Source organism: Lissotriton helveticus, chromosome 2_1 (assembly GCF_964261635.1).
Source record: "Lissotriton helveticus chromosome 2_1, aLisHel1.1, whole genome shotgun sequence".
In the NCBI taxonomy this organism is placed as follows: domain Eukaryota; kingdom Metazoa; phylum Chordata; class Amphibia; order Caudata; family Salamandridae; genus Lissotriton; species Lissotriton helveticus.
Window position 1 is genome coordinate 1823975790 of NC_136059.1, and position 144179 is coordinate 1824119968.

Sequence of the window (144179 nt, forward strand, 5' to 3'; positions counted from 1 at the left end):
GTAGAATAAAGGGAATCGCTCGGTGTTTAGCGTTGCCGCTTACAGGTTTTCGTGAAGTTGCTGCCTGGAATCTGTGTGTCTGGAAGGCGAGGCAATCGAAGATACCGGAGGCACGTCAGCTCCCAGAATTCAGACACCAATAGCGCTAGAAAGGGCCGCCACAGGTCGGGAAATTCTGACCCTTTGCCGGCCAGCGCAAGAGTAAGTTTCTCAATACCCAACACCAACCCAAGTCTCTGGAGTCAACCAGTATGTGTAGGGAGCTGATGGGGGGGGCCGGTGTATCAGGATGTTTTGTATGGCCGCTCCCAAGGCAATCGCTATCAGTCGACTGCCTCCGGGATTTAAGTGGGTATGTCAGTGGGTTGGGTAGGCCAAAGAGGATATATAAGGGAAGCGCGGGAGCTGCATCTCAAGGTGTAGCTCGATTTCTTCAAGGACTTGGGACCAGTATGGCTGTATGCAGGGGCAGCTCCAGAGTATATGTTCCATTAAATTTGCTCTAAAGCTTTGGAGGTTAACCAAATTGAATTATTCCTTGGTATATTTATTTATTATTTCATTGAAAGGCAAACTTTATTTTCTATTTCAGTATTTTTTGTGGCTTCTGGAAATAGTATTTTATGCTTCTTTCAGACAACGTATAAATCCTACCTTTTTCGAATTAGAAAATGTCCCTAATCGCACTGAAAAATAGTAATATTTAAAATATACAAAAATATTGCGAATTTATTATGTAAAAAAAATAATATCCACAAAATCACATTCTGGACAGATGTTATTTGATTAGTGTGAAAAAAAAGAAAATGTGAGATCACATGTAAATTATGTATAATATTTCGTTGTAAAGAAAACAGAAGGTATGCAATTAACGTTTGAAAACATATGAATATTAGTTATAGAATGCAATTCTATGAGTTCAGCAATGTCTTTGCAATACTAATGCGGTAATGAAAAGAACTGATTAATAATAAACAGCACAGGGAATAAACAAACTAAAAGCTTTAATTAAAATTAATGTAATCACTTCACCGAGTGTCATATCTGCCCAATGCTCTGTGGTGCTAGAATGTGTGTATGAGATCTGGTTCTTGATAATTGATGTATCTGATCAACCATATGCTGAATGTTAAACAAGCTTAATATTTTGAAATGCATTGATCGCTCTCACTCCTACCTTCACCATATTGAAATTTACAAATACGTTTATATTGAACACCTTAGAATGTGTGGTGCCAAAGCTGCCTTTTGACTATGTATCTCTTGGATTTCATGTTATTCTGGGCTTTTCTTGTGTTTTACAAACAATGAGTGTATTGTGTAAGTTGTTTTCAGTGGCAGTTTAAATTTCGCTGGTCAACACTTTCACAGAAGACAGGGATGAAGAAATGTGCTGTTAGTACATTAACACTCATCGGAGACAAATAAGAATCCATGAACAAAGGAATTAAATATTGGGTTGGGAGGTACTGTTCCACATATATTTCAATAATTTTACAGGCACCAAGTGACACTGTTGCCTAGAAATAAATACTCACTAACGCAGCACAAAAAGAAACTGTAATACAATTACGCTGCGTGGTATAGAACATAACATTCCAAATTCAATAACTTAAAAATAGAATTATGTGCGGGAACTTTCAGCTACTTCTATTTCAAGAATCATGAAACCTCAACTCCCAAAGAACTCATAACAAAAACATGAGTCGGCAAAGCCAAAAATACAAAAGGCCTGGCTTTTGATTAGCGCAAGTGTTGGTAATCAATTGTGTACGTTGATTCTAAAATCCATGAAAGTAACTCATCCTGAGCTGCAAGAAATACATATTGTGGAGAAGGGCCCCTTTGCTGAAAAACTTTAAAAAATATAGTAGAAATAGGTTGTACACTCACAGAAGAGAGTTATGAAAAGTAGTCAGTAGATGAAGTTACATTGTAAGCTGTCAATTTAAAGACACCGCAGCCAAACAATACATAATATAATTTGCTTTTCTTAAAAAAGCCAGTGTGCAAATTTTTACTTTGCAAACTCGGGCCTCATTTATGAAAAGTGTTGCATCGCTGGTTGAAAAGAGTGCTGCAACAATTTCCATTGCCCCCTCCTTGCAACACCATAGAATCCTGACGTATCTGTTGGTGCAGTAATGACGCACTGCTGAAATGTTTAGGAAAACAGACGTAACTCCAGCAATGTGGCATCACACATGGGGTGAGTCCCATGTGAAAGGCCCTGCGTCAGTCGTTACACCTGCTTGACGTGTGGAAAGACTCCCCCTTTCCACACCTATGACGAAGAGCGAAACGTCTGACGAACTGGTCGGAAAACTGTCAAGTGTGCAATACGTACACCGTGCTTGTAGCTTCTTACAACCAAAGATGGCGGGACACAGTGTACGCTGCACCGGGAGGCTACAGGCGCCAGCGTGCCCCAAAATCTTGCAGTGCAATTTTCCAGGAACTGAGGAGGATCGTCACAATAAGGAGGTAAAGAGGAATGGAGACCGCGCAACAGAAGCTCGAGGTAAGGAAATGCCTTGCAGAACATTTGAATGTCGCAAACCAATACCAATCACTATACCATTGTACCACAAAGCAGGCAAAGGGTTGCATGCTAGTAGATAAAAAACGTGCATAACAAAGTCTTGTCTGACATCCGATATATGGTAGAAGCTTGCCACTCACACTGCCGCCAGCACAGCTCAAATAATCCTCATATTGCGGTTTCATGGAGAGCAGGGTACAACTGATGACAAAAACACTAGACATCTTCATGACATAGGGTGAACACACCAACAAAAGTCCCGGTAAAGTTTCTCCCCAGTAAATAGGTGAAAGGGGATATATGTGCAAAAGCCACAAGGTGATGATTGACACAGTCCAAAACAGATGGCACCACAGCACAACAACGCTCCTCTTGTGTGCTATTGACACTCCAGCACACACAACATGGCGTATCAGACAAATTCCCACAACCTGACTGGCAGGAGAACACTTAGATGAACACCAGAAATGCACTGGCACTTAGCTTGTCAATAGGTTGACCCCAACCAGTCCATGAAGAAACACAGCGGGATCCTGGCACGCCCGGTTACTGGTGGGGCTCAGGGCTGCCTGGTAGCTGTGTCCAGTTTAGTTACAAGAGGAGCTTCTTCTACTTATGCTTCTTCAGTTTCCAGTTACTTCAGGCTTCATAGTACCAGTCTATTCAGGTAGCATACGCAGGTTGTTTTAATTAAAAATTGTCGCCAAATGTGGTGAATAAAAGCAGGTCTGCTCCATGTAGATAGCATGAAAGTTTATTCAGGATAAGATGTTACAACATAGAGCCCCACCAAGAGCAGCCTTCCTGCTGCTCAGCTCATCCACCAACTGACTCACAGACTCACCAATATTCTCTCACCACAGTCACACTGGCTGAGCAGAAGGTATAACATGGTCCTACTGGTATTCTTTAAAGTGTACAGCACTCTTGTCTCATGGAGTTCTCTTTTATTTCTACAGAAAAAAGTTCCTCAGTATCATTCACAATATATCTGTACAGCAGATTTATCCAGTTCCTTTTCAACGCATGCACTTTATTACAAAGTAAGACCTCCAATTTTTTTGTTCTCCAGTTTTTCCAGTGACATATCAGAAACGGTGTCTTCCCAAGGCCAACCTCTTTTGGCCCAACTAGGATGAACGCATATTTTCGCTTCTTCTACAAAAATCTGCTATTGTTGCTCTGATCCAGAACTTGTGAAGTTTAATACCAGGTGACAGTATTTATAATCTAAGTCCTTGGCATTTGAGTTACCAGGATGGACCTTTGTCTGTATTCTGAACTTTTCTTCACAAGTTGCTAACTCCACCATATTTCTTCGGGTACCTAAGATGTTGCTGAAGCTCAATTAAAATATATCTCAGGAGTATTATACCATTTGCACGGGTTAACTTGTCTATGGGAAGAACTCTATAAGGGAAATATCTGTGCATCCCAACGGGTAAATAAGTACAAATGGAAAAAGGCGTCCACTAATATTCTTGTTTCAGATCGAAAACGTGTCTTGCACTTGTCACTAGAAAGTATATATTAATTTAGCATTCCCCTTGTCAGCCAACAATTTTACAACAGAGTAGACAGAACTCCATATTCAGTGATTTCAGTTTAAGCCATCATTTATTTTCGAAATAGTCCAACAATGTATCAGCCAATGGTTACCATTTATGTACTGACCTCAGATTGATTTGGCACCAGAAACCATTCATCCATTCATATGGTGACATTCTTCAAAAACATCTTTCAGAAAATCTTTCCAGCAGCAATCACAAGAAGTGGGCGTTCCTAACTTCCTTGACATTGGGTTTCATGTTCGCCCTTTTCCTGGATTTTGAAACTTTGTACTTCACCACAAATGTAAACAAATCGCACTTAAATCCTCACCATACAGTGGGCTCTTCTTGAGGAATAAGTAAGGCGCTCTCTTTAGCACAGGCGCATGAGTAAATGCCTGCCATTTAAATGCCTCTTCCATGTTCTGCATTATTAAAAATTGTGTTGAATTTAAAAATATTTCTATAGCGCACTTTTACCACGCGGTTTCTTGGCGCTTTTGAACATTCAAATTCAAATTTAAATTCAAATTCAAATAAAAAATTGTGTTCAGTCTCTTTCATGCAGACATTTTCAGGAGTGTCCTACCTTCTTTTCACTCCTCCGCTTTTATGGTCTCCTTCGGAAGGTTCCATCTTTTTCAGAGATAAATATATGTGTTATTTATGCCTTCTATTGCATGTGTGCCCCCCACGTCTCCTCCATGTTACCTTATTCATTTTTTCCTCCATCTTCATTCAAAATGATCCTTCTTACCTTGCAAAATAGTTTTACCTATTTGATGTTCACTCCTAATCCTAAGAATAGATTCTTCCATCTGTCAACAAATTATTGCAGTCTGCCAATGACATTTTACTGGGTAATATCTTCGTTATACCATTCAGTCCCTACTCATTTACTGTGTTTTAATCACATTTCAGCTCAGTAACATTTCAATAGATTGCATTATGAAGCCCTTCACTTTCTTTTCATAGCTAATCGCAGGCAGCCTGTGCATGTGATTCTAGGTACAAACAATTCATTTCTCTTCATTTGCAGGAAACTAGCTATTTCAACTGAATGACCTTGGCTGGAAAATAAGAAAATATGCTCATCCTTTTCAGTTGGTCGACTCTAGATGGGGGGCTCAAGACATTCCGCAAGAAACAGCAATCGTAAAAGTCTCCTATACCTTTCTGTTCTTGTGCACTGCACTGCATATTATTACTGCACAGTTTGAAAGGATGACTGGGAAAATAAAATGGACAAGGCCAGCAGGCACCTAATGAGACCATGTGTCTATTTGCATTTGAGTCATGCTCTCCTGGGCACATCATGCACGCGCAGTAGTTTGGTAATTCTGACTATCAATGCATAACGTCTGGATAGTCGAGCTCGGGAACACAGCGACCATTGCTCTATGTTCTGAGCTAAGCTGTCTGTATCTCATGAACTAAATACTAGTGCTACCGAGTTAGTGTTTAAGCAGAAGACGGATCAGTTCCATTGGAAAGTGGTGCACTGTGTAATATTTAAAGACTGCTGACGTGCAGTCTAGTTGTTGCGCACGTAGCCGTGCGCTAGCGCGGCTGTGACACGTCACGCCCGCGTGACGTATAAATAAAGGAGGCGTGGTCACGGAACTAGTCCGGACCACGCGGAGACCGCACTACGTGTCCTGGGTCCCGTTATTTATGTGCAGCGACAGTGGCGCTGCGTAACACAGGACCCAGCACGACAATGGCGACGAGGGCCTGACGAGCCCATGCAGTGCCTCGAAGCACTCCTTGCCCCGCTCCGCCGCCGACCCCTCGGCGATCCTGACCCGGGCGGGCCCCACAAGCAGCACCACGTGGAGCAGCCATTCTCCCGACGGGGGAGTGGCAGCACGTGCCGGGTAGCCTGGCTGATGAACCCACAGTGGGGACCTGTGCACAGCTAACAGCCCCGGGGAGGCCAAGCTCAGGGTTAAGGTACGTGCGCTGCCCCTGCGCACAAGGGACCTCCCCGCCCCCTGCAACATCCTCAGCTCAGTGATAGGGGAGGGTGCACTCCCAAGAGGCCAAGCACGTAGGCCCTGCTGACGGCGGCGGACTGAGGCACACCCTGCCAACGCTATTGAGCGTCCCACTCGGTGGGGGACCACCTAGCCTGCATTTGTTCACCCCTGTGTGCCCACGACGTCAAGCGGCGACCTCTCCCTCCACCATGGCGAACATTCCGCCCATAGAACCTTTTACCGTCGACGGTGCACCAGCTTCCCTGGCCCCGAGATGGAAAGACTGGGTTGAAAGGCTACAATTTTACTTTGAGGAGGCAGGTACGGCAAGAGATAAGCGCAGGGCACTTCTCCTGCATCTTGGTGGGAAAGATATTTATCGGATCTATAAGACCCTAGTGAAAGCCACCCCTCATACCTATATCACGCTTCTCAACGCGCTCAATGCCCACTTTGAGCCAATGCAAAGTAAGGACTACGAGCGTTTCATTTTCAGACAGGCGCGACAGGAAGCGGAAGAATCCCTCGACGCGTTCCATGGGCGCCTGAAAGAACTAGCAAGCACGTGCGGATTCCGCGACGAGCAGGAAGAAACTCGCGGCCAAATTATCCAAGGCTGCTACTCCTCCGACCTGAGGGTGAAGATCCTCCAAGAGGATGGCAAACCATTAGTGGACATTTTAAAGCTAGGCCGTTCGAAAGAGTTATCCCAGGCGAGAGCGTCTCATATGGAAGCAGCGCTCCACAGACCGGTCAAGACGGAGCAGGTCCATGTAGCGGAGCATGTCAACGTGGTGCGGCCAAAGCACCGCCCCGCCGGGAGAGGAAGACCGCCAGAACGCCGACATGAATGTGGATACTGCGGGGGCGCGCCTCATCGGGCACAAGACTGCCCAGCGCGCTGGAGAAAATGCGGGTCATGCGGGCGCATGAACCATTTCGCATCTGTCTGCAGATCCTCCAAGCAAAAGCCTGAAGCCGCCCATGCTGTAAGGGAAGACCCGGAGAGGGAAGACATGGACGACGACGCTAACAGTTATCCGGTGCACTATGTGTTTGTCATAGACCAGCCGATGAGGAAAAAATTGAGACTTCCGAAGTGCAGATTGATGATACAGCACCAAGAGATGAAGGCGACGATCGACACAGGGGCCTCGATCGAACTCATGGCGGCTAACGTCTACAACCAACTGCGAGACAAGCCGACACTGAAAGCAGCCAAAATCAGAGTCTTTGCCTATGGACAAAAGACACCTATACCGCTAATTGGGTGCTTCCAAACAGAGATACAACACCAAGAAAAGAAGACACCCTCTACCATCTACGTCACCAAAGAAGGCAGCGGGATGCTACTCAGTGGCCAAACAGCGGAGGAACTTCATCTGATATCCTTCGCCATGGCGGTATTGGAAGAAGAATTGGACACGATCCTCGAAGAATTCGAAGACGCCTTCAAGGGCATTGGATGTCTCCGCGGAAAAGAAGTTTCTTTACACATTGACCGGTCCATTCAGCCCGTGGCTCTTCGGCATAGACGAATAGCATTCCACCTAAGGAAAAAGGTGGAACAAGAACTAGAAAACCTTGAAAAACAAGGCATAATCGAGAGAGTCAGTGGACCCACCCCCTGGGTGTCGCCGATTGTGGTAGCGCGGAAACCCAAACAGCCAGGACAGGTCCGCATCTGCGTCGACATGCGCCTGCCCAACGCCGCGGTGAGAAGAGAAAGACACTTAACATCTACCATAGATGACATCCTCGGAGAACTCAATGGAGCCAAGTGGTTCTCCAAAATGGACCTTTGGTCAGGTTATCATCAATTGCCCTTGCACCCAGACTCCAGGTACATCACCACTTTCTCCACCCATGTAGGACTCCAACGCTATCGAAGACTCAATTTTGGAATATCAAGTGCCGCAGAAGTCTTCCAGAATACGATTCAAGAGGTCATGAGCGGGATCACAGGGGTCCTAAACGTCAGCGATGACCTGCTGATATACGCTAACACAGTGGAGGAACACCCCCAGAGGCTCAGAAGCGTATTACAAAGGATTAAGGATTCAGGCCTAACGCTGCATCTGGAAAAATGTGAATTCCTACAGAACAAGATCAGCTTCTTCGGATACACCTTCTCTGACAAAGGAGTGGCCCCTGATCCCGAAAAAGTGAGAGACATGCAAGCAGCCCCGGCGCCAACCAACACATCGGAAATTCGGAGCTTCCTGAGGATGGTGAACTTCTGCGGGCGGTTCATCCCCGACCTGTCCAATCTCACCCGACCACTACGAGAGCTCACCAAGACCACTACCCCCTGGCAGTGGGGAGACGAGCAAGTGCAAGCATTTCAGAACACGAAGGCGGCTCTGTCTGCCAACACGACCCTCTCCTACTTCGACCCGGCTAAGGCAACCAATATAGCCGTAGACGCCAGCCCGTACGGACTGGGAGCAGTACTGACACAGAGCCAAGGCGGTGAAGACTGGGCGCCCATAGCCTATGCAAGCCGGTCGCTAACTGAGACCGAACAACGCTATTCCCAGATTGAGAGAGAGGCCATCGCAATCCACTGGGCCTGCAGGCACTTCCACGTGTACGTCTATGGGCATCCATTCACTGTCTCCACCGACCATAAACCCCTGCTTCCCCTGTTCAGGGGATCGGTATCTAAACCTCCACCCAGAATTGAGAAGTGGATCCTGCAACTTCAAGAGTATGACTACAAATTGGAGTTCAAGCCCGGTGCAACCAACCCAGCCGACTACCTCTCTAGACATCCGAGAGCAGCAACCACCCAGGAAAGGGAAGATGCCGAAGAGACAGAGGAATATTTAAGAATTATCCTCGAACGGTCAAGACCACTACCCATGAGCATCGACATGATCATAGAAGCAACCAGCAGTGATGAAATTCTACAGCTAGTGATAACAGCCCTGCAACAGAACGACTGGAGAACGCTCCAAGCTTCAATACACCAGACTGGAGAACGCTCCAAGCTTCACTACACCAGAGGACTCCTGAAGCCAAGCGTGCTCTGGAAACCCTCCTCAAGGTAAAGGATGAACTGTCCGTGGACAGTCAAGGATGCCTCCTCAGAATTGTCATGCCAACGAGTCTAACCCAACAAGCAGTCGAACTAGCTCACCGGGGCCACCAGGGAATGGTGAAAACGAAAAGCAGACTCAGAGCAAAAGTGTGGTTTCCGGAAATGCACACTAGAGTCGAGCAGATGGTCAAAGGGTGCCGCTGGTGCCAAGCGGCAGGTACACCTGAACCACCACCCCCGGTGCTCACCGAAGAGAACCCGGAAAGGCCCTGGGAACGAGTCAGCGCCGACTTCGGACACCTACCGGATGGCCGCTACATGCTCGTTGTCATCGACGATCTGACCAAGTATCCTGAAGTGGAAATAATAACATCACTGGCTGCCAAAGAAGTAACTGTGAAATTTGAAAAAATCATTGCCACCCATGGCATTTTTGAGCAGGTCAAGACCGACAACGGTCCGCCATTCTAAAGTCAAGAGTTTGCCGACTATCTCCAGGAGTGGGGAATCCAGCACAAGAAAATCACCCCCAGATGGCCTCAAGCCAACGGAGAGGTAGAGAGGTTCATGAGGACCCTCAACAAGGTCATCCGGGTTGCCCACGCAGAAGAGGCATCGCTGGAGAAAGCAATATATACGTTCCTGAGAGAATACCGGCTCACGCCCCATCTCACAACCACAGCTGCCCCGGGGCCATCTGCAATGGGGAGAATAGTCCGTGACACCATTCCCCATCATCACTCCTGGACCCCAACTGAAGCAAACTCCCGGCAAACCTTGCTCAACAGAAAACGCTCAAATGAATACGCCAGCTTCAGACGCCGAGCCAAAGATTCATCCATCTGGGAAAGAGATCGAGTCTATGTGAGAGACCGATATCCAGGGAGCAAGTTCAGGCTCCCGTTCGAACCCAGACCCTGGACAGTCACACGCCGGACAGGCACAATGATAACCGCTCAACGTGACGGAGAAACTGTCACCCGCAATGTGTCCTTCTTCAAGCGGGCTTCCGCCCCATCCAAAGATCAGTCCAGTCAGGAACCAAACAGAGCGACGCCAAGCCCGACAACACCTAACACCAATTCCCCGGCGAGTGGGCCAGGAAGTACCGAGGAACGGTCTGTGGTGAGCTCGCCAGCGTCTGTGAGGCCGAGCGCTGAGAGTCCTCACTGCTCAGGTGACGGGCTGTCGCCAACCCCAGCCCGACCAGATGTTCCACGAAGAATTCTGTTCCGAGGCGAAGCCGCAGGCTATGGGTTGAGGAGAAACCCAGCCCCCTCTTCGCAGTTGGCGGACTTTGCTGTAGGCTGAGACTGTAGAACCTGATCATCAGACGGGTAACAGGCCTGCCGGCCATTTTGATTTTTCACATGTCCAGGTGAAGCAAGTGAATTTGGACAGACTATTTTGTTATGGGTTTTTCTTTTGCTGTAATAAAGGTTGAAAGGAATGTAATGTTTAAAGACTGCTGACGTGCAGTCTAGTTGTTGCGCACGTAGCCGTGCGCTAGCGCGGCTGTGACACGTCACGTCCGCGTGATGTATAAATAAAGAATGCGTGGTCACGGAACTAGTCCGGAGCACGCGGAGACCGCACTACGTGTCCTGGGTCCCGTTATTTATGCGCAGCGACAGTGGCGCTGCGTAACACAGGACCCGGCACGACACACTGAGCCTGTTGTACTTTTCATGATCCATTCTTGATATAGAGTATATGCAACTCTCTATACCGTGCCACCCAGGGCACTTTGGCACTAAGGAAGGAGGGCGCCGATGCTTGTGTAATACCGATAGCGCTAGTGCAGCTAAAGTGCCAGTGCTATCTTTAGGGGGCATACCCTCCTTGGCATAGGGGTGTGAATTGTTTTGCCTCTGCACCTGCTCCATATTACAGAAGCGGGCGCAGAGGCAAAGAAGCTTTCAGGGGAGAACTCACAGTGCACCCCCTTCATTGTGAGTATGCGCCCTGAGAGCAGCCCTCTGGAGGGATGAAAGGGGGCCTTATGGATCCCAGTCATCCCTTTGCAGTCCTGTGCAGTCACTGACTGCAACCGCCTGCAATGGGATTTTCTAATCCCCTTTAAAAGTGCCTGCAGCTTGGCCCCTGCACTGTGAAAACAGGGAGCGGCTGCCAGCAGCCACTCCGTGTTTTCACATAAATGAGCTGCCCTGGGGCCGCGCGAGTTTGCGTATGCTCTGGGGGCAGCGCATACATCGTAATAGTGCGCATTGTCATTGTGCGCGCCCAGCGCAAACAATGACAATGCGTAATATGGCCCATGTGTTTCTAAAGATATCCTTTGATGTGGGTTTTTTTTAAAAGAAGAAACACCAGTCCTGTCCCTTAAATAAAAGGCCCTAGCATCTTCCCTGCTTCATTATTCATGTCAATAGAAACTTTTGACACTATTAAAACGTACTTCTGGGGCATATAGTTCCTCTAAAATACACAGACAAGGCCTTCATTAACACCACACATTTAAGTCAATGTATCTAGTGCTTCTTTTGTGTAAAACTGTGTTAGAATCTATAGACCATTTTCTCCCACTGTGTTTATGACCACCGCAATTTGAGAAGTTTACCTGATGTTGCTCAAACATATAAGCACATATACAGTGGTGTAAAGTCCAAAATGCGACTTATATTCTTACTATTCTTAGTTATAATAAACACAACTCCACCATGTGCTCAGAAAATAATCCTAACAAACATTTTGTGAAAATCCAGTACTTTGTTGACAAAATTACCTTATCAAAAAAACTGACATTTTTGCCCTAATTGCTTTCTTTTTTTCAAAATTTACGTAGAACATTCATCTAGTGCCATAGATGATGGAAATATGCATACTCATCTCTAATGATATAGGGGTTCGAGTATGTACCGGCAAACTTCATTACTTCGAGTCCAAGGTTTCCCTGTCAGAGTCCTGACTGCTTGAGGTATGTACCCGAGACAGGCCATTTACACAAACATACCAGAAAGTCTTTAGTCCCTTCACATGTTTAACTCCCTTTTCCCCTCCTCGTAACCATAACACTGCATACTTCCTCTAGCCCAGCTTCATTTTACCAGGTTCTAAATCTGGACGGTGTGAAAGGATGGAAATGGGACTGTGATGGGGAAAACTTGGACTAAAAGTAATGAAGATGGGGGGCGTGGCTTACGCGCCGGAGAGCAAGGACGGCATCTCCGTAGCTCCGTGGAGGAACGGACCCACGGATGCCTTAAAATCCTCTTTCGCCGCTTCTCTGAACGCCCACCTGCTGTGCAACGCTAGCGGAAGGTGTCGAGCGCAAGATGTGATTGTCGGAGGCTGTTTTCTCGCTGCACATCGTTTGTTTCCAGCAGCTGTAACTTTCTTTTCTTTGGAGACGCGGGCGGCCACCATTTTGAGCAACCGCACCCGCGACGTTCTGTCACTTGGCTCTTCATGTTGCCACTTCGTCTTTTTGCCTCAATTGTTGCTTAGACTGGCAACGCTGCTGTAATTTCAGCTTGGGCCACAACCAATGTTGTCTATTGCTGGTTTTATGATGCTCTTCAGTATTAAGCAGCTCTCTATTGCTATCAATGAAGTAACATGGCCGCTATTTTAGGTATGCTCTGTCTGAGGAGCCTGTTTGCTCTGCACCTGTCAGTGCCTTTCCAGTGACGCTAATGGGGATTCTACTACAGAGTTGTGAATTCTACTACTTGTGGCTTATGAAGGAGACTATTTTGAAGGTTTTTTTTTTTTAGTCCCTCTCAGTCTGATGTTGTGACACTTTGCCCAACGGTCTCAATCCAGTGATCTCACATCTATACCAGTGTCTTGTGTGCAGTTCTCTCATATCTCATATAACTTCTTACGCTGGGTTCTCGTGCTCATATTATTGTGTTAGTCTCTTTGAGGCTGTGAAGACTTTCTATCAATATAGGTTCTGGTGGTTTATGTGCAGTATTTTCCTCAGCGTATTTACCATTACTGTACCTGTTTCTGGCACTATACATTGATAGTAAAATGGCGAATACCTCACTACGCCTAAAGTGTCTCAAACTAGAACCAAGCCGAAGAGACCTAAAAATGATCCTCCTTCCCCCATTCAGTCATCCTCAAACCCTGTCCTTGACTCCATTTTGGAAGAGGTTCGTGGTCTCCATCCGTTCATGTCTGCCACCAATGAAAAACTAAAGCAAATTGAGGAGCGCTGGGTTGTTATGGAGGGCAAGGTGTTGCACTTAGAGCAGTGGGTGAGCGATATCCAAGATGCTGCTGCCAAAATCCCGTTGTTGGAACAAGAGATCCACAAATTGAAACTGCACACTGAGGACCTTGAAAATCGTAATCGTAGGAACAATCTACGCGTTTATGGTGTTCCGTGAAATTTGGAGGGTCCTGACATGGTGTCTTTCATACGTAAATTCCTACAGGAACTTTTGGATCTCCAACCTTCTTCTCATCCCCTAAACATATAGAGGACACCGTTTGGGCCACTTGAACTCTCACTCTGCCAAACCCAATGGCATTATTCTGCTTTTCCTTGAGTTTACGGAGTTAATGTCTGTCTTTGAGGCAGCTAGACTTAAACGGCGTCTCCAATGGTCTGGTCACAAATTTTTTCTTTCACAGGATCTTTCGTCTGCCATGAATGCCCGACGTAAGGAATTTTTGAACCTCCGTCCTTTGATGAGACAGTTGAATATTCAATATGGAATTCTGCATCCTTGCTTCTGCAAAATAACGCACAATGGTCGTACCCGCTCCTTTGATGATCCACAATAGCTTCACACGTTTCTTCAGAGTGTCTCCTCGTCCAGCATGGACACTGCTAATTAATGTGTACTTTCCTATGGCCTTCATTGAGAGTTTCTTGTCTTCGCCTTGACTTCTGTTGAATTTTTCCCTAGTTTCTGCCTCATTTCTTGAGGTTCTGCATTTTCATCTTTTTATCTTACTCCTTTTGTATGTGTTCTTTCATTGGCAGCCCGTGGGGATGTGTCCCCTCTTTGGTGTACCTTCGCCCCTGTGTCTTGGTTGCTTTTTTCTGATCCGGTCAGGCTCTTCTGCCTTTATCTGCTTACTCTTTTCTTTTTCCTCTTCATCTCTATCCCTTTTTTCTTTCCTGTCTCCTGTTATTCCTTTATCTGGCTTTTTTGCTTAGTCGTTTGTTTCCCATGCTTCTGTCTTTCTGAGTGGTCTCTCCTTCTTTATTTGTTTTGGGTGTTGTTCTCCTTTCTGACTTTAGATGCATTATACCTCAGTATTTTGAGTGTGTTGGGAGTTTTCTCCTCATATTCAATGCTCGTTTCTGGTTTCCCTTTTTTTAGTTACCTCCTTGAAGTGTGTCTACTCCATTTGTCACCCATCCTTCCCTCCTACCACCGTGTGTAACTTTGTATCGTGGAACGTACGAGGTCTTGGTCACCCTGTCAAGCGTCAAAAGGTATTGTCCCACTGTCTAAACTTAATTCACAGGTTGTTTTTCTCCAAGAAACGCATTGTTCTGATGTTGAATCTCTTAAGTTGAAATGGCAATGGGAGGGGCAAGTAGTATTCTCTCCTGCTGGTAATAAAAAAGGGGGGTGGCCATTTTATTTCATAAAGCGTTAAATGTTCAAATTATTTCCTCCCAGAATGATGATGAAGGATGTTGGGCACTGGCTAAGGTTGTTATCCAAAATAAAACACTGGTTTTACTAAACATTTATGGCCCAGTACGTCCTAATCCCAAATTCTGGAAAGATATTAAAGTCCTAATATCGTCCATTGATTGTCCAGACTTTGTAATTGCAGGTGATTTTAACCAATGGTTAGATCCTTTTTCAGATAGATTATCCTCCAGTAAATTTCAGCCTGACAAATCTCATGAGAGTTTTCAATCTGCCATTGCCTCTCGTCCTTTATTTGATTCGTGGAAAATGTGTAATCTTGACTTGCTAGAATATACTTTTTTTCTAATGTACACCATACCCGCTCAAGAATTGATTACATTATGGTCAGTAAATCTCTACTTCCCTCTATTCAGAAATCTGTGATTGGTTCCATATTTATATCTGACCACGCTCCTGTTTATACTTCCCTAGACCTCTCCCTCATTTCCTCTAAATTTAGTCGTTGGAAATTTAATTCATTCCTCTTGTCTGACAATGTCTTTATGAAAGACATGGAGGGTTTTTTCACTGAATTTTTTGCCATTAATGACCCTTTGGATACCTCTAGCCCTAATAATTGGGATGCTTTTAAGGCTGCACTTAGAACATTTACTATATCTTATGTCTCCAATAAGAAGAAACTTAACAAGAGGAAATATGAGGACCAACTTCTGAAAATTAAAGAGCTTGAGCATTCTTATTTCTCTTCCAAATCCCCCTCTGCACTCCAAGATTTAATCCAAGCTAAAACTGACCTAAATAAAATTATTACTAATGAAGCCTGTAATATCCTTCTCAAAATCAAGTCCAAATTTCATGGTGGTCAAAATAAAGCGGTAAAAATGTTGTCAAATTATTTAAAAATTAAATCAGAACGTAATAATGTGGGCCCTATTTACAATGATTCGCTCCATAAACTTGTTCCGTCAGATGAATATATTGCTGAAGTGTTTCATAATTATTACCAGTCTTTGTACACTGATGATACACTTCCCTCTGAGATAAACGTAGCCACTTTTTTTGACGGCCTTCCCTCTCCCCCTCCCCTTACTGATGAATTTGCGCTTTTGAAATGGGATATTACTCTTCTGGAGGTTACTCAGGCCATTAATTCCCTTAAAAAATCAAAAGCGCCAGGCCCTGACGGACTGCCAGTTGAGTTTTATTCTGCTTTTCATGCCTTTTTTGCTCTTAAACTCCTACAATTGTTTAATTCCTTTATTGCAAATGCTAAGGTTTCTGGGTCCTTTCTAGATGCGCTCATTGTCATAATTCCTAAACCTGATAAAGACCATTCACAATGTAAACATTTCCGATCTATTTCCCTAATTAATCATGATTGTAAAATCTTCGCTAAAATTCTGGCTTCACGTTTTGATTCAGTTATTCCCCGTCTAGTTAAAATGGACCAAGTAGGTTTTGTGAAGGGTAGGCTTGCTGCTGACAATGCTCGCATGTTTTCCAATGTTATTGCTCATAGCAAAAATCTCAAGGTCCTATTGGCAGCCCTGTCCTTAGACGCGGAGAAAGCGTTTGACCGCATTAATTGGCAGTTCATGTTTTGCACCCTCAAATGGTTTGGTTTTGGTCCCTCTTTTATTTACCTGGTTAAACTCCTTTACTCCTCTCCACGTGCCAGTATTTTTGTCAATAATCAATTTTCTAAGTTCTTTTCTTTATCTAGGGGTACACGGTAAGGTTGTCCTCTTTCTCCGTTCCTATTTATTTTATGTCTTGAACCTTTTTTAGAACGCATTTGTTCTAATCCCAAGATTGTTGGCTTCAAACTCCCATCTACTGAGATTAAGTTGTCTGCGTATGTGGATGATGTGTTGGTCTATATGGCTGACCCTACTTCTTCCTTTCCAAATTTTTTGGATGAGGTGCGGTTGTATTCCTCTATTTCGGGATATAAGCTCAATTTATCCAAAACAGAAGTCCTGCCCCTAAATGCGATTTGCTATCAATATATGTTTAGTGATACTGACTTTGTATGGTGTCCCTCCAAAATTAAGTACCTCAGTATATGGTTCTCAACCTCCTTAGTTGATACTCTTAAATTTACTTTTGATTCCCTCTTAAAGAAACTCCATTCCCTCCTTCAAATTTGGTCCCCCCTTATTCCTTTCCTGGTGGGGTAGATTGGATACGATTAAAATGATGATTACTCCCCATGTCCTCTATACTGTCTCTATGCTCCCTTTTAAAATCCCTAATTCATATTTTTCCCCGCATTAATTCTATTTGTACTAAATTTCTGTGGAATGACAAACATCCTCATATTGCTTTACATAAACTGACCCGTCCTAAAAATGAGGATGGTATCCGTTTCCCCAACGTTAAATCTTATCATTCCGCCTTCCTGATTAAACAGTCCTTTTCTTTAGCCTATGATTTCTTGGATACTCCTGTGCTTAAATGGGTTCTCCTAGAACGTTCTCTATTAAAAGGTTTCTCATTCCAACATATTGTATTTATGACAAACTGCTCTTTTTTGACTAAACTTCCTATTTTAAAATACTCCCAAAAACTGCTACATGATGCATTTTCTTCTAACCTTTCTCCTCTCCAATGTTTCTTATCCTCTGTTGTGTGGTATAACAAATTCCTTAAATACAAAGGCAAATCATTCTATTTCAAATACTGTAAAAAGAAGGATATTTTGTTTGTACATCAGTTTTTTGATGGTAAATCTGGTATACAACCTTTACAACGCAACTTTTACAACGCACTACCATTACAACAAAACTTTTACAACGCAAAAACTTTTACAACGCATGTATTTACAACGCATGTTTTTACAACGCAGGTACCTTTACAACGCATACCCTTACAACGTAAGTATTGGTAAGTATATAATTATATTTAAAATGTTATATGTTAGGGTTTTTGGGTAAAGGGGTATTTTTAGGGTTCAGGGTCAGTTTTGGGATTTTGGGTAAAGGGGTATTTTTAGGGTTCAGCGTCAGTTTTGGGTTTTTGGGTAAAGGGGTATTTTTAGGGTTCAGGGTCAGTTTTGGGTTTTTGGGTAAAGGGGTATTTTTAGGGTTCAGGGTCAGTTTTGGGTTTTTGGGTAAAGGGGTATTTTTAGAGTTCAGGGTCAGTTTTGGGTTTTTGGGTAAAGGGGTATTTTTAGGGTTGAGGGTCAGTTTTGGGTTTTTGGGTAAAGGGGTATTTTTACGGTTCAGGGTCAGTTTTGGGTTTTTGGGTAAAGGGGTATTTTTAGGGTTCAGGGTCAGTTTTGGGTTTTTGGGTAAAGGGGTATTTTTAGGGTTCAGGGTCAGTTTTGGGATTTTGGGTAAAGGGGTATTTTTAGGGTTCAGGGTCAGTTTTGGGTTTTTGGGTAAAAGGGTATTTTTAGGGTTCAGGGTCAGTTTTGGGTTTTTGGGTAAAAGGGTATTTTTAGGGTTCAGGGTCAGTTTGGGTTTTTTGGGTAAAAGGGTATTTTTAGGGTTCAGGGTCAGTTTTGGTTTTTTGGGAAAAGGGGTATTTTTAGGGTTCAGGGTCAGTTTTGGGTTTTTGGGGTACAGTGGTACAGGGTAAAAATAAATTAAAATAAAGTTTTAATTAAATTAATTAAATGAAATTAAATTAAATTAAATTATATTAAATTAAATTATATTAATTTCAATTTATTTACATTTAAAAAATTAATATATACTTACCAATACTTACATTGTAATGGTATGCGTTGTAAAGGTACCTGCGTTGTAAAAACCTGCGTTGTAAATACATGCGTTGTAAAAGTTTTTGCGTTGTAAAAGTTTCGTTGTAAAGGTATGCGTTGTAAAAGTATGCGTTGTAACGTCATACATCCGGTTGTTGAGTTGAAAATAAAGGGTACAGTTGAGTGGTAGGAGTATAAACGGGAAAGGCATCAGGTAACGAGAGAGAGGATAGGTGAGATTGAATGGCAGACTGTTGGAACCTAAATATGTCAGGTCACCTAGGGTAGCCTGGCCTAGGGTAAGACAAAATCACTAGAGGCACATGTGTAAAGGTTGCAGACCACCCAGCAGTAATTCAATGCAATAACACACAAAAATGACACTACACCAAAATTTGTGTAAAAATACGAGCTTGTTTAGAAAAATATTCTCTGCTCTCTTGTCTTCAGATATCACAGTTCAGTACATTACATTTATCCATGAAATTATGAAGATTTTCAAAGTTGCCAAATGATGTCATTAATTAGCATTAACAGCACATTACATTAGTCTCCAAACTTTGGTAGACTTGACTCCTCTGAAGGGTTTTTATACCTTTACCCCCTCTCCACCTTTGACTCCAGAAGAATGGGCTAGCTTCACTCACTTTAGTTTCTCTAAGCAAGGGGGGGTTGGAATATAGTTATTTAATCACAAAACGAGGAACATCCTACATTCAAAGTTAAGTTTCAGAAGATCCTTTCAAGAAACTAGATGGGCATTACCCAGTACTAGCCCAATCCTAATATAGCCAACCGGAAGTCTTTGCTCCTTTAAGAGAGACGCTAAAGCCTCCAAGTTCCCCCTCACGACCTCTCCTTACTTTGTTTTATGTTGGGCCCACCGGCCGGTGTCTCCGTTGGCTTGGGTGGAAAAAGACAAAAGGACCCAGACTCCTCCAGCCGAAGTTGCGGCCCCTCGTCCCTCCTCCTCGTTAGCGCGGAGTCAGGGAAAGAGGACACACCAGTCGCACCTCTCTGCTTGAAGTGCGCTCTCCTTTGGAAACCGGGCGCCCCGCTCCCTCTCTTCTCAGAGAAGCAGGGGCCCGCCTTGATGTAGCTCCCAGCGCTTAAGCGGGAATCCCGGTGCTCGGCGGCTGCTCCCCGAAGATCTCCTCACCGGCTGTTGACAGGATTTCCCCCGCGAGGACGCAATCGCGCATGCGCGGGGAGTAAGCGGACCAGCCAACAGAGTCTGCTCCTCCTGCCTGACGCGGGTAGTGGCTCCGCAGCGGCCTGCTCGGTCCAAGGCCCCTCCTGTGATGGATCACCAGTTCAACTTGGAATATGCGCAGTGGCGCCGGGCACTATACAGCTAGCCCCCTTTTTCTCGTTCTTAAAGCAGCGCTGTCACGGAAGCGCGATCAGCGCCCCAGGGGTCCCGCTCACGGCGGAATCAGGGAAGACGGCTCAGCCCCAATAACCCTGTCACCCCACTCTTTCCCCTCACGAGTGGGGAGGTTTGCTCACACGCTGCAGGACCAAACACCGGTAAGGGGGTCTCGGCGTCACGCAGGGCAGGAACCTGCTTCACACCATGGAGAGAGGGGGTTAGAGGTGGAATCCCTCACATTTGGGCCCCCAGATCTCCAGTTACAGCAGTAATCCACTAACCCTCCATACTGGACAGGAACAGGTGCAGAGGAGAACTCCTTGTTTGGTTCCCACAGCAGGGATTTCCGCAGCTCCACAGTCCACTGGGATTGACCCCTTCACCTAACTTGGGCACCTCCCTGACCAGGGTCAGCAGGACGAAACTAACTCGGCTCGGACAACAGGAATGGGGGGCGGGGAACCCAGACAGAGGGCAACCCTTGTAGAGCAGTCCACCCTTAAGGACCCTACCCCTTCCAGACCTCAGCCTTCACTCTAGCTGTTCCTCACTGGCAAGACAAAATGGTTGCCCAGCATTCCGCCTTTTATAGGCTGACCCTCAGAGGTCAAGAAGGGACCAGAAGGTTCTGGAATGCCCTACTCTATCCTATGGGACAGGTTCTAGGTATGTCAGTTATGACAGTTGGTAGCCACCATTTTGTAACTCCAAAGAAATTCCTGTCAGGAAAGGCCTCTAGGCCTGAGGTGAAAAACTGTAAGGGCGAAAGAGCACCTATCCCCCAGACCAACACCTTGAAAAATCTAGTGGACACAAAAAAAATGAATAAGGGTATGAGGGGCAAAAAGGGGACAAAATAAATAATAAATTGGAGGGACTACGCAAAAGGCCAGACAGGTCTAACGCACGTCCCCCTCAGCTGAAAGTGGGGAGAACTACCCAACCCCTTGGGAGTCCTCATCACTAAGGCGGAAATACCTGGAGAGACCGTCTGCATTGGCGTGGTCCACTCCAGGCCGATGTTCCACCCGGAAGTCCATTCCCTGTAGGGAGATGGACCATCTCAGCAACTTGGGATTCTCCCCCTTCATCTGCATTAGCCAACGAAGGGATCGGTGGTCAGTCTGAACCAGGAAGTGCGAGCCAAACAGGTATGGCCGCAGCTTCTTCAGATCCCACACCACCGCAAAAGCTTCCCTTTCAATGGCACTCCACTTCTGTTCCCGGGGAAGTAGTCTCCTGGAGAGGAAGACTACAGGCTGATCCAGGCCCTCTTCATTCAGTTGCGATAACACTGCCCCAATGCCATGTTCTGATGCATCTGTCTGGACAATGAACTCCTTGGAGAAGTCTGGGGCCCTCAGGACCGGTGCTGCACACATTGCCTGCTTCAACTTTTCAAAGGCTTGCTGACAAGCCTCCATCCAAACTACCCGTCGAGGTTGTTTCTTTGAGGTGAGCTCTGTGAGGGGCGCTACAATAGTGCCATACCCCTTCACAAAGCGACGGTAGTAGCCTGTGAGACCCAGGAAAGCTCGGACCTCAGTCTGTGTCTTGGGGGGTTCCTAGGCCATGATTGCCTCAATCTTTGCCTGCAGGGGCTGCACTGTCCCCCTACCCACCAAGTGTCCAAGGTACACAACCGACCCCTGTCCAATCTGGCATTTGCTGGCCTTGATTGTCAATCCAGCTTGTTTCAGGGCCTGGAGAACTGCTTGCAAATGTTGCAAATGGTCCTCCCAACTGCTACTGAAGACAGCAATGTCATCCAGGTAAGCAGCAGAGAAACCCTCCATTCCGGAGAGGACCTGATTCACCAGCCGCTGAAATGTGGCAGGGGCATTTTTGAGCCCAAAGGGCATCACGCAAAATTGGAAGTGTCCCTCAGGCGTGGAGAAGGCTGACCTTTCCTTTGCTCCATCTGTCAAGGAGATCTGCCAGTACCCTGAAGTGAGGTCAAAGGTACTTAGGTATTGGGCAGCCCCTAGCCGGTCAATTAACTCATCCGCCCTAGGGATCGGATGGGCATCAGTTTTTGTAACTGAGTTCAGTCCCCGGTAATCCACACAGAACCTCAGTTCTGGCGTGGTGCCCGGTGGAGCGGCTTTTGGCACTAGCACCACTGGACTGGACCAAGGGCTGTTGGAAGGTTCTATCACTCCTAGCTCTAGCATCTTGGCAACTTCTCCATGGATGCTAGCCTTCACCTTGTCTGACAGCCGGTAGGTCTTTGACTTCACTGGAGGGCTGTCTCCTGTGTCCACATCATGGGTACACAGGTGGGTTCTTCCCGGGACAAGGGAGAACAACGAGGAGTACTGCTCCAATACCTGGCGGCAATCCTCTCGCTGCTCAGGAGTTAGGGATGGGGAGAGATTCACTCCCTCCACCGACCCATCCTTTTCTTGAGACGAGAAGAGATCAGGGAGAGGCTCGCTTTCTGCTTCCTCGGCACCATCAGTCACCATCATCAGGATGACCTCTGGCCTCTCATGGTGGGGTTTGAGGCGATTGGCATGCAGCACCCGTAGGGGCTGTCGAGGGGTCTTAAGATCCACCACATAGGTGGCCTTACCCTTCTTTTCCAACACCTCAAAGGGGCCAGCCAAACGATCTTGAAGGGCACTTAGCTCTCCAGGTTCCATCACCCACACTTTCTGGCCAGGCTCCAACTCCACCGGGTGAGCATTGTGATCGTACCATTCCTTCATTACTGCCTGGCTGGCCTCCAAGTTGTCAGAAGCTTGCTTCCACAACTTTGCCATTTGGCTCCGGAAGGCCAGCATGTAGCTCACCACATCCTGAGGAGGCTTTCTGGGAGACTTTTCCCATCCATCCTTCACCAGGCTGAGAGGTCCACGCACAGGGTGCCCGTACAACAGTTCAAAAGGGCTGAAGCCCACTCCCTTCTGCGGCACTTCTCGGTAGGAGAACAGCAAACAGGGCAGGAGGACATCCCATTTCCTCCGTAGGCTCTCAGGCAGACTTCTTATCATGCCCTTCAGGGTCTTATTGAACCTCTCTACCAGTCCATTGGACTGGGGGTGGTATGGAGTGGTGAACCGGTAGGTCACTCCACACTCCTTCCACATTGCCCGCATGTACGCTGACATAAAGTTGGTCCCCCTGTCGGACACAACTTCCTTGGGAAAACCCACTCGGGTAAAGATCCCCATCAGGGCCCTAGCCACCACAGGTGCAGTGACAGTCCTCAGAGGAATTGCCTCTGGGTACCGTGTGGCATGATCCACCAGAACCAGGATGAACCTGTGACCAGCTGTTGTTGGTGGATCCAATGGCCCTACAATGTCGATGTCCACCCTTTCAAAGGGGGTGCTAACGACAGGAAGTGGTTCCAGGGGAGCTTTCAGCTTCACCCCTGTTTTCCCACTGGCTTGGCAGGTGACACACGTCCTACAGTAGGTGTTAGACGCCACTTTCATCTGAGGCCAGTAAAAGTGGAGGACAAGCCGAGCAAAGGTCTTGTCCTGACCTAAGTGTCCTGCCAAGGGTATAGCATGAGCCAATTCCAGCAGAAAGGCTCGGTATTGTTGTGGGACTACCAAGGCCCTTGATAAACCAGGTAAGGGTACCTTGGGTTCACTGTAGAGGAGTCCATCCTCCCAGTAAATATGGTAGTGTCCCGTAACATCACCTGCTGCCTGGGCTTCAGCCTGTCGCCTCAGTCCCTCCAGGGTAGGGCACTCCCTCTGCCCCTTACAGAATTCCTCTCTAGTAGGCCCCCCCTCCACATGCCACTCAGCAGGGATGGGTAGGTCCTCCAGAGAGACTACTTCCCCCTCCACGGACTCCTGGTCCACCACCGCAGGTGGCCGATCTGTCACATGGGGTGTGGAAGCCGAAGCAGGCTCTTCCTGTCTTCGGGTCTGTCCCTTTTTGGCAGCGGGTTGGGCCTTTGTTCCAGGCTCCAACCCAGGCGAACTCCCTCTCCGGGCAGTCGCAGACCTTGTGCTCACACAGGCCCAGTCAGGTGTACCCAGCATCGCAGAGTGCGTCTGGTATTCCACCTCTCTCCAAGCGTTGTGCTCCATATCATTCCCCAGCAGACAATCAACTGGCACGGCAGGGCTTACGACAACTCGAAGTGAACCTGCAACCCCTTCCCACTCAAAGGGAACCTCAGCCACGGGATAGTGGCCCATTCTGCCGTCAGCCATCGCGGCGGGGTGGAGTACATTGGGAACCACCTGCTCTGGAGACACCAGTTGACTTCTCACCATAGTCATACTGGCTCCAGTATCTCTCAGAGCCTCCCCTCTCTGGCCATTGATGGTGATCCATTGCCCATACTTAACAGTATTTGGGGGCACCTGGATCTTAGGAACCATCTCCCGTTCCCCCAGGGACACTAAGGTGACACCCGCCCACTCACCCCCCTTATCTAAGGGCAACTCCTCCCCGAGCGCTACACTAGCTACTCCCGGTGGTTTTCCTCCGGTGGGAGGGGGTGGTCTCTTTGGGCATCTGACATCTCCCTTATAATGTCCAACACCACCACACTCGAAGCAGTGGAGAACCCTTGGCTGCTGGCTTTGGCAAGGATTAGGGTTCCTGGGCGGGTTTGCCTTAGGGGTGAAACCTGTTCCCTTTCCCTGGAAATTGTTTTGGGGACCTTTAGGGAACTCCCGCTTTTTATCTCCCCACTCCTTCTTCTGAGGGGCGCCCTGTCCGGCCTTTTGGGAATCCCCTCCAGTCCCCTTTGAGGACACCCGGGTACTTGCCCAGATGTCCGCCTCCTCTGCAAGCTTCCGGGAATTGGTCAGCTTGCTGTCCACCAGGTGTTGGCGCAGCTCGGGAAAGCATTTCTCGAGGAGGTGCTCTTTCAAAAATAGATCATACAACCCCTCATAATCCTTCACCTCACTGCCCTTGACCCAGCCCTCTAATGCCTTTCTTGCATAGTCAAGGAAGTCCACCCAGTTCTGGGTGCTTAACTTGTGGCTCCCCCTGAACTTCTAGCGATACTTTTCTGGGGTTAATCCAAAATTCCTGATCAATGCTAGCTTCATGGTGGGGTAGTTGGTCTGCTCCTCCGGTTCTAAGGCTAGCAAAGTGTCCCGACCGGTAGGAGGCATGTACTTGTACAACCCACCCCCCCCAGTGCTTCTCCTGGATCCCATGGGCTCTTAAGGAGACCTCATAGGCTGCCAGCCACTTGGCTATGTCATCCCCCTGACTATAGCTGGCAATTATATCCTTAGGCAGGTAGGGTCTGGACTCCCTGGTTGGTTCTCTGGTTTCGCTGCCACCATTTGGAGTCGGAAAGGGTCCCCGTTGCAGGGCCTGGAGTTCTAACTCTTTTAGTTTGAATTCATGAGCCATTCTCCGCTCTTCCTTCTCCTGTTCTAACCTCCTCCCCTCCCTCTTTTCTTCCAACTCCATTTTTGCTATTTCCCACCTTAACAGTCTATCCTCTCTCCTGTCAGCTAACTCGGTTTCTGACAACCCTCTCGATGACACACTGCTGCCCTCCCGTGAGGCTGCCTTGGGGCTGATTGACATCTCACCCACCCCCGGGGGACATTCCGCAGTCCTATCAATGACAGTACCTCTGTCCGATTCCTCCTCTTCCACCGTTCCCTCCTCATTGCGCGCTTCCACCCAAGCCCTCAAACTGGTCTGGAGTTCCCCCTTCTTGGCACCACGCTTAAAGAACACTCCCAATTGTTGACAGAAATCTTTTAACTGGGCCAATGAATAAGTGTCCAGTTTTTCCAGTGCAAATTCCATTTTGCAAAAGGCAACACAAGGTTAACCGCACAAAAAGAATAGAGTTGCAAGGGCAACCTGAAGCTACCTCCACCCCACCACCAGGAACAAATTTGGAAAAACAAAAGTAAAAATTAGGAGGGCCGCTAGGAGAAAACTCCAGGTGTAGGCTAGTGGATTACACTAAATTACTACAGAGTAGTTGCAACTACAGTCAAGATCCCACCGCTAGACACCAACATGTTGGAACCTAAATATGTCAGGTCACCTAGGGTGGCCTGGCCTAGGGTAAGACAAAATCACTAGAGGCACATGTGTAAAGGTTGCAGACCACCCAGCAGTAATTCAATGCAATAACACGCAAAAATGACACTACACCAAAATTTGTGTAAAAATACGAGCTTGTTTATAAAAATATTCTCTGCTCTCTTGTCTTCAGATATCACAGTTCAGTACATTACATTTATCCATGAAATTATGAAGATTTTCAAAGTTGCCTAATTATGTCATTAATCAGCATTAACAGCACATTACATTAGTCTCCAAACTTTGCTAGACTTGACTCCTCTGAAGGGTTTTTATACCTTTACCCCCTCTCCACCTTTGACTCCAGAAGAATGGGCTAGCCTCACTCACTTTAGTTTCTCTAAGCAAGGGGGGTTGGAATATAGTTATTTAATCACAAAACGGGGAACATCCTACATTTTCAGTTAAGTTTCAGAAGATCCTTTCAAGAAACTAGATGGGCATTACCCAGTACTAGCCCAATCCTAATATAGCCAACCGGAAGTCTTTGCTCCTTTAAGAGAGACGCTAAAGCCTCCAAATTCCCCCTCACGACCTCTCCTTACTTTGTTTTATGTTGGGCCCACCGGCCGGTGTCTCCGTTTGCTGGGGGGGAAAAAGACAAAAGGACCCAGACTCCTCCAGCCGAAGTTGCGGCCCCTCGTCCCTCCTCCTCGTTAGCGCGGAGTCAGGGAAAGAGGACACACCAGTCGCACCTCTCCGCTTGAAGTGCGCTCTCCTTTGGAAACCGGGCCGCCCCGCTCCCTCTCTTTTCAGAGAAGCAGGGGCCCGCCTTGATGTAGCTCCCAGCACTTAAGCGCGAAGCCCGGTGCTCGGCGGCTGCTCCCCGAAGATCTCCTCACCGGCTGTTGACAGGATTTCCCACGTGAGGACGCAATCACGCATGCGCGGGGAGTAAGCGGACCAGCCAACAGAGTCTGCTCCGCCTGCCTGACGCGGGTAGTGGCTCCGCAGCGGCCTGCTCGGTCTTAGGCCCCTCCTGTGATGGATCACCAGTTCAACTTGGAATATGCGCAGTGGCGCCGGGCACTATACAGCTAGCCCCCTTTTTCTCTTTCTTAAAGCAGCGCTGTCACGGAAGCGCGATCAGCGCCCCAGGGGTCCCGCTCACAGAAGAATCAGGGAAGACGGCTCAGCCCCAATAACCCTGTCACCCCACTCTTTCCCCTCATGAGTGGGGAGGTTTGCTCACACGCTGCAGGACCAAACACCGGTAAGGGGGTCTCGGCGTCACGCAGGGCAGGAACCTGCTTCACACCATGGAGAGAGGGGGTTAGAGGTGGAATCCCTCACATTTGGGCCCCCAGATCTCCAGTTACAGCAGTAATCCACTAACCCTCCATACTGGACAGGAACAGGTGCACAGGAGAACTCCTTGTTTGTTTCCCACAGCAGGGATCTCCGCAGCTCCACAGTCCACTGGGATTGACCCCTTCACCTAACTTGGGCACCTCCCTGACCAGGGTCAGCAGGACGAAACTAACTTGGCTAGGACAACAGGAATGGGGGGCGGGGAACCCAGACAGAGGGCAACCCTTGTAGAGCAGTCCACCCTTAAGGACCCTACCCCTTCCAGACCTCAGCCTTCACTCTAGCTGTTCCTCACTGGCAAGACAAAATGGTTGCCCAGCATTCCGCCTTTTATAGGCTGACCCTCAGAGGTCCAGAAGGGACCAGAAGGTTCTGGAATGCCCTACTCTATCCTATGGGACAGGTTCTAGGTATGTCAGTTATGACAGTTGGTAGCCACCATTTTGTGACTCCAAAGAAATTCCTGTCAGGAAAGGCCTCTAGGCCTGAGGTGAAAAACTATAAGGGCGAAAGAGCACCTATCCCACAGACCAACACCTTGAAAAATCTAGTGGACACAAAAAAAATGAATAAGGGTATGAGGGGCAAAAAGGGGACAAAATAAATAATAAATTGGAGGGACTACGCAAAAGGCCAGACAGGTCTAACACAGACGTTATAATATTATATTCATTATGCGACAATGAAGGCAGATGATACACATTTTGCAGCACATGGAAAGGGATGATGATGCCTTTCCCGTTTACACTCCTACCACTCAACTGTACCCTTTATTTTCAACTCAACAACCTAAGGCTGCTCTAGTTTATGCAATTTTGTTATCAACTGTTAAGGAGCGCCTTAAATCAAATACAGAGACTGCTTGGGAAAGTGATCTTGCTATTTCCCTCCCTGTCTCGATGTGGGATCGTTTGTGGTCCAAACTGTTTAAAGTTTCAATTTCGGCTCGATTTACTCAATCTTTCTGTTTCATTTATCATAGAGTTATTATTACTCCTACTAGTATCTATAAGTTTTCCCCAACCGTCCTCTCCGTTATGTTGGTCATGCTCTAAAGAACTTGGTACACTTAAACATCAGTTATATGAATGTTCTCCTGTTTTGTCCTTTTGGACTGATGTTTGGAATATTTGCATGCCAATGTTTCATTGTTCTGCCTCATTATCTCTATTGAATATTTTTCTAGGTTCATTATCAACTGATATTGAGATTGTATCTTCTTCTGTTAGACTGTTGGACCTGTTTATTGCTCTTGCATTTAAAGTTATTTTATTGTGTTGGAAGGATAACTCTAAACTTTCTGTTCATACAAGGTGGAATTTTATTTGTGATGAACATAGGATTGCTATTACTTCTTCCTCTTCTATCCCCCTAAAAATCAAATCTGATCTCCTTTGGCTCCCCTTTACTACGTATCTTTCCTCTAACCCTCCTAGTTGATTGCTTTAAATTTATTCCCCATGCATACCGGTATTACCTATCACTTCTTCTTTTCTTCCTTCTTTCCTTCTTTCCTCTGCTCTTTTCTCTTTCTCTCCTCCCTGTTTCTCTCTCCCTCCTTTCCTTTCTCCTTTCCTATCCTTACTTTTCTCTTATTACATATGTTTTAGACTCCATGTTCATTTGTGATTTTTACCAATATATATGACATATGTATCATTTTCTTTTAAAAATTGTCCATAAAAATGTATTAAACAAAAAAAAGTAATGAAGATTACCGAACCATTACCTCCTATCCCGTCTTCATGTCACAGTCCTGACTGCTTAAGGCAATGCTAAATTTCAAATATTTTAAAGAAAAAACTGAACTAGAACTACTCTATTCACCAACTTTTATTTAACTCCGGTGCACACTTGCATGCTGGGCTGATTCCCCTGCTGTGCTGAGCATTCCATTGGAACGGGCGTGGTCATGAGGAGCTCAGCTCGACATGAACACCGGAGCGCCGTAGCTCATGATGAGCTGACCTGATCATGAGCCCCGGGGGGCTGTACGCGCCTCCCCGCCCCCCAGCACAGCGGGGGAAACCGCCCCACACGGAATGGGTTAAAGAATTATGAGTAATCTATTAAGGCACAAGAAAGTACACCTTCTAACACTTTACCACCCGAGTTAGGCAAATCATTCCACTTATAATGCTTGACAAATGTATTTTCAGAATGCCAGGTAGCAGACCGACAAATCTCAGTCAAAAACACAACTCGGCCTACTGAGGATGAAGCTTTAATAGCTCAAGTCTACCTTTCATGTACAACACCAAGAACAGTTTGATACATACCTGCATAACCAGAAACAATAGCAATTCTTAACAATCTGCTTATTGTATTTACAGAAGGTTTCTTCCCTCTCCTAGAAGCCTCAAATGGTGACTAACGGGGACACTCTTGCCGGACCAGAAATTGACGCTGCTGACACTTCCAAGAAGCAAGGCTTTTTAACCTACGCCTCGCGGTACCCGCTCCGCGGGTCCCGCTTCGTTTTGTAATCCGCCTGACTTTGTTGAACTCCCCTGCTGCAGCTGTGTTTGTGGGGCTTGTGAAGGCAGCAGGGCTGCGAGCGCAAACCGGGACTCGCTTTCCCAGGAGTCCCGGTGTTTGGCCGAGTCACCTGGCCCCGCTCTCCCTGACCGCCCCGCCCCACCTCTAACAATCCGGCCCAATAGTTACTGGCCTACAAATATAGGAGTTCAACGCTGCGCGGGAGCGCCCGGGGCTAAGCCCGGGCAAAGGGCGGGCCCTCTGTGGCCCTCAGTGACCTAAAGAGACTGGACTGGGCAAGACCCCTTGGTTGCGCGTCACGGGATCCACCCGGCGCAGTGATTCACGTACGTAATTCGTATATTGCTAGAGGATAATAACTACCACAAGATAGATACTGTGTTCCTGGTCTTGTGCCCTGTGTTCTACCTGGACTAGCTGACATCTGTTGGCGTACGACTGTTGGTCTCATTGCACTATCTGACACCATGCCTAGGAAGAACGTCTCCGCGGCACCAGAATCATGTAATACTCTTGACAATTATTTAGTCCAAGTGATACACAAAATAAACACCGAAAGAAGGCAATCGCTAGGTCTGAGTCAGTCCCCTGTGCTCGATAGAGGGAGCCCCGCCCCGAGTGTACATACCTGTGAGGATTCAGAGTTAGACCAAAGTATAAATCTCCTTGAGACTAATCCCCCTGAAACAGTATGCATCGATCAAGGCTCAGATTTATTGGTCGATTTAGAGACAAACGTTGCTTCCGACCCAGAGCCTCATATGGACCTCTTAGCTGATGATTTATTATCTCCTGTGGTCACCAATAGGGCGGTGAGAACATGCAGAAGAGTTCAACCTAAAAGAGGGGGGGCACGGGCGGGAAGGAAAAGGGTCAATACACCCCCAAAATTAAAGGGAAACAGATCAGAGCCCGAGGACATGAATGCTAGACAAGCTATAGATGACGATCTTTTTCGTAGGATATCAGACATGATAGACCAGAAAATAAAAACAATTATTAAACCGATGATTGGGAAGATCGACAGGTTAACCGCCGAGGTGAAAAAGTGGGGAGGTCTGCAAGACAAACTAGCTGATGATGTTAAGAATGTAGTAGCCATTGTTTCTAACCCAACAGACCCAGTGAGTGTAAATAGCATCAGCGGGGGAGGCAGCGTAGTAGTTGAAGACCTACCGGACCCCTCTCGGCTAGTACAAGCACCAGTTGAGGGTACCGGTCGAGAGGTAGCGAGAGAGGACTCGACATTACCACCCCCTATACCAACTACATCAACATTGACATCATTAGAGGACGACCCCCAACAATTCATAGTCGAGGCTTCATCGGTGGTACTGGTCTTAGCAAATGCACCCACCTTATCCCCTGGTCAAACGGAAACTACCACATCCCTGACAAGCAAGGCCCTACACTGGCTATCAAGCAATATGCATATGGCACAGTATGGGAAAGAACAGTTGGCCGAGGAAATTGTATTAACAAGGAGGATGTCTTGGATTGGTAATAAGCATAAAAAGTTTAAGGGGGACTGCATAGTGATAAATTTTGCAAATGCATCAGTACTTCCAAATGTCCTACAGAATATACTACCACCCCAACGCAGAAGTGGATCTATTATCCCCCTCACATTAAAAATTTTTTATAACGAGCGACAACATGCGTATCACCCAAACACCTCAAGATCGGGGTGGGCGACAAGTTGTAACAGAAGGGGGGATGGCTTAAGATCAACATATGAGGGGAATGGCCTTGCCCCGCTAGACAGATTTGGTTCAGGGTTTCAAAATTACAAACAGAATATGACATCTTTTAATAACCCTAGACCGTTATGGAACTTTCAGAATAGGCGGGGACTGGGGGGTTTGGGTGGTATGGGGACAGACTGGGGGAACTGTGGAAGTAGGTATGGAGCCTGGTTAGGAGAAGAGCAGTTCCCAATGCGTCCTAATACACCCTTACCCAGGTGGGACCCAGCTGTGTTTGGGCGGGGAGCGGGGGCTACACCACAGGCCTGGAGGTTTGGAACCGAGAATAGGTATGGGATACTGGACAATTTAAATGACTGCGATTGACGTAGGGGGGTATAGATATGCTAAATGAAAGCTCAAGATTCTCTCGCCCACAAATGAAGCCCAGGGACAGGGGTATCGGTACTGTGAATGGACTAAACAGGTTTGAGCCATACAGTTTGGTTAACTGTGATATACCAATTAGCCTGGATAGGGAAACTATTTTTGGCCAAGTACAGGCCGAGGTCAATGAGGACCCCTTTACAGGAAATATAGCTAGAAATAATAATGCCTATGCCGAGTCCATTACTGTAGAACCAGAAAGTATCCCTTTGGCGATAGGAACGCCGCACGTGCAAGCAGGTGAAGGAGCCTCTTTAATTAATCCTGCAGTGAAGAATATCACGGATACTTGTAAAATACTAAGTTGGAACGTAGCTGGCCTTAACGCCAAACGGGATGATAAGGAGTGGGTTAGTTTTGTTTCGGGCCATAATATTATTGCCCTCCAGGAAACTTGGGATACAACTGCAGGTTACTGGTTGGACGGCTATAGTAGTTTCGCAATGGCGGCGACTCCTAGCCGTACTGGCAGACCTAAGGGGGGCCTGCTGATGCTGTTCTCCCTGGCCTTGAAAGGTACCCTACAAGTGATTAGTAGTGGATCTCAAAACATCCTCATAATAGAGAGAGTCATTAACTGCGCCACAAGGTCTTTATATATTAACTTTTACAACTCACAGAAAAGGGAGGATAGTAGTAGTAACATTGCTATCCTAGACGCTTTACTAAGGTCAGGCAGTCAGAACTTACAGTGCGATACAGAATATATATTATTAGGCGACTTTAATATTCATCCCTGTAAGTTAGCCTGTAGCCCAACTAACCAGGATTGGGGTGAAGGCCCCGAGCTCCCACATTTTGAACATACAACAGATGGCGAAGAGCTAGAATACCTCCTGGCAGATTTCAACCTGTATGAACCAGAGGGTGGCCCAAGAATTGCTACCTTTACTGGCACCAACCCTGGAACCATAATAGATTATATTTTTATCTCACAGGGCATCTTAAATAGAGCAACGGCCTGCCGCACTATACCATCCCACTTTAGTGACCACAATCCCGTTCTATTGGAGGTTGCATGGGGAGACCATATGGGCCCAGCTCCGGGGAATGTGAGGCCTCACCACACCTTGCGTACCTCCGATCAGGGCAGGAGACTCAAGTGGGCCAAGGTGGTACCAGATAATTTCTATGCAGCTGTATTCCCTAAAATTATGGACCAGGTGGAGGTTTGTCAGAACTCCAGTATCCCAGGAAATGAAGTAATAGGGGCTTTTGAGGCAATCTGTAGTCAGGTAGCGCAGGACCTCCTGGCTAAACCCAAAAAGGGGGCACAGAAAATGACGCGCTGGTTTGACAATGCATGCTCAAAGGCACATAGATCTTTGATGGCCGCCCTGAAAAAAAAAACCAGGGTAAAGGATGAAATTGCTAGCTTAAGGAAAAACTATAAGTTGGCAATCAGAACTAGAAAAGACTCAATTAAAAGAGATGCCTGGGAAAACCTCCTCTCTGTGGCGGTCCGTAAAGACAGTCAGAAATTTTGGGAAGTAATTAAACACCCTCTTTTTTCCGACCAAAAGAACGAGGTCATGGATTGTGTTATTTCTGACGATAAGTGGCTTACCCACTTTAAAAATGTGTATGGGGAAAATGATAGGTTAAGCCAAGACACGTTGCCGGCTTTCTTAGAAGCTACCCCATTACAGTTTACTAGACTTGAAGTGGAGAAAGCTATCATAGCCACAACTAAGCATAAGGCCCCAGGGCCCGATGGAGTGCCAGCTGATTTTTTTATACATTTGCCTAAATTGTGGGCAAAGGTATTGGTTAATGTATTTACTGCTGTAAATTGTAATTATATACCATCTTCCTGGGACATTTCAACCATCGCGCCTATCTTTAAAAAGGGCCAGCGGGACGATCCAGGGTGTTACAGGCCCATATCCCTCTTGGACTCCTCCGTAAAAATCTTAGGTAGAGTGTTGTTGTCCAGATTGAGGGATAGTGTAGAGAGCTGTGGAGGGTTGTCTGAAATCCAGTATGGGTTCAGAGAAAGGAAGGGCACGATTGAACAATGCTCCAACCTACATTTACTTATTTCAAAATACACGGTGGCCAAGGAGGGGTCCCTGTACTTAGCTTTCATGGACCTCTTCTCGGCGTTCGACCTGGTTAACAGGTCCAAGCTATGGAAAATTTTGTTGGAGATGGGGATCGAGGAGTCCCTGGTAAAGTTTGTGGCCTCCCTGCATCAGGAACTCTTCGCGGCTGTACGAGTCACTAATGAGGGCAGGTGTACGTCTCGCTTTAAATCCTTGAAAGGAGTAAGACAGGGCTGCATATTGGCTCCATTGCTCTTTACCATTTATATCAATGGCTTGGGTACCTATTTGGAAGAGAAGGAAGTTGACATCCCGCGTGCAGGTGCAGTTAAAATCCCAGCGCTCCTGTACGCGGATGATGCCGTGCTAATCGCCCGCACGGGCACTGGTCTCCAACGCCTTCTAAACGCTTTTGGCCAATTCATGGATCAGCTCGATCTGAAAATTAACGCCAGCAAGTCACATACAATGGTAGTGGGCAAAGAAAGCCGTAAAAAGAGAACAAAAAGCTTTAGCTGTAGAGGGGACATAGTATCTAGGGTCTCTACTTTTCCCTACCTCGGGGTCCTATTCGACCAAAGAGGAACCTGGGGCCCTCAGGTGAGGGCCAAGAAGTTGGCGGTCTCGCGATCGTCGTCTGCCCTTATGGCCTTTGCGGGTAGGTTAGGTGCTAGGCCTATGGAGGCACTATTAAAAATATATAGGAGCAAATCTGTATCAATTGCGTCATATGGTTCACCTTTATGGGGTTATGTTAACTTGGAACCTATCCAGCGAGCTGAGAACAGATTTATAAGGTCACTTCTCTCTTTGCCACAATCCACTCCTACCTACTCAATGCATAGGGAGGTTGGCCTAGACTACCTTACCGACGGGCTAAATATGGCCCCTCTAATCTTCTGGCTAAAGACATGGCTTAACGAAGACCTGCCACTTAACCATAGCATCTTGTTGGATGTTTTATCACTTGACTACTCCAAAAAGATCCCGTGGTTGGCCTATCTGCAGAAGGCGTTTTTAGATTTGGGACGACCGGAGCTCTTCAGCTCCCCCCAAAACATCAAGGCACAGGATGTTGATTTGGTAAAGACCAATTTTATGGAAAGGGCAAGAGCGCTGCGTGAAGAGAAGGAATTAACGAAACCATTAGTGAGGTGCCATTACTTACTTATTAACTCTCCCTCTCTGGAACCTTACCTGGGTTGGGTTACAATTCCGTTCCACAGGTTACTTTTGACCAAATTGAGGTTTAATTTGTTACACCTTTATCTAGGCACTTTTAACAAATGGGAAAAACCGGAGCTAGCAATCCCATGCAGCTGTGATGATCTCTCAGTGCAAGATACCAGGCACTTTGTCATGTTTTGTCGGCTTTACGCAGAGCCAAGGAAAAAATACTTGGTACCACTTTTGAAGGCGAGTGGTTTTACACAAGTAAGGCCGGCTCTGTTTTTTCTCCAATCCCTATCCAATATATATTCTACTTTTTGCATGGCTAACTTCCTGGTAGCGGCTGCAAGGATAAAAAAGAATCGAAATTAGTCCCATTTTTATCTTATGTTTTTCCATTGTATGCCTAGATTTATTGTAGCGAAAAGGGCTTCTTTTAGTGTTAAATGTCAATATACATGAAATGTTTTAAATTTGTGTATGAAATGTTTTTTTTAAAAACTTTGTATGACTTGTAAATAAGTCGAATAAAGATATTTTTGACTTGACTTTTGACTAACGGAGAACAAGAAACCCTGAAGAGTCTGTCCTTCTAAGGAAGATTTCCAATACTCTATTGATATCTAATGTATGTAAGGAAACTCCTGTTTTAAATGAAAATGTGAGTTGTATTTAGAAGCAAGCTACAGGCCTGGTATCAACATAACTTTATTGGGAGCAAATCTTAAATAGGGCTCATCGATATTTAAAGAAACAATTTCACCAAACCCTCTTGGTATGAAATGTAAGAAGAACCTCTCCATTGGTTGAAAAGAAGGAATCTGCATAACCTCTACAACCAGTGGTAAATACCATGACAAAATTGGTCTATAAACAGTGGGAAGTCTTAACTTGAAACTCCCGAAAGATAAGAGACAAACTTATTAACAGAGGTTAAAGAGCTAGTATGGGGCCTAAATGCCTTTGTAACTACATGCTGGGCCTGTTATGTTGCTACCAAGAGTTCTGTCAAAAACCCATCTCTTAGGAACTCTAGCATTTGAATAGGATGTGACAGATTGCAAAGCTCCTTGTCTCACTCCAGTGAGAATGTTGTTTTCTCTTTCTGGAACATGAAGCTCTAGTTAAAGGACGTTGGCATTCGATATATTTATCTGTGCACGGCAGTCCGCAGCAGTAGAGCAGTGGAGCAGAGAGGAGAAGCAGCTCAGGAGGCGGCGTGCAGTGAATAGCGAGCGGGTTCCTAGAATCGGAGGAACCCTGTCCGCCCTGTCCGCCCGCCCGCCCGCCTGCTAATTGACCACAGCCACATTACTACCCCGAGGTCGGGAAGCTGGGAAACCCTGGGTCGAGTGGCCGTATGGCGAAAGGCTGGCACTAGCTCCTGCGCGCCTCTCTCCTAGTACAGACCGGCACGCTCGCTCGCTTGGAGCCGTAAGGAGCTGTGAGGAGCTGTGAAGAGCGGCTTGCCCGAGGAGTGAGAAGGACGTGGAGGGCGGAGTCCGGCGCTTTGTGACTGGCGCCAGGTGTCGGAGCGGCAGGCAAGTACCGAGCAAGCAGTGACCTTGGCCCACCCTTCCATCCTCTTTGCCCTTGTCTCACAGCCCCGGGACTCGGGGAGACCTAAGGGAGAAAGGCAGGCCGAGTACAGGGTGGGGCTCAGGTCTCAGGTCCACAGTACGAGCGCGGCCGCCGTTAGAGGCAGCCACCAAGTAAGAGCCCGGGGGGGCGGCCCAGGCCAGTCCGACTAGGTCCGATTTGGTTGGAGGCACTTCCCGAGCGCTCCGCTCATACGCAAGAACTGCAAGAACCGCAAGTTCTGTCCCCCTGGAGTTCCACTCCTTTCCCCCCATATTCAACCTAGCAACTCAGCAGCCTCCTACTTACCACCATCTATCCAGTTCTCACGCCAGCTCCATCCTCATCACATTGTGTAGGACAAAAATGGGCTCTGGAACCAAACGTCAGGCGACATCATACAAAGCACCACGCAGCAAAAAGCCTAAAAAGTCAGACGCAATTAAGCAAGCGCAAGTAATTCCGTCCCTAGTTGCCTGGCAGCAAGGCGGGGGCGATGGCGAGGGGCCCACCGAGTCATAAAATCTTCCCCAGCCCCCCAACAGCCCGGGCCGCTTGCCAGGCTCTCAACAAAAGATCAACAAATTCTTCTTTTTAAAAGACCCCGTCTCAGCTCTGTTGGCATCAACAAGGGAATCAAGGAATTTACCAAGTCCCATTCAACCAGACAAGACGACAAATCATAGCTTCTCAGGAACCTCACTTTGTGGCAAATTGCTGATGGATCATATTCAAATTTTAGAATCCTTCACTCAACATCTACCGGCGTCAATAATTGAACAATCGCTCAAACCCACTAAAAAAGAAACGGAACTGGTCCAGGCAATGATCCATAACTCCTGCTCCCCATTGGAAAAAATCAAAACAACCAAGACTGGGCGAAATCTGGTCCTACCGTCACCTATATCTCCTGGTCAGGATTCACTGGAATTGCTTTTCAACGTCCCCAATAACAAATCGAACATGGAGGCAAATATTCATATTTCCGATTGTAATAACTCCCAAACTGACAACGGACCAGGTAAACCAAAAGCGCAGTCAATCAAGAGGGTTGCGAGGATGGACGCCCAGCTTGCCTCCCCGTCCGGCCTTCATCCACCCATTCCGGACTCAGCGTCACTGCTCCGGGTTCTAAGTCAACCCTTGCAAGAACGAATCCCAGATTTAAATCTGGACTACGACCAAATGGTTGCGGAGCAAAACCGTAGCCCAGTGGCGTCCACTTTCCCAAAAAGCAGTCGCTCCCACTACAATTCATAGGTTCTCAACTGACGACAGCTCCGGGTTCTAAGTCAACCCTTGCAAGAACGAATCCCAGATTTAAATCTGGACTACGACCAAATGGTTGCAGTGCAAAACCGTAGCCCAGTGGCGTCCACTCCCCAAAAAGCAGTTGCTCCCACTACAATTCATAGGTTCTCAACTGACGACAACCCTGGAAATACTAGTAATCAACAAAAAAAATTAATGCAGTCGCATATATCAATCTCTTCAACTAATTCAACCACACAACAGGTAGAGCAAAAAAAGACTTATCGCAGTCAAGCCCCCTCCGGTTCCTGGGGGTCCACCTTAATTAGCACCTTGGACCTGGCCATAAAGGTTCTCAACTTTCAATCAGATAAGATGGAGGTCCAAATCAACTTGATTAATGTCATTGCAAAGCACATTGCCCAACTTAATTCCAAAACAGACGCAATTATTTATCTTTTGACAAACAATGAAACCACAGAAACTCCCCATCCAAAACAGGCCAAAATCAACATAGGTTCGATAAGGCCTGTGTCCAGCTGCGGATGCGGGAGTATCATCGAGAAGCTGGCGTCACTCCCCGAAATACTGAAAGACATTCTGGGAGCAGTCAAAAAAGGCACCAATCAGGAAATAAAATCAGACCAACCAGGAGTAAATCATAACATGGGGAAATCAAGCATTTCAATCGCCCACCTCTCGTTTCATAAGAGTCCAGAAGGGGGCAGGGATCCCGCCCTGTTACATCATTCAAAGGTCTGGTACAAAGTTTCCTCTAACTCGTCTGTTTGTCCATCCAAAGGTAAGGAACACCCTGATCCTCTGCTCCACGACTACCTGACAAAAAAGCAAAGGAAAAGAGCGAGGAAAGCTAGGTCTAAACCAAAAAGCAACAAAAAGATCACCATCGACAACTTCTTTGTAAAACCCCTGATTGATCTGCCAAAAGATATAGGATTAGCAAACACCTCCTCAAATTCTGCCACTAAGTGGTTGGAAGATCATCACCCCCCTCAGGCAAAAGCCCAGTCCGAAAATTTAAATCTGAGGACACAACCCGGCGGACTGGACCAGGTATTACCCGAAGGCTCGAGTAAGTCCCAGAAGCCATTGGTTCTTTGTTCAACCACAAAACCAGTTTTGTTCTCCCTACCAGAAACAACATCAACGACGAAAAGCCCTCGCTCCACTTCAAAAGCAGGGCAGTCACCTGTACAAGGAAACCTAACCGCAATTAGGGATGACCTACTCGATAAAAACCTCCCACCTTTAAACTTTTAACGACCATAAGCGGACCAACAACATTGCGCAGGACGCAACGTACTAGTGACCAATCACACGTCCAGGCGCTACATGACCTGACCCCCATAAAAATAATTAAAACTGGGATTGATCGACATTGTACCAAACAAATATCATTGGCCCCAGTGGGTACAACTCAATACAAAACAGGTACCAACGACCTACAAAGGCCCAATTCCCCGATTACAATAACAAAAACTGGGCAAAACCGCAATTGCATAGTTTGGCCCAAATCTGTTATCCAATCTAAAGACAACCATATGTTACGAGTCACTCCTTCTCCCGCAAGGGGCTCTAGGGTCAAGTGCACTACAGGGACCACAACCCAAACTACAAAAATAACCTGCTTGGCAAACAAGCCCAACTCTTTAGTCCCACGCTTACATCATCCATTATTAATTTTAACCGCAGAATTAGAACCAATCTTGACATTTACTCTGGAATATGAGACCAAGGGCTTGCACGACATCCTGAACAGAGGAAACCTGTTAAGACTTGTTAGCCTTGTTCCCGCCCCTAGTGGAATATCCACACAAGATCTAGTTTCAGTCGAGTTCGGTCCAAAAACCGAGCGCACCAACACCGAAGTCTCCATTACCACCTGGGCTTCTACGAACTTAGCAGTAAAGATCTTTGAAAATAGAGGTCTATTCGAACATTGGGGAATTACCCTCATGCAACACACGCGCCCGAGATATCCCTTTCCACTCGCAAAAAACTCACAGAGCATAAACATGGAGGACTCAATTAACTGTAAGCAAATCTCATGTCTTCAGGGTGCTCGTTCGGCTTCAGTAGCCCAAGAGGTCGCCGGACTCGATACACACCTAATGCAACCTTGTACTGGTGGGTCCCCTACTCAGGACTGGTCATGGATCCCGCTAATCCTCAACCAAAAGTGTTCCTAAAAAACACGAACAGCCATTCCAACACTTATGGTCCAACTTCGCTGCTAAGAAGAGGGTTAAAACATCGAACATAGGTATTTGCAGTTTGAACATCCACGGGTTTAGTAGTATGGATCAAGACAGTGAGACACAACTGTTCTTTCATAAACACGATTTCCTTTTACTACAAGAGACCAGGAACCTGATATCCCCTGCCATTCCCTGCTTCACCGAATACCACATCCTCGCTGAGAGAACGTCCAAGTTCGGGCACCCGTGTGGAGGGCTTTCCACATATATCTCGCAGAGATTTAACTGGGAGCCGGAAACTCAGGACGTGGGACTCCGCTGGGTTCAGGTTATTAAGATCTCAATAAAACCAGGACGGCAACTGCTGCTAATAAACATTTACATCCACCCTGAGCAATAAAAAAAAAAGGAGAAACTAGCCGTCCTCATCAAACTCATAAAAAGTTTGCTGATATTATCAGGTAACTTCAATCTTAACTTAATTCAAGAAGACTCAAACACACTTAATTCAAGACAAAAACTTCAGGCAGAGTCTACTCCATCAGTCCTAAAGCAGCTGTCACTGCTGGGACTAACAATTCTAACTCCCGCTATGACAGGCGTATCCTCAGCACCACCAACGTACATGAGTGGCAAGTCATCGTCAACTATCGACTTTACTTTTATTAGCAACAACCTGCTCGATTCAGTAACAGGCTTTGAAATTATAACACGAACCGAAAGTGATCACTGTCCTCAAACTCTTCGGATCTACTTAGGTGTGCCAGAGTCGGCCCAGTTAACAGTTCTTTCTGAGCGGCCAGAGAAGTTTAATTTAAGACAACTGAGATGGAGGGGCTGCGGAACGAAAGCTATCTTCGAAACCACAAGTAACTTTTTTTCTCAATACGATAATGACCTAAAACAAGATTTGGTTTCAATCTGGATAAATTTATTAGAAAATTTGTCTCTTAAACACTCGGTTTACCCCGCTCCCCACCGAGGTCTACTTGTTATACGGGAACCCTGGTTTACCACCAAACTCAGGGAGGAAAAGAGAAAAATAGCCCAGGCACAACAGAAGGCATCAAAGAACATCACCCAAGGCTCCACATCAAACCACCTTCTTGTGAGGAAAATGAGAAACAATTACCGCAAAATGGTGTAGAAAGCCAAGACAAATCACAAGGAAGAGATATGGACAAAACTGTTAGTAGCTAGTAAAAAGCGAAACACGAGGGACTTCTGGGGCATTATTAACAAATTAAACAACGCAGACATTATATCCCAGGATCCCGGCATCAGTAAACAAAGCTGGGAAGCCCACGTAAAAAGCCTCTACCTAAAAAGGGAACTTTGTTCCCCAGCAAATCTGTGTCGTCCCAACACAACAACGATACTAAGCCTTGCGAAAAGACCATCTGACAAGTCTCTATGCCACTCTGACGTAGGAAGGCTCAACAATCAGGGGACCCAGCAGGACCTATTCTCCCGTGACAAAGTCAAAAGCCTTATTAACTATCTCAAAACTGAAGGCGCACCAGGGTCCAATGGCATCCCCAATGCAGTTTATAAGCTTAATGCTGATTTTTGGGCTCTCCATCTTTCCGCCCTGTTTAATCAAGTCTTTGCCAGCGAACAGCAGCCCCCTTCGTGGAAAGGTAACATCATCCACCCAATTTTTAAGAAGGGAGACAGGAGAGCCCCACAGAACTATCGGCTAATATCTCTTATTGATGTGGAAGCTAAACTATATGCTTCTTGTATTCTATAGGAGCTCCAGGAATGGGCTGATACCAACAACCTTATCCCAAGTTATCAGACGGGCTTCAGAAAAGGGTCAGGGACTACAACAAATCTCACAGCCCTAGCACTACTGATGGAAAGAGCCAAAATTTACAACAATCGATTATATGGCTGCTTCATTGACATCAGAGCGGCATTTGACCAAGTCAGTAGGGGGAGACTTCGGGAAAAACTCAACAAGTAGGGGCTGTCAAAAAATGTCCTCAACGCTCTCATGCTCCTCTATACAGATACTTGGGCTAGGGTCAAACAAGGACAGGGCTCAAGCCTCACGTCCAAAATTCCAACTGAGGATGGACTAAAACAGGACTGTGTCCTGGCCCCATGTTTATTCAATCTTTACCTTGCTGACCTAGGCAAACGACTCGGTCAAATTGTAAGCCATGCTCCGAAGCTCGGTAACACCCCAATGCCCATCATCCAGTTTGCCGATGACATTGTGCTCCTAAGTGGTTCCCCAATTGGGCTGCAAAGGCTGATAAACGCTCTACATCTCTATCTGGACGAAGAACACCTTGAACTAAATAGAGAAAAGACAAAGGTAATACGTCTTATAGAGCGAAAGCCCATTAAATATAGTTGGACATTTAACCATCTTGCCATAGGGACCCAGCCTCACTATCGGTATCTGGGGATAACTTTAGCAAAAAACAATTCAAAAAAAGAACACTCTGCGGTGCTAAAAGCCAAATCCCAGACGTTAATCTACGGATACAGGCGCCTCTCACAAAAACTGGGCGGCCCAAATTACACCCATCTTCTAAAGGTAATGGCTCCCCAGATATTACCAGCTCTATCGTATGGTCTGGTAACCTGGCTTGGAGTGGAGGCCGGTTTACTAAACACTCTACAAAATAAAATCTATAAAGTTGTTTTTCAACTACCGAAAAGCGCCTCGCCAGCCCAGGTGTGTTTAGAATTTGGCCTTCAAAATCAAATCATCAGGTCTAAATCAAGGTTCGTCAAATTTTGCCACAAACTTCGTGCCGCTGAGCTTCTCTCACTAAATAATCTTTGTTGGCAAGCAATTAAATTAACCCTACTCAGCCCTGGGCCATTCACCTGCACACTTGCCTTTCGGATCTCGGATTGCTTGAAGAATGGAGCAAAAAAATTGACCAGGCCACTTTTTGCAAAATTGCCAATTCAAATGCAAAATTGAAGTCAATACTGGAAGATAAACAAACACTAACCCATCAATGCCATGCATGGACAGTTATATCTTCCTACTCATTCCAACAACCCCAGGCATACTTGGCCACACATTTTAGTCAACACTTAAAAAAGATACTCATTGACCTTCGCATGGGCCTTCATGAGTCCAAGGATTTAAGACCCTCCTGGAAACCTCAAGATGACTCTCCAACATGTAGACTCTGCGGCTATCAAAACAAATCGCTAGTTCACTTATTTTGTGTGTGCCCATCCCTTATGGTAGCTAGAAGACATTTTTTACGGGACATAGTAAACAAATTGAACATAAGAACATGTCGCCAGTCCGTTATAATTTGGCTGGGAGGTTCATCACCAATCCTGATCTGTAGGGGCCTTAAATTTATGATTGAGATTAGAAAGCAGCTACAGGTCCGTGCTTGATCAGTTAATACATTGTCTGAGGCCAATCTCCTACGCTGTTAGCGAGGGGACCCGACGTAGTTTTAACTATTTTTAAATTTTGCCTCCAGTTTTTGTTACTGTATTTTAAGGCAATTTGTCACATGTATATTGGTTATCGTCTTTTTTTTTTTTTTTGTAAGGATTTTTATTAATTCAACAATAAAATATTCTGTCTGTCTGATATCTTTATCTACCCCATTACAAAAACCTAGCTTCAATTTCCAAGGCCATAGTCTGAGGCACTTCACAGGGCATAAAATGGCAGGATTGGCCACCTCAGAATGTTAGGTAAACAGGACCTTTTCCCTTTTAATTTCCCTGAACTCCCTGGAGAGAAGTGAAACTGGGTCCTCAAACGGAAGACTAGAAACAATGACTAGTCTCTCAAAGTAAATAGATCTGTCTGTCGATCATGCAATACAGTACTCTGGTAATATTTTTGAAACCTGAGAATGAAGCTGTAGGTCTACTGTGGAAGGAAACTGATGGCTCAATTGATCAGCCACTAAATTCTGTTCCATTGGCAGGTAGGATAGCTTTAGAGATTATAAGTGATTCTTTGCCCATATGCCAATCGCCTAGGCCTTTTCAACAAGGTTGGAATTGCTTGACCCTCCCTGGTGATTTATGTATGTCTGGGTGATTTGGCTGCCTATCTGGGCTGATACAATTTTGCCTGGATGTCAGGGGCAGCATTTTTAAGAGCAAGACAAACAGCAGATGTTTCCAACCAATTGTAGAAAAGATTGTATTCCTCTGGTGACAATTTGCCCTGAACTGTCTGATCTTTCAACAACACACTCAAGCCTTTTTGTGGTGACATCTGTGGTTATTACTATCAGATATGGAGTCACCAACAGAGTGCTCTTGCATTAGTGATGCCTAACCAGCCACCATGCCATCTCTGACCTCAATGATTCTATTAGGGGAATCAAGGATGGCTTTTTTTGACAGGATGGATTCCATAAAGATAACAGATGTTGAACTAGATGCTTCATATGGAACCTGGCCCAAGACTTACAGCGTTACAACCAACATGTATCCTTGTACTTGAAAAAAACTATTATGATGTCTCAAGGTCCTTCCTCATCAGCATATGTAGATAGTTTTGAAGGGTGCTAATTCTTTTTTGTGATAAGGAAACTTTTCTCAGGTCCATCTGAAATTGTGGACATGTGAAGGGTGGAAACTTTGCTCGATGAATTTGAGACCTATTCAGACTGAAAAAGAATGTAAACTCCTTTAGACTTCCACATACTTTGCCTGTTTGATAATGAACGTCTAAAAAGATATAGCGGAGATTAGCTAGTTGTCTAGGTATGGGAATATATATATAGCCAGCATCTGTAACTAAGCGATAACTGGCATCAATACCATTGTAAAAACCCTCAGACCTGCTGGTAAGCCAAAGAGCAGAATTGAAAACTTAAAGTGCTCTGAGAGTATATCTTAGGTACTTCCTGCTGTAAAGATGGATGGCTCTATATAAATGTCTTGTAGATCTAACATAGTTAGAAAAACACTGTGAGAAATTAGAGGAATTACATCTGAAGTGATATAGAAAGTTCTTGACTCCAGGTACTGATTCACCCTCTTCAGGACCAATAGGGTTCTTTGCTTCCCTAAGGGTTTTTTCACTGTTACGAGGATAGAGTATATACCTCTCCCTCTTTCTTCCCAGAGAACCTTCTCAATTGCATTTTGTTTCAGAATCTGCACTCCTGAATCACTGCCTCTCACTTGGCTGCTTGTTTTGGAAGATTTTATTAATTCAACAATAAAATATTCTGTCTGTCTGATATCTTTATCTACCCCATTACAAAAACCTAGCTTCAATTTCCAAGGCCATAGTCTGAGGCACTTCACAGGGCATAAAATGGCAGGATTGGCCACCTCAGAATGTTAGGTAAACAGGACCTTTTCCCTTTTAATTTCCCTGAACTCCCTGGAGAGAAGTGAAACTGGGTCCTCAAACGGAAGACTAGAAACAATGACTAGTCTCTCAAAGTAAATAGGTCTGTCTGTGGATCATGCAATACAGTACTCTGGTAATATTTTTGAAACCTGAGAATGAAGCTGTAGGTCTACTGTGGAAGGAAACTGATGGCTCAATTGATCAGCCACTAAATTCTGTTCCATTGGCAGGTAGGATAGCTTTAGAGATTATAAGTGATTCTTTGCCCATATGCCAATCGCCTAGGCCTTTTCAACAAGGTTGGAATTGCTTGACCCTCCCTGGTGATTTATGTATGTCTTGGTGATTTGGCTGCCTATCTGGGCTGATACAATTTTGCCTGGATGTCAGGGGCAGCATTTTTAAGAGCAAGACAAATAGCAGCTGTTTCCAACCAATTGTAGAAAAGATTGTATTCCTCTGGTGACAATTTGCCCTGAACTGTCTGACCTTTCAACAACACACTCAAGCCTTTTTGTGGTGACATCTGTGGTTATTACTATCAGATATGGAGTCACCAACAGAGTGCTCTTGCATTAGTGATGCCTAACCAGCCACCATGCCATCTCTGACCTCAATGATTCTATTAGGGGAATCAAGGATGGCTTTTTTTGACAGGATGGATTCCATAAAGATAACAGATGTTGAACTAGATGCTTCATATGGAACCTGGCCCAAGACTTACAGCGTTACAACCAACATGTATCCTTGTACTTGAAAAAAACTATTATGATGTCTCAAGGTCCTTCCTCATCAGCATATGTAGATAGGTTTGAAGGGTGCTAATTCTTTTTTGTGATAAGGAAACTTTTCTCAGGTCCATCTGAAATTGTGGACATGTGAAGGGTGGAAACTTTTCTCGATGAATTTGAGACCTATTCAGACTGAAAAAGAATGTAAACTCCTTTAGACTTCCACATACTTTGCCTGTTTGATAATGAACGTCTAAAAAGATATAGCGGAGATTAGCTAGTTGTCTAGGTATGGGAATATATATATAGCCAGCATCTGTAACTAAGCGATAACTGGCATCAATACCTTTGTAAAAACCCTCAGACCTGCTGGTAAGCCAAAGAGCAGAATTGAAAACTTAAAGTGCTCTTAGAGTATATCTTAGGTACTTCCTGCTGTAAAGATGGATGGCTCTATATAAATGTCTTGTAGATCTAACATAGTTAGAAAAACACTGTGAGAAATTAGAGGAATTACATCTGAAGTGATATAGAAAGTTCTTGACTCCAGGTACTGATTCACCCTCTTCAGGACCAATAGGGTTCTTTGCTTCCCTAAGGGTTTTTTCACTGTTACGAGGATAGAGTATATACCTCTCCCTCTTTCTTCCCAGAGAACCTTCTCAATTGCATTTTGTTTCAGAATCTGCACTCCTGAATCACTGCCTCTCACTTGGCTGCTTGTTTTGGAAGATAGGTCAGTCCAAACCACACTGTTGAAGGCAGAAGATTGAACTTCAGCATGTAGCCCTTATAACAATATTTATCACACAATGGCCATGTAGCCTCTTTGTACAAAGGTCTAAGAAGATAGGCATATAACCTTTTACCAGGAGAGAAGGGATCTGGTCATAGTCAGGCTTTTGGGTAAGGTGGCAATTGGTTGGTTGAGGCAGAGGCTTAATTTTTGTCTACCTGAGTGACCCTCAACCACAGGCCACCTTCAAAAGTGAGGCTTGTGGAAACGATATCCACTTAGAAACAGATAGTATCTTGGAGATCGCACTTGTGTTTTAAAGTGCTGTTTCTTTTCAGCTAATCTTCTGGTCAGCTCTTCTAAAGCAGGAACAACAAGCATTTGCCCATAAATAGATTTCTGTGATGCTACAGAGACTGTCACTAGCTGGACTGCTGCACTAAAGGAACTGATGCCCTGGTGTGCTCACCTGCTGCCTGCTTCCCTCTAGCCCGAGGATGAAAAATTGGACCTGCAACTTTACCTTGCACCCAGGACCCCACAGTGACTTCAAGGGCTAGCCTGCTGGCCTTGTTATCTATCTGAGCCTCAAGGACATATGAGTCTCACAAACCAGCAACTGGAAACAGTAGCAGTGAGCTCCTGAGTCCCAAGTGGTGCCCCTCATGTCCTGGACCCAAATTGTGTCAACCTTAGAGAGGGTGGGGTTTCACCTAGAATTTCTGGCTTGACAGGCACTTGTGCAGCCTCAGGGAGCAGGCCCTGTGCTGAGTGACCAGTCACAGGCTACCTTCCCTGGACTGGTGGTAGGTAGAGCAGAAGTAGGGTGCAAAACCCCTAAGGATACTGCTCCCCACTGTGAAAACCTCAAAGGTCAGAAAACCCTGGATGACCAGGGGCCTAACCCTTCATACTGGCAGCTGTCAGTGGCCTTTGTTGGTTGTCACCCTTATGGGTAGTGTTTTCCTTGGGTTGGGGACAGAAGTCTGATCTAGGGGATGGAGTTGGCCCCATTACATTGGTGGCCATGGTGGTACTCTCTGACTAGTAGCATACATCTGTAAGTAGGTTATGACTGTGTGCTGCAAAAATGGAGTTAACAAGTGAGGAGAAGGGTTTCCCAATGAGTCCGGTCAGTGGCTCAGAACACTATAGACCGAGGGATCGAACTGAGTTCAGAGAGGCATAGAACTGACAAGTGCCCCTGCATTATAGGGCCTTCATCAATGTTCTATCACCTAAGAAGGGAAGTCCATCAAGGAAGTGATTAGACTACCCTGGCTTTTGGCAGGGGGGGCTTGTGTTGGACTTTATGCAGGGTCATCCCTAAACCTTTTGCCTTCACTCATCCATTTTTACTGAATATGTCTTTGCTGGCTTTCGGACTCCGCACACTTTACAACTGCTAACCAGTACTAAAGTGCTTGTGCTCTCTCCTCTAAGCATGGCAGCATTGGCTTAAACCCAATTGGTATATTTAAATTACATATAAGTCCCTAGTAAAGTGGTCCTAAATGTACTCAGACCTGAAAACAAATGCTAGCAGTGAACGTGCAGCACTTATTTCGCCACCCACTAAAGTAGCTTTTAAACATGTATCAGGCTTGCCACTGCAGACTGTGTGTGCAGATTTAAACTGTTGTTCAGACCTGGCAAAGTAAACATTGTATATGCATCAAAAAGAAGGGACTTAGAGTGCATGAGGTTCCAGCATACATGCTCGAGGTAATCTAAGTAAGGTATAAGCGTCAAGCAGTTCCTAGTGAAGTATGTTGGTCTGTTCACCTCAATGTCCGTTCCGCAGAGTACTCTAAGGAGCATGACTCTGCAGGAACAAATGCCCTCACACACCTACACACCTACATAGGTGTCATGCATGCTTCATCATTAGGCTTTTACTCCACGTTGGAACCGTGCCGCAATGCCCGATGGACATCCACAATGGGGGCTCTTTACGGGAGATCTTTTCATCCGCCGTTTAGTGAAATGTTGGAATGAGAGTCTTAAAAGTACATTGGTCTTTGGGTGTAGGAATTGTGGTGTTAAATAGGGGAAGAGGTACTTCTTAGGAAAAACTTTAATGAACAACTTCTCCTACCTATATTAAAATACCAGCAGCCCGCCCCAGCGTTGCCTGGGGCAGAAAGGGGCTGGTGGCAGTACATCCGCTCCCGCCCCGACCCCCTCCCGCACCGACTCCCTCCCGCCCCAAATCACTCGCTCCGACTCACTCCCGCCCCGACTCACTCACGCCCCCCTCCCGCCCCGACTCACTCGCGCTCCCACATTTTCCTGCCTCCTTCTTGCCTCCCCCTGCATCACACAGTCTCGCACTGAACTTTCCCTTTCCTTACCTGTGCCGCCGCTCCTCACTGCACAGCCGCTCGTCACTGCACCGCCGCTCCTCCTTCGTCGTCATCACGCACGTCGCGGTCATCACGCACGTCGCGTCGCGGCCAGCGCTAGGTCCCGGCCAGCGCTACTTTCAGGGGACTACTTTGTTTACAAACTTAATTTTTTTAATTTACTTTTTTTTAATTTATATAGCCTATGTCCATCTACACACCCTGACATTTTCATAGATGTATCAGGTGTGTAGATTGGCGCTGTGGTTCCCGAGTTTACCTGGCCAAAAGGTGCAAGTTCTCTCTTTATAATAGTAGTTTAGATGTGGTGCTATCTACTAGAAATTATAATCTAAGATAGCTGGAGGTCAACATGTTTCAAGCATTATTTTAGTCATAACAATGATCTGGTAGCTATTCTTCAGGACCGATGTTACCTAATCTACTTTGTGACTGGAGTTTCAATGTATAGGTTCATGAATCCAATCCCAATCACACATACCTTTTTTAGCCATTGATTTAGAAAATTATTTTGCAATTACCCTAATCGGGTAATATTCATGACTCCTCGAGTCATGCACACCGGCACGCTATTTGCATTAGTGTTAGGAGAGTGACACTCTGAATGGTCTATCCTCATTGGCCGACTCAGAACCTTCCTTTTTAACCCCTTCCACACTCATGACGAGCTGGGCTTGTCATGCAGTAGCCTGCTCACACGCTCATGACGAGCCCAGCTCGTCATGTATAATGGGTTTTTGCATATTCCAGCACAGGGCTGGAACTCATCGAGCATCGATGTGGTTAATACATATGTCACCCCTAGGGTAGACCTGGACAGCCCAGAGGGCAAGGTGCAATGTATATAATGAGCAGGACATGTCCTTTTACTTTTTACATGCATCGGTTGTAAAAAACACCTACATTCATTTTCACTACTTCAAAGCCTATCTCTGCTGTAGGTTAACAGTGGAGTTGCCTTATTACATTTCCAAATGGGAAGAGATCATCAGTTCATGTTTAGCGTCTCTGGAATCAACATTTAAAATCGTAACTTATGTTGAAGTGTTCATTTTAAATTCCAATTCTGTAAATTCCACCTTTAGAAAGTTGGTATTTTCTTGTCTTAGCGATTTGGTGCCTTCCACTTGTCTCTGGGTTACATGATTGGGTGTGGGTGACATGTGGGCGTTGTGTATTACTCCTAGACAGACACACACATGGGGTAGCTTAAGTGTGACAAGGTGGACCAGATGGGAGGGAGGAACTTGGCACTGCCCTATTTAAATTAGAATAGCATGTGTCCAATCACCACACAAAGGGCTGCATACCACCTGTAGTCAGTCTAGAGCCAGGGCCACGAGTCAGGGAATCTGTGCACTTCAAAAGCAAGCCCCTAGAAGTTTCACGCTACTTCAAAGGAACAACTGTGTATAAAATACTGGATCTCATACACCATCTCTTGAGTACATTTCTGGACCTGTGGATACTATGCCATGGAGAAGGAATGATGTGCTGCTACATGGACTTTGACATGTGTTTCCTGTGACACAGGGACCACTCCTTCCTTGCACTCCTTTTGTCTTTCACTCAATTATTACTCAATGTCAAAGTACTGTATTAATTAACCCTGAAAGCTCAGCAGGGTACCTACCTATGCACCAACGACAATTGTGAAAATCAAACAAACAAACAACAACCAGTTAAACTAAGAGTGCGTTACCACACCCCAAATATTTAAGACATACTGCTACATGGACTGCCACTCTGCTGCACTACTGCTCTAAAGGAACTGCTGCCCTGCTCTACTGGCCTGCTGCCCTCTTGTCTGAGGAAGAAGAACTAGACCTGCAACTTCATCTTGTACCCAGGACCCAAGAGTGACTCCACGGGCTAATATGCTGGCCTCCTGATCTGAGTGTCAGGGACATAAAAGACTCCCCAACCAGCACCTGGACCCAGTAGTAATGGGTTCCTGGTCCCCTATTTGTACCCGTTAGGTCCTGGACCCATGGTGTGGCTCACCGGCTCTTAAATCATACTTTTGGGCTTTTCGCTGCTGTGAGCAGTCGGTTTTGCTTCAATACCTAAATCTAGTGCAAACCACGGCCAGCCCGTGTCTTCACACAGCAGCATCGACTGCACGTGGGGGACCACCAAAGCAACGCACCAACCAACCCATTCGCAAATCATGACTTGCTCTTCGTGCAATGCTGGTAACCGCCCGTGACACACTCCTTACTCCCTGTGACCCTCTCCAACACAAACAGATCTCTTGGCACAAAACTTGAGAAGGTAAACCTTCAGCAGGACTAATCTGGGGCTGTAGCTGACCGGATCTGCAACATAGCTGGTCTGAATTTTTTACTGTGACGCGGTCCTGCATGACCAGATAGCCGTGGCTGGCGCTTTGTGCTTTAGACGCTATTTTGCACTTAATTCTTCAAAAGTTGACAACTCTGGTTCTAATAATTGGATTTATAACAATTTGGTCATGTTTTATTTATTAATTACAGCTCTATTTTTCTAGGTGTGGGATCTTTTTTGTGTGGTGTTTTCACTGCTTTACTGTTTGAAGTGCTGCACATACACTTTACACATTGCCTCTAAGTTGAGCCTGACTGCTCAGTGCCAAGGTTCCAGGGAGTTAAGCACATGCTAATTTGGAGTTTGCTTGGGCCTTACCCTGACAATGATTGTGGTTGTTGCTTGACCTGGGCTTATGCCCCAGTCAACCAGTACCCCAGTTTCTCACACTGCTTTAGCTAGGACCATCTATAACCAACTAAAACTAGTAATTGGGTCCACCTGTGGCATCTAAAACATTATATATAGGGATTAGTGTACTTTACCGCTCTTACAAGTGCATCCAGAAATCCTCTCTCAGTATGGAGGCAGAGGGACAGGATAGGATGGGATCGATCTGGCTTGCTGTGCAGGTTCAGAACATCTTGTCAGCTGCTGCAGTAGCAAAGTAGACTACCTTAAATAACATTGAATTACAGATAAGTCCTCTGTAGTGTGACTCTAAAATACTGAAACATTTTTTAAATGATCTTTTCTGGTACTGGAAATAGAACATTATCCAGACAGAGACAAAAAATTTAGTCTAGTTTGGAGGAAGTTTTCAGTCTTATGGGTAGGAAGAGGGAAAAAAGGGAGTTACAACTGAAAAGAGACTACAGGTTTGAGTAAATGGCCTGCACAGGGATGGGCATACTCCAAGCAGTTAGGTCTATGAAGGGGAAGACAGTAGATAATGGACTGATAATGAGGCACGTACATTTGAAATTCTTCTTGCTACTTCTAATACACATATTATAACATATTCAAGAATGCTCCCAGTTTGTTACCTCCTCTTCCTTCCCTCTCGGTTTAAGAGGCACCTTCTAATGCATAGCTGCAATGGATATGTCTGTTGGTCTTTCTTTAAATGTGTTTCATCAAGCGAAATAGACTTTCTGGACGTGAAGCTAAATATCTGTTTAGAAGAGACGACTTTTGCGAATCATTGAATACAATTAACTGAGTAGCAGTCTTCTCTGAGCTAGATTTAGGTTTCACAAAACCTGCATTTCTGACACTCTAACAACTAATGCCCAAATGACACTGTACCTTTTTTACTATTCAAATGAACATCAGCATAAAGCAGGCCCAGTTGTTGCATGTTAACCATTGACCAATAAATTCTTCAATCAAGCAGCCCCTTTGTTAGGAATATCACACTTCACATGAAGGTTTAATATTTTTAATGAAAACTAAAAATGTCAATAAGATTGTTTTTTTATATGAATAGTTAATTCTTCTTCTTCATTATCTTCGTCTTCTTCATCTTTTCATATTCTTCTCCATATTTATAGTAAATAACACGCTGAGCCACATGCAATTGTCTGTGTGAGCTCTGGCAACCGCAGCTTGCGAGAAACACAATCCTGACCCCCTCAGCGACAGTGGGGGAAGCGAGAGAATGCACATGGGATGAGGGGGGACCTTTACCACCTGCTGATTACCAGAACACAGTGGACAAGAGCAGAGGCAGCAGGGTCTCCTCCAATTTGTGGGAGCTGTGATTGGCTGGCTCTCTGCAGAGTGATGTTCCTGAGTTCACACCGGTGGAGGAAGCAGGAACCAGTGGTGCTAAAGGCACCAGGAGCGGCGGCCCGTGGACTACTACACTGGTTCCATCAGGTTTAGAGGAAGAATAAATTTACAATGCAGAATTAATCAAAGGTGGTTGCTTGGTATATAACGTAACTGTAACAATCCTTTAGATTCTGTGCAGGAGACATCATACAGTGAGGAACCACAGGGACCCATGTATGGAAATGTGAAGCACTACTGGGGGTGCTAGTACCCAGGGTGCCACTCTCGGAATGCGAGGGGGGACCTAAGGATCCACACAGGGTCCACTCCTTGCGTGAAGGCATGCCTGACCCTATTAAATCCTATGATAGGGTCAGGTATGCCTTCAGGCATGCCTTCACGCAGGACACCATGCACACTCCAGTTCTTCCTGTTAATTAAACTGGAGCAGCGGAAACCGAGTGGAGCCAGCAGAAGGAGCAGAACACCGATTTGGGAGGAAGGTAAGACTCCAAGCAACATCGGTAAACTCTGCTCTGCTGCCATTACGGAGTTTTGGAAAACTTTGCACTCCAAACGGAGTGCAGATATCTAAAACTCCACAAACTTCACTGGTGGAGTGAGTCAACGTCCAGCCTTACTTTGTACTGGACTGCCCATGCAGACAACTGAATAGGGATAAAACCTACAAATTAGACGGGACCTGATGAAGGAGAAAGTACTCCTAGCTCTTCCACAGATTCACATGGAAAAAACCCTGGGCACAAATGGGCTATCAGCGGAACATTTCAAAAGAATGGCAAGGAAGGTAGCAGTCCCGCTGCATGAAATCTATCTGGAGGCATATCGTATGCAAAGGAGGGTAAGCGTAGAGATAGATGGGACTCACACTAGCCAATATCACTCCTTAATGTGGACACTAAAATACTGGGCAGAGCATTGGCAAACATACTTCAAGGGCTGATCCCAGATCTGATCCATTCCAAACAGAAAATGTTTATACCCCAGCGATCAACTAGACTAAATCTCTGACACATTTACAATAAGGTCACAATGGCAGAGGTGCTCAGGATACAATTGCTGGTGGTGTCTCTAGATGCCCACAAAGAATTTGACTTGTTAGAGTGGCCCTTTGTGCTCGCTATCACGGAATAATTGGGAATTGGTCCCAAATTCTTGAAACGAGTCAAGCTCCTTTACACAATTCTTAGCACCAGAAGTAAAATAAATGGGATCTTATCCAAAGAGTTCCATATCAACAGGGCCACAAGACAAGGTTGTCTCGTATCACGTGTGCTATTCGCCCTGGCAATTGAAGCCCTGACTGCATTAATTTGGATAGACGAACAGGTATGGGCCTGGCACTGGGGAGACCACTGAGAGGGAAGGAAATTATTATACACTGATGATTTACTGATATATTTGGTGGAACCCGAGTTCTCCCGTACACGACTGAAAGAGATCTCTACAGTATGCTGAGAATACTCCAGCCTAGGCATAAACATCCCAAAGGGCAACTGAGAACATACGAATGCTCTGCAGTTGCCACTAAAAGTTTAAACGCACCACTTTAAATACCTGAATCTGATCTCTAGAGATGACCACACACACTGCAGTGATAAGCTGTCCCCATCACTGGCCAGGCTAGCTAAAGACGTACAACAACACCACTGGCCAGGCTAGCTAAAGATGTACAACATTTGAGAACCCAACCACCCTCCATTATGGAGAGGGCTATGATATTCAAAATGATTCCACTACCCTATTTAGCTATATATTGAAGAATAGCTGGTATGCCATCCATAGATCATTTTTTTAGAGGTTTAATAGGCTGCTACGATCTTGCTGGAGCAGCCATCCCAAATTGCCTTGACTACCTTCGGAGATTTGTGTTTGAGGGGGCATAGAATTGACAGATGAACGCAAATATTATGAAGAGGCCCAGGTTGGTATAATTAACAAATGGGCATATGCTCCTTTGTATGATCCCGCCTTTAGGATGGACCGGGAGCAGCTAGGAAATGGCGGCAACCTGCAATTATTGTACAGAGGGAAACTGGCAAAAGATACTCCACCGGTCACTGTAGCAGTTGTAAACACATGGAATAAGCTGAATAGAAAAATGGGCTGGGATAAAAGATTGACACCAAAAGCCTCTCTCTGCATGAACCTCAGCCCAGTGACAGAATTACCAGGCTTTATACACTGAGACATCATTGGACTATCCTCACTAAAGGATGTCTGGGACACAAAAGGCATGATACTATTTGCACACCTCCGGACAGATTATGACATGACTGCAAATCAAGTGTTTAAATATTTATAACTGTGATACGCACTCCAAACAAAAATCCCTAGTAGGGTGAAGAAAATGGAAGACTTCCCATTGGAAAGGAAATTTATAGCTGGGCACATGAATGACAGAGCTATCTCCCTCACATATGCCACATTGATGAGGAACATGCAGGGGGGAAATGAATGATAGAAGGGCCACTGTCAGAGAGATATAGGGGTGTTGGAGGATGAGGACTGAAGTAACACATTGCGATTCTTAACAGTGGTTGCAATAAAGGCAAGTTTCTGCCTAATCCAGTCGATCATCCTACACAGGATAGACTACACTCAAAAATGGTTATACAAATTAGTAGAGCTACAGAAGATCGATGTCTCTGACACCTTCCTTCCTACGTTATGAGTATCCCAAACTACAACCCTTCTGGAGGAGTGTAACCCACAGACTAGAGTTGGCCATAAGACTATAGGGCGACTACCAGCCTGACATTACTGGGCATATGAAATAACTCTGTGTCATCCTCCAAGAAACTATTGACTAACTTGGGGTATATAGTGGCAAATAGGGAAAATAGCGCAGATTTGGGGCAGCAAAATAGGCCCAAAACTGCATGACTGGGAACTGGGTATGGATCTGTGTAGAGTAAGGGAAAAGATGGTGCATGAAGGCATAGGATGTTCCTGATATGACAAAATATGGGGTGAATGGGATACGGGATGGTAAAGGCATACGGAGATCAGGACGTGGCTGGTCAGCAATGAGTTAATATGGGCGGTAAGGGAGGCTGTCAAGAAATAGGAACAACAGAGGATATAAGAGATATAATCCACTCTGTGGACATTTAAAATTTGAGCGGACCCAGGAACAATATGTTAGATATAATGTAGACAGTATGAGCAGGGTGGAGGGTTGGGCCGGACTGGCAACGCCAACAAGCCCTGGCAATTGCGTGGGACCGGCTGTGAGAGGGGGGCAGGAAAACACTGCAGCAGCTTTTTTTCATGGGGCTGATAGTGCAGCTACGCTGCAAAACCGGCCCGGTAACAAAAATGGCCCCCCAGGGGTCCAAAACCAGCCCCCACCTTGGCGGACCACTGGGGAAACGCTCATTTCCCGCTACGGCCAGGCCGACACTGGTGGTGGGAACGGAGAGGGGGAATATCCATCACTGCTACATTTGTTTCATACTGTTGATCTGTGTTTGAGACCTTGTGTCATTTGAAAATTAATAGAAATAATAAAAAAAATTAACGTAGTACTAGTAATAGTAGCAGTCGTAACATTAGTATTAGCATTTCTCTCAAAATAACTTACCTTATTTGCAAATATTTATTTGCCCAATCTTTCATAGCAACACAGCTTGTGAACTTCGTATTTCCTTCATATTGCGTGATCTCCTATTCCCACTTTAAGATATATTTTTTTCAGGAATTAATTTGAACGTTGATGAAATTTTTATGATCTGTCCAACTAAACAGACTGCATATTAAAATTGGATGAACCGAGGGATACAAACTCATTCTTTTTGAATCATAAGCACCACGTAATTGTCGTCAAGGAGGAGCTGATGAAATAACTATTTCCTGAAGTTTTTTTGTCTGAAGACAGTAGATCCGCATCTCAGATGAACAGTTCCTTCAACTAAACTTCCGAGTTGAGCGTTAAGTGTGATAGATCTGTCACTATGATGCTCCAATAAAGTCAAATGTTATTAGACATACCCATAGTTTATCTTCACAGTTGGGAAGGCATTTAAAGGTGATTTTCAAGTCGTATTTTAGTCCCAGAGATTGTAGTTTTATGAGATTTCATGCAGAGTGGGGCAGAATTAGATGCCAACATATGCTTTTCAAGAACACGACTTGTATTTTTCTTTAATTTAATGTTAATCAATTGCTTCAAAATGCATGCTATGGAAGGGCAACTATGAAAACATATACATCAACACAGTAGTATGCAATTTGCTCCTACTTCTAAATCGTGATTAGCGTTCTTTTGTAAATGATATTTAATGATTTTGGCAAAGTACTTATTCTCCAATAAAATGTGTCAAAAGTCATTATACATCCATAAAGAAACAGACAAGCAAATATAATTGAATTGCATCTACAGTGGTGCCAAAAACACAATGCAAAGTAGCTTTTCACAATGATGTACAGATTTAGGGCCTGATTTAGAGTTCGACGAACAAGTGACTCGTCACAAATGTGATGGATATGCCGTCTGCCATATTACATGTGCATTACATCCCATAGCACTTGTACTATGGCGGACGGGATATCCGTCATTTTTGTGACAGAGTATCAGGTCCACAGAACTCTAAGGGCCTCAATTATGATGCCCCTTGCGCCGCCAGAACGTCGCTTTTTGTGAAGTTCCATGGCGCGGGAACCTACTCCATATTTACGAAGCAGCAATAAGTCACATTTTATTTTGGCTTATTGTTGCCTGGTAAATATTGTACCCTTTAACATATTTATCTGCGTTGAAGGGGCGTGCTATGGGTGTTGCTAGGGGCCTTTCAAGCAACATCCATGGTTTTTTGACACTGCCGTAACTCTGAAGCAGCGCCTAAAACGTATGCCTTCCCAGGGGGAGCGTAAGGGGGGCACAACGAGGAGAAATATCTGTATTTCTCCTTGGTTTTTCATTTCTATGTGTGCTGCATTCGGCAGCACACACATAAAGAGGAAAAAGCCTGTTGTGATTGTTTTTGTGCACGAAAATAATCATCCCTACAACACAGGCACCCTTGCACCAAGGTGTGAAGGTTCATGCGTTGGAGCACGGCAGCCCATTGTGCACTGGCACAGGGGTAAAGGACAGGAATGCAGTTGATACAGTGATTCCTACCCTTTTCCTTTGCCGTAAGGCAGTACTGCAGGAAGGCAAAACCTCAATAATGAGGCCATAATTTAGGACCTAAATTATTTCAAAGAGCCAGGTGGCTATTCTACATAGGAATGTTTGTACTGAGGATGCACAAGTAAATATTTTAAGATTACCTACACGACACACCCTGTCCTATAAGTAAAAAAAAAAAAGAAATTGGCAAAATTTATTTTTTTCTTTTTTGAAGTGCCAGGGTGAAATTAAGATTCAGTGAAAAGCAGAGCAACGGCAAAAGCAATGCACATTTCAATCAGGTGCATAAGGCAGACCACTGAAGCCCCCGCAGCACAGGTGGGCCTCTGTCCAGCCCAAGGCCAATGAATACCAGTGATGTTTAGAAGACTCAGAGCTCCTCAAAACATTCTTCTGGGTGGTGGGGCGGGGATCATAATTTTGCATTTTGCCCCTATTCAGTGAAAACGTTCAGCATAGGTAATAACAGTTGAGTAAACTTTGCTCTCATACAGAAACAAAGTTCAGCCATAGAAATACCAGCATACCAGCCATAGAAATACCCAGACAATGATCTGCTAAAGCACAAGCAAAAGCAGTTGATTTATGTGGCCATAATACGATAAAATAAATCCAAGGCAGAGGGACCTATTTACAAGTGCCTTGTGCCGCGGTGCATCAAGTAACGCACCGGCGGCGCAATGGGCTTATAAATAGGCACCAGAGAGTCCCTGCCCTGTGTGAGGTAATCAGGGAAAGCACATGATGATAAGGAAGAAAATGTAGAAGTAGATCACTGAGGATGCCGTTGCATGCATGGCTCAGGCTGACAAAAGAAGGAAGCCTTCGCTTGTGCACACTCCACTGGGAGTAGGGAGTAGTGCATTTAAAGTGGTGTTCTCTTTCCATGATACTCGCACGAGTTGTTGCTGCCACTAACAATGGTTGCCTGTACAGTTAAGCGCGGTGGTGTGGGGCAGGGGTGGGAAAGTGAGTGAGAAATGATGAGATAGTTCAAATAAAATAAATAAATAAATAAAACCACTTACCTTGTGCTCGCCTCATCGCCGACTTGACGATACGGCGAGCGCAAGGTAAGTGGTTTTATTTATTTATTTTATTTTCACTATCCTGTTGTTTGCCACTTTCACCCCCCGCCGGGCCCCACTGCCCGACCGTGGTTACCTTCACAGGCCACCACTGGTTACTTTGCCGGTTCATTGCACTGGTCCAGAACAAAAGATAGTTCCTCACTGCACCATTCTCAACTGATGCTGTGATTACCCTGGTACACTAGGTTGAGCAGCACCTTGTAGACCAACTAGTGTGATTCTCAAGGAAGAGCCAAGCAGCTGGACCGGATAGCATACTTGGACATGAGGAGACAGAGGGTTGCAAATGCAGAGGCAAGCATCAGGATCCCATGGAAATTTCTCTCTATGGGGCTTTCAGGAAGTAGTCTTTGTACTAAAAATCAAGTTAGAGACTGATTTCCATTTTTTTTATTTCCGGAAAATAAAAAATGTTGGGACTGATTCTCAAAAGTAATCTGAGGCAAAATCCTAACTTTACGTGTTTCGGTATTCACAAAAGGCATTTAGGAGTTGTAAAGTTAGGATTCCTAACTTTACTCCTCCCCGATGCCTTTTGTGAATGATACACAATGATACACCGCCACTGACCACTGAGCCCTGGACTCAGGGCGCACATCCCTGCTCACCACCACAGGATGGCTCTGCCAACACTGCCATCTCACCTTAACCACTGAAGCAGTCAACAACACCAGTGACACCACAAACACGGCCGCACCCGTTATATCAACCGAGACCAACACATCACAACTCCAGTGCATCTTACTCAAAGTATGTTCACAACACACCAGGACCGAACCAACAAGCATGGAGGTGGTATAGCCATCCTCTGCAGGGACACACAATGCTGCACGACATCCCCTGATGATCCAACACCAGTAAGGGAAAACCTCAGCTTCCAACTACAATACAGATGAAAAAAGCACCATCAGCAGTACCCTTGCCTACAGACCACCAGGAAGACAACCCAGCTTCTTCAGTGCCATCCCAGAACTCATTGCCCCAGTCCCAATAGACTGAGAGCACTACATCTTTCTAGGTGACCTCAACTTCTACCTCAACAACCCCAGGAACTCCAACTCCACTGACTTCCAGGAAAGCATGAGCAACATCGGCCTCACCCAGCTCATCACCGACCCTACCCACATTGCAGGACACATGCTCAACCCCATATTCCCCTCCAGTGACAGAGTCATGTACATCTGCACCACACCACTCTCCTGCATACAGCGTACACTTCACCATCTCAGCACCCACCCCAATAGACCATATCAAGGCGAGCGCAAACCACAGCAAAGAACTCTTCATCATCATGAAGGAGTTCACGAATCCAGAAGCCACCAAGAAGGACATCACTCACTCCCAGGAACTGTGCGGCAGCCTCGCAGACTACTTCCAGGAAAAGATATCGGCTATCCATGAAAACTTAGAACACCAACCCTTCACCGCATAAAGCGCCAACCTGTTCACGCCCATGTACATAAACCCTAAACACCTTCTCATGCATTGGAACATTTTCACCCTGCAGGACACTCTCTCCATCAATGAACTCTATGCGCCCAGGAGCACTCACAGGTTCATCACTCTAACACATCTTAAACCTCGAAGGTAAGACAATCGGCAACACGCTCAGGACAGTCCTGAACACCTCCATCACCTCAGCCTCCTTCCTTGAGGACTGGAAACACAGTGAAGTAAGGCCCCTCCTGAAAAAAACATCTGCCAACTCAGACAAAATAAAGAACTACTGTCCCTTTCCTCACAGCTTTCTTATCCAGCAAAAGTCCTTCAGAAAGCAATCAATCAGCAACTCACCTAACACCTAGAAGACCGCAACCTCCTTTCAAGATAGCCACAGCACCGAGACAGCCCTGATCGCAGCCATAGATGATAACACAACCCTCGTGGACAGTAGCAAAACAGCAGCCCTCGTGCTCCTGGACCTATCTGCCACCTTCTCTCATCACATCCTGATCAACAGATTCAGCCACATCAGGATTGAAGGAAATGTCCTCAAATGGATTGCCTCACACATCACTGGCAGAACCCAAAGGATCCACCTACCACCATTCACATCATCTGTGGGATCCCCCAAGGATCATTCCTCAGCCAGATCCTTTTCAACACCTACATGACCCCTCTAGCCACCACTGTCAGATCACATGGACTCAAAATCATCTCTTAAACCGATGACACACATCTCATTCTGTCATTCTCCAAAGATCGCTCCATCACTAAAGGTAACTTCCACAGATGCATGGTGAATGTTGCAGACTGGATGAAGGATAACTGTCTCAAGCTCTTCAATGTAAAAGTGGAAGCCACCAACACCTCACCATGGACTGATGCACGGTGGCCTGCATTGCTCAGCTTCCCCTCACCTCAACAAACCACGCCTCCAACCTCAGCATTATCCTGGATAGCAAGCTATCTAGGGAGAAGCAAGTGAGCACAGTAGTATTCTCCTGCTTCCTCACCCTTCAGATGCTAAACAAGATCTTCAGGTGTCTCCTGGCAGACACCAGAAGGACCATCACACAGGACCAGCAGACTGGGCTACAAAACCACGCTCAATGTAGGAATCACTGCACCCCTCCTGAAGAGAGTGCAGACAATTCAGAACAATAAAAAAGAAATTCCTTTCTGTGTGTTTATACTCTTAGCTGTACATTAATTACACAAAACCATTTGTTTAGACCACTTTCATAATTTTACAAAGCCCTATATGAGAATTTGATCATACCATAAACATGTGTGTATCTTAGTAATCTTTTATTTTATATTAAAACAAACTTAAAAATAAATGCATGTTTGTTCATCCAACAATAAAGAATTGATTACATCCATTATTCATAATAACATTGCATACAAATACATATTTCACAATATACAACAATTAAAACTTTTTCCTCTCTATTTTTATACATAAAAATAGTCCGTGTGTCGACGCGTTTCGGTGCTTCGTTTATTAGGATACACCTTCCTCAGGACAGAATCGTTTAAAAACATAGAATTTTCTTTATAAAAAAGATACATACAATTAATATCATAACACGATATGTGGTCATTTTTAACAATCTAGCGGGCTGATCAAGTGAAAGGTTATAAACATATCTTACTTTTTATTGAATTCGTTTTTATAGATACCAGATGAGTATCCCTGGGGTCACATTTGACGGAGAACACAGTTTCAGTTGTCTATTTCATCCGAAAATCTGTGTAAAGATATTGTTCAATTTTAATCATAAGTTTTATCATTTTATTTTAATAGTAAATCCAATGGTCCAGATGTACACTTACTGGATGCATGGACTGCCGTGCTTTACTTTAGTTTGCACCGATCTTAGGACTCTCAGGTTTTATCAATTTCACCTTTGCTGACAGGGTTTTTTTTGCCTCCTCTGTCTCATCCAAAAAGGATCCCTTCTTATAACCTTTGTTGGATCCTGTGTACCTAGGTCATAGAAATAGATAGTATCATTGCGGCTGTATCTACTTCTTAAGATTACAGATATAAACTACAATTCCCTATACTTATATGGTGTTGCATTTTGTCAACAATGACAGCGATATATGTTTTGCTTATACTAGTCCTTCATTGTCTCAGAATTTATGAATCACCCGATAAGTTACCCATATTTTGTTCATGGGTTCGACAAATATAGCCTTTTTACACTCTATCGTTCATGTTATATACAATAAATCATACAGACAGCGTATATCTTAACGCTATTAATTTTCAAAATTATGGTACTCTATGGGGCTATACTTAGGAGTTAATACTCGAACACACTTATATGTGCGAATATTAACCATCCAAGTTAGTTTCTTAAAATCGTGGAGTAAAATAAAAGTGTCTGATTTTAACTCGTTTTACAGCTCCCCCTTGACAACGCAGAAAAAACAAACAAAATGTACCCAGTACCTAACGGTGCTCACAATTAGTCCTAAAGCCCTGTTTACGGCGTGAGCTAGCCTGTCCTGTTTGCTTTACCTTCAGATAGTACAGCAGCGATTCCCCGTCCCGGTCTCTCTGGTTCCCGGAGCACGATAGCCTGCTTTGGAACCAGCGCGTTTATATACCTCTTCCGCCTATCAATGATTATGTTGATAAGAAACAGGTGGCTGTTCGATTGCGTGTTTGCTTTTAATGTACGCCATCTTTGTAGTTTTTAACGGTAGTCTTTGCCGTATATTTACATTCAAAGACGGACTAAGGCGTCTGGCTTAGAGCGCTCGGTATAGCTATTTGAATTTAGGGTCATGTTGTTCATTTATAATGTTTGGTGTCCAACCTAGTATCAGGGAAAATGGTCCATACCATCAACATATCTCACATAACATACTACTGTGAGTATATAGTTTATCGTGTATATTATGAAACACGGAACCGCCGCCATATTTGTAGTTTTCACTCGGCCAGCCGTCCTCAATTTATGTTTTAAGCTAATAAGTCGTATTTTAACAATGTAGAAAATCAATATTCAAGGCATGACATCCCACAGCATCCCTCTGCATAAAGCTTCTATAGTATTTCAGAACTCCACAGCAAGACTCATACTCGACCTCCCCAGAAGGAACCACATACACCATATCTCAAGAACGTACACTGGCTCGTGATTCAGCAAAATGGCAGTTTAAGATGCTGACCCCTGCCTAAAACGCCCTTCACAATGAAGGACCAGCATCTATCAACCAATGCCTGACCCTCCACCAACCAATCAGATACCTTTGATCAGCTTCCCTCTACTTTGCAGACACCGCACAGATCAGTCGAGCCAACAGCAGAGGATGCGCCTTCTCGAATTGTTTGAATTATCAAACCTCCACACTGCAGCAAACAGCTCCAGCACCTCAAGCCGTTCACGGGTGATTTGCTGTGCTCTACAAATGTTTGATAGATTTATTGATTGATGAGGGGGAGGAGCTGTTAACTACCACACTTGCACATCACAAAGGCTCTGCCTGAGCTCACTCACAAAGGAATTGATACTAATGTTTTTTGATCCTAGGCAAGCTGGAGCCAAGGAAGTGAGGCATGAAATTCCAAGCACCTCTGATTGAGGAAACCTTCAGAACGCTCTCCTATTTCAAAGTGGGCAATAGATTTAAATATTGGATCCTCAGACCCAACACTTCAGTACACCTCTAAATCTGAGGATGACTTAGAAGGACTGCTGTGCTGCTCTGCTAGAAGCCTGCTACTCTGCTACTCTGTTGCGTTGCTGCCTGAGTGAAAGGACTAGACCTGCATCTTCATCCCAGGACCACCAGAGTAATTCCAATGGCAAGTCCTCCTGATCCGAAGCTTCAGGGACAGTAAAGGCTCCAACCACCTTAAACCTAGCACTTGGACTCTGTCGTCTGTGAGTTTTGCTCCAAATGGTGCCACACTAGTCTTGGACCCTTGGAAGTGGTCCTGAATGTGCTCTGCCAGGCCAGCTGTGATCAGACCTGATGCTGAGCAATGTATATTTTTGTACCCACATCAAAAACCTTCACAGTAGGATGCATCCCCCATGCTGAACCTCACATCGTAGCCCACAGTCTTCTCGGAGCAGCTGCTCCATGACCCATCCTTGATGCAAGCCCTTGCTTTGCAAGGACCTCATCTACTGCATCCTCAACTGCAATGCAGCACTCCACATCGCAGTCACACAGCTTTTTTGGAACTGCTGGTTCAGAAAACATCTTCAACGCAGGTATTCACATCTCAAAAGTCGATGGCACCCTTGATGATGCAGGACTCTGATGCAGGAGCCTTGCTGCTCCTAAGAAAACTTGCTGTATGGCGCAACTTCAACACAGTCATTAAGTGTAACATTTTATTGCAAATGCACCGGAGTACTAGAGCTCAAGCAGCTGTTGTATGCAGTGCTTTTACTTTTGGCACTATTTTAGGGCAAAGTGCATTCTCGCATAACATTTCATGTTAAAAAATTGTGCATAATGATGGATTTGCATTTTGTGTACTTATGCGCAATTTTGCAACATTTCGCATAATTACACAAAAGCCAATTAGACTATTTTTCACTCACCTTGGCATTACACCTGAAGAACTGAACTTCACAGTTCACTAAAACAGTTTGTGCATGGTCCTGGCCAACAGATAACCAAAGTACTTCATGCATGAGGAAGGACTTGAAGCTACAGCTTCTGCTGCTTTTTAACAGCGTGATGCCAAAGAATGTGTAAGCAAGCACAGATGCAGACCCTTCTCAAGAGAATGTCAGAGGGCACGTAAGAGGCAAAACGATTCCACAATTGTTGGCTAGTGTAAATCAGAGTTTGTGGCTATCATTCACCATGGCGGCCAGTAACTTTACCAGGGAGTGTGGTGGTGGGGCAACACATAAACTCATACACACTTCCTCCCACCCAGGCATTCAGACACACACACAAGCACCCATTCACCACACACACTCTCAAATGCACATGCATTCATATATTCAAGCATGCACACACCAAACATAAATAAACACATAAAACTTACCTTCACTGCAGCTCTCAAAGAGGAAAGGTCCATAGGTCGCAGGAGGGTTGAGGCTACTGCCTTCCATCATTGGCTGACCTCAGGTCATCCAGTGATGGAAGACAGCAGTCCATCACTGGTCACAGAGTGGGATGGGGTCAGTTGAGAGTTGTTGACCCCACCCAACTCTGTGACAAGGTGTCACTGATTTACACGCTGCCCTGGGAACTTCAGGGCTTAAACTGATGCGCCCAGGTGCCAAGCAATCAGTGATACCTCCCCTCATCACAAAGAGAAGGGCATGAAGTCACTTTTGCCAGGCTGAGGCAGTCACGCCCACAGGCCTGTAAAATCCTCAGCCTGGCAAGATTCAGCTCAGGCAGCCAGGAACCTGTGTATTTAGTGAATGTCCAACTCCTGGATGCCTGGCCTGAACAAGAAGAGAGTCTGTCAGGCTGATGTTTGTTCATCCTGATAGACGCTTGCCTGGAAAAAGGTGAGAAGTTTGGCCCATCAACCTATATGGATGGGCATCTGTGGATCATTAAAAAAGGCATCCAGGAGCAGCATGTCCGGGAAGCTGCATGTACATACTGAGGGAAAGCGCAGGGAGCCCTGGCATCACACCTTTATTTGGCTCTATAATTTTGCCTCTGTTCTGCATTTGTTTAGATTCTAATAAAAGCCTATAACATTACTACTAATACAGTCTTTGGGTCTAATTCGCAAATTGCATCTTTGGAGTATGTTTAAGCAACATACTACTTTTGGTATGCAGTGAACATTTGCATTAACCTACACTTTTGTTGTAACCTCCACTTTTTTTTAGTAAATCTAGCCTTACAAATGGCCATCCACTGGTATGGAAAACACCCTCTTATCGAAAATAATGGAGGTAAGGACTTAAAATAGAACTCTATAGGAAATAATGTTAAATTAAATCAAATTATAAAAATTGTTAATAATATAAACACATTCAAATTAAAGTAAAAAAAATATAAATATATAAAAATAGTGCATATTTATTATCAAATCATAGTATAAAAATGTAATAACATAATTTTCATTCAAGAAATAATGTATCAATAAACGTTTTTAATAATAGAATTTACTGTAGGATTAGTAGAACATTTGTTGTTGCATTTTTTTAAAATTCATAATAGGTTATTAAATATTTGATAATTAAACAATAAATATCCATAAACTTTAACACTAATATACATGAATTTATAATTTAACTGTTTTAAACAATTTGACTTTATTTCAAAAGTGTTTTTTTAAGTCCTTACATCCATTACTTTTTAAGGGAGGATGTTGCAGTACCAATGGTTAGCCATCTGTAGTGCTGAACTTACTCAAAAGTGTAAGTTACCTTTGTGAATCAGTACCTTTGTTTTTGTTGTCTTTGGGGAAAGGGTGAAGAAAACCAAAGAAATTAACTCCTTTCTTAGGCATTTATCCTTTTTTTAAAGTGTGGTCTTTTTCCAGGTACCTTTAGAGTAAGGTACACACGACACCCATCAGTTTTCCAGAGTGTTGATGGTAAGGTAGTATTTATGTATTACCTGTGTACCATGGGAATTTCACCAAGAGTGACCAAGGTTACATGTCAAACTAACATACAGTCAAAAGGGCTGCTGTGATGGAATACTTTGGCATTGCTTGCAGACACTCATTAAAAAAGAAGGAAAGTTAGACGAGGGGAAATGGAGGTGTCCTTGTTGCCTTTGTGGACAGCATCCTTCCTCCACCTTTCAACTGTTATTCTTACAAATAAAAACACGTGACAAAGAAATAAAGTGTAACTGTAAAATCAGGTACACAGTTACTGTTAAAGTAGCTCTGATGATCAGCGATGCATATTGAAAAATCTATGCTCATAATGTTCAAGAGACTCTTGAAGAATATACATTTAAAAATACAAAAGCCGACCCATATCACCTAAGCCCCCAGACGTGCATTTCCTCGGGAGGCCAGTCAGCAGCTTCCTTGAGCAACACTGGTGCCCCACAAACACTATCACAAGCTCCTTCTCCCAGGACCTGTGCAAAAGAAGTCACCAGGTGATGCTCCCTTGAGGATACAAGATGTGGGTAGAAAGAAAATCCCATCTTAGGACACATTCAAGGAGTCTCTGAGAAGGACCAGTTTTCAGTTTGCATGATCCCTGTGGAGAAGGGACCTTCAAACTGTTGCCAAAAAGGCAATGAAAATTAAAGGGCAAAGAAACAAATGCCAGAGCTGCCTCAAGCAATCAACACAGGTAAAGGAGCAGGGGCACAAAAAGAGGGGCTCAATAGACAGCAGTCAGCGCAAAGCATCTGTAAAATGTTTGCATTTCTCCCACATATAAAAAACATCTGGAAATAAAAGCTAAGTTCACATAACATGAGAAGTTGCCAATACATTGCACTTTATATTGGTGTACCAGTAGAGAGAGCTTGTGATTTGAAGCGCGGTTTACACAATATACATTCTGTAGTTATTATTGGATTAGCACAAACATTCAACATTAAATAACAATAAAAATAATTCAGCATGAGATAGAGCATTGTTTTGGGCAAAGACCGTGAGCAACGAAAAGCAGACATACCTTTGAAAAGTGTCCAAGGGCACCTAGAGTTTGAACACGCCTAGGCTGGTGTATTTGCAGCTGAACAGACGAGCAAGTGGTCTTCTCAAGTCACATTCAACGGCATTGATCTCAAGCAATACACTAGTATTGATAATACGGTAGACACTTGGCACCTTCCAGTCTACGAGCAGAGACGTGGCCCGTCGCCAGCCCATGTGGTTTTATGCTGTATCGTCATGCAGCACTGTTTTTTAAAAAAGAGGTAATTTAACCTGTGACCCATTCCATTTATAAGAAGACGCATACGCGTCACTTGCCTTGTGTGAAGTAATCTGTGCTTGGTTTTGTTATTCAGAGACAGCGACAGCGATTTTTCTGATGCACAATTGCAAAGTCACTCGGGTCATTCATTGTACATGTTCCTTAAGGAACATCTTCTAAATAGAATGTTTACATGCTGAGAACATTTTCATTGGCATCAGAAGCAAGTAACCTTCATTCTGCCACTTCATTTAACTGAAGATCAGGACTTGTTTCACATTTGTCTATAACGTGCATTTGTGTGCCTGGGTTTCTTGTTATTCCAGAAGACAAAGTGCAATGGAGACTATTCTTTGGGCGAAATTACTTGGTATGGCGATAGAATGGATGAAAAACTGTATAGCTTGAGTCGTTTTATTGTAAAAATTACATTTGTTTTAATAAATGTGTCCGGTTGTAAAGGTGTGATGGTCTAACAAAATGTAGAGTATTCATTCAGTAAACCTCTTTCAGTTCACAGATGAAGGGGTTCTTTCTACTACCGCACAATGGGGCATATTTAAAGGAACTTAACTCCGCGGCAGCTTTTTCTATGGCTTTACTTTTAAAGTTCCGCTAGTTGTTTTTAGCAGCTATTTTCCAGTGTAATCGTGACATTTCAGGCTCGCCACTTCTGTTCAAAAAGGGGTGGTGATGGACGGAGCATCAGACCCAATCAAACACTCACACCCAGTCAAAAGATCTGGGTTTGATCCATCACCGTTCTTTAGCCCACTCTGCCACCCCAGTTCAGACATGGCTATATGCAAATCAGTCTGACCCTGTGCCTCATGGGAACAGTCCAGCCCGAACTGCCAAGCCATGCCTTCCCTGGACCGGAAACAAGCATCCGAGGACCGATTTCTGGCATTCCAGCCGTCTTCAGCCCGGCTTGCTTGAATCCAGTGGCAAAGTGAGCAAGGGACTCACGTCTGAGCATACCCTGCCACACTTATGGCGGCCAAAGCGGTAAAAAAGGGGGTGGTGATCGCCACTTCTGTTAGCAGGAATTAACACTAAATTGAGATGCAAGGTAGGCATTCAATAAAAAAAACTGCCACTAACCACACCGCGATATATACAGTGAAATTCCTGTACATCGACAACCCCCCAAAACTGCCCCTAAGTCCAGTTAGAGGCAGTTTTTTAAGACCAAAAAATAGCTGGTCTTAAAATTGGTGCAGGACAGCGCAGCAAGGAATATTGCTGCACTGCCCTGTGCCTAAACAAAAGTCCAGGAATGGCGCTATCAATAAAATAGAGTGCATTCCTGCGGTCATTCATGAAAAGTGTTGAATCGCTGTGACAAAACAGCTTTGCAACACTTTTCACTGTGCCCTCCTTACGACACCATGGATGCGCTGTATTTACTGTACAGTGCTCCATGTCGCAATTAATGACAGATACATCTGGAATCCTGACGTATCTGTCAGCGCTAAAGTCACGCATTTGCTGCAGTTGTTCATAAGCATGACGCAACTCCAGCAATGCATGGGGCCAACCTATCCCTATGGCACTGCGTCACCCTTACGCCTGCAATAAGACAGGCATAAGGTTTTGACGCAGTGGCGTCCTAAAATTGACGCGGTGAAATCTGATAGATTTTACTGCGCCACTCCTATGAGGCTTTGTTGTGTGGAAACACCCACCCTGCATACATCATACCTGAAACAGGTATAATAAGGCACAAGGCTTCACAAGGTCTTGCATATGCCTAGATGCGTCATTTTGTAAATATGGCGCAAAATGGTGCAAGTTGTTCATAAGCATGACGCAACTCCAGCAATGCATGGGGCCAACCTATCCCTATGGCACTGCGTCACCCTTACGCCTGCAATAAGACAGGCATAAGGTTTTGACGCAGTGGCGTCCTAGAATTTGAGGAAAATTGAATTTTGCCCTGTCATGTGTCCCTACGTGTTCCCCATTATATGTTATATGTGCATGATCGATATGCATATTTATCCCTTGCCCGAATAAAGACGCAATTATAGTTGTGTCCAACGTTAGTATGCCAGTTATCCAGTCCTCCTGAAAGCAACAAGTATTAGGCCTATGTTGCCAACGTCTTTACATTTTGCACGTTAAATCATCGAGTTGTCCCCGTTTCTAGGCCTCACAGGGCCCGGACAACAGATTCAAGCATCAAGTCTCCTGAAACCACTCCGAGGAGCGATGTAGCCCCTCCCGCATCCCTGACCCTTCACTTACTTTCTGCCAAGCAGCGCGGTGCCCGGCCTGGCCTGCCTGCCTGTCTGCCAAGAATATGTTATGCCTCTAGTTATCAGTTCAGCTCCCCGGCTTCACATTCCTAGCTAACGAACTGCATAAACATCTTCATCTATAGTCTAGTCTTTCTGTCTCCATGCAAGAGAATTACTGAATTAGTATCCATAGAAGATTCATAGCACACGCAATACATTAGGAAATATATGCATGCACCAGCCTTAGTGACAAGTAGCCTTTACCCTGATGACTTTTAGATTCTATCAACATGTACTCCAAACACAAGATATCAGATATGCTATAGGTACATGTCGTCCTGACATCCCAGACTTTAGTCTCCTCTTCTAGTGCCAGAAGTCAGAGCCCCCAGCTCTCCCCAGTTACACGTCATGGCTCGTTTTGCGTGCACCAGTAGGTTAAAGGTTCCAGCTGCCCAGGTAGCCCCCTCCATGTACCCACCCACTTATGACACTTCTGTGACGTTTATATCACATGTCTCTGTGCACGACCTGTGCACGCCTTCTTTTCACGCCCATATGTTCTTATCTTTCGTTTGTCACTTGTTACGCCTACTGTATTCAATGCAATTGTACTGTTTTACTATATATACTGTATGATGTTAATAAGATGCTGCAGCTGCCATTCCCCTTTTCCTTGTGTCTGTCCCTTCCTGAACCTTTGCAGGTGATGGAACCCGATGGTCCATTGGCTCGAGCCATCTAATTAAAGCCAATATGACTCAGATACCCCGGATTCTGCCTCTTATTTATTGAGCTATCCTTTTTAGTTAATGCATAGAAAAATAGTACCGGTAATTATTTATTTATTTACCACATAAATGGCGCCCGAACAGGGACGAGCCCCTTCCCCACGCGCCGGCGATGTAACGCAGGCCCCCTGACCCTTCTACAGCCGTGACGGACCCCTACTGTGCACGTGCAGATATTTCTGCTTCAAGTCTCCCTCAGGCCCACGGAGGAGATGGAGACTGCGGTCCGGCATCCAGACGAGGCGGTGAGGAAGGCGGATCGTCCCGACCAGAGCCCAAGCCGAGAGAGCAAGGTCCGAGGTATCCGGAGGCCCACCTGTTTCCGAAGCCCGAAGCCCGAGGCGCATGCGTAGTGCGTAGCAGTAACCAGACGTCGTAGCTGTCCAGTCCAGTCCGAGGCCTTCAGTTTTGCTTCCCGGTGAGTACCGTTGCTGGGACGTATCTAGACGGGTTCATTAATTTGTGCCCGGTCCGACGGGTTTGGGTACACAGATCCGGTCCGACGTGTTCACTTAGGTGGATACGGTATGACGTGTCTCTTTAGGAGACCGGTATGTTCTGTACTGTTTTAGCAGTGCATCCAGTAATTCTAGTAAGTCTGTTCTCGAGAAATTCAAGTATTATGTTTTCAATGTATCAGGTAGTATCTGTTCGAACTGTTATTAATGTGTTTTTGATGTCGTGGTATGAATGATTGTTTTGCTGTTCATTACTGTGTTCATTGTGTATTGTGTTCAAGTTCAAGTACGGTTCAAATATGCCGCTGTTTTCTAAGTTACGTCAGATAAAAACCCGAAAAGGGTTACTCGAAGAATCAGTTCCTGTCCCTCCTAGGGACAGTCCTGGACATTTCATGTACCATAAGCATGGCTTAGATGCCATACTGTATCTAGATTTATGGGTGGACTACACCAAGCATCTCGAAGAGAAATATAGATGGCCTGTTTCAGGAACATGGGATGCCGAGTGCATCATGAGAGTAGAAGAAGCATTATGGAAAAAGAAAGCCAGACAATCCCAGAAAGATGCCATAGAATTATGGCGTAAAGAATCACATAAAAGAACTGAAAAAGAATTCAGAAAAGCAGAATTAAGTAGAGAATCCTCAGAAAAAGCCCAAGAAAGGGAATTACTAGAAGAAGGTGAACGAGTTAGAGCAGAACAGTCAGACAGGCAAAGAAATGCCCTTATTAAAGGTATGTATCCCCTTCTCGCCGAGGGTTTGCCGAAGGCGACCCCGGAAGCACTCTGTAATCTACCGCCACCATTGGTCCCGACTAAGCTGCGTCATAAACCGACTGCAGCTGAAATCTTTCTTTCTTCCTATTTAGACGACACTGTTCCAGAATATGTTAATACGAATCCTACTCTGCAAGTTCAAGTTCAACCTCCCGTTAATAATGTAATTACTGTACCTTCAGCCGTGGGTCCCGGGAATCCGGTCCATGTGCCAGTACCCCAGGACCAACCCACATTACGTACTCCTACTTTACCAGTCACGTTACCAGCGGCCGCACATTCAGTATTAATTGACGATTCTAGTTCAGGAGGAGCAGGGGGAGGTACTCCTATCACCCCGCCTCAAACAAAGCGCCTGACACTGAGAGACGCAGCATTACAGCGTACGCCAAAAGTGGCCACGTACGAAGCCCTCAAAAAGTACCTTACTGATTGTAGATATGATCCAGTGCCAGGTGAAGATCACATGATATTGCATTCCGTACGTTTACGACGAGTTGTAGACTTTCTGATTACCATATCAGATATGAAAGAACATTTAGACAGAATATATCATTTCATCCGAACAGGGTAGAAACCAGAAAGTATTCACGAAGCCATGGCACACAGGAAAGTCGAGACTCAAGGCATGATTTTGCAATTTCTAATAAATTGTTTAATAAGAGAACAGGATCGTCCTGATAAAGATAAAGAAGAGATGAAAGTCCTGACCAGATGGAGCGACAATATAGCAGACGGAAAACACAAGACACAGAATAGTATAGAAACCATGTACAGAAAGATTCGTAAAGAAATTGTAGGCATACACGAGAGGGAGAAAGCAAGGATAATAGCAGAGAAAGAGAATGATTCTTCAGACGAAGATGTAGATAACGAGAATCCCACCAGAATAGCGTATGTAGGTAGGACGAGATCTTCTGATAGACACACACGCCTAGACTACAAGAAAGCTTTTCCTCCTCCCGTACCAGAACAGTGTTCTCTTGAACAAGTATTCCAGGCTACAGATAAAGTTCTGAAACTACGAATAGGTTACAGTGAGCTTAGTACCATGCATGAACAAGAACTAGCCCGATCAGCAGTCCGATGGACTAGTGATTCTACCACGTATTCAGACGAAGTAGTGGCTCAAATGTTTCTGAAACTGCCCCCAGGCGAGCAGCGACTGGTGGGTATGTACATGATCCAGCACCTCATTACACTGTACGAGAGTCAGCATTCTGATCCAGGTCCGTTATATAATGTATTGAACGAGTTACTCCTAAACAGATGGAAAGGTTTAGGTACCGATTTAATTAGCGTCATTTTAGAACAGCGCCACAAATACAGGACGTTCTTAACTCCGCATTTTGTTCCTGTTTCACCCCCATTCTACATAGACAGACAGAATCCGTTTCGAGAAGTACATCCAGTTAAGGGAACGGGGGGTGAGCTCGAACGAGTATTTGTTTACACCCCTATAACGAAAATAGAACTACTCGAAATGAAAAAGTTAGTGCCCTGTCACGATAAAGATCCAGCAGGGTTCCACCGTGAATTAAAGGACATGCTCCGTATGGGAGAATACACGTATCCTGATATCATCAAAATGTTAAAGGTCCTGTTGCCTGCGGGCATATATGAAAAACTCAAAGAAAAAGAATGGGAGGTGGGAGAGAAAAAGATTGATTGGACCGCGTTAGAGAACGAAGATAACACACGAGTCCCAGGTACTGGTCTTGGGGATAAAGCCAAAGAATTGCCCGAACTGTTAATACAAGTCTTGCCAATATTACTAGCCACGAAAAAGGAAGATTGGGACGCCATCTCAGCCTGTAAACAGAAACAAGACGAAGACACTAGTGATTTTTATTCCAGATTTGAGAAATGTTTCATTATTAATAGCGGTTTGAAAACAAGTAGTGAGTCGTATCCACATCTTTTTGTTACCAAACTAGTTGAGAATTCTTTACCACAAGTTAAAAATAGAGTATTAAAAGTCGAGAGTACATGGCAAGCTAATACTCCGTCCCAAATGCTCCAGATGTTACAGTATCACCAGAACAGAATCAGGGAAGAGCAAGAACACGAAAGGAGACGTATGAAAGATACGAAAATGAAAGTACTAGTTGCACAGTCTGTTCCAGCAGATAGTCAGAAGAGGGGTACGAATCAAACTAGTCATTCTGCAGCTCCCGTTAAAGGGACATGCAATTACTGTAAACAGCCAGGTCACTATATAAACGAATGTGCAGTTCTGAAACACAACATAGCTACAGGTAAGACGAAAGAGAGACCGCGTCCTCCTAGACAGGAACATGTTCCGCAGAATTCGCAGCCACCGCAGAACACACAACAGACAGTTACAGTACCGCAGCCTATAGCTGCCACACAACACGTTACACAACAGATGTACCAGTACGCACAGTCAGATTATCCAGAATATCAGCAGTATTCATGAAACAGCCTAGAGAGGGAGGTTGGCTTGCCTCTCATCGAGATTCCTGTAGATCAAGAGGGTCCCTATGTACACAGTCAAGTATTAGGGAAAGACAGAAAGTTTCTGATTGATACAGGGGCAAGTAGGACTACCATCAGTCATGACGAGGTTCCAGGGGCTCCACTCTCAGGCTCAAGAAATGTTTCCCTGGGTTTTTCAGGAAAGCCTATCGTTAATGAAATATCGAAACCAGTTTCCCTAGAAGTTGGTCCATTGTCCCGAACTACAGACTTGTTACTTACGAAATCATGTCCTGAAAATTTACTTGGTATTAAAACATTGAAAGAATTAGGAGCAGTCATATGCTGTTCTCCGGAAGGAGTGAGATTGTTTTTACGTGATTTTAAAGGTCATTATGTGTTACGTGATTTTGATCCAAGATTACTGAATGTACCACAGCATTTATGGGCGCAAGGTCCAACTGATGTAGGTTGTATGCACATTATACCATATCGTGTTACTCTGAAACAAGGTGTTGTATTACCACGAATCCGACAGTACAAATTGCCACCTGAGGCTGTAGCAGCCTTATCGAAAATTATTGACGAGCTCATTGCTCAAGGAGTAGTTGTAGAAACTGACTCCAATGTATGTAATTCTCCTATCATTCCGATTCTTAAACGTACTGACCCAAATGCACCTCCAGTTTATCGATTAGTGATTGACCTTCGAGAACTTAATAAATGTATCATACCCCAGTACCCAGTGGTTCCAGATATCTCTACCCTATTGACTGCCATTGATTCTGAAGCTACGTTCTTTACTGTTATTGATCTCAAGAACGCATTCTTTAGTGTCCCCATTCATCCAGACAGCCAGTTTCTTTTCGGATTCTGTTTAAATGGAAGAAGCTATAAATTCACACGTGCACCTCAAGGTTTCACAGAAAGTCCTAGTATTTACAGTCAAGCACTTAAACGACAACTAGACAGTATTCACATGCCAACTGACACTGCCCTGCTCCAGTATGTCGATGATCTATTGATCACAGCCCGTACATAACGTGACTGCGAACGTGCGTCACTGACCGTCTTGTATTTCCTGGCAGAGATGGGGCACAAGGTGTCCCCTTCGAAACTGCAATTCTGTGTCCAGCAAGTGGTATACCTTGGACACTTGCTGTCCAAGAGGGGTAGACAGTTGACACCAGACCGTATCCAGTTAATAGCACATCTTCCACAGCCCCAGACACAGAAGGAGGTACGAGCTTTTATCGGCCTCACTTCTTACTGCAGACAATGGATTCCTCAGTATGCATATCTAGCCAAACCACTGATACAGTTGACAACACAGGAGGCAGCCACATCGACTGTCCTCCCTTGGACCCAGGAACATACACTTGTTTTCAATGAGTTAAAGAAAGCTTTATGTAATGCACCTGTGCTAGCGACACCGAACTACAGTAAGCCTTTTACACTTTTTGTTACTGAACGGGATGGTACAGCATTATCTGTTCTCACGCAAGATCAAGCAGGACAACACAAGCCTTGTGCTTATTTTTCTAGCACATTAGATCCAGTAGCCCAGGCTCTGCCTGCGTGCCTCAAGTCAGTTGCAGCCACAGCTCTAGCTATCAGACAAAGTGATTCCATAGTGTTAGGACATTCCCTGACAGTACAAGTTCCACACTCCGTGGAAGTTCTTTTAAACCGAACACAGACTCAGCACTTGACAATTGCACGTTTAACAGGATATGAACTGACACTGTTTCAGCCACACATAGAAATCAGACGCTGCAACATATTAAATCCTGCTACACTGTTACCCTCGATTACATCAAATCCTGCCACACATGACTGTGTGGAAGTTATTAACACCATGACAAAGCCAAGACAAGACTTGACGGACATTGCATTACCTGATCCAGACCTGACACTTTACGTGGATGGTTCATGTATGAGAACAAGTACAGGAGAGTTAGTAGCCGCGTATGCAGTGACTACTGAAACTGAAGTTATAGAAACACATCGTATTGATACCCTGTCCGCTCAAGCAGCAGAGCTCATCGCTCTGACCCAAGCCTGCATACGAGCTGAGAACCTGAAAGTAAACATATACACAGATTCACGTTATGCATTCTGAGTCGTGCACGACTTTGGAGTACTCTGGCAAGAAAGAGGTTTCATGACCTCTCATGGAGCCAAGATTCAGCATGGCCCCCTCATTCAAGCTCTGTTAGAAGCAATACATTTATCGACAGCCATTGCCATTATGAAGTGCAAAGCACATACGAAAGTCACTGACACCATTTCCCAAGGTAACGATCTAGCAGATCGAACAGCCAAGCTTACAGCTCAGACTCCAGACATTCCAGTTAACAGGACAAAGACAGATGTTCCAGATCAGACGACTTGTATGACAGTTAAGGACCCTACACAAGACGTACTAGACATCCAGACACATGCTACCCCAGACGAAATCAAGAAATGGTCTGAACAAGGAGGGGTCCAGACAGATCAAGGATGGTTGACGAAGGGAAAAGCCACATGGTTTCTCCCCGACTCTATGGTTCAAGTCATTATTAACACCGCACATAGTCCAGCACACTTAGGAGAAAAAGCCATGTTAGACAGTATCCAGAACCTTTGGTTTAACAAGCATTTACGAGCAGCAGCGAAGCAGAAAGTGCGTACCTGCATGATCTGTTGTCAGTTCAATCCAGGAAAAGGTGTTCCGGTGGAACAAGGTGGATTCCATCCTCCTGACCACCCTTTTGAAGTCCTCCAGATGGATTATATTCAGATGGATCGATGTCGAGGTTTCAAGTATGTCCTCGTAGTTGTATGCGCTTTGTCCAGATGGACAGAAGCATATCCAGTCCCAGATTACACTGCCGCGACCACTGCTAGGCAGCTGGTACGTGAGTATTTCCCACGCTATGGTTTGCCCAGGGTCGTGTATTCAGACAACGGCCAGCCATTCTCATCCGAACTCATGAAACAAGTATCCCTTCTGTTAGGGTACCAGTGGAAGTTCCACTGCGTACGACACCCCGAGGCAGCTGGCCTCGTCGAGAGACACAATCAGACTCTGAAAATACGTATAGCGAAGGTATGTGCCGAGAAAGGTGTAGATTGGATGGTAGCCCTGCCGGTTGCCCTTTTTTATATGAGAATGGTTGCTCACTCCCGTTCAGGTCTGTCACCTTTCGAGGTTGTATTCGGTCGTCCCCCGAACATATGGGGTACACCTATGCCACGTAAAATTACCGATGTTGACAGTAATATGCTGACCGATTACCTAGCTTCCTTGATGTCTGCACTACTCTCTTGTTGTTCACAGGTCGCGGCTGCCTTTCCAGACAACACCCAGGTGAAACCGCACGAGGTCATTCCAGGCGACCTCGTTCTTGTAAGGAATTTCGATCGTTCAAGCCCGCTGGAGCCCCGCTGGAAAGAGCCGAAACTTGTTCTGATGACCACAAGGACCGCTGTGAAACTGGAGGGCCGGAAGGGCTGGCTACACTCCAGCCACATCAAGCGTTTTCATGGACTCCGTCCAAAGACTTTTCTCAAGGACTGCCCCGATACTGACTCTAAACTTCCCCTGTTAGAGAAAACTCCGCAGCAGGAGTATAAAATGAAATTACGGTCTAGCAAGTCAGACAGTTTAATTGTTTAAGTCCCTCTCGGGTGAAGCGGTTAGACAGGTTCCTGACATGTATGAGATAGACCCCCATAGTGAGAGAGTTAGACGAAACTCCAAGAAAATACATTATTGTAAGAATCTGCGCAGCAGATGTATTATTACTTTATTGTTTATGTTATTTCTGAGTCTTACGATCACATGCATAAGTTATGTTTTACATGTATTTTTTCCTCCTCTTGATTCGCATGTACATCTTTCCTCTAATAATACAGTAGAGCACACTTTTAGTGAACTACCCCCTCACGAGTTATCCTACCGACTTGCAATGCGCAACAATACTTTTATCCGTATGTTACACTATTCACACCAGACCAGCAATGCCACTAATTGTTGGGTGTGTGGTCGACTCCCCCCTTTCCAGACACCGAAGGGAGTTCTGCCACTCTTTCCCTATCCGTTCTCACACAATGGTTCGTGTGGAGCATGGTTTACGATAACATCATCCTTAGACGATAAGTCCCTTTTGAATAGAACATGTTTCCCAGACAAGGAAGGTCTTTCCCATAGGACAGGGTTAGATCTAGAAAATGAAGTATATGATCTAGGTAATTTTTCCTCCAATTTCATGGTTTTGAATGTTCAGTCCGAGACTACTCCAGACTTGCCTGCTATTACAGTTCTACCAGTGAAAGGCGAGTTATGTGTTAGAAAGAATGGTTCAGTACATCTAGGACACAGTGATTGTAATACTATGGTCGAGTATAGTGACAGTGGGAAATCTACTTTCAAAGCCTCACTTCATTCGTATTTTGTGTGTGGTCAGACCGCATATGTACGTCTGCCCCTAGATTGGGATGGAACATGTTACATTGCCTTCCTACTGCCACCAGTTTTCCTAGCCCCATCCGATTATCACAGAAATACACATCTAGTACACGTCAGACATAGAAGGGAGATCGAGTCCCCAATTGTCGATCAAACTGAAACTGCATTAGAACAGTATACAGATTTCAATAAAGGTTTCTTTTTCTTTATAGGACCTATCCAGAATAGTAAGCTAATACGTAGGTTAACCAGAACCCTTGAAGCAGTAGTGAATGAGACTACTTCCGCTCTAGGTAACTTAACAGAAGAGCAATCTGCTATGAGATTTGTCGTTCTTCAGAACCGCCTTGTCCTTGACGTCATACTGGCCGATAGGGGCGGAGCTTGTAGAGTCATCGGATCTAGTTGTTGCATTTTCATTCCTAATAACGCACCATCTGTATATTCAGCTATAACAAGACTTCATAAAATAGCCCATCAGCTACACCAGAATCCAGGCACCTGGACATGGTCCGGTTGGCTCTGGAGTATAATATCTGCCTGGGGATGGAAAGTACTTTCATTTCTAGGAATAGTAGTAATGATCATATTCAGTTGTTGTCTCTGTTTACAATGTGGCCCTGCGATTTGCGGCTTGTGCGCTACCTCTTGTATTCCAAGTCCAAAGTCCCATTCCCAGAAGATAAGAGACGAGCATATGATGCTGTATGAACAGATAGATGGTATCATGAATATTGATGTTTCACGTAGGGAACAAGGAGGGAATGAGGAAAATTGAATTTTGCCCTGTCATGTGTCCCTAGGTGTTCCCCATTATATGTTATATGTGCATGATCGATATGCATATTTATCCCTTGCCCGAATAAAGACGCAATTATAGTTGTGTCCAACGTTAGTATGCCAGTTATCCAGTCCTCCTGAAAGCAAGAAGTATTAGGCCTATGTTGCCAACGTCTTTACATTTTGCACGTTAAATCATCGAGTTGTCCCCGTTTCTAGGCCTCACAGGGCCCGGACACCAGATTCAAGCATCAAGTCTCCTGAAATCACTCCGAGGAGCGATGTAGCCCCTCCCGCATCCCTGACCCTTCACTTACTTTCTGCCAAGCAGCGCGGTGCCCGGCCTGGCCTGCCTGCCTGTCTGCCAAGAATATGTTATGCCTCTCGTTATCAGTTCAGCTCCCCGGCTTCACATTCCTAGCTAACGAACTGCATAAACATCTTCATCTATAGTCTAGTCTTTCTGTCTCCATGCAAGAGAATTACTGAATTAGTATCCATAGAAGATTCATAGCACACGCAATACATTAGGAAATATATGCATGCACCAGCCTTAGTGACAAGTAGCCTTTACCCCGATGACTTTTAGATTCTATCAACATGTACTCCAAACACAAGATATCAGATACGCTATAGGTACATGTCGTCCTGACATCCCAGACTTTAGTCTCCTCTTCTAGTGCCAGAAGTCAGAGCCCCCAGCTCTCCCCAGTTACACGTCATGGCTCGTTTTGCGCGCACCAGTAGGTTAAAGGTTCCAGCTGCCCAGGTAGCCCCCTCCATGTATCCACCCACTTATGACACTTCTGTGACGTTTATATCACATGTCTCTGTGCACGCCCTGTGCACGCCTTCTTTTCACGCCCATATGTTCTTATCTTTCGTTTGTCACTTGTTACGCCTACTGTATTCAATGCAATTGTACTGTTTTACTATATATACTGTATGATGTTAATAAGATGCTGCAGCTGCCATTCCCCTTTTCCTTGTGTCTGTCCCTTCCTGAACCTTTGCAGGTGATGGAACCCGATGGTCCATTGGCTCGAGCCATCTAATTAAAGCCAATATGACTCAGATACCCCGGATTCTGCCTCTTATTTATTGAGCTATCCTTTTTAGTTAATGCATAGAAAAATAGTACCGGTAATTATTTATTTATTTACCACATAAATGGCGCCCGAACAGGGACGAGCCCCTTCCCCACGCGCCGGCGATGTAACGCAGGCCCCCTGACCCTTCTACAGCCGTGACGGACCCCTACTGTGCACGTGCAGATATTTCTGCTTCAAGTCTCCCTCAGGCCCACGGAGGAGACGGAGACTGCGGTCCGGCATCCAGACGAGGCGGTGAGGAAGGCTGCAGCTGCCATTCCCCTTTTCCTTGTGTCTGTCCCTTCCTGAACCTTTGCAGGTGATGGAACCCGATGGTCCATTGGCTCGAGCCATCTAATTAAAGCCAATATGACTCAGATACCCCGGATTCTGCGTCTTATTTATTGAGCTATCCTTTTTAGTTAATGCATAGAAAAATAGTACCGGTAATTATTTATTTATTTACCACAAATTGACGCGGTGAAATCTGATAGATTTTACTGCGCCACTCCTATGAGGCTTTGTTGTATGGAAACACCCACCCTGCATACATCATACCTGAAACAGGTATAATAAGGCACAAGGCTTCACAAGGTCTTGCATATGCCTAGATGCGTAATTTTGTAAATATGGCGCAAAATGGTGCAAGATTCACACTGCAAATACATCAAGAAAATGACACACCTGCAGTGTTAAACTGTCGGAAAGGGCTCATGACTACCCCCCCTGTCTTTTTCTCTCTACGTTTGCGCACAATGGCAGCCATGTGCCAACATGGGTACCCTTGCACTGTGTTGCGGAGTTGATTGATGTGGCTCCATCTCTTCTCGAGGCGTCTGCATGTGCGTCTGGACTACTGGTGGACAGGAGTGACCAGTTGGCCTTCTTAGAGTGTTGTTTGCCTGGATTTTTTTGAGGGGTGCCAGGGTGTCTGCGCAGTTAGAGATCCATCGGTGGAGGTTTGCCCGATGTGGCATTGGTGTCTGTAAGTGTTGGCGGAATGGTGGTGCTGAAGAGTTGATGAGAAGTTCTTCTGTGGCCTTGATCCAGTGGTGACGGGGAGGGGGCAATGATGGCGGTGGTGTACGGTGGGCATGGTGAAGGCGTGATGTATACAATGATGGACGGTCCCAGAGATTTTGGTGGTGTGGCTGTGGTTTAATGTTCCTGCTGGAGCAGAAGAGAGAGTCGAACGTGTGTGAGTTGGTGCAGAGACTAGCTGTTTGAGTATGATGTTAGCGAGGTTTTCCAGGTGGGTGGTGGTGTTCTGGTCACTGGGGTTGTCCAGGTGGAAGTTGAGTTCTCCGAGTAGGATGTAGTCGGTAGATGGGAGAACCTGGGGTGCAATTAAGTCTACAATAGCATCGGTGAATGGGGGTCAAGGGCCTGGGGTCCTGTAGACGAGGATGCCTGCTGAGGGTAGAGTTGGGCTTGGTCCGGACCTGGAAGTGGAGGTGTTCCATGGCGTTGCTGGGTTGTTAGAGTGCGTGGTCAGTCGAAGTGTGTTTTTGTAGACAATGGCAATGCCTCCTCCTGGGAGGGAGGATGGTCCTTTCTGATGATGTTATAGCCATCGGAGAGGGCAATGGTGATGTCCGGTCTGGAGCAGAGGTTGGTCCAGGTTTACGTGAAAAAGGCGATGTCTGAAGAGCGGACATGGATTTCTGTGGTGTGTTTGTGGAGAGACTACACTTTGAGGAGGATGAAGTTGAGCCAGTCGGGTGAGCTATTGGTTGGCTGGGCTGCAAGAGGCACTCCTGTGTTGATGTGGCAGAAGTTGTGTGTTTTCAATTTTGGCAGCCGAAGGATGCAAGAGTATTCTTTGGTATTGCAAGATGGAGGTGTAGCATCCAGGGTTGAGGGCATAGGGGGTGCCAGCGACATAGCGATGGAGTGTCGGGGACGCAGTGTCCCTGGCACTGTACGCGGTCCTTGCGCGGATGGCGCAGGCGGGCTTGCCTTTGGCACTTTCGGCGCACCCATGGCACACCTGCTGCGCACCACCATTAATTAATGCTGTGGGGGGCTGGACAGCTGGGAGGCGGGAAACACTGGAAAGGACACTCGAGGGTGTAGGGCTGTATGGGGTTCCCAGTGTCAATGAGGGAGAGGACAGGGGAAAAGGAACTGTGATAAAGCACATGAAGGAGAATGCCAAACAAAGCAAATACAAAAGAACAAAGCCAGAGGTTAAAAGCAATGGAGAAGACCAGAAAGAGGGACAGGAACAGCCGAAAAGAGGGACAGGAGGGCAGTGCAGCAGCAGAGCAGTGACGCTATGCCACTGGACCACCAATGATGAGGCGCAGGCAGGAGCCTGGGGGGGTAGGAGGGCCTTAAACACCTGACCTCCGGGTCAGAGAAACCATCAGCAGCAGATGGAGACAGCAGCAGCAGCAACCAGACGGCACTGAACTGTAGAAGGAGCATGCCCACTAAGGGGTAGTCCCCATACACCTAAAAGCTCACTACCAGGGAGCGAGGAAAGGGAGCACCACCCCGTTGCCTCTTCCAATCTAACAGTTGTGACCAGATTCTGTGTTCCCCAATTCCCTAGCCAGTAACGGTGGATCAAGCTGCATACCCAAGGGCCTTGTCACAAACCAGCCTCCATGCACCGGGCACCTGCTGCCAACAATGGCTGTTCTCGTTGGTAAGGAAAGTCCCATTTCTCGGACCGGGTGACGGCATGACGGAGAATCATGCCCAGGCCCCCCAAAGTCAATGGCGGTGCATCTCTGTAGTTCTGGTGACCGCAGTGGCTAAGAAGACCATAGACAAGCCGGCCTTCCGTGACAGAAAGGCAGAAGGTTTTAGTAGCGGAATCCTCGACCAGAGGAAAGCGCGGTAAACTCCAGGAGTAACGTCTTTAAAAGACTCCGTTTTATGCTGTATCGTCATGCAGCACTGTTTTTAAAAAAAGAGGTAATTTAACCTGTGACCCATTCCATTTATAAGAAGACGCATACGCGTCACTTGCCTTGTGTGAAGTAATCTGTGCTTGGTTTTGTTATTCAGAGACAGCGACAGCGATTTTTCTGATGCACAATTGCAAAGTCACTCGGGTCATTCATTGTACATGTTCCTTAAGGAACATCTTCTAAATAGAATGTTTACATGCTGAGAACATTTTCATTGGCATCAGAAGCAAGTAACCTTCATTCTGCCACTTCATTTAACTGAAGATCAGGACTTGTTTCACATTTGTCTATAACGTGCATTTGTGTGCCTGGGTTTCTTGTTATTCCAGAAGACAAAGTGCAATGGAGACTATTTTTTGGGCGAAATTACTTGGTATGGCGATAGAATGGATGAAAAACTGTATAGCTTGAGTCGTTTTATTGTAAAAATTACATTTGTTTTAATAAATGTGTCCGGTTGTAAAGGTGTGATGGTCTAACAAAATGTAGAGTATTCATTCAGTAAACCTCTTTCAGTTCACAGATGAAGGGGTTCTTTCTACTACCGCACAATGGGGCATATTTAAAGGAACTTAACTCCGCGGCAGCTTTTTCTATGGCTTTACTTTTAAAGTTCCGCTAGTTGTTTTTAGCAGCTATTTTCCAGTGTAATCGTGACATTTCAGGCTCGCCACTTCTGTTCAAAAAGGGGTGGTGATGGACGGAGCATCAGACCCAATCAAACACTCACACCCAGTCAAAAGATCTGGGTTTGATCCATCACCGTTCTTTAGCCCACTCTGCCACCCCAGTTCAGACATGGCTATATGCAAATCAGTCTGACCCTGTGCCTCATGGGAACAGTCCAGCCCGAACTGCCAAGCCATGCCTTCCCTGGACCGGAAACAAGCATCCGAGGACCGATTTCTGGCATTCCAGCCGTCTTCAGCCCGGCTTGCTTGAATCCAGTGGCAAAGTGAGCAAGGGACTCACGTCTGAGCATACCCTGCCACACTTATGGCGGCCAAAGCGGTAAAAAAGGGGGTGGTGATGGCCACTTCTGTTAGCAGGAATTAACACTAAATTGAGATGCAAGGTAGGCATTCAATAAAAAAAACTGCCACTAACCACACCGCGATATATACAGTGAAATTCCCGTACATCGACAACCCCCCAAAACTGCCCATAAGTCCAGTTAGAGGCAGTTTTTTAAGACCAAAAAATAGCTGGTCTTAAAATTGGTGCAGGACAGCGCAGCAAGGAATATTGCTGCACTGCCCTGTGCCTAAACAAAAGTCCAGGAATGGCGCTATCAATAAAATAGAGTGCATTCCTGCGGTCATTCATGAAAAGTGTTGAATCGCTGTGACAAAACAGCTTTGCAACACTTTTCACTGTGCCCTCCTTACGACACCATGGATGCGCTGTATTTACTGTACAGTGCTCCATGTCGCAATTAATGACAGATACATCTGGAATCCTGATGTATCTGTCAGCGCTAAAGTCACGCATTTGCTGCAGTTGTTCATAAGCATGACGCAACTCCAGCAATGCATGGGGCCAACCTATCCCTATGGCACTGCGTCACCCTTACGCCTGCAATAAGACAGGCATAAGGTTTTGACGCAGTGGCGTCCTAAAATTGACGCGGTGAAATCTGATAGATTTTACTGCGCCACTCCTATGAGGCTTTGTTGTGTGGAAACACCCACCCTGCATACATCATACCTGAAACAGGTATAATAAGGCACAAGGCTTCACAAGGTCTTGCATATGCCTAGATGCGTCATTTTGTAAATATGGCGCAAAATGGTGCAAGATTCACACTGCAAATACATCAAGAAAATGACACACCTGCAGTGTTAAACTGTCGGAAAGGGCTCATGACTAACCCCCCTGTCTTTTTCTCTCTACGTTTGCGCACAATGGCAGCCATGTGCCAACACGGGTACCCTTGCACTGTGTTGCGGAGTTGATTGATGTGCCTCCATCTCTTCTCGAGGCGTCTGCATGTGCGTCTGGACTACTGGTGAACAGGAGTGAACCAGTTGGCCTTCTTAGAGTGTTGTTTGCCTGGATTTTTTTGAGGGGTGCCAGGGTGTCTGCGCAGTTAGAGATCCATCGGTGGAGGTTTGCCCGATGTGGCATTGGTGTCTGTAAGTGTTGGCGGAATGGTGGTGCTGAAGAGTTGATGAGAAGTTCTTCTGTGGCCTTGATCCAGTGGCGACGGGGAGGGGGCAATGATGGCGGTGGTGTACGGTGGGCATGGTGAAGGCGTGATGTATACAATGATGGACGGTCCCAGAGATTTTGGTGGTGTGGCTGTGGTTTAATGTTCCTGCTGGAGCAGAAGAGAGAGTCGAACGTGTGTGAGTTGGTGCAGAGACTAGCTGTTTGAGTATGATGTTAGCGAGGTTTTCCAGGTGGGTGGTGGTGTTCTGGTCACTGGGGTTGTCCAGGTGGAAGTTGAGTTCTCCGAGTAGGATGTAGTCGGTAGATGGGAGAACCTGGGGTGCAATTAAGTCTACAATAGCATCGGTGAATGGGGGTCAAGGGCCTGGGGTCCTGTAGACGAGGATGCCTGCTGAGGGTAGAGTTGGGCTTGGTCCGGACCTGGAAGTGGAGGTGTTCCATGGCGTTGCTGGGTTGTTAGAGTGCGTGGTCAGTCGAAGTGTGTTTTTGTAGACAATGGCAATGCCTCCTCCTGGGAGGGAGGATGGTCCTTTCTGATGATGTTATAGCCATCGGAGAGGGCAATGGTGATGTCCGGTCTGGAGCAGAGGTTGGTCCAGGTTTACGTGAAAAAGGCGATGTCTGAAGAGCGGACATGGATTTCTGTGGTGTGTTTGTGGAGAGACTACACTTTGAGGAGGATGAAGTTGAGCCAGTCGGGTGAGCTATTGGTTGGCTGGGCTGCAAGAGGCACTCCTGTGTTGATGTGGCAGAAGTTGTGTGTTTTCAATTTTGGCAGCCGAAGGATGCAAGAGTATTCTTTGGTATTGCAAGATGGAGGTGTAGCATCCAGGGTTGAGGGCATAGGGGGTGCCAGCGACATAGCGATGGAGTGTCGGGGACGCAGTGTCCCTGGCACTGTACGCGGTCCTTGCGTGGATGGCGCAGGCGGGCTTGCCTTTGGCACTTTCGCCGCACCCATGGCACACCTGCTGCGCACCACCATTAATTAATGCTGTCGGGGGCTGGACAGCTGGGAGGCGGGAAACACTGGAAAGGACACTGGAGGGTGTAGGGCTGTATGGGGTTCCCAGTGTCAATGAGGGAGAGGACAGGGGAAAAGGAACTGTGATAAAGCACATGAAGGAGAATGCCAAACAAAGCAAATACAAAAGAACAAAGCCAGAGGTTAAAAGCAATGGAGAAGACCAGAAAGAGGGACAGGAACAGCCGAAAAGAGGGACAGGAGGGCAGTGCAGCAGCAGAGCAGTGACGCTATGCCACTGGACCACCAATGATGAGGCGCAGGCAGGAGCCTGGGGGGGTAGGAGGGCCTTAAACACCTGACCTCCGGGTCAGAGAAACCATCAGCAGCAGATGGAGACAGCAGCAGCAGCAACCAGACGGCACTGAACTATAGAAGGAGCATGCCCACTAAGGGGTAGTCCCCATACACCTAAAAGCTCACTACCAGGGAGCGAGGAAAGGGAGCACCACCCCGTTGCCTCTTCCAATCTAACAGTTGTGACCAGATTCTGTGTTCCCCAATTCCCTAGCCAGTAACGGTGGATCAAGCTGCATACCCAAGGGCCTTGTCACAAACCAGCCTCCATGCACCGGGCACCTGCTGCCAACAATGGCTGTTCTCGTTGGTAAGGAAAGTCCCATTTCTCGGACCGGGTGACGGCATGACGGAGAATCATGCCCAGGCCCCCCAAAGTCAATGGCGGTGCATCTCTGTAGTTCTGGTGACCGCAGTGGCTAAGAAGACCATAGACAAGCCGGCCTTCCGTGACAGAAAGGCAGAAGGTTTTAGTAGCGGAATCCTCGACCAGAGGAAAGCGCGGTAAACTCCAGGAGTAACGTCTTTAAAAGACTCCGTTTTACACGAAACCCACAGTCAGCGATAAAACACGGTGACGGTTTTTCCTGACCTCGAACTGCCAAAAAGTTGATTTAGCGTGGATGTGGATGAGGTGCGCTAAGAGGAGGCTAAGGGTGATTTATTCTACCGTGTCAGCAGGGCAGGATGGAGAAGAAGAAGACGACGAGCAGAAGGAAAGAGAGGTGAGGAGGCTGGGAGGTGAGAAGTTGAGGTGAGGTGTGGAAATTTAAATTTGAGGGAGTAAGCAGCGGTTATAACTCATCCTGGGAAGGGGAGAAGCCTTGGTCCAAGTACTGCTACCACATTCAACATATGTACTCCTCCCAGGATTTGACTGGGTAGACATAATAAACAAAACAATTTAGTCTTTAAAGTCGACTCTGCGACTAGACTTAAGGCTAAGACCCGCCTAGCACAGCCACAGGCACAGGCAAAGGCGTTGTCTGCTGGGGCAGGAAGAGCAGGACTTTCGAGAAACCGCCCTGACCATAATTCCAGCTTTGAGAGCTCAGAAGATGATTTGGGGGAAGATCTCATCGGAACAAGCCAGGGAGTCAGAATCTCCCCCACGGAGTCTATAATGGAGACTGGTGAGAAGGGCAAACCAAAAGTGGATAACTCCGCAACTGCCTCTGCCGAAAGTAGAAAGGAGGGGTGTAAGAGTGTCAAGGAGTTTCCCCTCTTTATGAAAAAGTTATTACACTCAGTCCCTCCTCAGCGTAACTCACCTCAGACAGTGGTAATTGATCTTGCCAGCCCTTGTCAGTTTCCACTAGATCTGAGCTCATCAACGTCACCTGTTACCTCCTCCGCCTCTTCAGCACCTCCGACACACCCAAACCTTGCCGGCTTCAACCTCCTTAATACAAGAATTGATCGCTAATCCTTTGAATCCCGCCGCCATGCCTGTGGTAGAATCTGTGCTGCAGGTACTCTCTCACCCGGTCCAGAACCAGATATTGATTGGTAGCATCCCAGGACTCTTGCTAGGGCCCTAGGAACAGCTACATCAACAAAAGTTTCCAATTCAGAACCTAAAGACCTCAAAAACATTACAATCGGCCCATGGCCAGAAGGAGCAGAAGGTACCCGACACTCTACAATTTCCAGTTTCCGATTCAGCCTTAGATCCTGTAGAAACTCTAAAAGATGATTCAACAGAAGCTGTCTCCACCAAACAGTAAGATATCAAAACGCTGCTCAATCTCATCCTCGATGAAATAAGAGACATGAAGCAGTCTCAGGAGAATGAAATTGCTTCTCTTCATCTCCGTCTAGGAAAAATCGAAGATGCAGTGGCTTATCTTCCAGTTAAAATTCAGGAAGCAGAGTCAAGGATTTCTCAATTGGAGGACCAGATGACCGGATTGCTTATCAAAGTTTGCGAAGTTACCAAAGACAGGAGTTCTTTCGAAAATAAGCTCGGGGAGCTGGAAAATCACTCATGCCGTTCCAACTTGTGGGAGTTCCCGAGAGAATGGGAGGAGCCCAGACACCGCAATGGGTGGAATCTTTTAGTAGGGATGAAGTCCTCCCCTAATTTAGCGGGGATCTTACAATCACCAGGGCCCACAGAGTTCCTTACTATCCTCTGCCAAGCATCAGCGGCCCCCGTACCAACCTAGTTAACTTTGCTGACTATCGTATAAAGGAGAGGATCCTGTCCAAAGTCATACAACAAAGACAATTCCCTGTTAACGACACTTCCAACTGCAGAATTTTCCCTGATATGTCTGCAGGTGAGGGTCGGGGACGCAAAGAGTTTGTCATGCTGCTTTTTCTGTTTAAAGCTCAAGGCGCGCAGGCGTCAATTGCTCAACAGTCCAAAATGCGTGTTCTTTGCTAACTTAGAAGATGCACAGGATCTTGTCCAGGAAATCTCGAGTACACAATGAATTAATAGACTTCTGTATGTTTTTTCTACGTCTTAACGTTTAGATGGTTTCTTATTTCTTAGACAGGTTGTCTATAGCATCCTTTTGCCGGGGGGGGGATAGTCACTCTAGGTGCAGCTTCATGGCACCCTCAAAAGTAGTAGGGGGAGTGAGAGGTGGTTAGCGTGGGGGTACACCTCTCCCGAGGGATGGGTTGAGAGGGGTGAGGGAGGGTGAAGGAGGGTAAAAGAGAATAGTAAAAAGAGCAGGAGCAGGGGCACTTGAGCAAAAGCTATAAAGAAAATGAGAATGTTTTAGTGTTTCTATTTCTGTATTTTTCTGTTGACCCTTAATCAATGGGAATTAAGGAAAAAATTACTTGTATGCGCCGCATTATTTCCATCAATGTTAATGGGATACTAAACAAATCAAAATATGGAGCTTTACTAAGGTGGCTATTGTCCTCCTCGCCACAGGTATTATTTTGTCAGGAAACCCACTCAAAAACGAATCTTCCTAAGTTATATCTTCCCAGGTTTTTCTCGCACGCTTTCTTTGCCCCGGCCGGTCTGGCCAAAAGAGGAGTTGCTATATATTTTTCCCGTAGTCTTCACTGGGAATTTGGTCGAATTCAGAGAGATCCCCGGGGAGGTGGCTCTGGGTTGAGGCCAAACTTAATGGGATGATCTTACATTTTATAAACTACTATGGCCCGACAATCGATGATACCACAGCCCTACTAAAGATCAGTGAGCTACTCAGGGGGGCCCCAGGAAAAATAATTTTGGGTGGAAACTTCAATTTTATTCAAGATCTGAAAAAAGACACCTCGAATAAAAAGGAAAAAAGAACTAAAACCACAAACAAAGAAAGTGGTGGAGGCCCAAAAGCAGGAACATTTACTGATTGACCATTGGCGCAGATCCAACCCCATTGCTGCGAAATTTACCTGTTACTCTAATCAATTTCACACTGCCTCTCGGATCGATTTCTTTCTTTCATCACTATGTTTTAGGGTTTTAAACACCATTATAGGGGCCAACCCTTTTTCAGGTCATTCCCTTATTATAATAGAGCTGGAAATTGAAGGGGGAGCCAAGACTCAATCCAGGAGCAGATGGACCGTCTACTCCTCCAAGATCCTAACTGGGTGGCTCAAAGTAAAAGTGGATACTGGAGTTTTTTAGTATAAATGATGGTACTGCAGACATTTTTTCTGTCTGGGGTGGTTTAAGGCAGCCATTCGGGGGCAGAACATCGCGCGCTCAGCCGGGCAGTATAGAATAGGACGCGATAAGATTAGCCAACTCCAACAGGCTGTACACAATGTTATGAGCTTGAGAGATACTCTGCCCCAGGGGAATGGAGATGCTACCTCTCAGTTAGAAAGGGCAAAGTCTGCTTTAAAATAATTTTTAATTGAAGAAATTATTAGCTCCAAAACCTTTCAACAACAAGTTTATGAGGAGAGTCAGATGGTGGGAAAAATGCTTGCAGGGAAACAAAAACTAAACAAGGAAAAGCCTTAATATCTTAAATTATTGATCCACAGGCCCATAATATCATTAAATACAAGGATGACATAGCTCAAGTTTTTATGGAGCACTATTCACAGCTCCACTCTACAAAATATGAGGTAGGGTTAGACCTTATTCATAAATATTTTGATGAAGTAAATCTTCCTGTCTTACCTGGCCCATTAACTCATCAACTTGAGCGCGATATTTTGGTCACAGAAGTCTCAGATACTGTAAAATCAACAGCAGGGGCAAAGGCCTGTGGAGCAGATGGGCTTCCAATTGAATGGTATACATTCTTTTTTAAAGAATTGACTCCTTTTTTGGCAAAATTATTTAATGTAGTTAGATTGGGAGGCATTGTTCCTCCTAGCTTTAAGGAGTCTATCATCATTAGTTTTGCCAAAAAAAGAAAGAACCGTAAAGATGTCAACTGTTATAGACCGATTAGCCTCCTCAATGCTGATTTCAAGATTTTTATTAAAATATGGGCCCTATGCTTTACCCCGATTGCCCAGGCTTTGATCCACCCCGATCAGTCAGGTTTTGTGGCAGGGAGGTCTATGTCTTCAAATACAGGGTTTTTAATCCAGGCTTTTGATTTTGCTACTAATACAAAAATTCTAACTCTAGTTACAATAGTCGATGCCCAAAAGGCATTCGACCTGGTAAACTGGGATGCACTTTTCTTCGGCATGCAAACATTTGGCTTTTCTGTCCAGATAATCAATATGCTGAATAACATCTATCAAGGTGCCCAAGCCCGGATAGTGGTTAACACCAATACGATAGGGGCAATTAATATAAATCGAGGTACCAGACAAGGTTGTCCGATGTCCTCCGTCCTGTTCACCTTTTTTTATTGAGTTGCTAGCAATATGAATTCGTGGAAACCCGAAAATTAAACCATGAATAGAAGGAAGGGTGAAAATAAAATTATTCACAGACCATATAAATTTATATCGGCAACCCGACAAACGAAATCTCAATCAGGCTCTACATGAATTTTGTCAATTTGAACTGATTGGTGGATATAAAGTAAATCAAAACAAAACTGAGGTTTTAACACTGAATGTGGATCGTAAGTTTTTACCCTTAAACTCAAAATCCTAAGCCCTAAAGGGAATTATTTAGTTTGAATTAAAATTATAAAGTTTCTCGATAGATGGATTCTTCTACCATTAACTTTGATTGGCCGCGTAGCACTTATCAAAATGTCTATACTTCCCTTATTGATTTTTCTTTGCATAAATGTACCTTTAAAGATTAATTCCCATTTCTTTAAAGAGATTGAGTCAATGATCAGGGATTTTGTGTGGAATAGGAAAGCTTCTAGGGTTAAGCTGCCTATTTTACAGTTGGGAACCGCTCAAGGGGTCTAGCGTGACCAAATAATCGTACCTACTATATGGCAGTGATTCTGGATCTCCCAGCACGTTTATTGAATCATAATGGTCTGTTAGATATGTTTTTTTATGATAGAATGATACAGGAGGCAGGATTGCAAGTCTTTATGTTTTTTTAAAACAGCTAAACTGCCAAAAAAGACCAAATACAAGACCATCCAGGATTTCTCTGATACACTACAGTTCTTTTTTAAACAGTTTAGGTTCGTCGGCTTTCATTATTTGAAATTAGAGGAGTGTAAGATTTTTGGGCTTCAAATCCATTACACTAAGCTCAAAAGATGGAAGGATTGCGGTCTAGGAGAATTGGGCTCCTTCCTTATCTCACGGAAACTCATTACCTGGCAATAGATCTTTGATAGATCAGCTAATCGATTAAAAACAGGGTTTTTGGAATATCTGCAAATTTAATTTTTTATAAAAAATATAACCTGTTGACATGTGGGATACCACCAGCTCAGGCCAACGCCCTTCATAAAGCCAAATTAAAAGGAGTGGGAAATTGGTATACCTTACTGAGAAAGTGTGAACAGTCTTCTTTGGTCGAAGACGTTCTGGCCAAAATAACCTGCTAAACTAATTATTCCTTCTCGAGGCAGGAGTGGGAGCAGATTGCCAAGTTAGGAATTAAGGCTACACAACTTTAGTTCTGCGATGAGGGAGTGAATTTGTGCACAGTGATGTGTGTTATTGGATAAATCCTAACTCCAACAATTATTTCAAAAACAGCTATGACACTTGTTGGGAACTTGTATTTAGTTAAGTTCTTTTCGCCGGAAATTGAGCGTCAGTATGATTGGTTGATCGAGGAAATAAAGAGAATGTTTGCATGGCGTAGGTTTGATGACGGATTTATCGTACCAGTCGCCACAAGAACAGGACATGGGGAGCAGACACGGCGAATTAAGGTAAATGGGATAGGAATACAAGGCGGACTATGGTTTTTTGAACAGGGGACTTTGGTGGTTTGAATCAATTTGTACTATTTTGTGGTCTTTTAGGATATTTGGGTTGAAATAAATTAGAAGGCTACTTTGAATGGATTGGTGGTGAATCAGCAAGGGACGAGTAGCTTGGTGCAATACATTAGTAGAGGTAAGGATAATGTGATTTCTTAATTTATGGGGAAATAAACAGTGATCAGAATTGAGGGTGATAGCAGAATTTTGTACACTTTCGCTATAGGTATACATTGGGAAGTTGACGTTCGATGGAATATTTTGGAATGAAATGAAGAAATATGCCAGGTTTTATATAGGTAAGCACGAACAGTGGGTAATTATTTTGTGAGACAATATGGAACTTAAAGATAGGATGAAGGATGGGAGCTTGATACTCCATCTTTTTTCAACAGTTTCATTTAATAGAGGCTTAAATAGGTCTATTTGAGGTAAGTGTTTCACAGCCATCATTGACCTGTTCCTGTAACTGAGATGAATAGAGGCACTAGCACATGGAGCTATTATATATAGTATGATTAGTGGCCAGATTAGTTCTATAAGAGGGAAGGCTTTTTGTAGATATATAACCATTTGGAAATACAACATAGAAGTTTTCTAATTATAGGTGTAATTTGAAATAGTGAACTGGGGACACATAAGGATTTGTTGTGGATGAGATGATCCATGGGTGAAAATTCGAGCTGGAAGGATCATCACATAGTTCTAAGGTGAGGAACTAAATGTACTTATCAAAAGCCAGGTACATTTAAAAGGGTAAATAATGCAAAACTTAATGACATTGTCATTTTTTATATCATTTCTATAACCACCATGGCAAGGTTCTTGGTCTTTCTTCTATATGTATCATTGAATTTTTATAGAATGGCATAAAGGCAGGTGTGTCTTGAATATTAGTTATGAGATGATGACATTAGAATGGCATATAGGTAGTAGCAGTATGTACTTGTTTGTTTGTATATTAGATTATATGAGTTGCGTTTGTTCTTTTTATATTCTTTACAGCCCTGATGATGTCCTTGGGGGGACGAAACGCGTAGGCTGTAGCAGTGGAAAAATAATTTGTGTCCTTGAAAAATATTTATGAATGACGGAAAATCTATTCTTTAATACAAGTGGATGTTTTGAAATGACTGAAAATAAACAAGACTTTGGAAAGCAATCATCAAGCAAGCCTGCTCGAAAAAAATGTTGGTCTCATTTGAAAAGCAGAATTAGTGCTAAAATTGATTTGTTTATTTGGACACTCCTTGGTTTATATTGTTTAGGAATTAAGGCCCTTAGAGCTGCCAATTTTAATAAGATGTCCTTTTTATCTCGTTGGCTGGCCTACTTCACCCCAAAAGCTCTTAATAAACGCTTTCCAGCAGTAGAAAATAAATGCTTTCGTTGCCAGCTACGTGATGGGGGCAATTCGCTTCATATTTTTTTTACCTGCCCGAAGTTCGAAACATTTTGGGGTAAGGTCTTTTCTTCAATGAGCCAGGCCATCGATAAGATGCTTGATCCTGAAGCTGAGGTGGCTCTCTTTGGCTTTTCTACAAAAAGATCTGACTTGACCAAATCCGAAGAGACATATACAGCAATTTGTTCCCAAGTAGCCTGCTCCCTAATCCTCCAAAATTGGAGGTAAAAGGTCATACCATCTTACTCAAAATGGGTGAATAAAATGCAGAGGACAAAAAGGTTTGAAGAAGCTTACGCCAAAAGAGTTGGGGCAACGAAAAAGTTCACCAAAATTTGGAAATTCTCTGATAGCAAGCATTTCACGACCGCCACATAGCACATTAGTACTCAGCAATTCTTTTTTTAAATATAGGACAGGCACGTTTGCACTTTAATGCTACAGGGTTTTTATGCCTGGGCAGAATGTCTACACAATCAAGGAAAATACAACTTCATTGGGTGGGCAAAGGTGAACTACAACAAAAAGGCTTTTTATCCCTGCAATATTTTAACACTTTGGGCTGCTAGTAACTTATTGAAACTTCGACTGTAGAAATGATAGCTCTCAACACTTTCTTGTTATTTATTTAAGCTAAGGTATGTTGGTACTGTAATGTAGCAAGGGTGTCTTAGAATGGATAGAATGTTTATCTAATTAATAAACACGATCTAGTTTAGGGGGAAAAGTCTAATAACAACAATAATATAAGCTTCCGGTCATCTCTGCTATATTTTAACACCTAGCACTGTTTGCACTTTAGAAATTTTGCTATTAGGAATATTGTTTTTCTTCTCCTGCTTTCTATCAATATTACCGTAAATGTCTCTGTTCAAAGGATTCTACTAGACTTTGCTTGCTATTTTTAAAGCTGTTTTATTCCTGACACTGATTATTGTTTATTGAATTAACTGCCCATCTGTTCTGTTTAATATTTTTTTTAAACAAATAAATAAAAAAAACAATGGCTGATCTCAGCTCCTTGATCCAGTTAGTGGAATCCTCGTCAATGTGGGTCCTCCACAGCACAGGGAATGCCCAGGGAAAATTGTGCACCACCCACAGGTTCTAGGACAGGGCCTGGGGCCCGACACGACTCTCTTGCCTCCTCCACTCCCTGTCCGACATTCTCATCAACAGGACTTCTACACCAGTGCTCAATCTGCTGCGCTCTCTTTGAAACTGTGACTCATCCAGCAGGAGCCTCAGCCAGGTGGGATATCACAAGCCTGGGTAAAGCAGTCACCGCCAAGTCTTCTGTGGAATGTCCTGATCCTGGTGATGCAAGAGGGACCCCTTAACCAGAAGTTACAGCGCTCCCGCCACACAAGTCTAGCGCAACCCAGGAGCATCACCCTCCACAGCGTCCGGGCAGTGCCACATCCTCCGGGCAGTGCCTTGCCTACTGTGGTGCAGAGAGGCAAGGCCGACGATTGGCAATCTCTTGCATGCACCCCGGTTTAGTGGTGGCGCATGTTATGCGATGCAGACTTCTCCTCGTCGGTGCTCAGTAGCACCCCACTAGTCACAGCTCCAAAGGGCGTGGTGGTGTTCTAACACATGTCAGCAAAGTGTCTCCATGCGACCTGCCAGACATCACCACCAGGGACGGGCGATTGCTGATGCCTCAATGTCTACCGCCATGGCGCATGGGCTTGGTCCCAACGCGAGGCACCTCCACGTCAGGCCACAGCAACTCCACAGCGCCTCCGCCTCCCACTCCAGGTCTCAGACTCAGGCCCAGCGAGGCCTCTTGGGCCGAGGAACTGTTCACCCTTCCAGGCTTCAGCTGCCATGGTGTTGCAAGGTAAAGAGCTATGTAAAGTGATGCATAACTGGTTTACCCTAGCGATGCACCTCTTTACATAAATGAAGCCCTCAATCTGCATTTCCTCTTAACCTGGTACTCTGGCAGGTCATCCTGGCTGTCGATGGGGTTGTTTACCTGTGCCGAACTTGGCCCTGGATGCTCCATTCTGCATTCCATTGTTTTTATTTTATTTTTATAATTGATGGTGGACGTATAGGTTATTTTTGCCTCTAGAGGCAGAAAGGTGACGTTGTGGTGACTAACGTGACTTTTTTTTGGCCTCTAATTGACCTTTCGGCACTTTTCTCTCACTAGCGGGAAAAAGTTTATCGCCTTGATGCTAATGTTAGTAGCTGTTTTTGCCACAGGTAGCTGATACTATCGCCCTGTAGCGACGTATTATACATATGTCGGTAACAGGGCGATTATTGTTATGAAAATTGCTGCTAACTAACACTCTTGGCATTTCTTGTAAATATACCTCAATGTTATTATCACACTTCTTGCCTAAATAACATGATATCCTGGTGTGAAGCTTTTTGTTGGTTACTTATGCTCTGTCCCAGAGAATAACAGAGTACAATGTTTTCTCGTATCTGATAGTATGAAAACATCAGACCCACAGATATTTAAAGAGTTTTTCAGTGAAAATAAAGTGCATGTCCAATTTGCGAGTGTAAGCATAACTAATCATTCTGAGACCATTCAAGCAAACATAGATTAAATCTGGAGGGGGGTTCTTAAGTAGAGGCAATACTAAAGCCTTTTTAAAACCTTGAGGAACCTTGTCTTATATAGCATCAAGTGCACTAGCCTTCTGAAATGTGCCTAGTTTTAGAATCCTAGGTGGACAAGGCTCAATGAGGAATCCAAATGAAATAGAGGACAGGTAATCCTCAATAAAGGCAAGCAATAGAGATTCAAAAGTAGTTAAGGGTGACATTTTGCCTACCACAAAATGGAGTGCCTCAGAGGGAACCATCTTAAAAAGGAAGCAGATAACTAATGATTTTCAAATGGAAAAAATTAAAAATATTGTTGTAAAGGGGACAGGATCAGGGTGGACATCAGACAGTGGATGAAAGCAAAGAAGCCACCATGAAAATCTGTTAAGTCGCATTACAATTTTGTTTGCATAGTACTCAGGCCTTACCTCAAATATGTCTTTTTTCATGAACATAAAACAGTCGGTAATTCAGTTTTCGTAGAAGACTAACAATCTTTGTGCCAGCCTCTCTCCAACTTTTTACACAGGTGTTTGGCACCCTGAAATGTATGGCTATACCAAGGGGTTGAAGGTTGAGTACAATAAGAGTGTACATGAAAGAATGGGATGTCTTCTTAGGAGCATGCACGATTTTGTTACTAAAAACCTTAAGGTCACCTTTTAACACAGAAGTGGCCAAAAAGATATAGGGCCCACAGCATCTGACTTAGAATTCCAAAAGATCTCAGCAGAATATCTAGACCAAGAGTCCCTTTTAGCAGCCTTAACAAGATTATTAATCCAAGTACATCTCTCAGGTAGGAAATATCTAAATAGGAATCATAATTGTCATTCCAAGACAGAGTAATAGGTGTATCGCAAACAACTTTGGCAAAAATAATGGTAAAACAGTACCTGGCTTAATGGTTAAGTCAGAGAAAGAATTATAGTGATTGAGAGAGAGCAAGTGAAATACTTAGAAAGGGTAACATACACTACAAGGTTTCTTGGCACTTGCACTGTATCCTTCTCAAGGGCCAAGGAAACCAAAGAAAATTACAAAATTATTAGATGAATTTTGAATGCTGATAGAAAAAAATCTATAATTCTTAATGAGGTGGAGATTTGCAGATACGCTATTCCACAGAGTTGGCAAGCAAACTAGACCGGAAAGTGTCCTGCGTGACATGCTTAATCAGCTTGTCCTGTAAGATTCTGAGCCATAGGAGCAGGGCCGGACTGGCTACCAGGCATTTTGGAATGCTGCTGAGCTGGGGGCTAATTTAGTTGATGGGGACCTGCATGTGCTCAATGAAATTTGTTCCGCTTTGTTTATTTCTAAGCACACGCAGGTCTCCATCAACAAAATCAAGCCCCCCCGCAATTAAGTCAGCCCCCAGCTCGGCACCATTCCAAAATGCACGGTAGTCAGTCCGGCCCTGCATAGAAGGCTTTGTGAGCATTGAGTAAGATCTCAAATAAGATCTGTTATCCTAATGGAAGCCAGGGATGTACCTGACGTGCTAACAGAACCCTAAAACATCTACAGAAATGTCTGATCAGCAGGAGAAAAAACACAAACATTACTGGTCCAGTATAGACACTGCATAGCTGGATTGGAGTAGACTTTGTATGGGTCGTGGGAGTCAGAAATGTTGCCAATAGAGACTCTGATGCCATCAGAGCTGTGGTACCACTGCCAAGCAGATTACGAGTAAACAATTGAACTGGAGGTCCCTTGTTGATAGTTTCAGGACGACACTAGACTGACGAGTTACTGCTACTACGAAACACCACAACAGTACACATTGGATAAAGAAAAAATCTACATAGCTGATGGCCATGTCCAAAGGAAACACACCTACAAATCAAAGTATAAAATACACCCCATCTCAGACCATGATTCTTAGCCACTACACTGCAGCACAGCAAGATAGACAACATTGTTGGTGAGAGAAGGCAGCCCTTTTCACACAATCCCTTCACACACACTCCACATACGTCTTTTGCACTATTTTCAACATCATTCCTTGGTATAAAGCCATTTTCTGTTTTCTTCACTGTCACTCATTTCATTTAATTAACATGTCACCTGCAAAAAATCCACGTTTCTCTGACACCAAGGTGTCAGTGATGGTGAAAAAGATCATTAGAGTAAAGCCACAATTGTTTGGAGCTTAAGTCCAACAAACTCCTCTCAGTAAGAATGAACTGTGAGAGAGGATAGTCAACACAAGGAATTCTGTAGTTACCACCCTGCGCACAATGGAGTACATCAGGAAGACAGGCACGACCTGAGGATGAGGATGAAGAACTGGGCCTCCAGGCTCCACCTGGTAGACCAGAAGACTGGCAGGGGTCCTCTCGGCCCACCATTCGAACTCACACACTGGAAGGAGAAACAATATGCCATCCTGCATTCTGAGGACTTGACAGGAATACCTAGGGAAATGGTGACTGACATGTAATATCACACCGACTGTTACAACATATCAATGTTCTGTATGCACACATTTCAGCTCCTGCTATGGTGTTTCTTATCTGCGTTTCCTATATGCAGTAGCCAAAGTATCAGAGATGTGTGATTAACAGTTGCAATCAGTAGTCCTGCACATAAGATCACAATTATCAACCTCCATTGCATCCCACATGTGGTAATGCTATCTGTAAGTGAATTAGAATCAAATAATCACACCAGGACCCATAATATGTGCAAATGTCTCATTATATGACCCAGCGCAACTGCATTGTGTAAACCGGTATATAACACAAACCTTTTTTGCTAGTGTTGGCAAGTGAAATCGAAATTATTACAACTACCATAGGTCCCAGTACCTCTAACTCTGAACAAGAGGCACCAGTGTTATTTGTCCACACTCACTTTTCAGCCGTGCCACCACTGATTTTCACCTCACATGCAGTTATCCATTGGCCAAGTATGTGGTGAGAGGGATTGAGACAACAACTACCTTGATGCCCAATTTGAAGTAGTCACTCCACACAAGTGAATTCAGGAACATAGACTTTATTGACTGTATGTCTCCACAGCTTCCAAGAACTGGCAGCAGTTTCAATGGGATTCAAACTGCAGAGTTCTATCACCATGACAATGATATCATGAATAGCTAATACATGAGAAATGGCTATGAAGTTAAACATAGACTATTACAACATCTCGTATCTTTCAATAAAATCACAACTTGAAAGAAAGAAAAAGGGGAGAAAGAGAAGAAATAAAAAGAGAAATAAAAGAAACATAAAAAACAATGTTTTTCTTTTGGCCACCCTGAAACAATGAACTCTTTCACTTTTTTAAGCAAAGCATCAGATTGCATGCCATTCAACCAATCTAGTTCAGAGAAAAAACCCAAATAGCAAACATCCACAGCTGCAATGAGACATTCATCTTCAATCTCATTATCACACTCCCCATTCCTTGTTGGCAAAGGTGACCTAGATAAATAATCAGCCCTCGTATTTTTCCCCCATGGTATATGACCAACCTGAACATTATATTGCAACAACTTCGAACTAAGTCTTGCAATTCTGGGAGTGTGATCTTTAGCAATTTTTCCCTCCAGAATGGGAATAAGGGGTTTGTGATCAGTGAAAAACTGGAAAGATTTTTCCCACAAGAAACACTTGAAACGCTCTACAACCCAGCAACATGCAAGCAACACTCTCTCAATAACAGAGTAATTTTTCTCACTAGGTCGTAAAGCACGAGACGCAAAACCCACAGTATACTCCTTTCCCTGTTTGACTTGCGAAATCATGCATCCCAAACCATAAATGCTGGTGTCTACAGATACAATGCATTCAACAGATGAATCAAACGGAGTAAGAATCTTACAAGAACCTAATTCTTTCTTGATTTGTAAAAAATCTTGTTGACATTCTTTACTCCACACAAAAACTGTCCTTTTTTTGAGCAACTCTCTCATGTGAACAGTCTTTGCTGCAAAATTTTGAATAAATTTGGTGTAAAACTCCCACAAACCCAAGAATGAAGAAACCTGCTTTTTGGTAATAGGACACGGAGCATCAGAAATAGCTTGAATGAGACCCTCTCTTGGCACAATACCTTTCCCTGATATACAATGACCCAAATATTCAATAGATTCCACACCAAAAATACATTTAAGCTTGTTCGCGACAATACCTTTAGATTCCAACCTTTTCAAAACAATATTGACATTTTTGTCATGTTCATCCATGGATTTCCCTGCCACCAAAATGTCATCCTGAAAAACAACCGTATTGGGAACACCCTCCAAAACCTTTTCTATGATGCTCTGAAAAACCGAAGCCGCAGAGGCTAGCCCAAATGGCATCCTTTTGAACTGGAAAGTTCCAACTGGTGACACGAAAGCAGTCAAATGTTTCGAACTAGAATCAAGCTCGATTTGATGGTATGCCGATGCCAAGTCAATCTTTGATAAATACTTAGCATCAGCAAATTTGGAAAGAGTATCATCAATACGTGGTAAGGGATGTGAATCAACCCATATCTCTCTGTTGAGGCTGCGCAAATCAATGCATACCCTAAGCTTGCCATTTTTTTTTCTCGCTACCACCAAGGGACTTAACCAGAGATGACTCTATTGGCTCAATAACTCCACTTTCACACATTTTTTTAAGCTCTAGCGACAAATCATCTCTTATACTAAAGGGTACATTTCTTAATTTATGCTTAACTGGGAACGCTTCATCTTTAACTTTTATCAAATGTTTAAAGCCAGTAATACACCCAAGTTCCTCAGCAAAAACTTTTAGAAAAATCTTTGACCAATGAGCTAATCCTTCCTCAATCAGTTGGTCATTCACAATTGAAACCTGTTCTTTAGTACCAGGCCCGAGTGTCATACCAAATAGACCGTGATGGTACCACCCAAGAATGTTAAGCCCTTTTTTTGCAACATACATTTTTCCATGAATATATTTCTCCTTAAAAGTTAGAACTTCTTCAGAAAATCCAGACAATTCAATGCGCCTCCCTTCATAAGAAACAGGATTTCTATCAGGAGGATTAAGGGCCTTGTTTCTCCAAGTATTCTGAAATAATTCTTCTGTAATCATGGTTATCCTCGCCCCTGAATCAACCAAAAGTTGAAGAAATGTATCATCCATGAGAATATCAGTAATAGGATCCACACATTCTTCCGACTCATCCTTGACTACAACTACAAAATCAGTAAGGGAACTAACCACTTCACATCCAGGATCATTCCTAGATTCATCAGAATACACAACATTTCCCCCAGCGTGAGAGTTACACAAAATGTCCTTCTTTCCCACATTTCCTGCAAGCTGCAAATTTCGCTGGACAAATTTTAGAATCTGGAAAATGTTTTGGAAAACCACACTTATTGCATGCATTCTTGGTAAAATTACCTTTGCGCCCCATTCTATTGGTAGAGAATTTATTGTTCTTTTGTTCAAAATTAGATTTGACTTTTTCTCCTTGTGTTTTTTCTTCAAGCGACTCTTTCTGTTCCCTGAACACCCCAATCATGTTCTTTTCTGTTTTAAGCTCTTTTTTGGATTTTTGCGACAATTCTATGCTTTTGACAATACTGATTGTTTCATCTAAAGTAGGATTCTTTAAAGTCAGAAGTTTTTCTTGAACCTTACTATCCCAGCATTGCACAACAATTTGATCCCGAATGAGTTGCGAACAAAAATATTCAAACTCACATTCAGACGCTAACATTCTAAGGGCTGCAACATAGGATACCATGCTTTCATCAGACTCTTGTTTTCTTGTGAAAAACCTGTGCCTAGAAACAACGAGACTACTCTCAACATCAAATTGTTTCTCCAACATTTTCACGACTTGATCATAGACATTCAATTCTTCCTGCACTGCTTCTGCAACAATAGGAGGTAAGTGTTCTAGAACAGCTTGGCCCTCAAAACCCAAATTGTGTTCCAAAATAAAACGTTTCCTTTCTGCGCTGAATCTTGAACCCCCAATGGCCCCAATATACTTTTCAAAAGCTCTATGTCAAACCTTCCATTTCACCGGAGGATCGCCTGAGGGCTGTAAGAAAGGTGGAGGGGCTTGTACATTTTGCATATTGCAACTATAAACAATATGTTTTATAAATACCTGAAAAGGAAAATAGATTAGTAAACAACACAAATTACACCTCCCAAAGTATGAAGTGTCCAATAAGAACAATAAACAAAATAAAATGTGAGATCTAGAACTGTCCTGCAGTACTTGAGAAGTTATTCAGTCAGGTATTTATCCATCCAAAACACCAAAGTTTAGAGGAAAAGAAAAACACATTGAAAAACGGAGACCGTGACTATACTACATAATAAATAGACTGTCACACAGTTCTTTGTAGATATCGACCATAAACAGGATAATGCAGGAAGAATTCAAAGAAAAAAAACAAGTGTGTAAAACTGGCCACAATCCTGAGTCTTACTTCCGTAACACAATGCTGCGATCAACATCCTCCTAGACCAAATTCCCAAAAATCTGATCGACTAATTGCTCCAAATCTTCCTCGTGACGTAATGTTTCCGATTTGCTCTTGAGTCTTCCTTCCGTAACACAATGCTGCGATCGGCTTCCTCCTTGACCAAATTTAAAAAAAACTGATCGACTAATTGCTTCAAAACTTCCTCGTGAAGTAATGTTTCCAATTTGCTCTTGCCCATAAGATGAGAGCGTATCTACGTCAAATACTCTCTGACCTTATTGCGTAACAAGCGACTTCTTCCTTGTTAAGAAAACATTCTGTTTTGCTCATGCGCGTTCCCCTCTTTTTCCCCGATGTACGCGCATGCGCAGAATAGGTTGGAGAATCAGCCAAGAACCTTTATACAGCGCATAACAATAATCTTCTCTGCGCCAACTCCCCTGGAGGATTCTATGACATCATCAGTCACAGGCAGAGACACAAATGGAAGAATCTCTCTCCACAGAAGATTGAACCGTCACCCTGGTGCCAAACGCCATGCACAGCAGCCACCAAATCTGATTAACGTTAAAGATGAACAACAAACCCAGGATTAAGAAGGTTGCATTACTGGACACCAGTATATCAGGTATACTTAGATGATAATCTCTTTTTTTTCTATGTTGACAAACGAAGCTTATGGCCAAAGGGGTTAAAAGATAACAGTCTCACCTTAAGTCCACAGCTAAATTCATAGAAAAGAAATGTATTACAAGTCTCTCGTCGGGTTAGATGTCTTCTTAAAACCTGCCAACTTCAGAGACTTTTCTTGACATTTGAGAACGCTTACTAGGAAGAAACTTAAAGCAACAACTTGACCCGCAGACTCTACACGCACACGCCTGGGTGGAGACAGGGACAGTCCTTGTCGCCAATTTGAAGTAGTCACTCCACACAAGTGAATTCAGGAACATAGACTTTATTGACTGTATGTCTCCACAGCTTCCAGGAACTGGCAGTAGTCTCACTGGGATTCAAACTGCAGAGTTCTATCACCATGACAATGACATCATGAATAGCTAATACATGAGAAATGGCAATGAAGTTAAACATAGACTATTACACTATTGCTTGAACACGTGACAAGATGTACTAGTGCCATTTGCCCATACTCACTTTTCAGTTAGCCATTGGTCAAGTGTGTGGTACGAGAGATTGAAATGACTACAATTACCACGAGGCCTCTGTACCTCTAACTCTGAACCAGAGGCAACAGTGTTGTTTGCCCAAACTCTCTTGTCAGCCATGTGACTACTGATGTTCACCTCACATGCAGTATCCTGTTGGTCAAGTGTGGGGTAAGAGAGATTGAAATTACAACTACCATGAGGCCCTGTTTCTTGAACATTTGACAAGATGTACTAGTGCCATTTGCCCAAACTCACTTGTCAGCCATGTCACGACTAATATTCACGTCACATTCAGTTAGCCATTGGTCAAGTGTGTGGTATGAGAAATTCAAATAACTGCAACTACCACGAGGCCTTGTACTTCTACCTCTGAACAAGAGGCACCAGTGCTGTTTGTCCATACTCACTTGTCAGCTGTGTCACCACTGATGTTCAACTCACATGCAGTTAGCCATTGGTCGAGTGTGTTGTACAAGAGATTGAAATGACTACAACTACCACAAGTGCCATTTGCCCATACTCACTTGTCAGCCATGTCACAAGTGATATTCACCTCACATTCAGTTAGCCATTGGTCAAGTGTGGGGTATGACAGAATGAAATGATTACAACTACCATGATGCCCTGTACCTCTAAATCTGAACAAGAGGCACCACTTTTGTTTGTCCATACTCACTTGTCAGCCATGCCACCACTGATCCCCCGATTATATGGACTGAGCAGTTTACACATAATGCTCTGCTCATGCACATTTCTGCCTACTCAGCCTGAACATCCCCATGTCTCCAGAATTGAAAAGAATGAGGCATTGAGTGTTCATCATATCAAGTGTATACCTGAAATATCAGTAATGGATGCAGGTAACCCAGCTGATTTGAAATGGCTTGTGACCCATTGACACTGCACAGCACACAGCTTAGCAATGCTAAATCTATTACCAAGTTGTGTGTATGCCTGTATTGTACACACCTAGGACTTGGAATGTACTAATATACATGTAACCTCTGCACTGTGTTGGGTCAAGTTATTTGGAGTTACATGTCCATCCCTCGTGTCAACATAAAGCATATCAGTACATCAAATGATCAGGCCAATACCACTTCATATAATGGATGTCTCCCAATGTCTTGCAAATTAGTCAAACAAAATTGGGATAGTTCATAATTTTAACCTCCACCCTTTTGTCCCTCCCAGGCCTGAACTCACTATGTAACAGATGATGTGGATGTACATGCCACACTTACAACAATAAAAATCCACTCTATGTCTGAACGGGTCGATCAGGCACAACATCTGGCCAGAGTCAGAATACCGCCCAGACTACATCTCCATCCCTTGATCAAGCCTCTAGTGATGCAGAATCCCCTAGACAAATGGACGTGGAGGACCAACTGGGCACATCTGGTTAGCCAGGGCAAATGGCAACAGTGAGTCTCACTGTGCCCACAACAACACGTCCCACCCCGGCTGCAACAACTCTGCTGACCTCTAGCCCAAGAACCTGTGGATTTAGCATTGGGAGCAACATCTTCTACACCCCAGTCCCACTTCCAGAGGTAAAGAGCAATAGCAGTGTCACTGAGGATGGAGGAGTCAGTGGGAGAGGGAAGGCTGGCCCAAGCACACTGGCCTGTGGGGGAAGGGGTGTAGCGAGGGCAAATTTAGACCCGCAAAGTGAGGTCATTGGTGTCACTGACACCCAGGTCAACATCGTTTGAGTCCTGGGAGTCTATCAGTACTTCCATGGAGTGATGAGCCAGGTACACAAGGAACTCTGGGAGAGGAAGTTGCTGCATAGGTCTATAGACTCCAGGCTGGACACCCACAATGACAACATTTAACAGCTCATACCGGGGCTGAGTGACATTAACACCACATTCTGCAGGTCCTTTCCCCCACCACCTACCCCATCCTGTGTTCCATCTAAATCTGGCCCTTCCATAAGTGCAGCAGCTACAGGAAGGGGAGGGCCTGTCAGATAATGACACCTCAGACACACTTGACTCTGCAGCAGCGGATCCACTTTCCAACGTGGGCCAGGGTATCCAAGAAAAAATCCAGGATGTTCTGTTCATGAAATTGATGCATGACTCTTTGCTTGTCATAGCAGGACTTCTTCTTTGTGTAGGAAAGGGAAAGATGTATACTTATACCTTCACCTGTCTCTGGTGTTATAGACATCCTGACTTACCTTAGCTTATTTGGCCTTCCCATCTCATTCCCTTTATCTGGATTAACTTTAAAAAAAGGATTAACATTGATTGGATATTTTGATTGGAACTTGTAATACATTACTGTAGGAGTATATTGCTCTACCTGTTAGTGATATTTTCCTGAAGAAGAGTCGAGTGATATATTGCCATAGTAAACATTATTCCAGTTGGAAATTAGCTTCCAGGATGTTCTGTTTCTCTTGCTTGGATGGCTCATGACACCAACCACACATTATGTTCAGCCCCAATATGAAGGTGGCATGACAAATCCTGATTTTCTACTCACCGAAATGTGCATTGGCACAATTCTTTTCTGTGTAGTTCTTCAAAATAGAACCGCCAAATGATAATTGGTTCATGGAATCAGCTGGAGCCATATCAACAACCTCACAAAAGTAATCCCATATCATTGAAAACAACAACACAAAACATGGCAGTACAACAATTTCTGAGCACAGGTTCATTCCAATCCAGTGTTGCTGCATCTGGTGGAATGTCACAAACATATGTCAGTGGTGTGCCACAAGCACTGTGGCATACAATTATGAGACACATCAACAGCTACATCCAGTTCATAAATATTGAGGACTTAGCATGATTTGGCTCAAAAACAAAGTGTTGGAGAACATGATGGCACACATATTACACAGGGACCACTATATGACAGGAAACAAGTCCAGTGGAGTTTTAGCAACTTCCATCCTATTGCTGTGCAAGCTGGCTTGGTCCTGGAGTAGTACACTCAAAGTCTGGCCAGACATCCCCAGGAACAATCCATGTCCACGTCATACTTCAAAATTAAATGCACAAATGAAGATGACATGGTAATGATACCTACAAGAGACAAATACAAAGAGATTAGCTAGGAAGCCATACATATGGCACCAATCACAGACAACTTCTGGGGTACACAGCATATGATTAAATGTCACCTACACAAAGCTACATCAACACATGTGTGCATGTGTCAAGACCTTCCTCCACAAATAACTGAGCAGAAAGTTTCACACAGCTGTAGACACCTAATATGTATCCGTGAACGTCCTCCTCACAGCATCACAACAGCAGTCACTGTAACAGTCAAAGCCATGACATCTCACGGCATACTTACACTCATGAGAAGAAGTTGTTAATGAGCTCTTGGTGCATGCCAACTCCTTCCTCTTCACCACTATCATCATTTGGCATTTCAAGATTCTCACTGGGTTCCTCCTGGTGGTGTCCATCCTCTGCACTGAGAGGGATGTTCTGTCGCAGTGCGAGGTTGTGGAGCATGCAGCAGGTTACGGTGATCTGACACACCTTCCTGGGTGAGTGGAAGAGGGTTTCCCCAGTCCTGTCCAGACATCTGAATCTGCCCGTCAGGAGCCAAAAGCCTGCTCCACTGGCCATTGCGTTCTTCCATTGTCCTCATTGAAGCAGACTCCCTGTGACATTGTTGTATTCCTCAGGTGTGTCAACAACTATGGGCGGTTAGGATATGCTGAGTCTCCTAGATGAAAAACAGACAGAAGTGCAATAATGAGTCACAAACTTTCAAAAGATATGACCTGACATCACACACAAAGATTGGACACATCATACTGACCAACAAGCTAGGCCCTCTCCGATAGTAGTTGGAGTCACTCCTGGGTAGATTCTGGGAATCTGGCACAGACATGTGAGATGTATAAATTTGGTAAACAAACCACTTGCAGGTTGATAGAATGGAAGGGCTCCCTGTTCCTATAAACCTGTTCTCTGACTTGTGTTGGTACTACGGCAATATGTGTGGTATCAATAGCTCCAACCACATGTGGGATGCTACCAAATCCATAGAAGTTACCCATCACATTGGCCAAATCTTCACGTCTGGGGAATTGGATGTAGCTGTCATGTGTCTCATCATTGCTGAAAGCACATCACGTAGTACGCCACTAAAGGTTGTGACATTCCACTAGATATTGCCAAAGTTTACTGAAAGGAACCTGTGGCCAGGAAATGCAGTGCTGCTATGAGTTTCAGCACTGATGTCAGAGATGTGGGATAACTTCTTTAAGGACATAAATGAGTCTCCAACTGGTGACATAAATCTTGTATTGCCTGCCTATTAAGATGAATCTTCCTGATGACATCTCTTTCTTCCATAGTTTGAAGGTCTGGAATTGGCTAGTATATTGTAGGCTGTAGTCTCCGTCCTCTGCCAAGGTACCTATGTGTGGAATACACAGATATATGGATAGTGATCACAGTGTCCACACTAATATTTACAAAGACACTCCCAAAAGTCATGTGACCACACATACCAGCATATGTTAGCAGCACACAGTAATTTACTTCGTGATTGCATAAGATAAAATTGCTTACTTATCACCATTTGAGATGATGAAAGGCGAACATATGCCGGACAATGGTCTTGAAGAGAGATTTCCCCACTGTTGTAGGAGCGGCAAATCCATGTGGGAGACAGCCTAAAGTAAGACATTGATGGTCCTGAGAAATGCAGGTGTCACCTGAACGAATCAGCTTGATTGTCATTACTGACATCTCCATCCTCACTCATGGTGTGTAACAGCACTGTACATATCATACAAACTTACATTATATGAGGGACACGTCACACACATATATATATATATATATATATATATATATATATATATATATATTACCTACTGGCGGTCGCCAGTAGGTATATATAGTTAGGATTTTTTCTCTATGGGATTTTTGAAAATTCTATGTCTAATAACTTTGCCGTTTGTGGACGGAATTGGCTGAAATTTTCAGGAAAATGGCACATTTTGTTTCTGAGCAGCCTTTGAAAATTTGGGGGGGGTTCGTCAAGGGGGGGCCGAGAAAAAAGGGGGGTCCCAAAACGCGTTTTTCCCATGTTAATTTCCATAGGGCGGTTGGCCTCACTTTTAGCCCGAACGGCTGAATGGATTTGCACGAAACTTGGCAAAATTGTAGGGACTGGTAGCCCGATGTGCCTTTTGTAGGTCTCAATATATGTGCTCCAGTGGATTTTGAGAAATTAACGTTTAAAAAAAGATATATATCTGTAACAGCGGACCGGGCAGCGGCCCAGGACGCGTACTTTTCGCGCAACGGAGCTTTGTGAAGCGAAGCTGATTGGTTCTCCGGCGTCTGTCAACATTCCAAACAGTCCGTAGCGGCCGCCATCTTGTCTCTCGGTAGGATCGAGAGACAAGAGGAGGCGAAAGCGAAGGGGCAAATGACCATAAGGGGGAATAGTAGATCCTCGCTGACCCCCTAGGTTTGATGTGGAGGTTTTAAAAGGGCCCCGCGGGGCAAAAAAAATAATAATAATAATAATCGAACGGCTGAATGGATTTGCACGAAACTTGGCAAAATTGTAGGGACTGGTAGCCCGATGTGCCTTTGCTAGGTCTCAATATATGTGCTCCAGTGGATTTTGAGAAATTAACGTTCAAAAAAAGATATATATCTGTAACAGCGCTCCGCTTCGCGTACTTTTCGCGTTACGGAGGTTTGCGAAGCTGATTGGTTTTTCGGCGTCTGTAAACATTCCAAACAGTCCGTAGCGGCCGCCATCTTGTCTCTCGGTAGGATCGAGAGACAAGAGGAGGCCAAAGCGAAGGGGCAAATGACCATAAGGGGGCATAGTAGATCGTCCCTGACCCCCTAGGTTTGATGTGGAGGCTTTGAAAGGTTCTCGCAGGGCAAAAAAATATATACCGTTTTTTTAGTTTTTTTGCGTGGAGTGCGCTCGGTTCGCGAACCGGGAAGCGTTCTGGGGAGCGTACTTTCTTGAAAATTAGTGAAAAAAGTTAGAGTACAATAATAATTGTGAGTGATCAGATGTAGGGTAGCTCTGAGAAGAGCTTTTGGGTTTATGGTACATTTAGGTACTTATAAGTAGGTACCAATGCACATTCTTAAATTCAGAGTGAAAACTCTGTTGCCCTCATCTGAGAAGTGAACTCCATCTCCTCTGTAGATATCTTGCATGTAGTAACGCAAGTTATTGTTGTAGAGGGAGCCCATTCCATGGTCTCTCATGTAAGCTGAAACAGATTTGTTTACATGCTTCCTCGACTTCTCAATTTGTGGACAAAATTGGTTTGACCACCTCCATTTCTGTCTTTGGCATATATTTGAATATACCAAGGCAGTCTGAGGAAAAAGTGCCATCAATTGCTCAAAGGTGTCCTTTAAAAGCATTTCCAGACCTACCCCAGTCAAAGTGCCCAAATCATTACCTCCACAGTGCACAATTAACAGGTCAGGTTTGGGCAAATGCATAAAGGTTTTCACCAATGGTATCAATTGGTGACATTTTAATCCTCTGTGGCCAAACCACTTAATTTCCACATCTTGTAAATTGAGGTTAGGTAAATTCCTGTTTTCAGCGTACCTTTGAGCCCAATATATGTAACTATGTCCAACAATCCAGACAGAAAACATGGCGAGAGAAGGTTCTGCTGCAGTCAGATGAAGTGTGGCAATGAAATGGCAGTTGAAAAAATGAGAGTGTAAAATGAAAAAAACTGAGGAGTTTCTGTGTTAATGAAGCAGTAAGAGTGATTGGTGGATTTTGATTGCTGAAAACAGAAAGTTAGTGTGAATGGATGAGTTCGTTGAAAGATGTATTTTGAGTGGCGAAGAAAAAATCATTAAATGAAAGAATGCTCTGGATATGCAGGTGCACTGAGAGTTCAGAGTTCAATTGCAACATTGTTGTGTGAGAGGTCTTGCAAGAGGTGGTTGCTATGCAGAAAAAGCAGAGAGGGGGCAGAGGGGGGAAGGGTTTTGCTTTGAAAAAAAGTGAGGGAAGAGTTTTGATTGGGTGACATGAGAGATATGTGTGAGGAATTACAGCATTTCTGTGCTTTTGATAGCTGCAGACTCTGGAGTGAATACCTTTTGCTCTGCTGAAGACAAATTGGTGTGTTTCTGAGACTGTTTTGAAACTCAAAGTATTTGCTAAGGTGAGAAAAGATTTCTTTAATTTAGATAGAAAATAGTGTGCTTTAAGGAGAAAATTATGAAGAAAGTTGTGTTTTTCAAATGTTGCTTTGTCTCAAGTGTTTCACAAATAGATTTTGTTTCTTTGAGAAATTGTAATTGGAGAAAATGTGAAGTATTAGTACTGACAGGGCTTTTATGTGCATAGGAGCTGTGGAGTGTTTTCAAATTATGACTTGTAAATCGTTTTTGAGAAAAAGCAATGGTTTTAATATTGATGAGAAGGACATAATGGTGTCTGCTTCTTTATAAGGTAATTGAGAGTCTGTGATGTTATTTTTCCCATTTCAATGTAAGAAGTTTGTCTGTGGAGCAAATTGCTTGTAAATATGCTCCCACCTGTGCATGGCAAATTTAGATTTTGAATGTTTCCGTTACATAGGCATGTTAAAGGTGACGGAAAATGCTGCAAAGGCAATCAAAAAATGCTTTTATGTGTCTTAAGGACATTTTAAGTCATTTCCCCATGTGCAGTGTTTTCAAATTATGAGTTGAAAATCGTTTTTGAGGTAAAGGAATGTTTTCAAAATTTATGTGTGCCATATGACCCCAAATTTCTTTTTCAGGGGTGCAGCAGGGTGTTCTTGAGACACCCCTGCACCGTCGGAAAAATTCGTAATTTGCGATGAGGTAATTGCTAATCGCAAATTGTACCTTCATTCCTATGGGCCTCCTGCTGCATGGAAATGAATGGGTAATTTGTAATTAGCAAATAGGTCATCGCAAACTAGGAATGGTAAAGAATCGCTATTTATTTCTTAAAGTTCACTATTTAGGAAATGCAAAAAACTTTGATGATACATATGGCGGTTTATCTCTAACAAGATAAGAAGCATAGGGATAGATTTATGATGACTGGCGCATCATTAGGGATGTGTTAGTCATTCTGTGCCGCTGTTCCGTCACCTATGGTGTGCTGCATTTACAATGCGGCGCATCATGGGGCAAAAACAGCACAGATGCGTGACGTATTTGTGCCGTAAAGTTGGCGCATTGCTGGAGTTGTATCGCAAGTGTGATGAAGCTCCAGTAAGGTTGAGGGGTGCCCCTGTCGCAGGGTTTCTGTTCTGACACAGAACTGTGGACAGAGGATTGGAACCTCGGCGAATTAGGGTGTCCCAAAACTCACCTTAGTAATCAAAACCCCTTAGCAAGCTAGGTACAGTGACACATTGGATATAACAAACTCTCAATGTTTAGACAATCCAGAATATGAACTTATAGTACCTCAGGATACGTGGAACTCATGAACAGTCGGTCGTTATATATTTCTTAGAAACGAGAACATGGAGTTAAGAAGAACACATGTGTATTTGAAATGTTTATTTACTAATGCCGTCTTCTCAGGCGTAGTATCTTAGATTATACAAGTACACATATTATCAGTAGCAAAATTACCAGCATAGTTAATAGTACATAAAAAGCGAATGGTGACAGTATGTTAACATGCTGTAAATGAATAAGAGTTAGCAACACTTATAAGCAGCCGCGGGCCGTGGAGGGAGTTACGGTGGGCAGGGAGGCGGGGAGGGGGAGGGGCAGGGTGGAGAGGGCTTCACCCTGCCCCTCCCCCTCCCCGCCTCCCTGCCCCACCGTAACTCCCTCCACGGCCCGCGGCTGCTTATATCTCACCCTCCCTAATACACATAATATATTATTTGCTAAGAAGGTCTCTTTGTGTTGGTTTAGGGCGTGCCGATACTTTAGTGTCTTAGATTTGAAGGAATCACATCAGCATAGAAAAGATAATCCATATGCCGTGCTTAATATCACCAACGGCATTGTGCCATAATATTCTAGCATGCGATTGCGGAACAGTGTCAGCAGCTGCAGGGCGGGAGCTTGCACAGGAGGGACATCCATATTTAAAAATGTAAAAAAGCACAAGAGCGTCCGCTGGTAATGCAAGTAAAAATGGGAATCCACGAAGCAGAGTGGAAAAAATAGAATGTAAGAAAGCAGGGATGACTCCAAAGATTTTCTCAAATGAAGTCACGAGACCACTGGTAACAACTTTAAAAAAGTGCGCCAGGCTCTTTGTGGAGGATGCGTTAGAGATAGTCCGAACCATCTTGCTGAAATGGAAAGGCGAATCTGTATTTAAAAGGGTCTGCAGCTCTGTACGGGTGTTCGCTGTGTGAAGGACGAAAGTTTCACGGGCCGAACTCAAGGCCACCTCTCTCTGAGACAAAATAGCTCTTATTCTTGCCATGCCGTTGAAATGTGCTGCCAAGGTTGGTATTTGTGGCCAGATTGAAAACTCCCTATGTTCATGTGTGGGAGGAAATAGAACATTTCTGCAGCAAATAACCCGTTCATTTACTGTTACGATAAAATGAATACTTTTAATTAACCCAGAACAATCTTCATTATTGAGCATCAAATAACTACCATTTTCCAAGAACTTGAACGTGGGGATGATAGCAGGAACTGGTGTGCCTTGCAACACGCAAGCCATATTTGGTCGGTGTTTGTTGCATGAACCGTGTAACTGTATGTGCCTACACATTAGTGAATGATCTGGCGTCTCAGTGCATTCCTCTCCATTCAGATAAAGTTCTTGATCATCTTTGAAAATCTGTATGTGTATGGAAGCGACCAGACTTGATGAAGAAAACCACTACCTAAAGGTTAATAACGACCTATTGGTATATATTTCATACAATTTGAAAACTTATATAAAGCAAAAGGCAGCGTTATTAAACCGTGGATAAGGCACGTTGCCAAAGCAGTCAACCTTTTGGATTTATACTGGAAATGTTAAAGGAAGAATTACGGAGTAGGGCCTGTAAATCTTTAATAGACAACGAGTAAAATTACTCCAACCATCGTATTCCTCTAACTCCGGGATAGTAGGGGTGTTTAATTTTTTAGAAGTAGCCAATCCAAAGCATTTGGTCTGGGAAATTGTTTCATTCACAAACAACATATGTTTTGGGATGAGACATGCACGGTGGAAAGCCTCAGTGCCTTGTACCTGCCAGGTTCGTGAACCCCAAACTGATGTAGATCCTGGATATTTTTACTCTGTATTACGTTAGCATGGTCTCATTACTGGTTTAAACGCCATTTTTCCTTTTTTGTAACTTCTGCACACGACACTTAGTTGTTGCTTTCGCTTTCAGCCTACCTGCGTCAAGATCTATGCCTGCTTCAAGCAGGCGCAGGGTTTTGATGTAGCTTTGTCCTATCTGATTGTAAATGCGGCACACCGTGGGTGGCAGAGCAGCGGTGCACGTTAACTGTTGCATCCCTGGGAATGTGCTAGTTAATATAAATCTGCCCCTTTACATTTAATTATGTGCAGGGGACACAGAGTAGGTGAGGTTTATCCAAGGTTAAGAAGAGATGAGTCCTGTTCAGTGAAAAATTGGAGATAGGCTTCAGTATATTATATACTTAAGTAGTGTGTTAAGTTTTTGATGACTGTTATTAATTTACTGTTGGGTAATAGTGGTTAATAACATTTTTTATTATATTTTACCACAGATTCAACTGCAGATTATTTCAAGATTTTAGGATGCCTAGCAAAGAAAGAGTAAGAAAGGCTGGAAAACGTCAAAGACAGCAGGAGCATGGAATATTGCAGCAGTCCTCTAACAAAAAGATTTGTCAAGTCACCAAGAAAGCACCGGGTAAGAGTCGAAAAACAGTCATAAGAAATATGTGTAGTAAAAAAAATATTACTACAGAAAATGTTTCACTCCAGAAAAGGAGAATGAATTCAAATGGTAAGGAAAGGCCAATGAGAAATGTTACTGCTAGAGTAAGAGATAACTCTATGCATGAAAGTAGAAGGAAACAACAGTTTAGGGATATTCGTAAACGAATGTTCCGCAACAGGATAATTGGGAATTTGTTAAAAAATATTAAGAAAGGTCAGCAGAAAGTGGTTTTTTATAAGAGAAAAAAAATAGTTGAGAAAGTTATTGATCAGGCATTTGAAATTAAACGTAAGTTATTTATTTTGACAATCAATAGAATTAGGAAGCTAAACAAGGTAATTTATGATTTCAAAAGAAATAGTAGATGGAAGAGAATAGTTAATCGTAGTAATTTTTGTGAAGTTTTTTCTGGAGAATGGATGCATAGTTCAAGCTCTGAGGCATTTTTTAATGAGGAGAGTTATTTCCAGGATAATGATTTGGTGCATGCAGTTGACACCAGTGGTCGAGCTTATGAAGTGAAAGATGGTTGTCCAGTTGAAAAAGAAAAACTTGTGAGAACAGAGATAGAAGAGGTGTTAGGTAATGAGGTTTTAGGGAGACGTCCTAAGGGTCCTGTGTACACCTGGAAGTGTAGTAGTATTTGCAGTGTACGACAGGATTCCATCAATTTGCTTTGTGATTTTATACGGTCATTTAGTAAGAAAAGTTTGAAGCAGAAAATGAAGTTGTTGCAAGAATTAGATCCTTGCAGAGTGAGAGAAGTGATAGGTTTGCATGGTCATTCACTGGCTTGTCTTTCCAGGAGAGTATGCCAGAGTGTTTTTCATCATTTCAGGATGCTAGCAGTGCATCATAATAAAGTGAGGAAATTAGTTAGAATGTTGTATTATGCTAAGAGTCCAGCAATTATGCTTAAACAATTATGCGCTGCTCTTTTGCATGGTTCTGAAATAGATGTGAAGAATATATGTGAAGAAATTGAGTTTTGTTACTTTGGAAGTAAAGAGGAGAATGTTGAAATTGACCAAGAAGAAGAGAGTAATGTGGAAGATAGTGTACAGGTTTCCAGTACAGATAATTTCCAGAGGGAAATTGCGACGTTTGAGGTGAAATCAAGTGAGAGGCCAAATTTCACTTGTGTGTGTTGTCGACGCACTTATTATAAGAATCAGACTAAGTTAGTGGATTTATATGGAAAAAGTGAAAGGGAAAATAATAGTGAATGGAAGGATTTTACAACATACTTGATGGTAGAAAATTGTTTTGATTTGGGATTGGATCAACGTGTGTGTACTTATTGTTGTAACAAATTAAATCAAAACCAGATGCCTGCTAGAGCAGTTCATAATAATCTGGAATTGGTTGAAATTCCTTCTGAATTGAAGGATTTAAATACTTATGAATCTATTTTGATTCAAAGTATCCATCCCTTTCAGGCTATTGTAAGAATGGAGCCAAAGACAGGGAAATTGCCTCCATCAGATTTACAGAGAGGATTAAAGGGAAGAGTTGTTTATTTGCCTCTAGATTTGAAGAAAAACATTAACACAATTGGAGTAGAAAAAGTGGAAGAGGAACCTCTGGTTATCTTAGTTAATGGGGTTCCGACAAAGAATAAGAAAATATGGCAAGATTTAGTAGATGTTAGGAAAGTCAAAAGGGCAACATTGTATTTGAAAAAATATAATAAATACTATAAAAATGTATATGTTGCAGAAGAGGAAGTAAGTGAGGAAGAGGATAGCGATTTGTGTGCTGGTCAAATTGAGAAAGTAGAACCCTCTACTAGTGAAGAAATATATGAACATTATAGTGTTCATCCTTTGCATTCCAAGGAAGTCATGGGGAATGCTATTGAGTTGTTTCAAATGAAACAAGCGAAAGGGAGTCCCATTAGTGTTTGGGAGGAAAGTTTGGAAGCTCGGTGTTTCCCACAGCTTTTTCCAACAGGTCAGGGAGGAAGATATGATGAGCGACCTCATCAAATTCCTGCTTCTGAATACCGGACTTTGCGATTGTATGCAGGAGATCCTAGGTTTCGACAATGCATTCCTTATTTGTTTCATCTCCTGTTTGAAAGCGATCTGTCTGGACTGTCATATGCAGTGAACCACATCTTGAAAAGTGGTATACACATGCAAAACATCTCGGCAAGTGACTTTATGGATAAAGTCAATGTCCAAGACAGTATTTTGGATTCTCACCTGATTAATCTCATGGCGTGTCAGCGTGGTACTAATGAGTACTGGTACCGTCGTCATGGTGATTTAAAATGTATGCTGAGGAACTTAGGAACTCCCACATGGTTCCTCACTTTGAGCTGTGCTGAGTATGGCTGGGAAGACTTACTTGAATTTCTACGAGAGGCAAATGCTAACGTAGAAAACATCGAATTCAAGACACCCGGAGAACTGTGCTCTTTGGATCCAGTCAATGTATGTAGGTACTTCAATCATAGATTTGAAGGTATGATGTCTTTCATCATGAATAAGAAGAATCCACCTCTTGGAGAGGTGTTGGATTTCTTCTGGAGGAAGGAGTACCAAGCAAGAGGTGCTCCTCATATACATATGTTGCTGTGGATCAAGGATGCACCTAAATTTGGAACGGATGCAGACGACTCAGTGATGAGTTTCATAGAACAGTATTCTACGTGTGCTGTTCCAAACGCAAAGGAGAAAAAAAGCCTAAGAGAAAAAGTTCTACGTTTCCAAAGCCATCGATGTGGAAAGTACTGTCGTCGTAAATTCCGGAACAAAGACAAGTTCTACACCAAATGTCGTTTCGGCTTTCCACGATCGGTGATTTCTAAAGGAAGAGTGAACAGTTTGATGTCTTCGCTGCGACATAATGTGATGAAGAAATCACCTAAAAACACATACAATTTGAAGAGGAACGAAGAGTCTAAGTACATCAACGACTACAACCCGGTGATTTGGTCCATGTGGAATGCTAACATGGATATACAGTTTGTGGCTGATAACTGTATGGCTGTGGCTAGGTATGTGACATCTTACATCACCAAAAAAGAGAAGACAGAATTGAAGGATATGTGGGAGGACATTTCCCATGAAAAGAGCCTCAGCAAGAAGTTGTACAGTTTCAGTCTGAAGATGTTGTCGCATCGAGAAATCGGAGCTTACGAATGTTCTGACCGGTTGTCTTCAGCAAGTCTCTATGCCAAGTCCAGGAGTATCGTTTGGGCGAGTGTTGGTCTTGCTGCAACGCGTAATCGAGTTCTGAAACCTGTGCGGGAAATTGAGTATTTGGCGGAAAAGGAGCCAAACAGTACCGACATTTTGAAGAGCAACATGTTGGATACATATTATCCAAATCGAAGCAGTCACCTCGAGAATGTTTGTCTGTATGAGGTTCTGCAAAATTACATATTCAAGAGGAACATCAAAGAAGATACTGAGAAAGGAGTGTATGCTGTAATAGGAAGTGAGGGATGTCTGGTCAAGCAAAGAAAATGCCACTTGATAAACCATCGAAAATTGAGTGGCGAATCTCCTGAAAAAAAGGAGTTTTTCTATTTAGCACTTTTGCAACTTTTTAAGCCTTGGCGTGCAGAAGAGGAACTGCTTGGAGATTTCCTCTGTTACGAAGACTCTTTCAATGCTGCCAAGGAGACCATAGAATGTCCTGCTTTTCCCAAATATGTAGAAATGTTGAATGTGGAAATTGAGCAGGAAGCAACGATTGCAGCCGAGATTGCCAGAGACAGTTCTCAGGACAGTCAGAGTTCTGCTTCATTGAGTCAGGATCCACTAGGAGGACCTCTTATCGAAAATGAAGCTGCCACTGCTATGAATGAAGTGGAAAGAGCCATGGCACATGCTCAGGAGGATGCGGTTAACTTAGAAGAGTTGGAAAGACAACTCAACGTTGAGCAGAGGAAAATATATGACGAAATTACCATGCAAATTGATCATGGATTAAGTCATGACAAGAAAGAGTGCTCATGTACGTCGTTGAAGCCTGTCCGACTGTACGTGAGTGGAGAAGCGGGAACTGGAAAAAGTTTCCTTATTAAAGCAATTTCATGTTATTTGCAGGAAAGGAGTCATCGCTGTCTTGTGTTGTCACCGCTCCAACTGGACTGGCAGCACATAACATTAAAGGGATTACTTTACATCGTTTACTGATGCTGCCAGTGGAGCATGACAACAAATTAGAATATCACAAGCTATCTGGAGATGCTTGTTTTGAAGTTTCAAGAGTCTTGAGGAAAATGAAACTTCTTATCATTGACGAAGTAAGCATGGTTTCCAATGTCATGCTTGCCTTTGTGCATTTGAGAATGCAAGAAGTTCTCAAAACAGAGTATGATGTGTTATTTGGTGGCAAACACATCATTGTTTTTGGAGATCTTCTGCAGCTGACACCAGTGAAAGGGCAACCTGTGTTCAAAATGCTCACGCATGAAGATACCAGGAAGTGCTTAGGGAGTATTGGCAACGTCAATATATGGTTAAACTTCAATTATGCTGAACTGCATGAAAATATGCGTCAGGCAAAGGATGAAGTTTACAAGACTATTCTACAAGATGTTAGAATTGGAAAAGTGACCGAGCATGGGAAAGAAGCTTTACATGCACGATTACTGACAAATTTATATCCAGACGAAGATGTTGTGCCTGAGAATATTTTTCAGAAAGTTACTGAGAAAAAATCTGGAATATGTTTGATGCCAACTCTTGCAGAATGTGCCAAATTCAACAACAAAATGTTGCATTTAGAAAAGCAAGAGATTGTGAAATTGGAAGCTATTGACAGAGTAGAGCATATGGGATCAACAATTATTTTGTCTGAGAATCTGAAAACAAAATTGGATTCATTAGAGAAGAGTATATCTAAAACTGCGGGTTTTGAAAAGACTCTGAATGTGTGCTTGAACTGCCGTATAATTTTAAGAAGGAATTTACATGTTGAAAGAGGTCTGGTAAATGGATCAATGGGTAATGTTGTTGATTTTGTGAAATACAGAAATAGAGATGGAATTGAATTTTTAAAAATTAAATTTGATGGCATTGAGGAAGTACAGCTAATTGCTCGTTGTTCTGCTAGATTTTTGCTTGTAAAAGACTTATATGTTCGTTGTAAGCAGTTTCCTGTTTGCTTGGCATATGCGGTGACAATCCATAAATCGCAAGGTTTAAGTGTAGACTGTGCATTGGTGAATATTGGCAGTTCTGTGTTCAAGGAGGGTATGGCATATGTGGCATTGTCACGAGTTAGGACTTTATCGGGATTGTACTTGATTGAGTGTGATGTCACAAACATTTGTGCGGATCTAGATTGTGTTAAGGAATACAATAGGTTGAGAAGAGAGTATGCGCCACATTTGCCTCAGTATCCTTTGTTTGAGAAACGTGTGGTAGGCCGGAAACGAAGAAATGTGACCAATACTGGGGAGGTTGTAGCAAAAAGACGAAAAGTTGATGAACCTGAAATTATAAGCAGAAACAAAAAGGATTCTGTTGAAGATGTTGTTGGTTTTCAATTTGAAAACAGTTCTGGTGTCAACTGCTATGCTAATGTAGTGGTTAATGTTGTCTTTTCTCTAGAAACTTTAAAAGAACAGATTGTGGTCAATTCGGATCAAAGATTTTGCAGTTTGTTAAATTCTGTGTTAGAGAAATGTAGCACTGATAGAACAAACATAGAAAGTGTGTCTGAAATTCGAAATCTGTTAGACAGATGTTCAGGCCAAACACAATTCTCTCAAAATAGTCAGCAAGATTGTCAGGAGTTTTTAATGTATATGCTTGATGTATTGCATGATGAAGGTGTAGATGTAGATCACCTGTTTGGGCTTTCTTATCAATGGCAGCATGACTGCGAGAACTGTAGGGTATCAGCTACTACTAGTGTAGACTCAGAAAGATTTATATATTTAACTTTGCCAGACAGTAAATCAGTCTCTTTTAATAAGCTAGTAAAAGCAGCTGATCACAACATGGAGTGTAGCCAATGTAAATCTGAAATGATGTCCACATTATTTATACGAACATATGGCCAGTATGTCATTTTAATGTTCCAACGATGTAGGCCTGATGGAACAAAATTGACAACTTTAATTAAAAAGTTTGTGGCTTCACAGTTGTCAATATCAGGAAGGACTTTTGTAACTGTAGCAATTATATATCATGATGGTCCTTCAATAACATCAGGACATTATACAGCTTATTTAAAGTGTAGAAATGGCTGGTCATTCTGCAATGATTCTGTTTTAATTTTCAAAAAAAAATTGCCATATGACCTTAAAAACTCTTACCTGGTGTTTTTAAAACCAAAATTTTAGGGAAAGAATCTCGGGATGTGCTCTGAGGAATTTCAAGAAGTTCTCATGGCTCCTACACTATTTGGCCTTGACGATAAGTGTAGTACAGAGACATAACTTTTTACCATAACACTGGACGTTATTGAGAAATACGTGCACTTTGAATGAGTTCAGAAAAACTATTTCTTTTTATAAGCTAATTGAAGCAGCGAATCAAAACATGGAGTAGAGGGAATGTAAGTCTGCAATGCTGTCTACTGTTTTACATTGCTTTGTGATTAAAAGTGATGTAGAGAATTAAATAATTGTACTAGTCATAAAGGTAGTGTAAGTCTGCTTCATAGTAAGCAGTATCAGTGTGATAGGAAATGTAGAACATGATTGAGCAAGAAGGGGAAGATATTACTAGTCCAGGATTGTGTAAATGATCTTCAACATTTTAATTCTGAAAGTTGCGGAAATGCGAAAAGACGGGATTGGCTTACAAGAAATCCAAGAGTTATACATGGCTCTGACACGATTTGGCCTTGTGGAATCGTGTGGTAGAGAGCGAGAAGTCATTTATTGTATGTAACATGTTTTTGAAAACGATGGAGGTTTTCTTTCAGAAAGTGGCGGGTTGAAAGTAATAACAGCACAACAGAGTGTAAGCTGTTCATAGGACATCCTTGGCCGTCATGGAAAGTAAGTTAACTTTAAGGAGTTCTGAATTCTGATTTGTAATGTATGGGTTTTTTAAACACAATCATTTTGATTGTGGTTTTTTTTCCCCGCTGTTATATGATGAATACCTTCAAGTCACTGTTTTAGTGAAATTTGATACATTCTGAGAACAGCAAAAATAAACCATTTAACATGTATAATTAATTCTGTTCTGTTTGCATTTATGATGTACATGTAGAACTGTGTAGGAGGCATGGAGAAGGTGAGGCTTCTGTCAGTGTCAAAGTTGTTGCATACAGTGCTCATATTCTACGTAGTCTTTTATATTTCATTACTTTCACTGTTTCTGACAGATCTAAAAAAATTTTTTTTAAAAGAACAGTAAGTATAAGGGAAGGAAACAGACAGTTATGTTAAAAGAAACACAGCTATAGGGAATAAACTAGGGATACTGTTACCCGCAATCCTCTGCTGATGATGTCACTGAGCATGTCATGAATGATGTAATATGTGACATCATCAGCAGTGGATTACGGGTAATAGTATCTCTAGTTTACTCCCCTATAGCTGTCTTTCTTTTAACATAACTGTCTGTTTCCTTCCCTTATACTTACTGTTCTTTTTAAAAAAAAAAAATTTTTGGTTCGCTTCCGGTTCGCGTACCGGGGAGCGAACTGGGAAGCGAACTAAGAGAAATAGAGGTTGGCACAGTTGCAAATATTGTACCAATTTTTTTATAACGGGGAGGTAGTTCTGAAAAGAACTTTTTTTTAAATTGTTTTTGTTGTTTTATATTTTTTTTATTATTTTTCTGAACATTTTTTTACTTTTTTTGAATTTTTCTGAACAGTTTTATATTTTTTTTGTTTTTTTTTCGGAGGGGGCAACGAAAACGATTCATTGTAAAGGGCTCAACAGGAGGAAGAAAACAAAAAAAAGAATTTATTGTTTGGGGAGTTTCGGACAAACATGAGCATGATTGTTAATAGCTCTGTTGATCAGAGTGATGCTACTTTCTGCGTAGCAAATGATTCCACTGCAATGTACGCAGACTTGTTTTACTTCACGAAATCTCGTTTGTATATTTGGCACCATCTCCCTGCCCTCTGGTCCCGTTACTTCCGGTACAACAGATCTTCTGGCCATAATAGGGAGATTATCTAGGTCGTCCTGTTCCTCTTCTTCCTCTTCTTGCTGAATTATAACTTTAGCAGGTGGTCCACTCTTCCTTGGATGTGGTGGAGGTGGTGGGGAAGCACCAGCTGAAGCTAGTAAAGAAGCCATTGCTCACTGGTAACAAAGGGTCTTTCTCTCACAATGATGAAAGTCAGAGTGAGGAAAGAAGGAGGGATTTTCACCATTTGGGAAAAAAAATAGTTCTCAACCAATGAAAAGTGTTCATTTTAGATCATATGACCTAGTCTTACATCATTAGGAAACCGAAAGTGAAATGAACCAATGAAAAGTGTTATTACCAAGTCACATGACCTGCTGTGTTTACGTTACGCGCTTTGCAGGGCCTCCCGGTTTGCTTCCAGAAACCTGTGCTTTGCGACTCGGTAAGCGTACGAGTTCGCTAACGTAGCACGTCATATGACGTATCACGCGACAACGCGAAACGTCATGCGGACGGGAGGCGTCACGATGTTGTTTTCTAACGCGGCAGTTGCGGTAAAGAAACGTTTACCGGCTCGCGGTCTATTTCGCGGCATCAAGGTCAGCTAACGGGAAGCTTCCCGATTCGCGAAGCGGGAACGAAGAAAAAAAAATATTTTAAAAAAAAATTATTCATAAACATATAAAATATATTTTTGGATTTAAAGAAGAATACATTTTACAGCTACAGATATTAGCTGTTAAAAAACCAATGAAATTCACTGAAAAAACCATAGGTTATAGACCATATATAGTTAGGAATTAGCATTTACAAAACCTTGAAAATTCACTGAAAAAACCATAGGTTATAGACCATATATAGTTAGGAACTAGCATTTAAAAAACCTTATTTTACTCACACAAAACCATTGAAATTCCATATATAGTTAGTTGCACTAACTATATATCGCGGACCCGCAATCCACTGCTGATCATGTCACATATTACATCATTCATGACATGGTCAGTGACATCACTGATGACATCACTGATGACATCTCATTTGACATCAATGACCACATCACTGATGATATCATTCATGTGACAATACAATGCATCTCCTCACGTTTTAATATAACCTCTGTTTCACCCAGTGTTAAATACAGAGTATAATTTTTGAAACCATTGACACACCAATACTAGTTACTACATACGTACTCACTGATTCCTACGTCTACACACACATTCACTCATTCACCCATACAATCATTCATACATACAATCACTCATCTTTACAACACTATCATATGCACTCATACACCTATACAGACACTTACACTCTGCCACTCATCCATGGAGTTACTCACACACCTAGTCAGTCCTGTAAAGAATCAATCACACTTCCATTTTCTTGTCTATACAGTTAAACATAGAGCACCTTACATTTTCAAACATATACTAACACATACTTACTTTCTTATACAATCATTGATACAAGTACACATTGATCTGCACAGAGTCACACACCTCCCAGCCAGCCACACACACACTCAGTCTCCTATACAAATACTTGGACAATCAATCAATAACCCATATAGTTAATCATATAGCTACTGATCAACATATGCAGCAGTTTACAGAACAACAGACATAATGATGCACAAATTAAGACAGTTTAGTCACTAACCCATGCACTCAGTGAGACACATTTAATCACTCACTCATACATTCAGTCATGCACCTACTAAATCCTTCGTCCAGACACTTATACATCTACTCATTCTTCAATATGTAAAACATATTTAAACTTTACAGAAACACACAGTCACTGGATGATGTCATCAGTGATGTGATCAGTAATGTCAAATGAGATGTCATCAGTGATGTCATCAGTGATGTCATCTGAGATGTCATCAGTGATGTCATCAGTGATGTCACTGACCATGTCATGAATGATGTAATATGTGACATGATCAGCAGTGGATTGCGGGTGCGCGATATATAGTTAGTGCAACTAACTATATATGGAATTTCAATGGTTTTGTGTGAGTAAAATAAGGTTTTTTAAATGCTAGTTCCTAACTATATATGGTCTATAACCTATGGTTTTTTCAGTGAATATATATATATATCACGCTCTTGGGGTGTCCAAATATCGAGCCGCACTCGACGTGTGTGTGCCTTCCCCAAAGCATTTCATCTGGTATGGGGAGCTCCGTGAATTTGTGTCTTTAAAAGCATCTGATTGGCCTGAAGCGTTACGCAATTAGCTTCATCAGCGGCCGTCATAAAGAGTGCATAGTGGTGACTTATTAACCCCATTAAAGCAATATCGTGCATCCTGGATGAGCGGGTCATATGACTCAACACGTTGCATTTTGGGCAACTGAGTTCTTTATTTACTCCTGTATGGATGCACCCAAAGTTTTTGCTCAATGAAGGCTCTCACATGAGCCCCGAATGAGACAACTCCCCTCAATCCATCACGCATGTTCCACATCCAGGACTCCACTTCTCTCAGAGTCCCGTGGCCCCCCATTTTCATTTCCGGGGTGGTGCAGCCCAGTGGCAGGACGGCCGCCTGTTGCATCACGATCTTGGGGTGTCCAAAGATTGAGCCACACTCGACGTGCGTGTGCCTTCCCCAAAGCATTTCATCTGTTATGGGGAGCTCCGTGAATTTGTGTCTTTAAAAACATCTGATTGGCCTGAAGCGTTTTGATTAGCTTCCTCAGCGGCCGTTAGAAAGAGTGCAAAGTGGTGACTCATTAACCCCATTAAAGCAATATCGTGCGTCCTGGATGGGCGGGTCATATGACTCAACACATTGCATTTTGGGAAACTGAGTTCTTTATTTACTCCTGTATGGATGCACCCAAAGTTTTTGCTCAATGAAGGCTCTCACATGAGCCCCAAATGTGGCAACTCCCCTCAATCCATCACGCATGTTCCACATCTAGGACTCCACTTCTCTCAGAGTCTCGTGGCCCCCCATTTTCATTTCCGGGAGGGTGCAGCCCAGCGGCAGGACGGCCGCTTGTTACATCACGCTCTTGGGGAGTCCAAAGATCGAGCCACACTCGACGTGCGTGTGCCTTCCCCAAAGCATTTCATCTGGTATGGGGAGCTCCGTGAATTTGTGTCTTTAAAAGCATCTGATTGGCCTGACGCCTTTCGCAATTAGCTTCCTCAGCGGCCGTTAGAAAGAGTGCATAGTGGTGACTCATTAACCCCATTAAAGCAATATCGTGCGTCCTGGATGGGCGGGTCATATGACTCAACACGTTGCATTTTGGGCAACTGAGTTCTTTATTTACTCTTGTGTGGATGCACCCAAAGTTTTTGCTCAAGGAAGGCTCTCACATGAGCCCCGAATGCGACAACTCCCCTCACCATCACGCATGTTCCACATCCAGGACTCCACTTCTCTCAGAGTCCCGTGGCCCCCCATTTTCATTTCCGGGGTGGTGCAGCCCAGTGGCAGGACGGCCGCCTGTTGCATCATGATCTTGGGGTGTCCAAAGATTGAGCCACACCCGACGTGCGTGTGCCTTCCCCAAAGCATTTCATCTGGTATGGGGAGCTCCGTGAATTTGTGTCTTTAAAAACATCTGATTGGCCTAAAGCGTTTTGATTAGCTTCCTCAGCGGCCGTTTGAAAGAGTGCAAAGTGGTGACTCATTAACCCCATTAAAGCAATATCGTGCGTCCTGGATGGGCGGGTCATATGACTCAACACATTGCATTTTGGGAAACTGAGTTCTTTATTTACTCCTGTATAGATGCACCCAAAGTTTTTGCTCAATGAAGGCTCTCACATGAGCCCCAAATGTGGCAACTCCCCTCAATCCATCACGCATGTTCCACATCTAGGACTCCACTTCTCTCAGAGTCTCGTGGCCCCCCATTTTCATTTCCGGGATGGTGCAGCTCAGCGGCAGGCGGCCGCTTGTTACATCACGCTCTTGGGGAGTCCAAAGATCGAGCCACACTCGACGTGCGTGTGCCTTCCCCGAAGCATTTCATCTGGTATGGGGAGCTCCGTGAATTTGTGTCTTTAAAAGCATCTGATTGGCCTGACGCCTTTCGCAATTAGCTTCCTCAGCGGCCGTTAGAAAGAGTGCATAGTGGTGACTCATTAACCCCATTAAAGCAATATCGTGCGTCCTGGATGGGCGGGTCATATGACTCAACTAGTTGCATTTTGGGAAACTGAGTTCTTTATTTACGCCTGTATGGATGCACCCAAAGTTTTTGCTCAATGAAGGCTCTCACATGAGCCCCCAAATGCGGCAACTCCCCTCAATCCATCACTCATGTTCCACATCCAGGACTCCACTTCTCTCAGAGTCCCGTGGCCCCCCATTTTCTTTTCCGGGGTGGTGCAGCCCAGCGGCAGGACGGACGTTTGTTACATCATGCTCTTGGGGTGTCCAAAGATCGAGCCGCACTCAATGTGCGTGTGTCTTCTGAATGGAGGATTTAGTAGCATTGTGATTGACTGTGAGGAATTTAAAGTGTCTCACTAAATATATGGGATAGTGATTAAACTGTGTGAATACCTGTATCACTCTATCTCTTGTTGAGTAAACTACTATATAAGTTGGTTACTAGCTATGTGAAAGTCTACATTAGTTATTAATTGGTTAAGTGAGTATTTGTATGGGATAGTGAATGAATGTGTGTGTGGTTGGGTGGGACGTGTGTGACTGTCGAAAGATGTGTAAATAGTTGATTTAGTAGGTATATGAGGTTAAGACTGAATGTGGAAGCAGTTGTTTGGGAGAGTGAATCTCTTTATGGGTGTGGTGATGAGTAAATATATTTCTCAATGATATATGTCCAACAAACTAAAAATATAAAAAGCAGTGTATGTGACAATTGTTGTATATAAATAAGTATACATAAGACTCAGTGATTGTATGAGTGAGATATGGATAACCGTATACTTGTAATATATATATTTTTTTTTTTAGAGAGTTTTATATAGCGCGAACTTGAACCGAACCGAATCAGTTATCAGAGCGCTTTACATAGCACCAGTTACGTTACATGAGGACACACTTTCATTTTTTAGGCACGGGGAGATTAAGTGATTTGCCCAGAATCACAGGGGGTTTTTGGCGTTGTTACCGAGACTCGAACCAAGTTCCCCAGGTCCGAGGTCGAGCGCCTTAGCCGTTAGGCCATATTGATTTTACACACTAAGGGGGTCATTAGGATGGTGGACGGAAGTGCCTCCGCAGCACCGGAGTATGCGGAACATGCCTATTCTCCGTCCGCCCGTCGCGGACACTCCGTCCGCCAGATCAGGATAGCAAATAGAGGTCAAAATCCGTCCGCTGCGGTAGATGACAGTCCGCCGCACAACCTCACCCAACCACGCAGCGGACGTAACCAATCCAGATACGCCGCCGTACGGACTGACGTCTACGCCCGTCCACCAAATCAAGATAGCGGAAAATACACATAAAAGCGCCGCGGAAAAACAACCTGCCTGAACACAGCGGATTCACCACAGCGACCATACCCACCACGAGCCGCTCGCCGACATGGACCCTGCACTACACGCATACCCGATACTCTACGCGATCCACCACGTCCTAGTCTTGGCCCACCATCGAGGACGACGCAGGTAGGCTACAAACATTTCGCTGCCTGGTGAGGAGTACCTGCAAGGGACGTGACGTAGAGAGGGGGGAGTGACATGTAGCGGAAACGACTGATACGTGTGGAGGGCACCACCTGCAAGGCTCGTCACCCAGGTAGGGGGGAGTGGCATGTAGCGGAAACGACTGATTCTTGTGGAGGGCACCACCTGCAAGGGTCGTCACCCAGGTAGGGGGGAGTCACATGTACCGGAAACCACTGAGTCGTGTGGACGGCAGCACCTGCAAGAGTCGTGACCTAGGTAGGGGGGAGAGACATTTATCTGAACACACTGCCTTGAAGGAAAAACAAATACACACCAGCATCACACACGCAAGAATGACTCCGACAACCCACGACACATGAATGACAACTTTATTTACACATAATCGGGGTAACATCACAGTGTAGGCTCGAGCATGGGCAGTGTGGACACCAGAGCAGGTACATCAGAGGCAGTACATCACAGGGCATAGAGCAGTATGAGAACAGCAACAGGGCAGTGTGGACACCAGAGCAGGTACATCAGAGGCAGTACATCACAGGGCATACAGCAGTATGAGAACAGCAACAGGGCAGTGTGGACACCAGAGCAGGTACATCAGAGGCAGTACATGAGAGGGGCTAAGTGCACCAACAGTCCTTGGCAAGGCACAGGTCCATCAGAGGCAGCACATGAGAGGGGCTAAGTGCACCAACAGTCCTTGGCAAGGCACAGCGCCATCAGAGGCAGTACATCACAGGGCATAGAGCAGCATGAGAACAGCAACAGGGCAGTGTGGACACCAGAGCAGGTACATCAGAGGCAGTACATCACAGGGCATACAGCAGTATGAGAACAGCAACAGGGCAGTGTGGACACCAGAGCAGGTACATCAGAGGCAGTACATCACAGGGCATAGAGCAGCATGAGAACAGCAACAGGGCAGTGTGGACACCAGAGCAGGTACATCAGAGGCAGTACATCACAGGGCATACAGCAGTATGAGAACAGCAACAGGGCAGTGTGGACACCAGAGCAGGTACATCAGAGGCAGTACATGAGAGGGGCTAAGTGCACCAACAGTCCTTGGCAAGGCACAGGTCCATCAGAGGCAGCACATGAGAGGGGCTAAGTGCACCAACAGTCCTTGGCAAGGCACAGGTCCATCAGAGGCAGCACATGAGAGGGGCTAAGTGCACCAACAGTCCTTGGCAAGGCACAGGGCCATCAGAGGCAGTACATCACAGGGCATAGAGCAGCATGAGAACAGCAACAGGGCAGTGTGGACACCAGAGCAGGTACATCAGAGGCAGTACATCACAGGGCATACAGCAGTATGAGAACAGCAACAGGGCAGTGTGGACACCAGAGCAGGTACATCAGAGGCAGTACATGAGAGGGGCTAAGTGCACCAACAGTCCTTGGCAAGGCACAGGTCCATCAGAGGCAGCACATGAGAGGGGCTAAGTGTACCAACAGTCCTTGGCAAGGCACAGGGCCATCAGAGGCAGTACATCACAGGGCATAGAGCAGCATGAGAACAGCAACAGGGCAGTGTGGACACCAGAGCAGGTACATCAGAGGCAGTACATCACAGGGCATACAGCAGTATGAGAACAGCAACAGGGTAGTGTGGACACCAGAGCAGGGCCATCAGAGGCAGTACATCACAGGGCATACAGCAGCATGAGAACACCAACAGGGCAGTGTGGACACCAGAGCAGGTACATCACAGGGCATACAGCAGTATCTGAGGCACCACAAGTACGAATCACCAACAACCCGTAACAAGGTCCACAGCAGTGGAAGACTGTGTACAATGGACAATTCGCACACCATGTCCAATTACATGTGAGTGAAGACAACAGCACCTTACATCACACTATCAGGTGGATTGCGTGAAGTTCCCGCATCAGACAGACTGGCAGCACCAGAAACCGTAGTGTGACACACAGCCACAGATGTAGTGACTGACACGTGAGCCACAGACCCAGACAGACTGCCAGCACCTGAAACAGGAGTGTGAGACACAGCCACAGCCCGAGTGACCGACACATGGGCCACAGACCCAGACAGACTGCCAGCACCTGAAACAGGAGTGTGAGACACAGCCACAGCCCGAGTGACCGACACATGGGCCACAGACCCAGACAGACTGCCAGCACCTGAAACAGGAGTGTGAGACACAGCCACAGCCCGAGTGACCGACACATGCGCCACAGACCCAGACAGACTGCCAGCACCTGAAACAGGAGTGTGAGACACAGCCACAGCCCGAGTGACCGACACATGCGCCACAGACCCAGACACACTGCCAGCACCTGAAACAGGAGTGTGAGACACAGCGACAGCCCGAGTGACCGACACATGCGCCACAGACCCAGACACACTGCCAGCACCTGATACAGGATGAGGCACAACTGATACAGTGCCACTACATGATGCATGACAGCAAACAACAGACACAGTGCCACTACCTGACACATGCGAGTCAACTGCAGCGGCGCCATTGGGACCACTGAAATGATGAGCCACAGGGCTGTATGGGCCAGGAGGCAGGGTGGCTCTGGGAGCGGGGGATAGTTGCAATTGGCCGACATCGGGTTGGGCATGTGTCAATGGTGTGTGTTTCCGTTTCTTGGTGACATGTGACTGCACCCTGGACAGGACAGGACTGGCAAGTGGGCCTGACTGGGTAGAAATATCACCCACCATGGGAGGTGCATCTGCTGGTGGGGGAATGCTCTCTGGGGACGTGCTTGAGCCAGCTTGTCGTTTGCTGTGTGTCTGCCTTCTGGGCTCTGCAACATGTGGCATGGGGGATGCTACTACAGGGTCAACCTCCATCCGCTCCTGACGGGCCCTGATGGGAGTGGAGGTAAGGGGTGACTCCACTGCGGAGACATCTGTATTCCGTTTCCCAGAAAACAGCAACCGCAGTGCATCAAGGGGTGATGTATGCCTGTCCTTGACAGCACCACTGTCCATGGGAGATGCCTTTGCCCTTGGATGTCCTATTTCCGTAGGAGGAATGATGTCTGTGGATCTTCCCTGTTCCCTGGATGGTGCCCTGTCCCAGGCAGCAGACTTGTCTTTGGTGTACACATCCCCTGGACACACCTTCTCCCTGTGTGTGTCCCTGCCCCTGGGAGTGTCCGTGCTCTTCTTAGGTGCGTATGTCTTGTGACTGTCCTTGTCTCTGCCCTTGGGAGTGTCTCCTTTCTTCCTAGTCTCCCTTCCCTTGGGAGTGGCTCCTTCCTTCCTAGTCTCCCTGCCCTTGGGAGTGGCTCCTTCCTTCCTAGTCTCCCTGCCCTTGGGAGTGGCTCCTTCCTTCCTAGTCTCCCTGCCCTTGGGAGTGGCTCCTTCCTTCCTAGTCTCCCTGCCCTTGGGAGTGGCTCCTTCCTTCCTAGTCTCCCTGCCCTTGGGAGTGGCTCCTTCCTTCCTAGTCTCCCTGCCCTTGGGAGTGGCTCCTTCCTGCCCAGTCTCCCTGCCCTTGGGAGTGGCTCCTTCCTTCCTAGTCTCCCTGCCCTTGGGAGTGGCTCCTTCCTTCCCAGTCTCCCTGCCCTTGGGAGTGGCTCCTTCCTTCCTAGTCTCCCTGCCCTTGGGAGTGACTCCTTTCTTCCTAGTCTCCCTGCCCTTGGGAGTGGCTCCTTCCTTCCCAGTCTCCCTGCCCTTGGGAGTGGCTCCTTCCTTCCTAGTCTCCCTGCCCCTGGGAGTGTCCCTGCTCTCATGAGGTGCCTTCCTCTTCTCACTGTCCATGTCCAAGGTAGTGTCAATGGAACTGGGAGTAAGGTTTGCCTTGGGAGTACCTTGTGTGTGGGATGCCTGTGCAGCATGTGTAGCCATTGAACCCAAACCCTCTATTGGATCACGTGTCTGTACTCCACTGTCTCTGACGGTGTCTCTGTGAACAGATTTAGCTGACCTAGGGGATGGTGTCTGAGCCCTCCGAGACTTGACGTGCTGGCTGACGCTGCTTCTAGTGCAATGACCTGTGTTCGAGTCCTGGTCAGACAATTGACTCCCCCCTGAGACATCCAGTGTTGTAGATGGTGGAACAGAAGTTGCACCCAGTCCCTGCGACTGTACAATGGCAGACGACACACTGTTCCCCAATGACTGCACTGTCCTGTGTAGAGCAGCCAGATCGCCATGCATACCTTCCATGAAAGCTACCACCTGCCCCAACTTCCTATCGTGGTCTTGGAAAGCATTAATCATATTGGTCTGCCCCACACACAGCTGTCGCAGCAGATCAACAGCCTCAGCACAAAGAGCATTTTGGCTCACGGAGGCCGGGGCAGCGGTTCCGGCACCGAACGCTACTCTGCTCCCCCTACTCCTGCGTGCACGAACAGTACATGGTGCAGTTGGTGGCAGGGTGGGCCCTGTGTGCTGTGTCCCGACCAAAGGTGTTGATTGCCCACTCCCAGTCTGTGACAACAGTGCTGACTCACCAACACTGTCGGAAGATGTTGACGATGTTGTCTCCACATGCGAGTCCTCCGGGACGGTCCTGTCCCCCTCTCCGGCGCTGCCCCCTTCTGTGTCAGTCTGCGTGTGCCCGACGTCTGATCCGGATGTATTGGCTTCAAACATCTCCTCGGTCTGTGGCTGAGTGTCCTCTGCCAAAGCTGAAATTCACAGAAAAGAGGTGTAAGTCACGGCCACACTCACGTACAGTACTGGTACGGAATCCCTATTGCCATTGCTGACGATGTACTTCGATCCCCCAACCTGCACACGGGCCACCCCTACCAGTCATCCTCACACGAAATAAGTGGCGTTGTCCGTGCCACATGTACAGCATGCGGACAGGGCATGAGCAACTACATCTGCACACCAGTCTTGCCATGGGGTGACGGAGCACTACAGCATGTGCATCAACACTCAACTGCTTAGCGAGTGCCGTCTCAACATGCCGCACCGGAAAGTGACTTTTAACTGCGCCAATGTCACCAACATGGCATTGCAATGAGACGCACGATTCACGGAAGTCACTAATGTGTCTGGCCAACATAACATGCATTGCACTCACAAGCAACATTCACTGACAGTATGCTTACCGCCACGTTGCTGGTCATCCACACGCAACCGCTCGGACAGGGCAGGATGCGTCACAGCTATGATACGGTGCATGAGGGGGGTCATTGAGCGTCGGGCCAGTCGGTCCGTTCTTGGAATCATCCCTTGTGTCACTTCCGCTACCTTCCTGCTCAGCCTGGAAATGTCGTCCCAGCGTTTGTGGCAGTGTGTATGTCGTCTATTGGACACCCCCACTGCTCGTACATCACGTGCAATGCTCCTCCACTACCGCCGCGCCAGGCCCTGCCCAGGACCGCCGTGCCGGCCATGCCAACCACCGCCGTTGCACGGCCCTTCCACTACCGGCGTTCCCTGGCAGGCCGTGCAACGGCGGTGGTTGGCATGGCCGGCACGGCGGTCCTGGGCAGGGCAGGGCCGGCCGGTGAAGGCTGGATGATGCAATGTCACTGTAAGGGGGGGCATGACCTGCCATATGCATTGACATCAGCTAATGGATGTGTTGGCCTGCACGTCCCCCGCCGAACACGTGCCCCGCCATGTTGGCGCCAGTGATACAACATTGTTGCAAATCGACCATCCGTCCCGGAACCTTGCACATGCACTTGCCGGTGTGTGAGCGTGACGGTCTGTGCACGTGCAGACAATGTGAATGTCGAAGGCGGGCCGCGTATGCCCAGACGTAAACAGCGGAAGCAGTGCACCGCCATGGCGGGGTCAATGTTTGAATCTTCGCTGATGATGCACCTTGTACCATTGTCTGCAGCTGCCTGCTGACGGTTGTGTGCGTGATTGCGTGGCTACACATGTCATGCTCTATCCCATGTGTGTCCATACCATGGCCATCGGTGAGCCACAAGTGTCCATCACGTCTGCATGTCCACATCGGGTAGTACCCTACACAAGTTTGTCGTACCTCACATCTACACAGTAGATCCCGTATGTATGGGCACCTGTGAATCAGTTGTCAGTGAGTGGTATGTGTCAGATGATGACTATGGTGGGGGTTCTGTTGTGTACTGTACATGTGTGTTGCCTATTGTGTCCCCATGCATGTGATGTCCGTATGGCCACCATTATTGGTGTTGCCATTGGTGCATCATGAAATGGGGGGGGGTGTTTATTTTAGTATGTGTGCATGTACTTGCATGTGTGCATGTGATGTTGGGCCTACACATGTGGGTCATGTGACATGTCTGGTTGGCAGTAATGTTGAGGTGAGACACTGTGCATTGCACATGTTGCTAAACATCATGTTGCTAGTGGATGCACATTGTTGCTACGTCAATCCATGTTGTCCTGACAATCAGAGAAGTCACACATATGACAATCATACACTGGATACTACATGTTGGTAGAGGGCGTTGACATGTGAGTGAGTTGCACACACATGCGTTGTATGTGAATTGACTTCCATTCCATCTACTCCCACACAGGAGGGCTCCAAATGTCCATCGCCCATACACTGTGCTGGAGTATATGGTGGACGAGGAGGTGATCCGGAAATTCAGGCTGGATCGCCGTCGATTGTTGGACCATGTGACCCTATTGTCTCCTCACCTGCTGCCGCGAAGAACCTATCCAGGTTCCATGACACACACGCAAAAGGTGATGTCGGCACTCCATTTCTTTGCAACAGGCACATTCCAGTACACAGTTGGACATGCCGGGGGAATGTCACAGGCCATGTTCAGCACGGTACTCCGGGATGTACTGACAGCCATGATGCTGTACAAGCATGACTATATACATTTCCCTCAGGCGGCGGAGTTGGCAGCGGTCAAAGCTGACTTCTATGCACTGGGTTGTATACCACACGTTGTGGGTTCCATTGATGGCACGCATATCGCTATCATTGCACCACGGGCACGTGAGCAGGTGTATAGGAATCGGAAACACTTCCATTCCCTCAACGTGCAGGTGGTGTGCCAGGCCGACAACATCATCTCACATGTGTGTGCAAGATTCCCTGACTCTGCACATGACGCCCACATCATGTGGAGCAGCATTGTCCCCCAACTGATGGCTAATCTGCGTCCGGCACAAGCGTGGCTTGTTGGTGAGTATGCTGTGGTGACAGGAGTGATATCTGTGTGGCATGGTGTGCCCCACAATGCAGGTTGTGATGTTTCTCTCTCTCTCTCTTCCACCAACACAGGCGACTCGGCTTACCCAAACAGGCCTTGGCTGCTCAGTCCCATACGCAATCCCACTACAGCTGGAGAAATGAGATACAATGATGCCCATGGTAGGACACGTCGAGTGGTAGAACGAACATTTGGCCTGCTCAAGTCTAGGTTTCGGTGCCTGGATAAGACTGGAGGGGCCCTGCCTTACTCACCAGGCAAAGTATGCAAGATCGTGATAGCGTGCTGCATGCTCCACAACCTGGCTGTGCGCAATAACATTGAACTGCTCTTGCACCCTGATGAACTGCAAGTTCCTCGCCCTCCCGACCCACCCATGTCAACTGATGAGGATAGTGGTGAGGAGGAAGGTGTGGACCAGAGGCGCCAGATCATTGATCACTACTTCCCTTGATTGTGAGTGTGCTCCTCTTGTGCTGCTTGGGTATGACCTGTGAATGTGTGCTGGTGTTATGGCATTGTGGTGTGCTTCATCTCTGTGTTCTGCAAAGTGATGCATGCATGTGTGTGTGTGTTAATTTTTGGTCAATGCACGTCTCCATGATGTGTGTCGTCTCATCCATTACTGTTGTGATGCGTGTGGGTTGTTCAATGTTGCACTGCAGTGTGTTCTGATGAGTGTGATCATGTTTCCTGACGTGTCTTTGCGGTTTCTATTTTCCCTAGGTCACTCCCGCAGCGCCATGATTCTGTACCAGTTGGATACCTGTACCTAGTAACATCTGTTTCTGATGCATTCATGTGAATAAACATGGAGGCAACACATGATTGAGTGAGTAAGTGGCATTTATTTACAAATTGTGCATGGGTGTAGGTGCATATTTACAAATGAGTGAAGGGGTGGGGGAGTGAGAGTAGAAGGTTATGGCAGATGAAATGTCCGTGCTGACACCACATAGGGTGGTGTCTGCCTAGTGCAGCAGGCCTGTGGCAGGTGGGACCGGATAGTTGGCAGGGTGAATGGCATGCTCAGGTACTGTTATAGTCATTTTCGGTTCCTCTTGGAGCGTGTGCCAGCTGCTTCCACACTGCTCTCGCCCACTTCCTGCCTCGGACGGCCCCTCCGTCTTTGTGACGGTACGGAGTCAGCTGGGTGCGCTGGCGCATCAGGTACCACATCCGCCGCAGGTGGCGGTGGCGTTGTTTGTGGGGTTGTGGGGAGGGTGGTGTTGGCGGATGTACATGGCATCCGCATGTTGGTTGTCATGGTAAAAATGTCCACTAGTTGGCCAAGCCGCCTCTCAATGGCCCCCATCATAGCAGTGTTGTCAACAAAGTCCTGGTGGGCCCGGTCTGCCTGTGCCTGACCACTTTGATAGCTTTCCTCCACCCTGGCCAGTGCTTCCAATGACTGTTGCACAGCATTGTGTGTGTTGGTATCCTCATGTCGTCTTTGGCCAATGCTCCTGCCTGCCGGATCTGGCCTTGCATCTCTGCCTTGCCTCACACTCTCCCTGCGTGGCTGGGATGGCGCTGGCACGGCGTTGGCCGGTGGGTTGGGCAGGGTGGCAGGGGCAGGAGTGGTGGTAGTAGTGGTGGTGGTGGAGGTGGTGCTGGTGGTGGCTGTGCAGGTCACAGAGGCCGGTGTTGTGACAATGGCAGAGGCCGTAGTCGTTGGTGCAGGTGTGACCTGGGAGCCAGATGGCCCTGGCTGCCTGCTTGTGCCGGTATCATCCTCTGCCCCGGAGGTGGCTGCCCAATCGTCCCCTGAGACTTCTGTGTGTGGCGAGTCTGGAGGGCGGGTGTTGGTTCCAGCTGTCAGATTAGGATGACCTGCAAAACGATAATGTGAGGATGAGTAATGTGGACTTGACAGGTTGTTTTAATTTTGTTGCCGATTCTGTCTGCACTGGTACTCACCCCACCCACCACCACCACCGCCTCCCTATGGACATTGGGGCCTGTTGGGAGTTGTAGTTCCGTCCCCTCACACCCACCACCCACCACCGCCATCCCTATGGACATGGGGGCCTGTTGGGAGTTGTAGTTCCGTCCCCTCACACCCACCACCCACCACCACCACCGCCATCCCTATGGACATGGGGGCCTGTTGGGAGTTGTAGTTCCGTCCCCTCACACCCACCACCCACCACCACCACCGCCATCCCTATGGACATGGGGGCCTGTTGGGAGTTGTAGTTCCGTCCCCTCACACCCACCACCCACCACCACCACCGCCATCCCTATGGACATGGGGGCCTGTTGGGAGTTGTAGTTCCGTCCCCTCACACCCACCACCCACCACCACCACCGCCATCCCTATGGACATGGGGGCCTGTTGGAGTGATTTCGACGTTGGTGAGTATGTGGACTGCATGCATGGGTTGGGGTCTGGGAGATGTGTCTTCACAGTTGTGTGAGGCACACCATGTAGTTGTGCTCGTGGTGCTTGGTTTGTACTTACCAGCCTCTTCTCCCTCAGCAAGTCCATCAAGGGCCTCAGGGTGGATGATGGTCATCACCTTGTCCTCCCACTCGGTGTAGGGTAAGGGCTCCGGGGGGGGTTCCACCGCCTGTGTGATTTGCCCGGAGATAGTTCTTGGCTCGAATGGATTTCACTCGGGTCTTGAGATCATGCCACCACCTCTGTATATCCTGCTTCGTTCTCGGGACGCTCCCGGAGGCATTCACCCTGGTGACTATCCGGTCCCACATGCTGTTTTTCCTGGCTATGCTGGTCTGCTGCACTAGGGCCCGAATAAGTGGGGTTCGACACGGATTATCTCATCTACCATAACCTTTAACTCGGTGTCAGTGAATTTTGGGTTTTATTTTGGTGCCATGGTGTGTGGTGCTCGGGGTGTGGGTTTGCGTGAATGGGGAGGTGCAGGTGTGTGGTGTGTAGGAATGGTGTGGTGGGTCTTTGTGTGGTGGGTGTGTTTGGGTGTGGGTTATGTGAATGATATATGTCTTTGCTGTCAGTTAAGTCGTGTATCCTGCTAGCAGCTATGCAGTGATGCAGAGGATTTGTGGAGTGGGTGGGAGTTATTTTATGGTGTGTGTCTTGGCCGTGTCTGAATGGTTATTGGCAGTCAGGTGCTAGGTGGGTGTGTTGCCAGGTGTGCATTGTGTGGTGCTTGGCGGTGGATCATTGTGTGTTGTGATTGGTTTGGATGTTTTCGGAGGGTGGTCGTTCATTTTCGTGTGTTTGGTGATAACTTCCGTCGCAATGTATGGCATTGGTTTGACAGTAGGGATGTTGTTTGTGTTGGCGTTCCGCTGTGGAGCACGGATTCTCGGTGCATTGGTACCGCTGCGGACGTGGATGGTGGTGACTACCGGGGTACTTGCGGAGTTATCCTAATTGCGGACACGGACACTGCGCAGGTATCGCTGGGGAAGTGGATGTATTCGCGGTCATGTGCGTACGCGGCGGTCGGTGTTCTTTCTGTTCCGTCCGCCTGCCGCGGACTCAGGTGTACTCCGACCGCCGCGGACGGGGATTGGTGTGCTCCGTACGCCGCGATCGGCGTTTTTAGCATATTTTATCCTAATTGCTGTAGCGGATTTTCCGCGGACAGGTCCGGAGTATCTTGCCACCTTCCGCGGCGGACGGTACACGTTTCCGTCCGCGATCCTAATCGACCCCATAGTATGAGTTACTAGCCGTATGATTAAATAAAGTGGTGTTTGTGTAAGTGTGTAGCTTAGTAAATATAAGTATGATCAATTGTTTGCATAAGTGAGTAGGATGTCTGCATAAGTAAATAGGATATGTGCTGGTGTGTAATGTTGATGTAGGTGTATAAGTATATTTAATAGTGTTCTATTGATCTTTGTTAGCATGTATGAGTGAATCTATAGGTAAATGTTTAGATGTGTGTGTAGATCTAGGAATCACTGACTGGGTTTTTAGAAACTTGTACTGGTGTGTCAATGGTTTCAAATAGGGGACTTCATATTTTATAATGAGTGTTGAAAGGTTATGCTACTGTATGATGAGTATCAGTTTGTCACATGGATGATGTCATCATTGATGTCATCAGTGATGTCATTTGTAATGTCATCAGTGATGTCACTGAGCATGTCATGAGTGATGTAATATGTGACGTCATCAGCAGTGCATTGCGGGGCGCGATTTATAGTTAGGTCTACTAACTATAACGAATACATTTCTATGGTTTTATACAAGTGAAATCTCCAACTAACTATAACGTCTTCTGAAACCTATGGTTTTTTCAGTGAATTTCTAAGGTTTTTTAAATGCTAATTTCTAACTATCACATGCCTGAAACCTATGGTTTTTTCAGGGAATTTCGAATGTTTTTTAAATGCTAATTTCTTGCTATGCCTTCAAAGGTAGGACATGTGAAAAAAGAGAAAGAAATACGCAAAAAGAAGCAAGACAAATGCAGAAAGAGGCAACAGAAGTTCAGAAAGACCAAGTAAAGAGCAGGAAGAAGAAGAGATATGCAGAAAGAACCGACAGAGGAGCAGAAAGAGGCCTTGTTGCAAAATCATCCTGTGCCCACAACTTTTTCAGACGGGTACTGTGGTAGCTGACTCTGACTAACCAAGCCTAGAGCCAGTGCTATGCTAAAAGACACTTAGAATACAGTGAAATTACCTACATCCACTAGGAAACACTATGCGTTGGGGTACCCCTGTGATTAGCATGACCTCCTCTGTAAGACCCTGGTACATAATAGGGCAGGGGATTAAAACTACCTCTAAGTCAGAGATGCAGAAATATGCTACTTTAACTAGTAGTCGCGTTTGCAGAGTGGCGGAGAAAGGGTGCTGGGCATCCAACCATCACTCAGGAATTCCGCTGTGTAGGACTTACAGGAGGTACCAGGAGGGATTCTTGGCCCTCAAACTCCCTCAGGACTAAATTGGACTTTATCCCCCATCCCGTAGCCTGGCACGAGGCACATTTGCAGAGTGGTAGAGAAAGGGGACCGAGGCCTCCGAAGATCTCTTAGCAATCCCACTGTGTGGGACTTACTGGAGGTAACACGAGGGGTAGTTGGCCCCCAAGGATGTCCTTGGGGCCAACTTCCCAAACAATTACCTCCAGTCAGTCCCACACAGCAGCATGAGTAAGTACTCGTACCAGGCCACACCCTCTTCCCCACCACTCTACAAACACGCTCCCTGGCATGCTCTTAGATGGGGATTGAAGTTCTATTCACTGCTGGGGGTCCTTTGGGGGCTAACTATCCTACCTTTTACCTGCAGTAAGACATACGCAGGGGGATTGATGACAGGTAGACAAAGGCCATGCCCCCTTTCTCCACCACTCTGCAAACGCACCCCTTGGCGCTTTTTAACTTTGGGGATTACGTCCCCTTGAGTCCTGAGGGTCCCTGGGGGCCAACTAGCCCAACAGGTACTTCCAGTTAGTGCCACAGAGCTGCGTTGCAGAACGGTGTTAAAAGGGGCCTCAACTGGACCACCTCTCTGCAACGCAGGCCTGTGGCGCTTACTGGAGGTACTTGGTGGGCTAGTTGGCCCCCAGAGGCCCTCAGGATTAAAGGGGAATTAATTCCCCAATTTAAAACGCGCCACAGGGCGTGTTTGCATAGCGGTGAAGGCAGGGGGGTGGGGTCTGAGGTGAAATGTGTGAAAACACACCCCGTGGCACATTTTAAGTTGGGGGATTAAGTCGCTGTGAATCCTGAGGGTCCCTGGGGTCCAACGAGCCCACCAGGTCCCTCCAGTAAGCACCACAGAGCTGCGTTGCAGAGAGGTATTAAAAGGGGTGTGGCCTGGACACCTCTCTGCGACGCAGGCCTGTGGCGCTTACTGGAGGTACCTGGTGGGCTAGCTGGTCCCCAAGGGCCCCCAGGACTGAAGGGGAATAAATTCCCCAACTTAAAATGCGCCACCGTGCCTGTTTACACACATGTCACATCAGGCCCTGCCCCTCCCTTCACCACTGTGCAAACGTGTTCTGTGGCGCGTTTTAAGTTGGGGAATGAAGTCCGCTTTAATCCCGAGGGTCCCTGGTGTCCAACTAGAGTCACTGTTAAATACCATGCAGTTGGACACATCAGGAACAACATAGGCACAATCCAGGAAGGCATTGTTAAACAACCAGTGTATGTAACATTACAGTAACTCAATCTAGTTGTACATTCTGAAGTAATATTCATCAAAAACCTTAGCCCTACCCTTCTGTTAGTGCTGTGAGCAAGACTCATGTACTTTTTAGAAGAGTGCCTTCCTTTACTGAATAATTAACGCTTATGAGTGAACTACGTGGAAGTTTTTAATTGTCTGTTTAATACCATTGTCCATAGAAAGGTTTGCAATAAGTACATTTGCAGAGAAGAATTCAGAAAATTTATCAATATGCATAAAAGAGTTATGCAAATGTCTACTTGCAGACCACAATGCTGCATATGCAGTTAT